This window comes from Phoenix dactylifera, chromosome 12 (assembly GCF_051530095.1).
Source record: "Phoenix dactylifera cultivar Ajwa chromosome 12, Ajwa_hap1_PhDact_Kaust_v1.1, whole genome shotgun sequence".
Classification (NCBI taxonomy): Eukaryota; Viridiplantae; Streptophyta; class Magnoliopsida; order Arecales; family Arecaceae; genus Phoenix; species Phoenix dactylifera.
This window is the reverse complement of record NC_143201.1, coordinates 25,046,779-25,148,094: the sequence shown is the minus strand read 5'-3', so window position 1 is coordinate 25,148,094 and position 101,316 is coordinate 25,046,779. Positions and strand designations below refer to the sequence as shown.

At 37.9% G+C, this 101,316-nt stretch overlaps 9 protein-coding genes and 1 long non-coding RNA gene across 32 annotated transcripts; 4 read left to right on the top strand and 6 right to left on the bottom strand.

The window, feature by feature from the left end:
* Window positions 1-4,658: 4,658 nt before the first annotated feature.
* LOC103715406 (uncharacterized) lies at window positions 4,659-13,122 on the top strand. The gene is given in 7 exon segments (XM_017840315.5): window positions 4,659-4,933; window positions 6,042-6,233; window positions 7,913-8,349; window positions 8,431-9,674; window positions 10,843-12,074; window positions 12,076-12,579; window positions 12,706-13,122. Coding segments are annotated over 5 exon segments (3,489 nt in total). The 5' UTR covers window positions 4,659-4,933; window positions 6,042-6,081; the 3' UTR covers window positions 12,500-12,579; window positions 12,706-13,122.
* A 1,282-nt stretch (window positions 13,123-14,404) lies between these two features.
* LOC103715593 (cyclin-dependent kinase F-1-like) lies at window positions 14,405-18,024 on the bottom strand. The gene is made up of 2 exons (XM_008803306.6): window positions 17,245-18,024; window positions 14,405-15,519 (listed from the first exon to the last, which is right to left on the bottom strand). The coding sequence occupies exons 1-2, from the start codon at window positions 17,728-17,730 to the stop codon at window positions 14,575-14,577; spliced, it is 1,431 nt and encodes a 476-aa protein (XP_008801528.4). The 5' UTR covers window positions 17,731-18,024; the 3' UTR covers window positions 14,405-14,574.
* On the top strand, window positions 18,000-22,663 carry CCMH (cytochrome c biogenesis protein family). Of its 3 annotated transcripts, none has more exons than XM_008803200.6 (4): window positions 18,000-18,109; window positions 18,730-18,894; window positions 21,512-21,643; window positions 22,286-22,663. In XM_008803200.6, the coding sequence occupies exons 1-4, from the start codon at window positions 18,014-18,016 to the stop codon at window positions 22,466-22,468; spliced, it is 576 nt and encodes a 191-aa protein (XP_008801422.5). In that variant the 5' UTR covers window positions 18,000-18,013; the 3' UTR covers window positions 22,469-22,663. The 3 variants fall into 3 exon arrangements, with proteins under 3 accessions (XP_008801422.5, XP_088565434.1, XP_088565435.1); XM_088709308.2 differs by having other exon boundaries at window positions 18,025-18,109; window positions 18,702-18,894; XM_088709309.2 differs by having other exon boundaries at window positions 18,029-18,109; window positions 18,697-18,894.
* A 2,486-nt stretch (window positions 22,664-25,149) lies between these two features.
* On the bottom strand, window positions 25,150-28,352 carry LOC103715673 (rac-like GTP-binding protein 2). Of its 3 annotated transcripts, none has more exons than XM_039130254.3 (9): window positions 28,098-28,352; window positions 27,868-27,994; window positions 27,300-27,387; window positions 27,096-27,205; window positions 26,462-26,525; window positions 26,293-26,357; window positions 26,137-26,202; window positions 25,793-25,922; window positions 25,150-25,367 (listed from the first exon to the last, which is right to left on the bottom strand). In XM_039130254.3, the coding sequence occupies exons 2-8, from the start codon at window positions 27,964-27,966 to the stop codon at window positions 25,830-25,832; spliced, it is 585 nt and encodes a 194-aa protein (XP_038986182.2). In that variant the 5' UTR covers window positions 27,967-27,994; window positions 28,098-28,352; the 3' UTR covers window positions 25,150-25,367; window positions 25,793-25,829. The 3 variants fall into 3 exon arrangements, with proteins under 3 accessions (XP_038986182.2, XP_008801650.2, XP_088565433.2); XM_008803428.6 differs by having other exon boundaries at window positions 25,793-25,899; XM_088709307.2 differs by having other exon boundaries at window positions 25,793-25,899; window positions 27,868-27,990; window positions 28,098-28,258.
* Window positions 28,353-29,832: 1,480 nt separating this feature from the next.
* On the top strand, window positions 29,833-35,798 carry LOC103715755 (uncharacterized). 9 transcript variants are annotated; one of them, XM_089926669.1, is made up of 8 exons: window positions 29,859-30,114; window positions 30,182-30,434; window positions 30,550-30,690; window positions 30,852-30,981; window positions 31,258-31,425; window positions 34,855-35,091; window positions 35,189-35,347; window positions 35,496-35,798. In XM_089926669.1, the coding sequence occupies exons 2-8, from the start codon at window positions 30,237-30,239 to the stop codon at window positions 35,678-35,680; spliced, it is 1,218 nt and encodes a 405-aa protein (XP_089782795.1). In that variant the 5' UTR covers window positions 29,859-30,114; window positions 30,182-30,236; the 3' UTR covers window positions 35,681-35,798. The 9 variants fall into 9 exon arrangements, with proteins under 9 accessions (XP_088565432.2, XP_088565430.2, XP_088565429.2 ...); XM_089926670.1 differs by having other exon boundaries at window positions 29,868-30,015; XM_089926668.1 differs by having other exon boundaries at window positions 29,869-30,015; window positions 30,165-30,434.
* Window positions 35,799-38,952: 3,154 nt separating this feature from the next.
* Window positions 38,953-42,522, bottom strand: LOC103715837 (protein RTF1 homolog). Of its 8 annotated transcripts, none has more exons than XM_088709295.2 (5): window positions 42,003-42,517; window positions 41,854-41,915; window positions 41,556-41,736; window positions 41,246-41,322; window positions 38,953-41,169 (listed from the first exon to the last, which is right to left on the bottom strand). In XM_088709295.2, exon 5 carries the CDS (start codon window positions 41,144-41,146, stop codon window positions 39,167-39,169), a length of 1,980 nt encoding a protein of 659 aa, XP_088565421.2. In that variant the 5' UTR covers window positions 41,147-41,169; window positions 41,246-41,322; window positions 41,556-41,736; window positions 41,854-41,915; window positions 42,003-42,517; the 3' UTR covers window positions 38,953-39,166. The 8 variants fall into 8 exon arrangements, with proteins under 8 accessions (XP_088565421.2, XP_089782792.1, XP_088565423.2 ...); XM_089926666.1 differs by lacking the exon at window positions 41,854-41,915 and adding an exon at window positions 41,830-41,853; XM_088709297.2 differs by lacking the exon at window positions 41,246-41,322 and having other exon boundaries at window positions 42,003-42,522.
* A 7,040-nt stretch (window positions 42,523-49,562) lies between these two features.
* Window positions 49,563-50,912, bottom strand: LOC148700504 (uncharacterized). The gene is made up of 4 exons (XR_015972334.2): window positions 50,773-50,912; window positions 50,446-50,701; window positions 50,077-50,199; window positions 49,563-49,702 (listed from the first exon to the last, which is right to left on the bottom strand). It is a non-coding gene; the product is annotated as an uncharacterized LOC148700504 (long non-coding RNA).
* Window positions 50,913-53,862: 2,950 nt separating this feature from the next.
* Window positions 53,863-58,525, bottom strand: LOC103716292 (transcription factor bHLH68-like). Its single transcript, XM_039130226.3, has 9 exons — window positions 58,044-58,525; window positions 57,292-57,595; window positions 56,851-56,928; window positions 56,562-56,627; window positions 56,293-56,358; window positions 56,047-56,097; window positions 54,788-54,832; window positions 54,554-54,598; window positions 53,863-54,435 (listed from the first exon to the last, which is right to left on the bottom strand). Exons 1-9 carry the CDS (start codon window positions 58,280-58,282, stop codon window positions 54,301-54,303), a joined length of 1,029 nt encoding a protein of 342 aa, XP_038986154.3. The 5' UTR covers window positions 58,283-58,525; the 3' UTR covers window positions 53,863-54,300.
* A 14,420-nt stretch (window positions 58,526-72,945) lies between these two features.
* Window positions 72,946-80,924, bottom strand: TED3 (Pex2/Pex12 N-terminal domain-containing protein / zinc finger (C3HC4-type RING finger) family protein). Of its 4 annotated transcripts, none has more exons than XM_008804343.5 (8): window positions 80,733-80,922; window positions 80,291-80,404; window positions 80,042-80,198; window positions 78,986-79,122; window positions 78,786-78,886; window positions 78,257-78,374; window positions 73,551-73,717; window positions 72,946-73,195 (listed from the first exon to the last, which is right to left on the bottom strand). In XM_008804343.5, the coding sequence occupies exons 1-8, from the start codon at window positions 80,856-80,858 to the stop codon at window positions 73,069-73,071; spliced, it is 1,047 nt and encodes a 348-aa protein (XP_008802565.3). In that variant the 5' UTR covers window positions 80,859-80,922; the 3' UTR covers window positions 72,946-73,068. The 4 variants fall into 4 exon arrangements, with proteins under 4 accessions (XP_008802565.3, XP_026664999.2, XP_088565415.1 ...); XM_026809198.3 differs by having other exon boundaries at window positions 80,291-80,378; window positions 80,733-80,873; XM_088709289.2 differs by lacking the exon at window positions 73,551-73,717 and having other exon boundaries at window positions 80,733-80,924.
* A 2,282-nt stretch (window positions 80,925-83,206) lies between these two features.
* On the top strand, window positions 83,207-97,532 carry LOC103716539 (uncharacterized). The gene is made up of 12 exons (XM_008804604.6): window positions 83,207-83,375; window positions 84,076-84,203; window positions 84,375-84,437; window positions 86,554-86,675; window positions 86,810-86,925; window positions 87,029-87,836; window positions 90,098-90,829; window positions 90,930-91,151; window positions 91,306-91,401; window positions 91,507-91,701; window positions 93,784-93,897; window positions 97,127-97,532. The coding sequence occupies exons 1-12, from the start codon at window positions 83,275-83,277 to the stop codon at window positions 97,385-97,387; spliced, it is 2,958 nt and encodes a 985-aa protein (XP_008802826.4). The 5' UTR covers window positions 83,207-83,274; the 3' UTR covers window positions 97,388-97,532.
* The last annotated feature ends 3,784 nt before the right edge of the window (window positions 97,533-101,316 follow it).

Below are 101,316 nucleotides of genomic sequence, written 5' to 3'. Positions count from 1 at the left end.
TACAACAAAAATTTAATTATTAAAATATTATATTTATTATAATTTATTATATTATTATATTTTATTTCAAAAATAATTGAAAAAGAGAAGGAGAAAAAACATATTAATGATATCCATATGAAAGATAGGATTTTTTACTCCATCATTATTCAAGCTCTTTGCTTAATATTATGACATAAATTTGGTTATTAAATTTTTTTATTTATTGTAATTTGTTATGCCGTTGTTTTGAATTTCAACAATAGTTGGAAAAAAGAGAACAAATACTATATCTTGCACGATAATATATATCCAATGCATCGCGCGGGTTATATGCTAGTATAAAATAACAAGGATAGAGCTCTTGGCTTATGTGACTGCTTGGAACACAGATGCTAGCACCAGCCACTAGTCCCCAGACAGCAGTGATAGCTGATTTTTCTGTTATTTTTTTGAATTTATTGTTATTTTTTGAGGTTTTTGTGGTGGTTTGGACTGATTTATCTGGAAACGATGAGATCTTCGAGAAGATTAGTGGCAGTGGGTCGGGATCAGGTGGAAATTTAATTCAATTCGGTCCACAAATGGGTTTTAATTTGGTGTCAGTTCGATTGCTGAATTCTACTGGGTAAGAGAATGGCAGTCCCTTGAGGAGGCACTCTTTGCCGCATGTGTGTGGCGATCATCTCGTCTTTCCTCGTTTGGAAACCACCTTGGGTAGGTTTAGTCTGCACTCTTCGTTGCAATCTCTTTTTATAATGTTCAAAGTGTCAGTGGAAGAACAAAGTTGTGAACTTTTTGGGTGGAATTCATGGCAGAGTTGTCAATGAATCTCTTGAAAGCATTTCTATGGATCTTGGTTTTGCCGGGAATACATTGGCAGAAGGTAATAATTAACTGTTCCAATGGATCTTTTGATCTTGTTGTTCTTTGATTTGCTCGAAATTTCTGAAATGGGTTGGATGCAAGGCTTGTGGTCAGCATGTGTTTGGGTGGTGCACCAGTTGGGTGTTTATTTAGTGGGTCGATTGCATATGGGATTGGGTGACGCAGGAGATATTACACACACTGTGCACCATATGGTCATGTGAGCTACTAATTAATCACAACCTCTTATTTCTATAGGTTTTATGTAACAACTTAGGACTTCATCCAAAATGGCTAACTGAAATGTATTATTTGAGTTTTTTGATCCTGTATAAATACCTAAGATCTATCCAGCAAATAACCGATGTGGAACTCCATTCATCAAGCGTTCGGTGCACCGCTCTAAAACTGAGTCGCTGTGATTGGTGACATGCACGGCCAGTGGCGCACACCTTTTAAGGTATTATTTTTCATGACTCCAGGCTTGCCAGTTGACTGCTTTGCCCATTGTTTCTAGAGCTTGTTTAAGGGAGCGTATCCACATCATAAACTTTATCAGTTTTTTTCTCTCGTCTTTGTTAAACTCATTTGGTTTTTGCAGCATCTCAAAAGTTAAACTTCTTTATTTCTTAGATTTTTTTTTTTTTTAAATTGTTCCTTTCAGATGCTAAGTTTGTTCTATGATGTTGCATTTACAATGCTTCAATGACCACTCCAGAGGGTGTGCTTCTAATTGGTAGATTCTTGGTTGGAACATGACTTGGCATTGGTCCGGCTGTAGCTTCCCTGTATATAATGGAGGTACATCAAATTTTTTAATTGCTCGGCAGTATCCTTTAGTTCATGTTTTTACGTAGTCCTCACTTTTATTATCTTCTGTATCTGTTATGCTCTTCAGGTTTCTCCTCCTTCTGTGAGGGTACTCATGGTAGTTTCATTCAGATTGCAGCCCTACATGAATGAGTCTGAAAAACGATGGAAATTTGCTGATGCTAGAAAGGACCATCGGTAAAAAATAAAATGCGCGAGAAGCATCGTCTTGTTATTAGTTTCCACTGACGCATCCTAGCGTCGTCAAGTTAAGATTATTTTTCCGACCCTTGGAATTATATCATCACTCTTAATTGGCATCCCAGTGAGAGAAATCATGGGATGGCAAGAAATATAATGAGATTTAAACACTTCTTTTGTGTGTTTCGTCATCAAACTTCGATCTCTGCCTTATGATGAGTCTCCGGTTTCTGCTGTCAGATGGTGAGTGTGCTTTTGGTTATCAGCTGCTCCTGCTGCTTTACTTGCTCTCTGCATGGATCTGTGCTGAAAGTCCTCACTGGCTCTATAAGGTTTTCAATTCTCTTTCACAAATGATGGTTAATTCCATCGCGATTACCATGCAGTTGGCAAATGCATGCATTCACTAGTTATTGTAAGATCTTGTTACAAATATAACTACCAAAAATCTTATCTTAATGCTCCACAACCAAGAATGATGTCTTTTAAAACACAGGAAAGGCTTCAGTACCAAAAAATAGTAAAAAAAAAAAAAGACAGGAAAGGCTTTAGAACCACCTTTGATAATGCCTAATTAAACCCATTAATGATGATGAAGATCTGCTGTTGGCACTTAATTAGAAATTAACAAGGATTCGTTTATGTTTAAATTAATGTTCTTCCAATCGTTCTAAATTTTTTTCGCTCAAACTACATGTTTATTAATGAAATAACAACTAATATATATGTAATAAGATCTCTAGAGTTACTATCACATCCTAATGGTCTCATACATAAAATTGTACAATTTTTTCAAGTCTAATTAACATCATTTAAGCATTTAATTTATGAACTTCATTTGTTTAATTTTATCATTATATGAGTTAGTTAATTAATATTTTAAACATCCTCTTAGTTGTCAATACCAATTTACAAAGGACTATTATGTGAACATTTATTATGTCGCACCACACCATTATGTTGTCTCATATGCTATAGTTTAAACTTGAAAATTGTTTGTTTAATGCATATGCTGATGCATTGATAAATTTGATGGTGTTGTACACCTTAAATCATGGATAAACTTATAAAACTTGAGCGTAATAAAGTTGCAATGTTCATCGCTAAAGGTAGCAATAAAACTAACTAGTATGAGATCTTAGTGGTACCACAGCTGAAAGACATTGCCTTTTCCTATAATTTGAAGGCATATTATACATATATTTCAATTATGATTTTTCATAAGAATAATGGGCTAGCTTTCCATATCCTACAAACATCACCTCTTTTGTACTTTTTGCCATTAAGTTAAATGGAAGCAGCCATTTACCAATCCCTAATGTTGAAAGCAGAAAAAGATGACTTATTAAAGAAAACTATCACCACATATAAGATATATTGCATCTAATAAAAACAGTTTATATAGGTTATATTGCATCTAATAGTCGCTGTTTGTTTAAGAAGGATTTAGTCTATTAAATATGAAAAAGGTATCAATATTCTAAAATGGAAGTTGCTGATCAAAAGGCTATGACACAATGTGATTATCAAGTTGTTAATCTCCCAGTTCTAACCTAGAAGAAGAAGCACCACTTCCATAGTTATGATTAAAATACTCTTAGCACAATATCGAAACTTATCTTGGTTATGTTTTATAGCTACTTTTAAATGTCTTACACATGATGAATGGCATGTTTGAAAGTTAGCTTCACATCTAGCTCTCCGTTTTTTTGCTTTCTTATGCTTGCTATAGATTCAAAACAAAAACTTTATACTGAGTTAGAATATTTACTAATCATATTGTTTTTGAATAGGTAAAGAGGTTGGGAAAAACATATAAACTCCAATATAAAAATAAGCTAACACTAGCTTTCTGAAAATGATCTTATTTTGAATGTCCAAAAGAAAAGCTCATGCACATTGAATGACGCATGGGGTAACAGACTCTTAGACATATCAAGCAGAACATCATCTTAATTAGTTAGTGGTTCAATGATGTATCTTTTTATTGCTTTCTTTTAAATTATAGCTTGCCATAGAATAACAGAAAGCAAAATCGCCTATATGTTATGCAATAGAAAACCAAATTTTTACTAGATGCCAATATATTGTAATTGGAAGTAATTCATGCTATAGTCATGATACAGATTCTACTAATACCACAAATAAGTTTATAAATAAATTTACATCGAAAAACTTTTTTTCCCTCTCATTTTGTGCCTTTTAAGCATATTTAATTACTATGGATCTTTCTCTTTTTTCTCTTGGGACAAGTGAGAAGCCTCATGTCTAGATGGTCTACATTGAAACTCTATCATAGTCCTCGATTTATATCAAATTTGTCTCCTAAACTTATTTCTCTTATTTGCATTGCAGATCAATATTCAGACATACATCACTATATGAATCAATTTGACACATGCTATAGTTTGGAAGCGTTTAACGCAGCTAACTCATCAACTTACACGCCAAAAAAATTTTGTCGGTGCTTCAACAATGAACGATGTTGTAGACTTTAGTCCTTTTTTTAAAAAAATTTACAAATAAATGCCTCCTATAGTGTGTTGGCTTTTGCTATTGTACTAGGGTGGAGACATCTGAACAAACTTGATTATTTATATGTTAATCTTGAGCCAGGGTTAGGGTTAAAGGTTTTTTTTTTTTTTAAGGGCAGTGGGTGAATTGTGTTGAGGGAGTTAGTGGAGGCGGGGACGCATCTGATTCGGCCTACTCTCTCCATACTTTTTAATTTTCTTATACTATGGGAGATGACATGTCATCGGAGGCCCAGGCTTTGCAAAGCGAAGATATCCATGTCCACATATATATACTATAAATGCCATGTCCATTCACCTCCGCACTCTCTATCTTTCCACCTTTTCTAAACCCTAGATTCAAACCCATGCTCTCACTCCCCTTTCGCGCTCCAATTCTCGAAAATCCGTGGCTGGATTCTTCGCGGAACTCGTCTCGCCGGCTCCATCGGTGAGAAATCTCTCTCCCCTCGGTCTCATCTCGTTTCGCCGTGGAGTAGAGGGCGATGAGCTGCCCGAAAGAAAAGTGACTACTTTTTATCCTATATCTCGCTCGATTGGAGGTATTTGTTCTTAGTTTTCTCTATAATCTTTCCTCGGAGCTACTTTGGTACTGTTTGATTCTATTAGGTGTTCTTTCTACCGTTTTTCTTATCAGTTTGAGTTTTGATATGGTTTCCCCCATTTCACCTCGGTTTTCCCATCGGGTTCTCTCTGGAGACGGCCTTTGTAATTGTTGTCGATTGCTTTGAGGTCCGGTTTAGAATCGGAGAGCTGGGTACTCGAAAGAATCTTCTTTCTTCTTTTTTTTTTCTTTGTAGGTGGATCTTTATTTGTTTGTTTAGGGGTTTTGGATGCATGATTTTATGGGGTGAAACTTTATTTTATACATTGAGGTTTTAAGAGCAATTGGGTTTGATCGGTTAAAGTTAGGAGATGATATATCTTCCCCCTCGTTTTCTGGATTTTGTAGAGGAAGAATATTGATATGGATTTTGGGTTTTGGCTTCGCATGCGTGATTTCATGAATTACAAGAGCTTGGAGTGGTGGGTGTTGGTAGGTATGACGAGCAGTTACTCTATGAGGAGCTTCCATAATAGTGTTGTTCTAATACGATGTTAGGATGTGTAGTAATCTCCACATAAGCCCTAGACTGACGTGGGATTTTATGTACTTTGAACACAAAGAGGTGGGTTTAGAACATAACTTATTAAAAGTACCATCTTTCCTTATATTTCATGTTGTAAATGTGATCATTGTCTAGCAAAAGCTTCTACTATTACTTCTTTATTTGTTTTTCATCACTGATTTGTGTGAGTTCATGGCTCGGTGGCAAGTTACAAGTTGAAAGTTCTTCTTGCAGTTTCTTATATTTTTCTATTATTTGACCATGATGTGTGGACTTATCATTTGTTTTATACATATATCTAAAGGTTGTAAGTAGTTAGATCTTTTGTCTTCCATTGCCAATAAACTAAAGAATGGACCTTTATGCGTGTTACATCTTTGGTCTTCCATGAGCAATCACAGAATATCTTTTATTTTCGACCTTAATGGATGCAAATAGAGGTGACCTTGTGCTGTTTTTTCTCGTGGGAATATGATATGATGAGTGACTTGCTGTTCAGCTAGTTATGATATTGATGATAACCTTTTCTTTTCCGTTATAGGGCATGCTTAGTAGTGGTAGTATTATGCTGGTTTTGCCGGATGGAAGTAATTTTTGTAGAGGAGAGCAATTATAGAAGGGAGCACATTCTTATTTCCCAGTCTAGCCCTTCACTAATAGAACCAAGACTCATTGAGCATGCTGAAGCTGATGGTGTTCAAGGGACAGAAACTTGTGACCACTTTTCCATTCGGTAAGTCTGTCAATCACCCATTAGTTAGTGCATTAGCCTGTATCACTTTTCTGAATGTAACAATTTTTATTTCAGCATCCATATAGGATTAATTGAATCTCGGTTGGTGATATATTTCTTCCCATACACGATATGAATTTTTTTGTTATTAGGAGCTGCGGCTGTGATTTGTCTATCCCTGTGTTTATCTATACATATCTTTGCGGGTGTGCATGCATGCCCTCTTGTGCCACATCACATATCTCTATCTATACACAATGTGCATTTTTATATATACATATCTATCCCTATCTTTATTCTATGCACGTTATGTATCTTTATCTGTTCATATCTATTCCCGTCTTTATCTGTACATGTTATATATTTTTATCTATACATATTTTTCCCTATCTTTATCTGTACATATCTATGCGGGTTTGCGTGCATGCACTCGTGTGCTATACATACATACATACATACGCACACACATACATACTATAACTGATCACGAGCCTTCTGGCCCGCCCAGCCCGCCTAGCCTGGTCCGGAATTTTTCGGGCTTGGACATTAAAAAAAAGGCCCATGAGTCGGGCCTGGGCAGGAAAAATGGCCCGACCAAAAAATCAGGCTGGGCCTGAGAACTTTTAAAAATGGCCCGGCCCGACCCCATGTTTTATATATAAAGATAGAAAAATACATCCAGTTTTAAAGAGCCCATTAAGCTGTTGGGCCATTCTGGCCCATTATTAGATTCCAAACAAAGAAAAAATCGGGCCTGACGGGTCGGGCCTGTCGGGTCGAGCCTGTTGGATCGGGCCTGGGACTAGATTTATAAAGTCGGGCACAGGCTTGGATAAAAATTTAAGCCCGATAGTCGGGCCGGGCCTGGGCATAGCCATCAGGCCTAATTTCTGCTGTAGAGCCCGGCCCGAGCCCGGCCAGCCCGGATTTTGATCAGCTCTAATACATACATACATACATACATATATGTATGTTTGTGTATATCCATGCTCGCTTTTTTGTATCTATGCGTTCTTGTGGGTGTCTGTGTGTAATGTTTGCAAGCTATATCACACACACACACATATACATATAGACACACAGACATGCATTCGGGGGGAGGGGGGGAGATGTGTGCGTGTGGGGTGCTTGCCATGCATGAGTGAACAAATCAGCCAAAAAATTTATAGGTGTGTACGTATGAATGCATATTGCAGTGTATTTAGTTACATACATACATAGGCACATATGGCTTTGGTTAAAATATATGTAATACAGATGAAATTTTTTTTGCAAACCACATAATTTGCCTAAATGCCCTTACTTCGACTGCTTTACACCTCACAGAGAAGAGGGCATTTTATTAATTGGTTTATATTTGCAAGGATACATGTTGTGTGTATGCATGTTCACATGTATGAATGGGTCTGTATCTGATTGGTGATCAGTCAGCATTCCGTGTCCTTGTTTCTCTTAAGTCTTTATCTGTTTTTCAAGGAAAATATCTTGAAGTACCTTATCAGAGAATTCCATTGATTGCATGCAACTTTTATGGTTTTCGGAGTACTTCGCTGTTTGAAGAATAGATTGTCAGAGTACTTTGAGAGTCTTTTATCTGTTTAATCATTCAATTTCAAAGTAGCAGCAAAGCAATCAAATATACCTCCTAGTTTTTCTAATATACTCTGTCTTGACTGCAGCGGATACGTTGCTGAGATTCGTAAGACAGATCCAAAGATATGTTGGCCATTCTCTATGTTTCATGACCAAACATCAGATAAACATATCAGCCTCCTTCCTCCTCTACCTGTGACTAAATTTAAATGTTGGGATTGCCAAAACTGTCTGCGTAAAGCTAATAATTCTGCCACAACAAGAGCAACTGAAGCTCCTTCTAATATTCAGAATATTGAAGCAAACAATGGCACTTATATTCTCGGAAACACCTTCATATCCTTTCATGCCAATGATAAAGAGTTGCTTCCTGGCTTTCATCAACTATCTGAAGAGAAAATTGTAGATGATAGACTAATTGAAGCAGGTAGTTCTGTTAATATGACTAATGACGAATGTCGCCCATCAGCAAATTGTGGCAAGAATACAAACAACTATGTAATTACAGGTGCAGACACAGAAGGTTGTTCACTCCCCTTGAATTTACGTTCCCCTATTTAACTTAATGATTTCATTTTCATGACTCATCTATTGGTTTTCACAGGTTTGCAAGCAGCCAAAGCTAGCCACGGTAGCCGTCAAGGGATCCAGAATCTATCAAGCAACAAGCCTACATATATTGTGACAAAAGGTGAAGCATGCCACATGGGAGGAAGAGGAGAACGAAATGTGATATCGACAGAAAATTTTTTTGAGGTTTTGTATTGCAAGGACATGGTAAATGCTAAATCAAAGAAGACTGAAGTAGTCAATGGAAGTACCGATTTCAGGATGGTTGCTGGCCCTTCTTTTATTGATAATATATCATGTGGGGAGAAAGATGAACTGTTGGTTAAGGAAATGGGCAGGACAAAAGAACTATGTAAGAAAGCAGCCAGAGAAACTGAAGTGCCACTGGGAAACAATATTGGTATTTCAGAAGTTGATTCTCAAACTGCTGTTGCAGCTTATGTCTCTGACCTGGACTCCAAGGGGTTAGAGGAAAGTGACAATGAAACATCTGACAATAATGTGGCTTTGCCTCAAGTTACTGTCCAAAGTCAAAATGGTGCCAAGCAAGTGGTCACATCTGATGGAAACCTGCAACCGAAAAAGGCTAGGAAGGTGCGTCTATTAGATGACATCATGAGAAGTGAGGAGTTGCACTCATCTGGTAAGGTTCATATCTCTGATGGTAATGAAGAGGCCAATCAAATTGAGGACAGAATTGATAGAAGGCCACATTTATCGAGAAGGAAAGATCAACATTTTGCTCCTAAAATTCATCATACTTCCCGAGAAACCAAAGTGAAGTCTTTGAAGGGTAAGAGGAGATATATAGATCTTGAAAATGTAGATGATGGATCTTCTCTAATGCATTGGCTAGAGAAAGCACGGGAGAAAGTAAAGACAAACAACAGATATAGAGAAATCAAGCACATTGATGCTGCAACAGATGCATCAGCTGAAAATAATTTAGTGCATAGCCTCGAAGTCTCTGGGGCGAAAGAACATAAGCAAAATGCTATTGCATGTATGACGCTAAATGCAATGCATCAGAGCTACCTCTTGCCCCGACAAGAAATTAAGACTAACAAGGACATTGTTATTGTTGATGGTAAAGCAACCAAACGAATGAATGCCAAAACAATTCACTCCAAATCAACAAGAACAATAAAATCCAGGAGGTGCTTGCTTCATGGTCTAAAAACTCATGGCAGCACTAATGAAAAGGTTACCTTGAGAAAGAAGAAAAAGACGGAACATCAAACTGAAAATGAAGAATCTTCCCAGATGCACTTCCCAAAGGTAAGGACGTTTAGTGTTGCTAATACTCATAGAGTTTAAGTTCCTTTCCTTTATGATGTTTAGTGTTGGACTGATGTTCTTATGCTGTCATCTCTTATTATTTTTCCTTCTTATTGTATTATGGAGTTTGCACAACGAGATGCATTCTAGTTTGATTAGGTTTTAAAATGTACTAGGTCAAAGACTCAGAAGTGTCAACTTTTGGTTAAAAGAGTGAAAAAGGATAGTAACTAGCAACTAACTTCGCACTACTGTGTGTCCGTGCTTATGTGCATGTGTATCTTGTGTCTGTCATGTGGTTCTTCTTGTCTATTCTACTTGTCTTGGTTTAATATCTTCCTAAAACCATGATGGAGAACTTGATTAGGGTTTTAAATTACTAAATGTAATACTAGATCTATTCCTCAAAGAAGATCAATAAGAGAACAATGAGGCACCTTGTCTAAGATGGTGGAAATTTATGGTTAATTAAACTTTAGGTCACAGGTATTAATGAAAAAAAAGATTAACTGGTTGAATAAGGGGCACAAGACACTGTGGCTGAAAGAATAGGTATATTCCTTGGTCAAGGGAAAAGGGATCATATGAAAATACTTTCGGGTGGATCTGTAAAAGGGAAGGATCTTTAGAATGAGCCTTTTGATTAAGGTTCTGAGGAGATGTAAACTAAAAAGCACCAACTAGAGTCATGAAAATTCCTATATTTATTTATCCATATTCACAGCATTAGACATATGTATTTATGTTCTTGTTTAATGATGTAGCATAATGCTACTTCCACGGCTTAAATGAATTAATTTTGTCAGATTAATGATAAGTACTACACCAACTACTATAAAGATATATATATATATATATATATATATATATATATATATATGAATTTTGAGGTATCTTTTTCAGAACTTGGTTTGTTTTTGGCTGATGATTACCATAAATGTCATGAAACTCATAATTGTATATGCTTTACAATTACTAACATACATGCATGATGATGCTCATGTTCTTTATACTTCTCCAATCTATAAAGCATGTTATGTCTTTCCCATGGTTTTACAAAAAATGTATATATCAATGGCCTAGTATATATTCTTGGCAGTAGTTGATGATGCATTGGATCTAGATCCCATCAGACAAAAGAGAGATTGAGAATGTCATTGGATTTCAGGGCCAGAAAAATGTTGCAGATGAGCGGGAAACCACACAGACATGTGAGCTGGGAGCTTTGGATGACATCCCAATGGACATTGTTGAACTCTTGGCCAAAAATCAACATGAAAGACGGCAGATGAATGCTGAGGTTGCTACGGTTAGCGCACATAATCTATTGGAAAGGACTGAAGTCATGGAGGATAATCATGTTTTGAAAGTCACTGAAGGCCATGGAGACAAGGTACTGGATGCAGTGCATAGGAACCTTTGCCAGCAAAAATATCTGTGGAATAAGACAGGAAATAGTGTTTGGACTGCTCTAAGAAGTGACAAGAATGCTGATGAAAGCATGGAAGATGACTATGCTGCCAGCCATGGGAGACAAAACGATCACATAAATCTAAATCAAGAAGAGCTTACCAGTGCCACTACAGGTTCCCTAACACCTTTGAAATGTAGAGGTCATGCTAGTCTTTCTGTGACTGATACAAAGAAAAATTACCATTCACAGGATCACAGCTGGAGCAAAATGGGGTCGCAGACATTAGAATCATGTCATAAAGGTCAGGAAATTTTAGGTCAGAATACATTCAGAAATGCCCAGGGGGAGTCGCCAGTGCTATTAAAAGGAACCACCTTTGGAAGAAATACTCAAAAGGTCAATGCTGGTTTGAATCATATGAAAATGTTCGGCCATGATACCTTACTTCAAAAAAACCCAAAGACAGTTCCACTCAACATTGATTGTTTGAAAAAGGTGGACCAGGCTAAAATTCACCTCCAAAATAGGAAAGAGAGTGATTCAGCAGTGACATCTTTTGCAGAGGCAGGAAATACACATCATTTAGAAATGGTGAGGCCGCACGATCTATATACAGATGAAAACATACCAGCATTGTATTTGCTCAGGCTGATGGATTCAGCGAAATGGTCAAGTGTCTCTCTTCAAGATCTGCCACATGCAAACCATAAAGGATCTCATCGGGAGCCTTATCTTTGTTCCACAGATCAATGTAAATTGATTGACTCACAACCTAGACTTAAAAGTAGTCAGGCCGCAAAGCCTCCATTGTCAGTTCAACACCCTCATCAAGTTCAGCATCAAGAAATTTCTTGCAAACCTTACTGTCCATTTCCAAGAGTTGGTGGTTTTGGGTCTTTGTTGCAGAGGGAAATCACAAGCCCTTCAGACAATTCTGGAACTCAGTCTGGTTTCAGAATTGGATATTCCAGCAAAATGACATCTTTTTGAAGCTAATAGAAAGGATTCTTCTGAACTTTCATACATAGAAAATCAGGCTAGAGTTCCAAATACCCAGAGCCCTGTTTCTAGAGATGAGAATTCTAAACACCCCTTTTCTGCTGTAAACTCTAATGTGCATCCTGGATGTTCTTCTGCAAGGAATGACGTAATTGATGTAGAGATGAGCAGTAAGAGAGCAGCATTTCAGCCCCTGAATAACCATTGTGCAAAGGAAATATGCGCTATTAACAGAAATCCTGCCGACTTCACCATTTTAGATGAGGCCAATGAATATATGATAGAGAGTGATAATATATGTCCTAGACATACAACCCCCACTAAGAAACCACAATGTGCATTTCATCCTGATGGACAGAAAATGCATAAAGTGAGGAGATTTACTGCTTTAAATGGGTTAATGAGAAGCTGATTTTGTTTTCGGGCAGATCTCGATGTCAAGTATTCTTCTATCTACTGGAACCCCTTAAAAGATTTTCTGAAGTACTAGAGGTAAGATTCCTGTTTCTGCAAACTTTCACCCTCAAAGTCATACGGTGGTTTTTGAAATATAGATTGATGCAAATTGCATAATTTGATTGCTAGGACTATTTGCTGATTCTGGTATGCATGTTGCAGGCTTGATGCTGTAAGTGCAGAAACGAACACGGCCAGGAGAGCGATAATTTATCATGTGCTTTGACCTCAAATAAAGTTCTCAGCTATCACTGCTGTGGCTGCCCAATGACCTCTCTCTTGGTTAATGTGCAAAAATAATAAAACTGGGTGCCAATAATCGATCTCAAACAGGAAACAATCAACTCTTGTGATCATAAATTGGCTAAGTAGGGATCATAAACATGGATCCGGCTGTCTGCTGCTGCTGTATGTAATATATTGGCTCAAAGCATTTCAAGTGTGATCATGACTTTTTCATGGCTATATGTATATAAAACAATGCAATGTGATTTAGCCCTGTAAGTTAGACTGTCTGTTCTAAGTGTCGCATCAATGTAGGATAAATTTATCAATCCAAATGCTCTGTTCTTTTTATCAGATATTTCCTCACAAGAAGGAGAGGGAATTTGAGGTGAAACCTAAGCAGCGAGTTGTACTTCAAAGACAAATGGCATCAGCACTATTTGCACTCTCCCCCCCTCTCCCACGCACATGTTGACCTACCTAACATTTTGAGGTCTGTTTACATCTGTAAGTTGGATTTTGATATGTTTTCTACCATGGGTTTTAGCATGCTTCAGTTCACCATTTCAGCCGTCCTATAGTTCATCTTGTAGCTACGCCTCATGTGCAGAGTCACGGAGTTGTCTTCGGTTTGAAAAGCTCATTTCTTGACGTAGTCATAATTCTTACCCAGTTCGTGTCCTGCCTCATGATTAAAACAGCCTTTGCAGCGTGCATATCGTCCTTTTCAATTTGCGCGCAGAGTTGATTTCGAAGCTTGACTTCTGTTTTAGCACGACAGCAGCTTGCTTTTTCCCAGCGGCGAAAGGGACACGGTCAACTTCAGTCAACCATGGTCAGCTGTGGTTCATCGAGTAAGGTCATCTTCAACTCTAAAATGACTCTGGAATTGCTCCGGCGAGAAAAGGGAGCCATGCCATGCAAGGTCCGGAATACTGCTACGGCTATGGAAAAGCACTCCATTGTCTCGAACCCATCAGCCTCTTTCTCCATTCTACCTTAATAGCTTGAAATTTTCCGTCCACAAACGGCTGGTATTTTGGCGGGTTGGTGTCCATCATCGAAGGTGAGAAATCTCAGCCTCTCAAATTCATATAATTAGTATATTCTCCCTCTCTCGCTCTCGATCACATCTAACAAATCTGGTTTTCCATTCTCTCTCTCTCAATTCCATCTACCTGTCACCTCCCTATCTCTCTTAGCTGAGCCCGAGAAGGACCAGCCCCAAACCCTGCACTCACTCGAAACAAGTTTCGACTCCTTGTAGCAAATGGGATGATGCTTACAAACATGTAGGGAATTTGAGGCAAAAGAGGAAGCAGATAAGTGATTATCCATTCAAGCATTATGAATGTATTTGTTTTTTATTCAGATTTCCAATCTACCCGTTATCCAGAATTTAACGCACTAGTCATGGAGGAAAAATAGCTGATCTACGAACTTCCCGATCAAAAGTTGGGTCTCCCGACCAAAACACACTGGTGAATAGCAAAACCTCCTGAAAGCTTGATAACGACTATGATCACCTGAGAATATGCAACTATTTGCAGCATTTTCTTTTCGTCAACTCTGATAAGTCCTTTTCTCTGCAATCCCAAGTTTCTATACAACTTTTCCCATCCGAATGATTCGAACATTACTGGAGAAAATTGCAATTATGTTTTCTCAGCATCATTGATTACTATAAACACAGCTCCTCATCAGCCTTCCCCATGCATATACAGGTTAAGGTTTATGAAATTTTCGCATGCCTATCTGGTCAACACAACGAAAATATACAAAAAATACTAATTGAGGTCGGCTGCATCACGAGAACCTTATAGAGAAACCCTTTTCAGTGGTTGTCGCATCCATGCTGCCGAACTCATCAATATCAGAATCTGAACCCAGATCCCTGGAATCAGCCCATTCTCCCGGAGAGCTCTCGTCGTGCCCATCCTTTATGGAAGGAACTGTCAACTCATTTACAGGAACAGGCAGAGGCTCTTCAGCAAAGTATCTGTCTTGAAGCAGCTCCATTGCTGCAGCTCTACTAGCTGGATTATAGCAAAGAAGCCTCCTTACGAGATTAACTTCAGCAGCTGATCGATTTGGCAGACATGCTTCCAAACCAGTTGGGTTTTCAACTTTACTAAAGAAGATCTTATTGTAATCAGGTAACTTGGAGCAACCTGTCCATGTTTCTTCGGTTAAGTCTCCCAAGACGGTAATAATTTTACCAAGCTGATTGATATCCGATGTCCCTGGGAAGAGAGGTTCAAAACTAAGAAGTTCAGCAAAAATGCAGCCTAGCGACCAGAGGTCAATCTCTATCCCATAATTTGTGGATCCATAGAGAAGCTCCGGAGCTCTGAACCACCGTGTTCCAACACATGAGGTGAGGGCACCGGCTTCATCATCTTCTTTAACCTCTTCTACCTCATAAGTATAGGAGCCTTTGAAGGGATCATCTTCCACATCCCCAGTACTACACGTGGCAAGACAAGATGCATCACAATCTTGCAGACTCATCTCCTTATCAGTGTCTTCCATTGCATATTTTGCCTTGAGGCCATCCAACTCCCGCAGATATTCATCCTCGTTGGTAGGTCTCGGCTCCAGAGAATTCTGGTTTTCAGGTCCATCTAGCCATGGCTGGTTTCCCACCCGCACGTCTGCAGGCTGTTGTGGTATCCATGCCTCAATCTCTGAACCTTGTTGATGTGGACTACCGTTTGTGGAGATAAATCTAGTTTCCTCAAGTATCCTTGACTGACAAACCAAAAATAGACAATTTGTTGAATATGACAAATTACAAATCCAATCAAAAAAACACTTAAAGTAAAATCTACTCATGGTTTAAACTTTAAATGCACCCCCCTGCCCTGTGGCTCACAGATAGAAAAACGAAAAGGAAAAACTAGAAACTATTTAGTGGGATGCTGAAGTACCAATATGTTTGCTCTCTCAAGCAGATATACATAATCACATATAAGTGGATATCTGCACTATGTTGTATGTATCTAGAAATCATTATTATATCTCAAACCAACTTGTCAGTAAATACTGGATGACCAAACAATAAAGCAAAAAAAAGGGGCAACCAAATAAAGTGCATGGTAAGTTGAGGTAAGAGGCTATGTCAAGATTGGTATGAGTGTTGGGATCATCATCTGCAATTCCTACAAGGGCTCAAGAAAAGACAACAATTTTCAAGTTCCATAAGGATCTCGACAGAAAGAAAAAAAAAAGTTTTATCAGCTCTGCTAAATTCAAGTGCTCTAAGTGACATCCAAAGCCGGTTCCATCTATATTCATGCCCAATAAAAAGACAGTACATAAGAAATAGGAAATGCAGAGATTACAATGAGGAGATGAAGTACCAATATCCAACAATATTTCAACTTTTGAGTGTTTGAACACTTTCAGAAGCTTCCCCTTGAACCCTACTTGAGTCCTCGGTCAAACTGTTAATACCCTTATTATATACTCTCCCATAACAAATCCGAATTCTTATATGTGTCATCCATTTGCCTGATACCACATCTTTTTATAACAAGCAAAAATCTACAAAACAGTTCAAAAAATATTTTTTAACTTATAGTATTGACATTTGCTGCATCTTCCACTATCCCTAATAACATGCACAAAGCATAACCTACGTACTCTTCTAATACCCATTCTTAGTATATTTTAAAGGTCATCCTTGAAGAAATTATACAAAAGAGAACCACTTCTTTCAGAGCTCACAATCCCATATCTTCACAACTTTAGCTTCCTTTTACCTATAAAACCTAGACCTTGGAATCACAACACCTTATTGTTTCTCTCTACCTTTCACGTTTATTAATTCAAAAGTCTAGCCAGATAAGCAGCTAATTGAGTCCACCAACAACTTTAAAATTAAAAAAGAAAAAAGATAAATCAAGGATTACATTAGAAAACACTAGATCTCGGCATCAGGAAAATGAGAAGAAAGACATGCCTCCCTGATATATAACTAACATACCTCTAGTTTTTGTCTAATGGTGTTGATTGTTTTGGCCCTGATGTCAGTCATTTGTTGTCATAAAACACCGTATCCATGCATATTACTAAGGTTTAATCCGCCGATGGCTAACATCACTTATTTCTTGAATAATTATGCTGAAATGGAACTGTTATCGAAAAAAAGGTACTAGGAACAAGCTTATAAAGCATTTGCAACTATTGCCTTCTATAGTAACAATTTCTCATCTCCACACTGTTTAAAAGTAATTGTCTGTTTTACTGGCAAAGAAGCATTCTTTCGGCTATAAAATTGCAATGGGAACAAAAATCATAAAAACAAATAAACAGAAAGCTATTCTTCTTTATCCACCAAGACAAGCACAACCCTAGTGCGTGAAATCAGTGATTCTGTGTTCAAACAAAAGGACTCCGGAATTCATAGAAGCAAAATAGAACCTCAAGAAACCAAAAGATAGCAGCAAATTAGGAGAAAATTCCGGCGGATACCTGCCCAAAATCCGCCAGCTTGAGAATCCCCTGGGAGGAGATGAGCAGATTGGACGGCTTGAGATCCCGATGGACCACTGCGTTCCGGTGGCACGCGCCGACCCCCCGCAGAATCTGGAGCATCCACTGCTTGACCTCGCCGACGGCGATGCCGCCGCCCCTCTTGGCGTCGCGGATGACGGAGGCGAGGTCGGAGGGGAGGAACTCCAGGACGAGGACGGCCTCGTCCTCCTGCCAGAAGTACTCGAGGAGGTCGACGACGTTGGGAGAGTCCTGGAGGATCTGGAGGGCCTCGATCTCCCGGAACGAACTCTGGTAGTCGTGGATCTCCTTGAGGGCCACCACGACGCCGTCCGACCGCCGGCGGGCGCGATAGACGTCGGCGTAGGCGCCGTAGCCGATGCGTTCCAGGATCTCGTATCGCTGGGTGATCTCCGACCGGCCGTAGATGCTCCAGCTCCGGGAGGAAGGCGGAGGCGGAACCATGGCGGCGGCGCGTCAGGAGGAAGAAAAGCTAGGATTCCGGCGAGGGTTTCTAGGGTACGGAATGGCCGGGCTTTTCGACGACGACTACGAGCAAGCCCCAAGGGCATAACGGCTCTACGTAAATGCGTTCGCTATGACCTCAAAAATACCACAATACCCCCCAGCATATGGTGCACAGGAAAATGCCGTGCGGAAGGAGAGATGGTATTAATGTAAATAACCTAACGTTTAGGGGCATTAAGAGTGTCGGTGTGTTTTATAATAATATAAATCCTATGACGTTATGGTTGATATCCGGTTGGAAGTTTATACTGGTGTGGGACCTTACAGGCTAGGATTTTCCCCTACCTTGGTTGGACTTGGAATTCTAGAAAAGAAGGTAAACTAGCTTCATGCTCCCGTAATGGGAATTTCTTTGTTAACTGAGTATATTACTTCCTAAGAATTTCTAATTTCCCCGTCATTATATATTGTTTGAATTCCTTTTTCTGTTGTAATTTTTTGTTTGAATTCTTGGAGTAGAATCAAAGAAACATATGCAAAATTCTATTGCCTATTGTTTTAGATATTATGCATGAATTGAGGTGACTGTGAGGGCTATAGTTAAGCAGGAGTAATTTTGCAGGTTACCTGTTTGATAAAATGGTTTAAAGAATAATATATGTTTAAGTCCATGCATGAGTTAACTTTTAAAAGGGAAATAGAAATGTTCAATGAAATGCCTCACTTGAAATATATAATTATATATGAAGAGCTAGTTTAATGGAAAGTGCAGTTGTAGTTTGTGAGCTTCTTTGTGATTCTGGAACTTGCAACCGAACACCTTCTTTGATTGGGGGTTATAGCTTGAAGATTGGTATCTATTAACTCTCGTTATAGCTGCTTTGTTTATGGATAATAGAATAAAGCTAGGAGATAACTGATATTCATTAGCTAAGTTGCTTCACTATATGGTGCCAACAAAAGCTCAGCCTTCGTGGCTTTTGATCTATGACTTAGTTTTGGGAGGAAGCCTCTTTTGCAATGGAAAATGAAGAAGAATTGAAGAAGGCTCAGACCATAGAGGCCCGGGCAAGGAACATTAGTCATAACGTCCGGTGCACTGAATGTGGGAGCCAGTCCATTGAAGACTCACAGGCAGATATTGCCATTCTTCTCAGAAAGGTATTGCATCTCACATTTTTTTTTGCTTTCTCCATTTGTACGTTGTCTTTATTAACGGGCTTCTGTGTTACTGGTGTATCTTAATTATGGGAACATACTTAAAAGGAGTGCAGACCCAACCTTAAGAATCTCAGTTTGTCTATTCTATGATCTAACAAAATAGATTTTGTGGCCGGATGCATAAACTTGTTTATATATATATATATATATATAGATATATATATATATATATATATATATATATATACATACATATATATATATATATAGATATATATACATACATATATGTATGTATGTATAGATATATGTATATGTATGTATGTATAGATATATGTATATGTATGTATGTATAGATATATGTATATGTATGTATGTATAGATATATGTATATGTATGTATGTATAGATATATGTATATGTATGTATGTATAGATATATGTATATGTATGTATGTATAGATATATGTATATGTATGTATGTATAGATATATGTATATGTATGTATGTATATATATATGTATATGTATGTATGTATATATGTATATGTATGTATGTATATATGTATATGTATGTATGTATATATGTATATGTATGTATGTATATATGTATATGTATGTATATATATATATGTATATGTATGTATATATAATGATTCAGCATAGATGCAATGATCGTGCTCTGAAACCCTTAAAATAAAATTAAAGAAAAGGATTTCTGCTCAAATGGCAGATAACTTCTAAAGAGGAGAGGGTTCTCATGGCCCAGGGACAAAATGGCCTTAATCAAGTGTTTTTTTGTAAAAATACTAAATAGATGGAAATGCAGAGCAGGGGCCTTAGGCATGTTTGGTGAGTAGTTTCTCAAGGCAGTGGGATTTGCACTTAAAATGCCTGTTTCTTTTGGTAACACACCCATATGGACTCTCTTATATATAGGGAAAAGGAAAGATACATCGAAGTGGGATTATACTTCTCAACATACATCACTACTGATTGGACTAATTCTATCTAAAATATCAATGCAGCCATTCAATCGAACAGGTTTTCACTTGAAGTCACAGCCTTCCATGGGATACTTCTCCTTTTTGGGAGAGGAAAGTTACTCCTTCCCCTTAAATCAAATTCATTCATCCAATACCCCTTACTCTTGAATCCATCACACGTCCATATGGCAGGGATAATTTCATCATTGGATGCCATCATAGGCATCAATCATATACTTTCTCCTCCTGAATTAGATGGTGTTAGATGTGCCATGCCGAAGTTCCTTATTGATGGGATCACATCTATCCGCTACATATTGTTTTCTCTTCAATCAGTCACATGCATCGCACATGCTGTATAACTTTTTGTGGGTTGTTTGGATTGTTAGTTTCCATCAAAATATCACATACTCCCTCTTGTGCAAGGTTTTAAATACTAGTATCTAATCCCGTACCCTTTTTTTATCAACATGCTACGATATTGATACAGTATCAGTATTAACGATGTACCAAAATTAAGATATTCTGAAAATTGAAAACCATCGGCACCAATCAGTATACATGATACAGTACCGCCAATATGCACTGGTACGGCCAGTATGGTACTGGTATAGTTGTTTCGGCAGCCCAACACCTATATCGGTGCCGGTTTCATACAAAAATGGTATAGTACCAGTGATGCCATCCCATTTCGGTGGTTTTTGAAAACATGCTTTTGTGTCAAACTGTCAGTTAGATGCAAAGGACCTGCCTAGTAACATATCTTATTTTAATGGAATTACAATGTCTATCGAATAAGTTTCCCTAAACCAGTTTCTTGAGTTGCTAACATTTCTTTAAGTTGCTGTTAATATCCGGAAACATCTCATGCTACAGTTGTGACTTGGGACAGTTTCTTTATTATTTTCATAAATTAAGACATAACCCTTTCTGAAGGTAGATCTATTATTTCACCTCTGCACAAAATCTTATGTTTATCGATCTCTTTGATCTAGAGCCTATACTTGCTTCAAAGATTCCCTTAGGTAACTTCTCTCTCTCTCTCTCTCTCTCTCTCTCTCTCTCTCTCTCTCTACCATACTTCATTGCCCCATGACTTTTGAATCTTTCTCCTTTGGTTTTGTGGTTCTTTTTTTTTTTTTTTGAAAAAACCCTTATCAGTCATGTTTACTGTCTCTGACAAATTGAGACATCTCGAGTCATCCTTTAGCCATGAAAGCCCTTTCAAGAGCATCCCCTTTTGCCATGCTACTCTGAATCTGATGCATCCCTCTCAGGGACTAACCTGCATGACCTGAGTGATGGTCCTGCCACTCCTGCACATCCCTTTCTTCATTATTAGCACACATCGAGTCTAAATTTCTGTAACCTGTCCAATAACTCATTTTGCCCTTTAATGTAACTTGGTCTATTAAATTCCACATTGTTGTATTTGTTGCAGCTCCAAGGACAAGTAAATTTTACAGGCTTTTGTGGCTTCTCATCTTATAACTTTTGTGCTTCAACATATTGTAAACCTTATGCTAGAGTATTGCTTGATAGACATTTTGCCATGTTTCTTTGAGATTGTATCACTTGGTAGCTGAAGAGTGTTGCCTTTTATCCTCTAGTAAAATTTTTCTTACATTGTGCAGTTGATTCGAGATGAGGTCCGAGCTGGAAAAACTGATAAGGAGATCTTTAAAAAGCTAGAGGACGACTTTGGGGAGACAGTACTGTATGCCCCAAAATTTGATCTGCAAACTGCTGCTATATGGTTATCACCGGTCAGTCTATTTTGACAACCTACATCCCTAATTACAACTTCCATTACTAGTAGTCATTTCACTTGCAAATATATTAATGCTTCCAGTTTATTAGTGACATATTACTGAAAGATATCAAGTGGTTCTAATAGTTTAGTGATGGCATGTTAACAGCATGGCTATATATTAGCTTGAAGTTATGGATTATCTCCTTCCTTTGCATTAGCATATAATGGAGACTTTGGCTAATGCTTGATGGTCGAGGTTGTGATTTTTGCTGTTTCGCTTCCTGTTTTCACATTTCAGTACAGCAGTATAGTAAGCTAGAGCATCCTATTAACTCATCTATGTTTCACTTCATGAGCTATTAATTAATAATATGCTCCCTTTTTGGCTGGTTAAGGATGGTTGTGTTTACTACCTGCAAAAACTGGGATACTGACTAATTGAGACTCGCGAATAAGAAGATACTATTCTACATACCAACTTGAGAGTTTTGTCTGATGCAACATCGCCGTAGATACATACTTACCGAGTATGCAGATCTCAGTGACATTAATGTCCATGGAAGGCTGTCGATGTTAATTGGTCTCTAGAGTCGCATTATACATTACTTGATCATATTAATACACTGACACCAATTTGTGAATGAATTATGGACAGTTCCTTGTTGCGGGGGCAGCAGCTGGCGTATGGGCTTACCAGAGGCACAGGCGGAAGACTAATGTGCACATCATGGCGCTGAACCTTGTAAGAGGCGTTCCTTTAACCCCCAAGGAGAAGCAGGCGATGCTCGACCTCCTTAAACCACCACCACCTCCAAAGAGAAGGTGGTGGGGCTGGTGAAACACATTGTCGTGTTTGTATAGCCTAGACATTCCTTCAACCAATGTTTTGTATTTGTAACTGAACTAGCTACTAGCTACTGTTTTCTACTGATATATTGTTGGGTAACACCCAGAAACCAGTTGATGCCAGATGGGTTTTAATACCCAGAACAAGGTCATGGGGAATGAATGGAGGAAGTGTTGCATTTTTGAAGTGATCTTTTCCCTATAGGACACTCTTGTCGAGCAGCATCTACAACATTTAAAGCCAGAGAAGCCAACCCACTGCAATGCATTACAACAGGATGCAGCTAGATTGTTCATACTGTAAAGTAAGACCTATAAAATCCATCAAATCTGGCATTCCATCTAGTTCTCATCTCATGTTTTGAGCCCCAACTTGGCAAAATGGTCCCAAGCCTGTGTTTCATGGCGAACCATTTTTGGAGGGAATGGTTTTCTAACTCATATGGATGTAGGTTATTCTGGCATTGCTTGGAAAGCATACAGTGATTGAGATCAGTGAAAGAAACCATCTTGTGAGCTGCAATGGGTGGATCTTCGCCTGGCAATTGACATGAGAAAAAGTGAACACTGGATCACGCCTCCTTGCACGTATTACCATCTGCAAATAGCGTTGTCTTGGCAAATACAAACTTATTGACACTTTGTCTACTGATGTGAAATTTTGAAAAAAAAATACACCAACAGGCTATGAATATGAATACGTATAAATTGCTTAAAGAAAAAAATGATGGCAAAAGATCTAAGCCAAAATATTTCATTGGTTGATGAGATTACAGTCATCCATCATCTCCTCTAGAATCGCATATGCGCCTTCCTTCTCAACCTATCACAAGATTGGGAAATGAAGAGGAAATATTCAACTTCAGAAATTTCATCCTTTGATTGCACCGTCATACCTCCTCTGCTTTCTTCTCATTAAAATATTGATTTAATCCACACATTTTCTTTTCTATTCCTTCCAATCATCCAATGTAAATAACAAGTGCCTAGTTCTAAGAAAACAACATGGCAAACCTTAAACTATGGTTGCAAATTGCATGATGATGCATCGGTGCTTCTGCATACAAACTTCGCAGAGTAGTATCCAAATTGCTTTCTTAGATCAAGACTTACCTAGTGCGAGTAGTATAACATTTTTTAATTAAATTCTCCTGGTATTCTTTGATATCTTATATCCCTGTTCATATCTTTTATCATGGGGATGAAAAATCTTTATACACTAATGCAGGAAAAAAATTTACAGCATATTAAGGAAAAAGAATTGTCTCAACCAAAGCGTGCCCAAAACGTAGAAGATTAACCAACCTACTCCAGTGATGCGAACATGCCCGTGAGAATGAGGAGGTAATATGTAAATACATCGGCACATCACTAAGCCTACTGAATTGTTTATATAGTTATTTGCTCTAAATGAAATCAGCATAAAAAATATTACAAGAAGCTTGCTTCAAAAACTACGACACTACGAAATTTATGTGTCATCATGTGCCAAAACTTAGCAACCACAACTAAAAAGCCTAAATTCGTTATCCTTTTTGCACCATTTATGCATCTTACCTCTCCATTAACTTAAAGTAAACCAGTGTTGCTGGCAAGATTAAGATCTCCTTAACAGGCATTAGATGTTATTGAAACATTCGACAACATGATTAGATCTTCACAGCTACTTATGCTTGCTTTCTTTTTATTTGTTATTGTTCATGACATGTTGAGTGTTTGTAGGTTGCACTCTGGGCAGCTTCATGCATGGTTTGCTGTGGCAAGTTCTCGCCTTCTCTATTTTGGGTACCAGCTACCAGCAAAAGCTGAGACTAAATACAACCTGGTCCAGGCTCCAGCTGAGGATTGGAGTGTCCATCTCTTTTCCCCATGCTGTGCCTTCTCCTCGGAGAATAGAGAGCTCCAAAACAGAGGACTCGACCCGTTGAAAGGTACTCAAATCCTTTTCCTACCATGAACCATGAATTGATGAGTAATGCCCCAGATATCCCAATGATCAGATGATATCCAAAATATCCAAAGGGCATAGTGCTAACTTCCCAAATGCCTAGTTTTTAGATAATCTTCTTCCACGAATACATGTTTCAGTTGCTATTCCATGGAAGAAGGCTCTCTCGATTGTGCTAACGGTGCTCGTTGGCAGGTTGTATGGGTTACCTTGCTCAGCAACAAGAAGCAAGCAATTTCCTTTCAAATTCCGCTATAGAAATGACTTCTGTTGGTTGTTTGTTGTTTAGCATTTTAGCTCTCCATACCTTTCCCTACTGCAAACTCTGAATCTTCTGAGTTGGAGTTTGCCTACATTAATATGGTTTTTTCCCACTTTCCCGCATCTGTGCAAATTGACATCAGAAGTTCAAATACTAGCCATTTTACAACTTTTTTAGGTACTGTAATCCTGCAACACAAATTACAGTTTATTTGTCTCATTAACCGCATGCATCTCATTTAATCTAATCTCCAACATCTCTGCCTTTTCAAGCACGTATCCATAATTTTAACTCTTCCCGTCTTCCACTTGTTTTCTTGAGAAGGTTGTAGTTCTGGTGCATGTCTTGTTATATAGTCTGAGGGCATGCGTGAGTTATTTTAACTAGAACCTTATTAGAAAGTATGAGTAGGCTCTTTTGGTTTGTGCATCCTATGCTCGCTCTTTTTGATCTGAAGTCCAGCTTCACCAACAAAAGTTTCATTACACATTCATATACCACATATACATAGAAAATATCCAGATCGAACGGGACACATACAACATGAAGGTAAAAGATGTTCAGTTCTCACAATAACATATGTTTCAGCTAACATGGACATTAGCACATCTACCTACAGACAGGTCAAAATAAGCTGCTTTCATGTACTACGCAACACACGCACCTCCACATATGAATCTCCTGCAGAAAAAAGTTGCATACATGTCATGATAGATAGGATTGAAACTTTGTCACAAGGTTCCTTTAAATTGATATGGATGCCATCTGGCCGACCATCTTCAGGGTAGCTTTATGTTTTATTGTCTCTTAGAAAATTCCAAATTTAGAAATTATCTGGCCCAGGATGAAAGAGGATGGTGACATATTATTCTGAACATATTGCTTCTATCTAGCAGAAAAATCTATATCCTCCCAACTTCGGGAATCAAGGAGAAGTGAAGAACTGTTTAGTTCAGAGAAAAGAAATGGCATAGCTAGGATGAAATTTATCTATTTTTCAATGAACTCTATCTCAGGATTAAACAGAAAACTGAACATTTGTATTGTTGAATCTAAAGACTGGTCATAAGGAGCTCGAAGACAATCGCAATCAGCTACTTATTTACCTCATCGAGCAACCAGAGTTTCTTCTAGTTTTCTTCTTCACCATGTCCTTCTTTCTTGATGGTTGAAGAACCACCTTGATTGCAGTGTCAAAAACCGCCTTGATGTTCTAATCCAAAACAGAATATTTTTCTGAGAGAAATATCAGCACTGAAATGGACGAGGAAATAACAGAAAAGTAAAACCTCTCAGAAAATGTCATTAGGACACTCAGTTTTGGTAACAAGGTAGTGGGGATGGTTACATATCAAGGCTTGAAAAACTAGAGGAAGGCAACACAAATAAACTAATATAAAAAGCCTAACTTTTATTTTCATTTAAAACACTTATCTCTGGAGGAACATACCTGTTGTGTCTTCGAGCTGCATTCAATATATGCTGCAGCACCTATTTGTTTTCTAAGTTCTCCCCCCTAACACAATGATAATTAGTCGAAATGCTCCCCAAATTTTGGTGATTATATGACTAAAACTCATCCAAGATGACCACAGATGTCACTTACTTGTGCGGACGTAATCACGGATGCGCCTGGATGACCAGCGAGGTATCCTTTATTTTCACGTAGATCTGAGAACATTGCAAAACAAGATAACTAGTGTTGTTTCTTAAAATGCAAGCTCACACTATATCATACAAACCAAGAATTATTCGAATTCAAACTCATTACGAACCTAGCTTGGTTCCAACTAGAACAATTGGGACATTGGGTGCAAAGCGACAAAGTTCTGGCATCCACTGATAGGTGAAAACATTAACAAATAATCATCTATTAAGTCATTGTTTATTTGAAGTCATAAAAAGAAAATAATTGAGAGCTTGATACCCAACCGGTGCTGCATAATTCTGTTAATATAGCATGTCACTTGAGAGGAAACTCAGAAGCATCTTCATAGATAACAAGCACATAGTTGCAACAGATGAAAAGAGTACATTGATCCATATGCTTCTTAGAGACCGAAATGAAGGAAGCATAAACTTCCAACCAACCATGATCGGGCATTAAACTGAAATTAGAACGACGCTCCGCTCGAACGCAATCAGAACACAGCCAAATCAAAAAATACAGGAAAAGTAGGATGGCGGAAAACCGAGTCAAAGAAAGCACTGAATGAGGATACAGTTCATCATTCGACTTCCCGTTTGACCAGGGAAAGCACTAGAGTGTAATGACTGAGTTGGAGATTCGTCGGTTTTGCTTTATTTCAAAATGAGAAGAAGCCCATTTGCCCAAACACCAAGAATCCAATTCCACAGTGGAAAGGTGAAAAAAGAGAAAAGGTACTAAAGTGATACTTTGATTAATACCTTCTTAAGAACATTCTCATAGCTTGCCCTGCAAATTAAAGAGAAGGCCAGAATGAATATGTCTGCTCCTCTATAACTCAGTGGCCTCAATCTGCTATAATCTTCTTGGCCTATTAACCAAGACATACCAATGTAAAGGCATTGCAAACAATAAACTAGAAAACAAGCAGGATAAAGAAACTGAATTGATGATCTTCTAAGTACCTGCAGTGTCCCATAGTCCCAAGTTGACAATGCTCCCATCCACAGAAAGACTAGCACTAAAGTTATCGAAGACGGTGGGAATGTAATCCTGCCCGTGAATTCAACAATATGATGGAAACAAGTGATGGTACAATATTTAGAAAGAAATAGTTCTATAGTGAGAATAATTTATAAGCTGTAGTTTTTATGGTGGTACCTAAGAAAATAAGAACCTTTAAGATACCACAAAATGGTAGAAAAAAGGTAATGAAAAGCCAGCATATTCTGATGAAAAAAAAAAGATAAAAAGAAAAACAGAAAAAGCAACCAAATAATAATTACGGAAATAGATTAAAGCCTCGAATGAACTAAATCAAGAAATACCATACATTACTTGTTCAAGGAACAGGGTGTGAAGACTTAACTTAAAATTTATGACTAATAAAAAGAAGAGAGAAAATATGCGACATAAATCAAGAATACCAAACAAAAAAATGTTAAAAAAACAAAAAAGGTGGGTACCTAACTCATAGCAACACAATGATAAATTAATTACTTGATATGAATGGGATGGAGAAGTTAAACATACAGTTGGAAACTTGTTGCTGGTGTAGCAGATGAGCATGCAGGTCTTCCCAACAGCTCCATCTCCAACAGTCACGCATTTTATGAACTTTGTGGCACTCATTTCTCTCACCAGTCACCACCCACACTACCTAGCAGAGAAAAGAACACAGCACTCTTACAGAAGATGATGAAACAGCTAGAACGGTAAGATAAAAAGAAGGGGAGAGAGAAGCCCTTAGCAAGCAAACTAACCAGAAATTGCCAGAGAGGAAGAAGAGGAAGAAGGCAAGTCTGAAGTTGGGAAAACAAAGAGGAGCTGATATAAATTTTTATTTTGTGGGGTTCAGAATATATATCGAAGGAAGAGGATCGAGAGAGGCGAGGATCTTCTGCACTTGTCTGCCACGCCATAAATGTCGAAATCTAGCAAGAGATTTTCTTCTTTAATTTGAAACAACTGTGGAGAGAGACGTCAGAACGTGACCACTGTGGAAATAAATGTGGCAGTAACTATCGAACTCGGCCGTAGCCGTGGAACGGTATTAGTGCCGGAATCACGTGAGTCGCACGTGTTAAGTTTGGCCTAGAAACCATCGCACCCATAAAAAAACGTGACTCATGGCATGAGGAAGACGACGGACGACGGTTGCCGTCCAATTCACGGGACCCATAAAGGAATTTTTTTTTTTTTTTTTTGGCCACGGTCTCAGATTCCAAGTCCAAGAAAAACTCAACGACTGAGCGGAGGATCGATCCCGATTTTTAGATTTATTTCTTTTTCTTTTTTTTATAGTGGAGGGGATAAAGTTTGGCAATTATTCTTTTTTTATATTAAAAAAAAAAAAAAAAAAAAAGGAAGGGACGAGCTCATCCCGGTATAACAGCCTCCATTGCACCTCCACCCCATCAAAAGAATGTTCAATGTGGGAAGAAATGGCCGTGTGTTAGGCATCTCGATCCGTTTTACTCATATTCTTTCCATTCATAGACCCGACTCAGATATCTTTCCAGATTCTGGTACGAATTTTTCGTATGAGTACGTCATATCTGATACCACCAAAGCTATCAGCAAAGTAGTAGCCGTTTCAAACTTCAAGTCCGAGCATCCTTCGAAAGGATATCTTGAGTGCAGTATTATATAATTCTTCCTATGTTTATACAAGTGTTCATCGTTTTATATTCTGTCGGTCATGTTCAGCATTTAGGATAGGGCCCACGTATACAATTAACATCTCCCTTCAAGTAGAGAAAGCAAAGAAAGAAGCAAAGAAGAGAAGTTGTCCACCCTGAAACGTACCTTTTGTCCTTTCATACAAATAAAAACACTAATCTCTTAGCTCTTACGGGCATTCTTTTAGAAAAATAGAAACATTTTTTAAAAAAAATTCTAGCTCCTTACTTACTTGAGTGACTCAATTTTGGTCTACTTTTAAGTCAAATACAAGCTGGTTACAAAACAACTTGTATCTTTCTGGATAGAAAGATAAAATTTTTATTAATAAGACAACGAAGTTTTAATGAATAGTTGCTCTACAATAGAATTAGGAGTTTTTCTATCCTTGTTTTGTAACTTTCTATAAAATTACTTGCTGACTTAAAGAGAGCGTGCAACTGGATTACGTTTCTCTTTTGTGTGGCTGAAAGAATAAGTAAACAGTTGGAAACATAAATATTCCTATCTTTCAAATTTGCACCCATGTCAGTAAGGTTCTTTAACTAGAACTTCTAAAAAAACTGTGTCAATATTAAGAACTCTTGTAACTAGGGCCAATTATGGGCCAGTCCTCATATCTAAATTATATTTTTTTTACATAAGACTATTTAAAATTTGATATTTTTTATGTCCAAATTCGTCCTTGTTCAGCTCTACCTACAACACCATCCGGCAATCTTACTTCCTTCAAAAATCCCCTTCTATTGGAGAACTCATCAAACTTGCGCTCTCTTCTCTGCTGCTAGATTTGGTGCCCTAATTTCTATTTTTTATATAGTTTTGGGAAGCTTATTTAGTACTCTCTTTCTAGGTAATTTAGCTTTGAAAAAAGATAATTATAATAGTCTGGGAAAAAAAAGGTACCGTAGCGACATCCTAGAGTCCTAGTTGTCGTGTTTGGATTCCCCAGTTCGTATCTTGCGGGCGTTTTCGAAACCAAGCAGTTTATCGCTCATTGTGAGAATTCGTACATATAGATGTTTAATTTTATATCGATTAGATACTGGATTGTTCTTGTACGGGATAAAAAAGGATCCAAACAGGCTAATTTTTTGGGTAAGATCTTGGATTGAAAGTCCGCGTGGATCACGTTCACACCCCGATAGGCGACTTTTGGTTGCAGGAGACAGAGATATAGCGAGCGGGCGACGACGGGAGGAGAGACCGAGAGGACGGGAATGGGGATGGAGGAGCGAGAGAGGGCGGCCAGGGACTGGCTGGAGGGCATCATCGCGAAGGGCCAAAGCCAAGACGCCGGCGGCGAGGCGGTGTGGAAAGGCGGCTTCTTCGACGCCCTCTCCCTCTCCGGCCTCCGGATCTCCCGCGCCCAGGCCGGCCGAGCCCTCTGCTCCTTCCGCGTCCCCGCCCACCTCACCGTTAAGTACCTACCTCTCCTTTCCTCTTCTTATTCATTCCCTTCTCTCCTTCCTAAGAACAAGAATCGCTGAACCTAAACCCTAGCCTGGATTAAATAAATCCATTTCCGCGCAGGACGGGGAGGGCAATTGGCAGGCCGGGGCGATCGGGACGGTGATGGACGACGTGGGGGCGGCGGCCATCATGACCACCGAGGGCCTCATCAAGGTCTCCGTCCAGTTCGACATCTCCTACTTCTCCCCTGTCCGCGCCAACGTACGGACGTCTCTTCCCTTCATTTTATTTTATTTTATCCCCAACAACCAAACCATCCATCCAATTCCAATTCCTTGCAAGTTGCAACCAATTATTATTATTTTTATCATCGTCATTGCTATTCTTGATGATGATGGATAATGGAATGGGATTGGGAGCAGGAAGAGGTGGAGATCGACGCACGGATTGTGGAGCACAAAGGGGCCAGAAGGCTGACGGCGGTGGTGGTGGAGATACGGAAGAAGGGGAACGGACAGATGGTGGCCGTGGGAAGGCAGTGGATGACATCTGGTCGCCCCTTCCACAGCAAACTATAACAATCTTATTATCAAGAACGAAAAACTAGAGCAAGCATAGCAAATATAGTTGTCAAGGCAGGCTTTTGGATGAATTGTCCCCTGTGAAATTGTAATCTGTTCATGTTTTCCTAATTAAAAGGAAAAAATTATCAGTGGAACAAACAAATTTTATCATGACTTCGATCGAGTTTGATAAGAGGGGTGCAAATTCCTGGCTGATAATTTGCAAAAATCCAAGTTAACAAATTTCATAATTCTTTGCATGCAGATGCTACGTGCGTTTCGAGATTCTGCACGATACTTGGAGAACAAATGGACAAGTATTTCAAAAAACTCATTAAAATTCAAGTGCAAGAGCGGAGGAATGAGAGAGAGAACAGAAAACAAAGAAGAAAGGAAGAGAAAAGGAGCAAGAAAACAGAAGGATCAATACAAGGTTAGAAATATATTCATTGCCCCAAACGCTATCAATGCCTTTTTAATTGTCAATAACATAAATCTACAACCCCTGATTATCATGGGGTGGTGATGTTCCAAACTTGCTACCTTGGATGAAATATCAAGGAAATCAAATTTTCCATAATCCTAGCTTCACTCAACTATTAAGTTATGCTTGTTTAGAGAACCATTTTTTTTTATGCACCAAGTTGTTAAATATTGGATTGTGATGAAGGATGTTATGTGTCAAATTGTGATACTTCAAGTTCCAGTTTTCTTCTGTGTGGAAAACCTATAATTGAATCATAGAGGCTGCTTAGTGGACATGAAGCATGGCTTCTTGTGAGTAATTATGCCATAGAAGCTACTTAGTTGACTTCAAAAGTGGCTTTTTGTGAGCAATATCTGAACACCTTCTTTTAATGATACTTTTATTCCATAGAAGCTACTCAATGGATCTATAAAAATTCATCTTGTATTGGGCCATCTTAAACTCGAAATAATGGGTTGATGAATCATTAAGACTGAAAAAATTAAAAGAGAAAACATTTAAAACTCTGAATATCTTAAGATTCAACTTAAATGCCCAGAAGATGTTAAGTAAAAGATTTAGTGGTCTGAAGGGAAAATGAGTGTATTAAGGGGGTTCTTATTATTGAACCCAGTGGACTATGTTGAATGAGCTTGATGTTAGCAAAAGGAATTCCAAAAATCCCTGCACATGACAATGAACATTCAAATGTATGCACATAAGTTTTGCCCCTCTGTTAACACTGGAGGACTACCTTTCATGATCCCCATGCAAAAATTTGAACATTCCAGGCTAAGCATATGGTTAATTGAGATCTATATCTGCTAGAATACCATATCTCTGCGTCTCTGTTTCAGGTCTGAATATTTTGGTTCTTCCATAATACTTCAGAAGTCTGGGATTCATGGAGAACCATATTTTCGATCTAAAAACATAAATATAACGAACCTAGCTAATTATGATGTAAGTGGACTCCGTTCGTCTCTCTAAAAAAAAATTGATGATGATGGATGATAACGACGATGAGGAGGAAAAATTTAAACTTATGTGGGACACATGCATGCATATGCCTCTTTAGAACAATTCACTCTCCCTGCCTTGCTTTAGACTTTAGAGAAGATAAATGTGTCACTGAATCTGTTCCATCTAGCAAAGCAAAATAGATTACAGTCATCTGAAGCATTAGAACCCTTTAATGTGATTTTTGACAGGCAGGACAAAAATTTTCTTTCTCAAGGCCTTTAATGTGATTATCCTTGAGTTCGAAGCATTTTTAAGAAAAATTAAAACTTGTTGGAAGATGTTGGAAAGCTAGAGAGATTTTGACAGCATGCCCTCTAGCGGGTGCAGTAGGCAGGTGAGCTTGCGACTCTCTGTATACAACACGACATTGGGGAAAAAAAAGAGAAAGAAAATAAGAAAAAATACATTAAAAATGACAAAAAATCTCATTTGGAGTTTTTATTGGAAATGGAAAGTCCTGAGCGCACATATATTTTGATCTTATTAGATTTAATAGAGAAATTGTTGAATTAAAATTATATAGAATATCTTCGTCAATGATGTAGCAAGTGATGGATTGTCAAGGGGACAATCTAAAAAAATTTATACTAGCAATATTTCATTGCCATATTATATAATATTTCACTGTCATATTATATATATTTCACATACAAATATATTTTGTAATTATAAAAGGAAAAATCAAGGGACCAAAGGTTTTTTTTTTTTTTTTTCCTCACGGTCACGGATTCGAAGTCCAAGAAAAACTTAACAACTGAGAGAAGGATCGATCCTGATTTTTAGATTTATTTCTTTTTCTTTTTTTTATTTGTGATAATTTAGTGAATGATTTATTTTGAGCTTTTTATTTTTTTTTGGTGGGGTGGGAGGGATGAAGTTTGCCGATTATACTTTGAAAGGATATCTAGAGTGCAATGTTATATAATTCTTCAGATGCTTGTACAAGTTTTCATCCCTTTATATTCTGTCGACCATGTTCAGCATTTGGGGTAGGGCCTACGTATACATTTAACATATCCCTTCAAGTAGAGAGAGTAAAGAAGAAGTTTACAATGAAATCATAAATTTTATATATATATATATATATATATATATATATATATATATATATATATATCTTTTGTTTTTTATACAAATAAAAACAAAAATCATTTAGCTCTTACGGGCATTCTTTTAGTAAAATAGTAATATTTTTTAAAAGAAATTCTAGCTCAGCTTACTTATTTGAGTAAGTCAATTTTGAGCTAAATTTCAAGTTAAATACAAGCTACTCACAAAACAACTTGTATCTTTCTGGATAAAAAGATAAAATTTTTACTAATAAGACTAAAAGAAGTTTTGATGAATAGTTGCTCTACAATAGAATTAGGAGATTTTTCTATCTTTGGTTTGTAATTTTCCACAAAATTGCTTGCTAAGTTAAAAAAAAAAATGTGCAATTGGATTATGTTTCTTTTTTGTACGACTGAAAAGATAAGCAGACAATTGGAAATATAAATGTTCCTAATCTTCCAAATTTGCACCCATGTCCGAGAGGTCCAATAACTATGACTTCTTTAAAAAAACTCTGTCAATACTTAAGAACTCTTGGTTCGTGTCTTGTGGGTGTTTGGGTAAAAAGGTACCGAAGCGACAGCCTAGACTCCTAGGGCTCGTTTGGTTCGCGGAAAAGAAAGGGGAGAAAATGTGGTCAACAAAAAAGTAATGAGATGTCTCTTGTTTGATTGGAGTTTTCAAAGAAAAGAGACGGAAAAGTTGTATTCCCATGGAAATATGATTCCCACATTTTATAGAAAAATTTTTTCCATCAGAAACATAGGGAAGTTACTTTCTCATGAGGCGGAAATCACTTCATTTTTATTTTTTCCTAAAAAGACCCTTCAGCATTAAAGAAGCATTAAAGAGGCATTAAAGATCTAATTTTTATTAAGGGCATAATAGGAATTATACATAACTTTTTCAGAAAAGTATATGGCCAATCAAACATAAATACTTTGTAAATTTGTCACTTTTCCATGGTCAACCAAACATGCCAAAAATATTTTTATAAACATTCTCTTCTTAGAAATTTGTTTTCTATAAATTATATTAAAAAAAAAAAAAAAAAAAAAAACCTTCTCGCGGACCGAACGAGCCGCGAGCGTTTTCGAAACGAAGCAGTCCATCACCACAGCCAGTGCAGCAATAGCAGCAGGGCGGTCACTCCTTGCGAGAATTCGTACGAATATATGTTTAATCTTACATCCATTATATATTGGATAGTTCTTGTACAGGATAAGAAAGAATCCAAATAGGCTATTTTTTCAGATAAGATCTTGGGTTGAGAGTCCGCGTAGATCACATTCACACCCGGTAGGCGACTTTTGGTTGCAGGAGACAGAGAGAGGAGAGACCGAGAGGACGGGGATGGGGATGGGGATGGAGGAGCGAGAGAGGGCGGCCAGGGACTGGCTGGAGGGCATCATCGCCAAGGGCCAAAGCCTAGACGCCGCCGGAGAGGCGGTGTGGAAGGGCGGCTTCTTCAACGCCCTCTCCCTCTCCGGCCTCCGGATCTTCCGCGCCCAGGCCGGCCGAGCCCTTTGCTGCTTCCGCGTCCCCGCCCACCTCACCGTTAAGTACCTACCTTTCCTTTCCCTCTTCTTATTTATGCCCTTCTCTCCTTCCTAAGAACAAGAATCGCTGAACCTAAACCTAGCCTGGATTAAAGAAATCCATTTCCGCGCAGGACGGGGAGGGCAATTGGCAGGCCGGGGCGATCGGGACGATGATGGACGACGTGGGGGCGGCGGCCATTATGACCACCGAGGGCCTCATCAAAGTCTCCGTCCAGTTCGACATCTCCTACTTCTCCCCCGTCCGCGCCAACGTACGGACGTCTCTTCCCTTCATTTTATTTTATCCCCAACAACCAACCATCCATCCAATTCTAATTCCTAGCAACCAATTATTACAATTTTTATCATCGTTATTGCTATTCTTGATGATGATGGATAATGAAATGGGATTGGGAGCAGGAAGAGGTGGAGATCGACGCACGGATAGTGGAGCACAAAGGGGCCAGAAGGCTGACGGCGGTGGTGGTGGAGATACGGAAGAAGGGGAACGGACAGATGGTGGCGGTGGGACGGCAGTGGATGACATCCGGTCGCCCCTTCCGCAGTATACTATAACAATCTTATTATCAGGAACGAAAAACTAGAGCAAGCATGGCAAATATAGTTGTCAACTGTGATCATAGAATCTACTTCTTTTAATGATACTTTTATTCCATAGAAACTACTCAATGGATTTATAAAAATTCATATTGTATTGAGCTATCTTAAACTCGAAATAATGGGTTGATGAATCATTAAAACTGAAAAAAATAAAAGAGAAAAAATTTAAAATTCTGAATGTCTTAGGATTGAACTTAAATGCCCAGAAGATGTTAAAGTAAAAGATTTAGTGGTCTGAAGGGAAAAGGAGTTGAGGTTGATGTTTAGCAAGAAAGGAATTCCAAAAATCTCTGCACATGACAATGAACATTCAAATGTATGCACATAAGTTTTGGCACTCTGTTAACACTGGAGGACTGCCTTTCATGATCCCCATGCAAAAATTTGAACAATCCAGTCTAAGTATAAGGTTAATTGAGATCTATATCTGCTAGATACCATATCTCTGTTTCAGGTCTGAATATATTGGTTCTTCCATAATACTTCAGAAATCTGGGATTCATGGAGAACCAGATTTTCGATCTAAAAACATAAATATAATGAACCTAGCTAATTATGATGTAAGTGGACTCTGTTCGTCTCTCTAAAAAAAATTGATGATGATGGAAGATAACGATGATGAGGAAGAATTTAAACCTATGCGGGACACATGCATGCATAGGCCTCTTTAGAACAATTCACTCTCCCTGCTTTGCTTTACACTTTAGAGAAGATATATGTGTCGCTGAATCTGTTGTTCCATCTAGCAAAGCAAAATAGATTACAGTCATCTGAAGCATTAGCACTGCAGTAGGTTACGCAGAACTCAAGTCTTTAATGTGATTTTTGACAGGCAGGACAAAATTTTTCTTTCTAAAGGCCTTTAATGTGATTATCCTTGAGTTCGAAGCATTTTTAATAAAAATTAAAACTTGTTGGAAGATTTTGTAAAGCTAGAGAGATTTTGCCAGCATGCCCTCTAGCGGGTGCAGCAGGCAGGTGAGCTTCTCACCCTCTATATACAGCATGACATTGCCCAAAAAAAAAAAAAAAAATACATTAAAAATGTCAAAAAAAATCACATTTTGAGTTTTAATTGGAAATGGAAAGTCCTAAGAGCACATACATTTTGATCTTATTAGATTTTATAGAGAAATTGTTGAATTAAAATTACATAGAATATCTTTGTCAATAATGTAGCAAGTGATGGATTGTCAAGGGGGCAATCTAAAAAAAATTATACTAGCAATATTTCATTATCATATTATATAATAGTACACATACAAATATATTTTGTAATCATAAAAGGAAAAGTCAAATGGATAGTATCTTGTTACATCAAATTCATATACGTGTCTCATATAGTTATGGTTAGCGGCTGTTTTTAAAAAAATTAGTTTTGTCATATTATATAATTTGATATTTATATTCAGCTTAATTATATTAGTATTTTTTTTTCTTCATATCTTTGATTTCATGATGCTTGGGTAAGAAAAGTAATTTAGGTGCGCTGTATCATTGTTTTTTTTAATACTTCATCAGACAGTAATTTAGGTGCACTAAATAATTTTGAGAAGTCTAAAAGTGCAGCAAAATAACCTGTTAAGTAGCTAATTTCTACCCCAAAACCTACTAGGTACCCCTTTTCTGGTTATAATATTAGATAGGGACAGGATTTTAGTTGGATCTGGGTTTAGATATGGCCAAACCCGACCTCCAACCTCTTTGACACCCCAGTTGTATACCTAAAAGCTGTTTGTATGTGGCCTCACAAGAATGAAAATGTAGCCATGCAATCTCATTTCGGTCGACTAACCAAGGATATGCCAACTTCATCCAATTACAGTTCATGGTGGCATTCCTCCTGGCCCTAGACATAGAACTCATGACGATCAGAAAACCCATGCTTAGTCTCGTTCAGTGCCCTTCTCCATGCTAGAGAAAGTAGAAGGTTTGTGATGGATGCCGGTACACAGCTCAGAGCATTAGTAGGTTTAACTGAAGATGTTCAACAAGGGGAGTTTTAGAGAGGTGGAATTGCATAAATTTGGTTAAAATCAGACAGCAATTCTAACATATGTCATCAACCGCCCTTCGTCCCTGCGCAGCTCCATCGAAAGTTACTTCGGCCATGGTTCAGCTTGCAGCATTTGGACTGCTTTGTGAAACAAGAGTTGCATTGGAATTTGCATTACAATAAATCAAGCATAGGAAAAGCACCAGCTACAACCAGTGGACTTGAAGGAGGTCAGGTTATATGCAATCAAAGAGACCCTTAACAGCTCTTCAATCATTACAGATAACAATTTTCCTACATCAGAAGGATCACATTGATAATTGAAAGGAATTTTCAGTTCAAGAGAAAAGCATGTTTATATGCAAAAGACCATACAATCAGGGATTCGGTTCCCCAATAATTTGTGACAGAAACAATAAAAGCAGAAAGAAGTACTAAAAAATTCTCATATGATAACATGTAAGGTTCCTTCAATATGGAGTCGGAATTAGCATCTGCTACCATCAGCTGTGATGTTTTGCAAGGATTAACAGTCTATGAGTTTATTGTGCACTGCATCGTGCTCATAAATGAAAATGGACTTGTAACACCCGTGCATCACAAACAAATTAGTAATCCCAGAGACATCTTTCCAAAATTGTGGATTGTGCATAGCTGCACTACAAACAAATAATAATTGGGGCATTTTTTTAAAGAAAGTTAGACTAGCACCGAACTAGCACTACTAAGCCAAGTTATAACTCTGACTTTGTGCATGAAGATCAATGCTGAATGTCTAGCATGATATCAAGTAAAAGTTAACATCTACACCATGAAAAGGTCCGCTTAAAGCTGTTGCTCAGACAACAGCAGATATGCCCGCCAAATTTTATAAATTTGACATGTTTCTTCATTAATGGGTCTGTTGACAGGAAAATCTAGCTGACATGCATGCAAAATTTTTTAAATTTGCCATATTTTTTCATTCATGAGTCTACAAACAGGAAGATCAAAAGCAGCCGGTTGAAAATAAATGTTGATGGATGAAGATCTCAAGCACCAACAATTTATTACCAGCAAACATGACTACCAGTGTAAGACAAAACTGCCCTAAAAACTGAGGACAAGTTCAAGCACAAATTAATTCCTTTGGTCTTTGGATTGAGGTTTCAGTATCTGACAAGGATACTTGCATCTTTAAAGACAGGGATACCACTATGCTGATTAATTAAACAAGAAACACATCCAAGAGGTTTCAGCAAACAAGTTCAAGCATCATCAGAACATAAATCCTAATCACCAGGTTCAAAACTTGTCATTAATAAAGTAACTAATATCTTTTATGAAAACAACATAAACTCCAAACATCAATTTTTAAAAAGTCAATAAAGGGGAAGGCAGATGGGAGCATGATGGAGCAATCCAACACACAAAAATGGAACAAAAGAAGTTCCAACCAGATATTGGTAGACTGAAACCTGTTTGAAGCAGTCATTCAAAGCAGACCCCTCCGTCTCTTGTAGTCACTGACTGTCAAAGTTAAAGCATGTCGCCGCCCATCACTGTCTGGAACTTTGTATCCAGTTGTTGCTTCTATCTTCTGTTTCCTTGACATAAAATTCAAATGAACAGCTTGAGGACCCCCAAACTTCTGCAGGGCAGCCAAAGAGATTGACAACTCAAAATCATGCAGCGTGTTTGATTCTGTACCCTGGTCCACTGGTGCACTCGTATCTACCAACTTCCCTGCACCGGCTGCTGCCTCCAGAGCTGCAGCAGTGGCTGCTACACCAGCCTCAACTCCACTCAGTGGCCCCACAGCACCTGCATCTCCATTACCTGTTGTTGCACTTCCATTATTACCATTTGCAGCGGCTGCATTCCCCTCCCCCCCAGGCTTTGACACATAATAATTCCTGGACCTAGTCCACCTCCTAGAAAAGGGATCATAACCTGCCTCCCCAGCCTTTAAGCTTGTGTTCACTGGCTTCAACTCTGAGGCATTCCTAAAGTTCTCAGCTCGGTTCTTCCTATTCATCTCAGCCAATCTAACAGCTTTTGCATCCTTCTGTTCTGCTTGCCGAGACATGTCCTCTAACTCCTTCAGCCTTGCTCGGATCCTTTCCACTTCTACCTCATCTCGCCGACTCTCCGCCACTTCCATCTCCTTCCTCAACCGATCCTTCTCAGCTGCAACATTGATTGGCCTCCCCGAGGCTGACTTCTTCTCTTGCAGCATCTGTTTCACGGTGGCTGCTGAATAGACAAAGTTGTTGATCTTCTGAATAGCTTCCTTCTTATCCTGCACATCCTGACGGGTTGGCATCCGACCACCACTCTTTTCAACCTCGTGTTGCCATTCCTTAAACTCCTTCTCGAGCACCGGAGAGTCTGAAACGTAAGCCATCTCATACTTCACTGACATATTACCCCATGTCAAGTTCAACAACTTGTAAGTTGTATGATGCTCCAGCTTGTACTGTCTACTAGGGTCAGCTGCTTCCACATTACGAACTAAGAAAAGCTTATATCTGGCACCAGATCGAGACCCAACCTGGACTCTTACAAAGCACCCAAGAATGAGCTCTTCAAAGAAAGGTTCCCTGAACCACTTCACCAGCTTCGACCTCCGAATCGTTATATCTTTGATATCCTCAAACTTCAGTGGATCCAATCTGGATGGGGAATCATCTAATAAATCATCCTCCATTTTGTTGTTCCCTGGGAACCTCTCATCCTCACTATCCATTCTGCCTCCGCTTTCACGGTCATTGCTCAAATCACTAGGAGGACTGGCTGCTGATCTATGTTTGGGAGGAGACATATCCTGATTACCAGCACCACTGCTACCTCCATCTCCAATTGCATCCTTGAATCTACTACGATAACCCTCTGGAGCTTGCTGTCTCATCCTCTTGGCACGCAGCTCATCTAAGGCACTCTTGGCGGCAGTCCTATCTGTGCGGGCTGATGAGCGGCTGCGGTACGGAAGAGGGGGAGGGCTTTCTTTCTGGGACTTCTCCATTTTTGCTGATGATGCTCTTGCCATCTTTTTCAATTTGTAATCATCTATCTTCGTGCTCCGCTCTGCTAGTATCAGCTCCCGGTCCAGCTCAGACATCTTTCCTAGTTCCTCCTTATCCGCTTCATCCCTGTAAAGATCACTTCCAACTGATGGAGCGCTGTCAGATTCATCATCGCTGTGCCTGTCGTCATCGTCGTCGTCGTCATCCGCCCAACCACTCCTCTTGTCTTTCTCAGGCGGGTCGAGCCTCTTCTTAAGAGGGACTTGAGAGCCTGCTGGTTTCCTTTTATTGTACCTAGGGTTATCAGAGTCATCATCCTTGGAATCACTTCCATCAGAGTACGAGCCCTCCCTTCGCCACCTTGACTGAGGGCGAGAGTGGTTGTTCTTCCTCCCAGATGTGCCCGTTCTCCCTGCTGCCTGCAACAGCAGGTTCTCCAAGTCTGCCATGATCAAAGATCCCTCCAAACAATCTACAAGTGTTTATCACAATCAGTTAGATAAGTATGCAAAGCCAATTCTTTTATTAGAAACCCCATCAAAACATACATCAAGAACACGTCAAATAAGTAGGCAATCCCTTTCTTCACCTACAGGAAATCTTCCAAACGAGCTTCACAGAGTACCTGAATGCAAGATTCGGAATTCTTTCAAACAAACTAAAATTTTGACTATAAATACTAATATCGCAAATTATAAGACAGCAAATATATAAAAAAATCTGAGTAATAAAGAAGTATCTGATGCCAAAATTCTGTTATAGAAGATGATTAACTTGAAAGAAAAGAATCCACCGCTTAAAAAAAGAAAGGAGCCCTCATCGGATTCAGCCCTAATAAAGGTAGAATTTTGGACATACCAGCTGACGAGATTTTACAAGTTTTCTTTCTTGAACTGATCTTGCCAACCCTGCTTGATGATTCCCAGCATCTTCAGATCAGAAAGGGGATCTCGTATGGCATGAAACAACGGGCTTTCCCCTAGATTTCCTTCGAGAGGAGCTTGACGCAAAGTGGGGCAACGCTGGGTCTTCTATTTATCTGTAGTAGCTTAGAAAACCATCAACAAAGAAAAAAAACCACAGCAATCCGCGGAACTCAGAAGAAATATCGATCGAGAGAAGCGATTAGTACCAAATAAACCGAGGGATAAGATACCTGCGATCAAAACACCGATAAAAACCGGTTTTTGAGACTAAAAGGATCGAAAAATCGGTGACCTAACAGAAAAAATCAACAGCAAATCGCTTTATAACGGGAAGAAGAGGAAATCGAATCAATCAGGGACCAGAAGACGATCGCCATACCTTGGGCTCCCTCCCGATTCGATCCCCCGATGCCCCTTTCTTCCAATCGCCCAGAGACGAGCAGGAAAAAAGCGAGGTTTCTATCACGGCGGAGAGAAAAGGGAAGGAATTAGGGGGAGAAATAATTCCGTGGAAGGGGCACAGAGGAATTCGAAAGGTCCGTATGTCGGGTACTGCGTTTGGCGACCGATACCGGGTATAAATCGGAATACCGAGTTTTATAGACGAGAAGAAGCTTTTTTTAACCAAAATAAAAATAAAAAAAATAAAAAATGAAAAACAGAAAAACTAAGACTTGAAAATTTTAAATGCACCATACATGCACCCAAATTTCATATAACGGGCTAATATTTCAAAATGTTGGCCAAAAATTTAAACAGAAAGCATTGTTTAACATAAAATTAAATTTTTATTATTATTAGAATAATTATTGTAAAAGTAGAAGAAACCATCCACAGTTGCCAACTCTCGCATTTCGGAAAGAATTTGGCGGTTTAAAGTTCGGAAGAGCAAGTCGTATGGATATATCGTAAAGAAATTAAAAAAAAATTACGATAAGGGTTTAATATGAAACGAAACAAAAGTTATTGACTATCGCACTAACGAGATTTTAAATTTGGCGGTTGGCGCTACTTTTTTTGATATGTCCGTTGCAGAGAGGTTCTAGGTTTAAATTCTCATGAATTAAAATAAATAATTTGAAGTTCGTAAATGAAAACATGTATAGATCTAGTATTAATATATGGGAAAAGTAAAGAAACAGTTTAATGGCACGAAAGATGTCAACATGCTATTCTAATGGGATTTTAAGTTTGACAGATGGCACCGCTATCCTTAGGGCATGCACCGGAAAGAGAGGACTCAAGTTTGACTTCCTATGAATTAGGATAGATGATTCGAAGTTTAAAAATGGAAACATTCATAAACATCACACAAATACATTAAAAAAAGTAGAAGGAAATGTTGATAATTGCATAATATGGTCAATTGTTGCACTAATTAGACTTATATTTGGCAATTGCATCACTCTCCACAACATATGTGACGGGGAGATTTCACGACTGAATCCCCATCTATTCTAATAAATGATTCGAAGAAGGCGTCTTTATATGGCTCAAATATAAGGTACACAAGGAATGTAATCCCAATGCCAACCTTAAAAAGTTGTAAATTGCTACAATCTCCTTATACGAGGTAGCTTGCCGGCTTTATTCACCGGCTAAGTAATGCTCGATAACAACAAAGGAAATTGTCAATTATGATGAGGGAAAGACAAAAAGAATATTGATCAAAGTGAAAAACCAATAGTATTAGGCTTGTTTAAAATAAGTTTAGGTCAAGTATGGATTAAGCTTGAAGTTAATCTACCTAAATGTTGAAAAGGGATTCGTAATGGTACCTAAACTTGATCCAACCAAATCTGAATCTGCTTGAGATTAAGATAATTTTTCAGTGAGTAGAATGTTAATACACAAAAACAACTACGTGGCACATATGGCACGAAAGAAATACAAATATATTCTTATAAAAAAAAAAGGATGATGGTCGCTTCCTCCATTTTCCAATTCAAAGAAGAAATCTTAATTCACCTTGAATGCAATTAATGTTCCCTTCGAGTTTTTAAGTTTTACTTTTTGTCCTTCCTAATGCCAAAAATTAGGTACGACCCCATTTCACCCCTTTCAGGACCCTTGATCATCAAGAACATAACTGGGTATATAATTTATCCTTGTTATTCCAAATATTATTTCAAACTCATCTCCGCCTCCTGAAATATATTATATTCATTCTCTGTGTTTTTTTGAGCAAATATTCGTTCTGAATTTTTTTGCTCATTCTATTCACTGATGCTCTTATCTATATATATTACAATTGGTCTGACCATATAATTTCAACTCTAAAGGTCTCATGCCAAATAACCACGTTACTCGAAGATAGGATCCAAGCAGATGGCCTTTGATAGCTAAGAACATGTAAATTTAATGAGGACTTTGTGCAAATCTCCACGCCCATAATTTTTTTTGATAGTTTGTAAGTTCTAGGAACTGAAATGAATACAGCTATTGCTTTTATAGATCAAAACTTCTCTACGTGCTACCTACACGACAGGATCTGAGATTGTTTCTTTCTTAATATATGCTGCACTTTTTTTTAAAAAAAAGAAAATTATCAATAAGATTAACTACTGTTAATACAACCAGTGAAAATAAATAAGAGTCAAGCCATTCGTCAGGTTATAAGCATATTGTAAAAGTTTTCTAGACTTTACAGTGTCATTTAGAAGTGCAAGAATCACTAGCAGCATTTCGTGCCGCCAAGGAACCCAAAACAGAAGCTTCGTTGGACTCAGAAGAGCTACCACCAGCTAAATCTCAGAGGTTCTAAGAAGCTGTAAAGGGAATTTGTTGTTGGAGGCAAATGAGTGCAACTGCAGCCCTCTCTATGTCAATTGGAGTCGCATTATATTTTGGATCTCAGAAAAATGCCCTATAGGCTGCATTACCAATAAAGCTCTTAGCACTGCAACTCCCTTTCACTGTTATCAATATAGGTTTATCAAAAAGGAAACCAAAATTAGAAATTCTTACTGAGTACCGAACTCAAAATTAAATTTTGCAGGAGCTCATTAGAAATGGTTTTCCCATTTTTTCCATTACAGAAGCCATGCCTAAAGAAATTTTTAATATGGTTAACATGAAGACTGACTTCTCATGGATACATAACTATGTTCATGCACTATTACTAGATCTCAGTATTTCAAGATATAAAAAAAAAAATTGTCATGATCCATTTCTGCCATATATAGTGATGTGGTTTTGTTGGTAATCTACCATGAAGCTGTGCATGACTTGAAACCTTAGGCATTAATCAGAGAAACTTAGATTCTTAGCCAGGAAGAAAACTAAGATTTCTTCAAAAAATTGAAACTTCATTTTGTGCCTCTGTGCTCTTTATGCATCACAAAGCATCAGCATTTCAAAATCAGACAAAAAAAGTGTTCAAGTTCATGTAATATTACTTTAAGATGTCATAATGAAAAAGAAGTCTAATTAATTCATAGATATAGTACTCCATTAACATCTCTCACTATTTGTTTTTCTTTCTAAAATACCAAACTCATTACTTATTTGCATCATAATTAATCATGAAACTTATACAGAGAAGGTGGGGTGATTGTTTTTGAAAGCTTTGTGAATAGAAGAAGACTGAAACGTCGAATCTTTGACAATCGGTGTAAGACCATAAATATTACCTCTATTTCTTAGAGAATGCGAAGTAATGATTGTCAACAGGAATCCAAAAGGCATGCTCTCTAATTTCAGGAAGTTTATTTACTGGAAAGGCCTCCTCTGGCTGGCACAAAACAAGTTCAAAGAATTCCAAAAAATGTTATTATTTTCATTTATATCAAAATCTGAAAAGTTCAGATAGCCAGTTTTCATGTATAATCGGCCTTGGACTCCAAGGATAGCTCATCACTGGGCCCATCTCCATCTTTGATCAAGGACAAGATTAATACAAAAATTAGTATCTTTAAATTTGAAACAGAACATGAGACAATGAACTGAAAGGAAAATCAGCACCTGCTTGTAACTCCTCACCAAATAAAGAGAATATCAATCCTATGAAGTTGAAGGAAAGTTGCAGGAAAAAAATGGTGAACTTCAAATTTTTTTGTCACTAATTAAGCATGCAAATTCGCAGTTTAGCTCCTAAGACAACCAACACTTGGATGCAGGTAGGGATGTTTTAGGAGCATCCCTTGATTATATGTCAGAGTTGATTTCTATCTAGCAACCATATCAGTACCTTCCAAAATAATCTCTTTCGAGTGATTTTGACGTCACACCTAGCTTAGGCAGAGGCCAGACATGAATAAACCTGATTGATATATTGGTTAAGTACAATTTGACATTATGTAGCCTAACTTAATCCTAGTTGAGTTTGTCGAATGATTAAATGCTTGATCATTTTGGAACAGGAAATTGATACTTTACTATGAAAGAACAATACAAAAATAAACTTTTGACAGGCTAACATGACTTGGGTCCATCATTTGGCACCCCTCAGCACATGTGCTGCAAAGAATTTCCTTTGTTCAAGCATGGATGGCGTATGCAATAAATCCTATCCCAAGGGCTCGATTGCATAAAGATATATTGCTGAAGAGTATTTGACATTTTGTTCAAGATATCATGAAGGTGTAGACACAACATTTAACCGATCTCAAAGAATTATGAGATTGTAGAGAATGCAGAACCTTACAAGTTCTTATCTAATGGAAGAGTATTAGGGAAGGTTGAAAGTATTGTTCTTAACTAAAAATCCTTCACATAAGCACATCGTTGTGTTACTTTACAGTGACAGAATAATTGAGTATCATGGGTTAGTATAGTTATAAGATGATTAAATTCAATGCCCTATCACACAATGTTCTTGACCAAAAATTTAATATGTATGCAGAGAATTTTTGGCTACTCAGTGACAAGTCAACCATAACATTCGTCCTAGCCCAAGGATTGAGCAAAGATGGTTAATCGAGTTATTCCCTGATTAAATTTTCAAACATGTTAGATATATAATATATAAAATATGCATTAATTTCAGTAAGGATCAGCAATGATTAAATAATAATTAATTATATCTTATTTTTAGGTATCGATGATGAAGAGCAATTGTTCAGATGAATTAATAGCGCTATTGCTCGAGGTCCTAACGATATTGTCAACAGATATACGGTTTCAACATCAATGGTTTTAGATTTCATACTAAGGAGCGTGAGAAGTTTAGAAAAATCCAGAATAGTGGAGTTATGGCAGAAGCGGATGGAAAAAACTTATTATGATACACTTACAGATATTTATGAATTGGATTATTGTAGAAAGTTTAAGATAATGTTATTCCAATATGATTGGCTGATGTAAACTCATATAGAGGTTTGAAGCAAGACACAAATGGGTACATAACTTATAAATTTCTTAAGGTTGAAACATAGTGGTGTGTTATTGAAGGATAAGTCATTCGTATTTTCATCTTAAGCTCGACAAGTATTTCCTGTGCAAGATCCAAAAGATAAAGCATGGATTGTTGTTTTTAAGACAAAACCTAGGGACTTATATGATATGAGGAAAGGGTTGGAAATAGAGGACGATGACACTTACACTCAATGCATGCCTTACAATATTGTGCTGACTAATAAACTAAATACTTCAACAAGTTGGATTGGGATGGATTTATTAAACAAGTCAACTTGATGTATTGAAGAAAGGTGCTGCAATTATATAAATGAATACCGGGCACATTCGCGCAATTTACCTTTTATGAACAGCTTCTGTGGAAACAATTATGTTGTTATTCTTATTGCCCAGTACTATGAAAATCAATTCACCAAGGAAGTGTGGTAATTATGTGTACTTAAAATTAATTCATTTAAGGGTGTACTAATTTTGTGCATCTATACACAGTCAATCACATTCCTACAGATTATAATTATGACTCAAGATCTTCGTAAATGTTTGGTACACTTTGCACACCATACTTGACACTATTTAAGAAGTTTATTTTAGTATGTATCACAATGCTTGATGCTTTTCATTTTTTTTGTCTAATGTCTTAAATTATGAGCTAAATTTGATATTATTTGCTGGATTGTTTCAAGTTCGGTCATCAAAACCAGCACAAACGTCCTAGATGATACAGGTATTTAAGATTGGTTAGAATATGGTTTACAGAATATCACATCATGTCAATTGCATATTTTGAAGCCATCAAAAGCTGTCTCATTTGGAGATTGATGGGCCAACCAATTGCAAATGTCTTATTGTCTTCTGTAGCAGGTTTGAGCATTTTTCCACAGCAACGTGACACACGGTAAAGTACAGTACAGTACTCTGGGTCTGAATCAATCAATAGTAACACAATTAGCAATACATTCGACCATGGATCTAGATCAGATGGTTAACTTTATAATTAAGATATTGCAAGTGAGCAGGTTGCTACAGCTAAATGGCTAAAATTACTGTCATCAAACATTGTCAATTAACCCTTGGTACAGATATTGATCAGAGCTTTAGCATTTTAAGCATTTCAGCACAGTAAATCCCTCCCTTACCACAGAAGCTTATCAATAAACAGCTTTAGCTTTACAAGAATGTATTAATTAATAGTTTTCCATCTTCTTGTGTTATAATTGCACACTTTTTAGGTGTGCTAATTGCATTAACAAGATTACAAGAACATACCGAATTAATGCTTGAATCCAGCTCATAGAGTAACATATTATATTAATATGCAAGCATGATGAGCCAACTGTAGTGATTATTGCTATATCCAAGTTTAGGGAAATGGATGTTTGTATACATGAGTTAAATCATAAAAAGCATATGAATTGGGAAAGAAAGCAAAAGAGGCATAACCTGAGGAGGAACCTCTAAATCTGGAGGAGCTGGATCTTTCCCAGCTATGAAGGGGTTTCCCAATATTAGCTTATGCTCACCCATGAAGTACCAGATAATTCATTATAGGACTGATAAATATATAAAATTTATATCCATGAGAAATCATTATAAATATGTTGAACATTAAATTATGAATTTCAACTTCAACTGAAAAGTATAATGTCAATTATAAGAATAATTAGCATGATTTTAACACAAAAAAAGAATTATGAAGAGATTATTTTTGGGGTCTCCAACATCATGGTAACACCGGTATTAGACAGCAACAAACCAAACTTAATTTGTTAATTTCTATTCGTCCAATAATACACAAACATGTTGAACTTTTCTCTTCAAAAATTGAAAGATTAGCAAAAGTGGGAAATTTTCTCTCTTTCATATATAAGCAATGTGAGTTTGACTTATGGCTGGAACCAGTTGACAACCTTTTCTTCCCTGCTCATCCAAGAAATCCTAAATCTGTTGGTAATTGATGACATGTGTGGGTCAACTTTAGTGTAAGAGGGGTACGAAGAAGCAGCAAAGCATGAAGGATCAATTGTTATCGTATAAAATATAATCTTTAGTAAAAAGTACTTTATTATATCCATCTAAAGATGTCCTGACATTAACAAAAATTAGAATGCACATTTGGAGTGTTTTTCCCCTGCCTAACTCTATCCTCAGCTTCTGCTAACTTGGGGTGCTTCTATTTGGACAAATTTTTCTATTTATATTTCTTAGGTCCCAAAATGTTCACCGCTATAAATGAAAAATCTTCTAAAAGATTATATATGTGCATATCACTATCAAGATACTTTAAGACTACGTGAGTGAACAATATATTTGTTTACTTGTAAACTACCTATGTGCTATGCAATAGTCAAAATGGATAATTTAAGATTATGTGCACAACAACTAAAAGCTGGCACAACATATAAAATTTAGCTTTAATTCGAGGCCAGGGGTTGCCCTATCCATAAATCATATATGAACAATATATTAGGAAAAGACTATTAGATAAAGCAAGAAAAGACTTATCTCCAAAAGGTTTTTAGAAGATTCTTCCGTGCTATCCACACCAAGAATTTGAGCTCCAAACCTAGTAAACCAAAGCCTGTGCAATGCCGTGTATTCTCATTCCATTAGGAAAGGCAGGATTCTCTACCGACTACATGAAACAGAAGATTTGCTGACACTCAGGGATCGATACCTTGAAGTACCAACTTCAAAAATGCCCGAGCAATCCTGTCAAAGTGGTATCTGTTGGAACCAGATAAGCATATAACTTCAACCATAGTCGGCTAACTAGAAGACTACTCGACAAGCATAATGCACTACTAATTTAACATCAAATTAAATGAATCTTAATTAAATCTTTCATTTTGGCCAAAAGAGCATAATCATGTAGCATCTGTATCAGATGACATAAATCCACTCATATTGTGTTTCTGTAAATGAGATTAGAACGAAAATATGTTGATTTGAAACGTGATGCGAAGAAAAACTCTGCAGGCAAGAAGCAATCATAACACTTGGAAATCATATCACGCAACTTTACATAAAGACCAGTTCTTGGATAAAGACCAGAATGGCCGCCATATAAGAAAGCAAAAATGGAGATTGGAAGCTATTACCATCCAGAGTTCAAGAAAATCTGTGAACGAAGATCGATCCCTTGTAAAAGGGGAGGAAATTCAAGAAACGGAGCAATTCTTCGCTGAAGACCAGAGAGCCATACAGGAGAACAGCATTTGTAACTGGAAGCCATAAACACAAAGATTTTAAGAAAATCCATCAATAAAGATCAATACCTTCTAAAGGGGGGAGGAATGTCACGAAACAGAGGTGTTCTTGGCAAAAGACCAGTCTACTACATAAGAAAGCAACATTATACATACACACACTAAGATATCAAGAGAATCTTAGACAGAGATTCCCAAATTCATCCAAACCGACGTAGACAGAAAGCACTCAGAAGGGGAAAAGGCGAGAAAAAAAACTACCTATTGTGAGAAGTCCGAGACTCTCTGTCCGAAGGAGTGGGCAAGTACATGCGCAACGGAGGCCGCGGTCCGCTCTCCGCCAGACACCGCGACCGCCGCTACAGCTCGAGTTCTTGGCCGAAGCCCCTGTTCCGCTTCGGAGAAGGACCTTCGGAGAGAGAAAGGCGCGGCAAGTTTCCTGCCGGAAGCGGGCGGCGGAGACCGGGCTCCGGCGGTGGCGGCGTCCATGTTAGAAGACTTCTCGGGTTCTTGGCATCTGAAACGGAGAAAGGATCGATAAAAAAAGAAAAGAGGGGGAAAAAATAGAGGAGGGAGATCGGACGGTACTTTACAAGGGAAGGAGTCGAAGGCGACTGCCGTGGGAGCGGAGCTGCGGGCAGTCGGGGAGGATATTTTGTATGTGAGATGAATATTGGGGCCGATTGCCTTTGCCTCGAGGGTGACTCTTCCACGATAATTAATTGGATACGAGGTGTCAATATATAGGGATGGCCATTCTCTGATGTGGAACATGCGTAGACTGGTGCGGGAGCTAACTTTCTATCAGATATCTCATGTATATTAGGAGACGGACAGTGCAGCAGATTGGGTCGCCTCCCATGTTGTCCGGTACTTTGGGAAGATTTTCTGAACTAACTTAGAGTGCATCCCACATTTCTTATTTTGTTTAGTTTTCTTTGATATGTCAGGTTATATTGACGTTAGAGGTATTTGAAATGTAATATCGTTTTGACAACAAAAAAAAAAAAAAAAATCGAGGGCCGAGGGTTTTAGACGGTTCGGATGATTGTTTGCTACTAAAGAATGATCGATCCTCTTTTGCGACGTAAACCGTTTGATGGCGCTTCGTGCAGATCATGAAGTGACCATTGCGCGATCCAACGGTGGATGCGCGAGAACTGCCCTCTTGGCTTTTGGATTTGTGTGTCGTCTGGAGAATAATAAATCTTTGCGTTCCACAGTTGTGGCAAATGATTTTTGTAGCAGTAATAAATATTGACCGTGGGATTAGGGATGGAAAATAGATTCGATGGCCCCTGATGAATGGGACCCGTTCCATTTTTTATGCGTGTCCGCACACAAGTCAGAGCGTAGGAATCTTATCTAGGGTTGGAATAGATGCCTAGCATTATCTGGGGTTGGAATCTTGAATTTGAAGAATCTACACAGGCCATGCACGCGGTACGTTACCTTAGTGTAGCTTTTTCTCCAAAGGTACCAAGTGAATGGGAGATAAATGGGGATGGCAATTTTTTATCCTACCCATTTACTTAACTTGGATTTCGCCCATCTAATCCAATTTTTGCACAGGTTGGGTATAAGTTCCAAGATATATATATATAATATTATTATTTTTGATATATATATATACACACACACTCACACACTTATATTTGTTTAAATAAATTTCTAGAGTGAATTTGAGTCATTGGATCAATTATCTAATAGCTCAAAATCTAACTAGATTAATAAGAAAGGTAGAAGGACTACTAAACCTAAACCACCTTTAATTTCCACTCTCTTCTCCTCATCTCTTCACCCTCTCTACTCTCGGCTCCCCCATAGAACCACTGTGCCTTACTGCCTACTTTCCTCCTCAGTTCACCACCAACTCAGCGTAATCTTATGGATTCATAGACGTTGATTGAGATTGCAATCTATGTGGTTTCGAGAAATTATCAGCACGGCAAGATGAAATTGTGGAGCTGCTCTACGTGGCTGGTAGATTGGTGCCGAATCTGCTCTCCTAGCAATGGAGATAATGATGGCGCAGGAGGCGACAACCAACCAATGAAGAGCAAGAGTGGAAGGTGAGCATTAGCCTTTAGCTCATAAATAGGTGGATATTGCACCGCCTCCATTGATGAATGAAGAGCGGCTAGAGGAAGATGACAGTAGGATGGATGATGGCCATAGAATCGATCAGAAAATTAAAATCTAGATTATTATAAAGTTTTTATAAAAATCTAGTCAGATCCATCTTGTCCTTAAATTCTCTAATTCCATTTTATTTTTCATTTGCTTTAATGGTACAAAAAGGGTCAATTTCATAATGATTTTTTGTGGAACAATTTAAGGGTTTTTGGGTAAACATGCTCCAAATTAAATCTTGGAGACATGGAGATTAAATTCGAGGCTCTCAACATAATGAAGCAAATCTTTTTTTCTAAAAAATTCATGTTCTTGTCTCATAAAATAAAACCCATTATTTGCACCATACCTAGCTAGCTAATCAAATAAGTTGGTGGGTTGGCTACAGGTCGGACATGCTGGCCGGCCAAGTTAGGTTCGGGTCAAGCCCTATGAGCCATGATATATGAGCTCAGCTCGATCCAATCCGACATGAACCCAATGATTGCTATCCCTCGCAATGAAAATAAGCTGAGTCCTACCTGAGATTACTGGTTTTGCCCGAAAAGGTAAAAAGAAAATGATAAAAGATGTTCCAAGTTGAGCAGAAATTTGACGGCGCATATACTGGTATGCGATTTTGGCTAAAAAAATATTTCTTTTATGACTCTTTTTGTAAGACTTCATTTAATAATTGAAGATTTTTTTTTTTTATTTGGAAGTCTGATGACGTTTCAACCATTTGTGATATGCTTCTCCAGTGCCAAAAAAGAAACTAAGAAATCAGTGCATACTTGTTACTTTGAATCAATTAATGTATGATCTGCATTAGCTTTTGCACCATGATGCTTAATTGTTAGAGGGCCTATTGTACATCTAAGTGGCATCTGAAACAACTTGCAGAAGAATGCAGGGCCCCAAGCTTAGATTTAGCCACTTAGCCTATAGTCTTTTGCCCATTAGTAATTTCTTCCTTACACAAGAAATTGAAGCCTGTATGTCTTCTCTCCTCTTTTGATATGGTTGGGTGAATTAGTATAGGCTTGTGATGTCCAATAGCAGCCCGTAATGGGAGGGCTTGTTGGATTAATTATATAAAGACTAGGTCCCTTCTCGGCTCCTGTCCAATTAAGAGCCATCATTTAGTCAGGAGAAGAAGAGGAAGATCTAGCTACAACATTCAAGAAAACACTTACATGAATACCAATTGCTCGTGCGAATTGCATACATGGCTAGGATTAACACAAGTATGATGTAATTTTATTAAATTCATTGTTCTAAATTCATATGTGTGATCTTGGAAATTTTGCAAAAACATCAAAAAAGGCACAGACCCTCTATAAATTATTTTCATATTTTTTTTACTAGTGTAAATACTTGATTGCAGGTATTCTACACGAAAAACCAAGGTCATCTTAGCTCCAAACATCTAAGAAGGCATGGCCCCTCTAGAAAACATTGTCATCATTGTTACTAGTATAAAGTTCTTTATTGCAGCTAGGTACACTCCATGATCATAATTAACCATTCATGAAATTTCAAAAAAGCAAAAGTGAGCTGCATGGATAAACAAAACTAGAATTTACTACCATTGCTATTGATTCTGATTGGGCAAACCATGCTACTGCCTCCTAGAGATATGAGCAGTACTAATCAAAATTAAGTAGGATAACTTCAACTCTTTTCTTGACTGAGAAAAGGACAAAATCTAAGTCCTAATATCTAATTACATGTCGATAGCATTCAAGAGGAGTTGCAACAGAACTGGAATTGAATATACATCATAGTGTTCAAGGTAGAGTTCTAAAGAAGCATGTCTCTTTAAATCATGAGGTATATATATATATATAAAGTCGTCACCATCCTGATTTCTTAGCACAGTTGCTCTCCTAGAATATATAGTGCATAGCATCATGAGCAATCAGCCTTCAGTTTTAGCAGAGTGACTGCTCATGATGTTATGTCCTCGTGGAAAGCCTCAGGCGTGCCGAGATGTTGCTGTACCTATCGAAAACCCCCACCAAGAGATGGAGCCCAGTAATCAGCTCCGTTGTCACTCCCAACATGCAAGGTGCAGGACACTGGAACGAGGCAAAGCCCTCTACTCCTCAAATCCTTCTTTGGCTCATCATTGGCATCCTAGCATTACGAACAATGGAATTTTGAGGTGAATCAATTCAAAACACCACCAGATAGGATTCACATATAATTATGACTGAATCGAATGAATTAGCTGCTTTAAAGTTACGCAAAGTACCTGATCAGGTGGTCCTCTTTTCTTGGTGCAATTGTCATTCAACAGCTGTGGAAGGAATCGCAGTATAAGATATTAGTAATCTCAAATATTTAAGGGAGCCTAAGAGCTGTAAAGTTGAAAACTTTGTTCGTGGACGCCTTTTCGATGTAAAGAGAGAGCGAACTAATGCGCTTCTTTTTAATTACAAGGCTTAGCTTGCTTTTTTGAGGAGGGCATGGATCCAATGAAGTATACCTGACCAGGGTCTTCTGGAAATATACAACTCCTTTCTCCTTGTGCCTAAAAAATAACAATGTACGCTAATCAGTATCAAACTAAGAGATAATTGGAAAAGTTCAGATCTTGCAAAATATGGTGGGTTACATAGACAACTAAAAAAATGTTAATGTTGATTTAAACCTGAGCATGGTAATATTGCACCCTATGTGGCGGTCCAAGTTCAGTGATATACAGTTAGAGAATCATATAAAAATATTCTACATTTTTTGCAGATTTCTATATTAATATGAGCAGATTTATTGCAGTGGTGTACTGAACTTACCAATGCTGCTAAGCTAAAATAAAGTTGCTGTAAGCTATTATAAAGAATATTCTCATAACCTTGCGACCAGGTCATTTCAAGTGGAAAGTTGCAATTTTAAGTTGCTCATTTTCCTACGTCCGAAATTACATTATAGTTTCCTCTTATTATCAAAAAATAAAAAGAAAAAGAAAAAGATTGTTTCCTCAAGCAAAAAATTTGAAGTTCTCCTACACTCAACAAAAATAATCTTATATTTACTAAGTAGTTAATGTGGTAAAGAAAAGATCATCTGCTAAACCTATTACTACAAGCTAGCATATATATATATATATATATATATATATATATATATATATATATATATATATATATAAATGAAGAAAATATCTCATAAATGCCAATTTTTCTGATATATTAATGTGACTTTATACTCAATGATCTCATGGTGGAATATGCAAATGAGTGTGATTATGGAAGTAGTCAATACCAAAGATCCAACAATGTCAAGAGCTACACATATGTGAGCTCACATTCATCCATGAATTTACCAAGACTTCTAAATGAATTACCGTGACCATATTTTTCTAAAAAGAAAAGGTTCTTGATTCTCTTAGTCATCTAAGTAAAAAAAACAGCGTTTGTGTTCCTAGCCATGCAAATAAATTTGGGATTTTAAGTAGCTAGTGAAGCTTCTTTAAATCATAAATCAAGTCAAAATGTTAAAATTTTTCACTTCCACCGATCTCTGATATGTGGGACCTTGAGAAAACATTCGCGTGCAAAAATGTTTGACGCACGGGTGCACCTTGTGTACTGATGCACGTGTGACTGTGTGCGCGTGTGTGTGTGTGCGCGTGTGCGTGAGAGAGAGAGAGAGAGAGAGAAGGGGAGAAGGGGAGCGGGGGGAGGTGTTATAGTACTAGCAGCCTTGGGAGGGGGGGAGGGGAGTGGTGATGTTTTAGTTACTTACAGGCTGCCTCACGTTCCCTGATCGACTGCCGAAGTACGGGGAGCTCAGAGCCTACATGAAAGAATGGGATGGGTGAGTGCCTCTGAGACAGCATTAATCTCCCAAAGCACATGACAATACTAGACACCAATAACTAAAAGATGCTACATAAAACAACACTGTTGGTCTGCACCACAGAGAGAGAGAGAGAGAGAGAGAGAGAGAGAGAGAGAGAGAGAGAGCGGGGGGGTGAAGGAGGGGTTAGACCTCGATTTGACTCTGGAGGAATCTGATGTAGCCAATGGCTTCTAGCAGTACAGACGCAGTGTCAGTCTGCAAAAGGAGCCCCATGTCAGATCTTTATTTGAATACCAAAGCAAAAGAGATGGGGAAAACTATAGATTTATAGTTTTATATGTCAAAAGAACTGGAAGAGCTTGTATCAGTAAAGGGAACTGGGACTGTAGAAAATACTGCTGAACTGTGTCTACCTCGATCTATAAATCTGAAAAAGGCTGTATTGGTAGTGGTAATACCTTTCCAAATGGGGAGACTAGCTGGTGAAGGGCTGTTATTCTATCCCCTAGCTTCTCCTTCCTCACCTGAAAGTATGCAAGAGAAGACAATATCTCTAAATTGTCATCAGCTGAATTGCCAAACTTTTGATCTTTATTCTGATGGAAAAACAGTGCTTTCTATGCCATATATAACCATGTTTGCATGTTCTTCAAAAAACAAAAGAGATGAGCCGCATCTCACATTGAAGAGAGAGAAGGGAAGAGAGAGAGAGTACACTAAATTTAATATCAATAAGAGGATATAAACCTTGAAAGTAGAGTGTGCTGAGGAGGGGCCTTGAACCCTAGCCTTCTTGAAAGCTGCACCAGTTGCTGTGCTGTTGCACTTGAGAAAGGAAAAGGCAAAAAAAATCAATGAGGGCCCATATCTAGGTCTCCCTGAAATCAAACTTAAGAAACCATGGCAGGAGAATGATTCTACTGCACCCTTAGCAAGAGAACATATTGTTAACAATTTCGATGAAAAGTTTTAAAACCTTTAGAAAAAAGATTCCAACCTAAGATAGCATGATTTTTTTTTCTGTTTTTGAGAGAGAGAGAGAGAAAGAGATCGTGAAAATTTACCAATATCAGAAGCACGTTACAATTATGAAGCCAACCTTTGATAGTCCCTAACAGAACTCTCAAGAAAAAGAAAAAAGAGTTCTTATTTTACAACAAACAAAAATCGCAGATATATTTATCCAACCTCAGATGACTGATCTGATGGGGGATGCCTCCTCTCTCCCTTGCTGTTTGAGAAGTCCAACATGTTGCTGCTGAAACTAGTCGTAACACAAGATCTAGGAGAGGAAACTGGTAGAAGAGACTTAGAAGCATGGATGTCTCCATTTCCATGGCTATAAGCGTATCCACCTTCAGAACTCTCCTGCTTTACATCAATCATGTATGCACATGTTGATGGGTATACCATCTGATCATCCCAATTCTCTATCTTTTTAGCTTGGAAAGTAGTGAAGCTACATCTCTCCTCTTCCCCCACAGGTCCTCCCCTGGAATCAAATCCACCAAAAAAAGGAAAAAAAAATCCAAAACAAAAATTATTCCTATATCAGTAGACAGTGTGAGGAAATGGCCAGAATTTCGCAAGAATTGATCAGAGATAAAGAAAAGCTAGATAAAGAAGAATATCTAAAGAGGATAAGATTTGAGGTAAGTAAACATACACAAACCACTCATTATATATTTCAGAAACGTTCATCAAGAAGAAACTGAGAGAATAAGTTATTGCTTTCTTTTTAATTTTTCTTCCAGTTTCCACAATAAAAGAAAAGGATTTGAAGGACTTGGGCGAGCGTGATGCATCCATGTACGGGTTCATCTTTAAACATGAACATGAAAACCATTGGAAATTAAGGAAAGAGATACAACAACAGACACCATGCACATAGATAGGGAGGGAGGGGGTGGGGGAGAGAGAGAGAGAGAGAGGATCGTTACGGTAACAGCTGGCTCCATGACTCTGGTAGATCTTGGTTGTCATGCCAGGAGGTCATGGGAAGGAAATTTGAAGGCTGGTGGTACTGAGGGAAGACTGAAGAAGAAGAGGATGAGGAAGAAGAGGGTAGGAGAGGAGAAGTCTGTTCCGGGGGTGGCCTCATATTACTCATGCCCCTCCAGCTAGGGTTCCCCCCCATGATCTGCTGCACCAGAGAGCTCTGAAACACCCCTCTATTCATTCCTCAAACTCAACCCTTTGGCCTCTCTTGCTCTCTCAACCCTTCTTCTTTTGATCCCACCCTTTTCAGCCACCTTCAGGTCAATCTTTAGAAGCTTTGCTTCTTTTCCTTCTTTGGATGAGGCTTGGGAGAAAAAAGCACAGGCCCTGTTAAAAGCAATGGTTACATGGGTTGGGGAGTCTTTTGTTATGTTTTCCTTCCTTCCTCTCCTCCTTTCTTTATTTTCTTTTTCCTCACTTTCATATTTTTTCCTTGCTTTTTCCTGCTTTTGCTTTATCATAAAGTGGGGCACAAAAGGTGGTGGCAGTGCATTCAGAACAAAAGGAGTGGATTAAGAAGAGACTAATTTCTTAATTTGAGTTGAAGGAAGGGCTAGGGTTAGGGTTATAGGTGGCATTTTTATCTTTTATTACTCCACCGGTACATGGGATTGAGATGTGACGAGGAATGAGTCGGCCACAACAACAACAACAAAAGCTATAATAATGTTTGATAGGTAAGAGAAGGGGGCCAACCAATGGGTCAATACCACCAAGTGCTTGTACGTGTTTCACTCCATAATAAGGCCAAATATGATTAGTAAGATCATATTTTCATGGACAGTTAGTAACACCGTTAAAGCTACAGAGCATCCATGATTGAAAAAAAAGAACGACAAAATCAATTGCCCGAAGAAAATTAAACACATTTTTAGTGCCACAGTGTAATGGCCTCAAATATTTGAAAGTGCAGATATAATTTTGTGCTCGAGTATTAGTACACTAGAGATATTCAAGAATGTAAATATTAAATATAATATTATATGTATTTATTATAGCAACCAAAAATGCTAGTCAAAAAGATGTTATTTAGATTTTGTGGCCTTATATAGTCAGTACCGTGATAAAGCAGATGTTGCTTACCAAACATGTTTGGATAAAGCCAAATCTAAGATCTCTCAAATACATAATCGATGTAGAACTAAGTATACACTTATACGGGCTCTCACATACTTCTTTTGTTTAATCCTTTGCATCCTTGCTAGGCTAGAATTCTAAATTCTAAATTCAATCAAAGCTAATTATAAATATTATAATCGATCCATGGTCAGTTCAAAAGATCCCATGTTGCAATGTTCCCAGGTCTACGTGGACCATGGATCGGATTCTCTCCAATACTAGTTGTAACAATCCAAACGCTCATCTAAAATGACTAGTCAAAAAATCTTATTTGGATTTCTTGGTCTTGTATAAGTATCCAAATTTTCTTCGTTATACAACTGATATAAGATTAAAAACACACCCAACTAGTCTCTCACATCCATGATGACTATTGTGCTTATTGTCTGTCGGAAATATACATTCACAACATAGCAGGGGTGATATAAACTATCATAACCACTATTTTTAACATTAGAATGACTGTCTATTTTTTTAAATCATGGCCTCTCCCATACTAGAATAAGATGATTTCAAAAGAAGAAGGGCCAAGGCATCTTTCACTTAAAGTAACATGTCGCAATATGATGAATTGCTACATAGGACTGAATATTAGTCTCCTTCATTTCACCTCCATTATGCTCTGACTTATAGAAATGAAAATCTACTGCTCACCAAGCATGAATTGCATTTAACCATCAATGAAAGAAGGGAACTAAAACATAATTCTCTTTCCAGAATTAAGCTTGGAAAAACACATACGTATGAGATGTTAGGAGGCCCTATCTTAAGCTTTAGCTCCATATTGGCAGGTACAATTGCAAAGGCCAAAATGTAGCATCTATGCAAAAAAAGCTAGTAGTTTAAACATACTTAGTTTCTTCTTTGTATTATCAGATTGGCAATTGTATCTAATAGCTAGTTTTAAACTCAAAATAGCAAACCAATAAATATATGGTACTTCATGAGGCAACATTTACGGGGAAAATACTAACATGACATTATCACTACGATCATGTGACATGAGCTGTTGTAAAATCTACGCACTAGTGCTTCTTTTATTTGCCAGAGGAATTATAGGAGCATGGTTGCAAATGGGTTTGATCTGCATCATATTCAACCAAGACCATTATCAAATTAATTTGGCATAACCTAACTTCTAAGTGTGGCTCAAATCACAGATTTGGATTAGAGCCTAATATGTACGGTCCTACGTACTGGGACCATGAAAGATTGACCAAACCTTCACAAAATCCAACCTTATATTGAGAAAAGAGGACCTTTGCCGATTAGACATGGACCCAACTCATCTAAATGCCAATCTAATTGTTGTGTAGGTTAGGTGGATCCAGATTTAACGTACATGCATCCAAATTTGCATGCGTCTGAAACCAGAGGTCATACTTAGAGGTCGATCAGGCGAGGTTCTCATCGATAAACTTAAATATACTAAATAATACCCAGCTTGACCTATCATGACCTAACAAAATTATTCTCAAAGATTGGACTCCAATATATCGAACTTTTACCTAACTTCGCCATAAGCTCATATAACTATAGCCTATTAACACCCCTCAAGTGAATATATCACCTTGGAATAAATGTTGGACATACAACTGATCCAAGCTCAATCCAAGTTAGCCAAAAATAGACCTCATCGATGGAATAAGCAACTTGTAAAGCAATTATTTAGTTCATAATATAGGCAACAAGCAACTTGTAAAGATTAATAATATAAAGCACTTTGAGCAAATATGGTATGTAGCTAGAACAATGATGCCTCTATCATTAGTGTCATCAGAATAAATAATTTCGGGGGGGAACTGTAGGACATGAGTGTATCAGTATTCTGAGAACGATGTAGGTAAAGCTTTACCCGTTATTGCTTGCAAAATCAATAAATTTTATGGGAGCTGAATTTAGATGTAAACCTTGCATTATTACCACCCAAAGGTTTCAAGATAAACCTTGGCATTTGTACTCTTAACTATCTACTCGACAAGCAGCCAAGACCTAGGTCATAGACCTGTTATTTGTTAATGATTGATTAGTAGAAGGATACGGCAAACAGAAGTTGCTGTTCCTACGTTTCTCCAACAATGAGGAGCCCACACTGCATTACGATAACGCACAAAAAGTAGAGCTCATTCTCTCCAGTTGTTTTTGCCTCCTAACCTTTGCCTTGGGCGCATAAACAAAGCCCTCCATTGGCAGGCCTAAAACGCCGAGCCGGGGCGGGTTTCAGGGGGCTTAAAATACGGTGAGGTTTGTGGTGTCTCCGGAGTCGTACCCTGCTTACAATCCTTGTCTCAGGCGCCGTGTCCTTTCTGAGAACCTCCTTTTCCTTTTTATACTCTTTTCTTCTTAACTCCTTCCTCGGAGACGCATCCCTCCCTCTTGTCTTCTTCTGGCCGCGCTCATATTCCTTTCCGAGCGGTGGCACCGTCTCTTTTCATCCTTTTGGTGAGGTGTCCGGGTTAGATCACGAGGCCAAAGTTACAAACTCCACTGTGCGCCGGCCCTAAAAGCCCGGAAGTCACCCCACTTGCCACCTCAAAGAGCTTGATGCCATGACTGGAGTTAGAGGACAAAAACTTTATTTTGAAAACAGGCACAGTGATATGATACTTGCCTGCATCTCTTCTTGTCTCCTTTCTTAATAGTATCTCTGGCTTGTCATTGGAAGTAATTCTACCAAGTGCCGCTATTTTACCCTCTCAGTTGTCCGCTTGACATGGCAAAGAGAAGAGAAATAAGTGGATAAATGTATAAGGGAGCAGTAGTGCTTCATGATATTTCTCTCTCTCTTTTTTTTCCAAAACATCATCAATGGCTCCGGACCCTCTCCAAATACTCCATGAAACAGCTCATCTTATCGATGAAAATTTTGTCCTTAATTGGCTACCCTCCTTTGTGACATTATTATATACCATAAGTCTCATATATTAGCTAATGCTCATTATTGAGATGAGTATCCCGATATCATTGTACTAGATGCGAAACCTAACACTAGGCATTTTCTCTTATTAATAAGAGAAAGTTACATTGCCTTCACTAGATCTAGAGGGAATCTATTGCCTATTGTGCCTGAGGGGGAAACCAATGCACAAACATAGAAGTTCCATGCACGTTTTTTTACCCTAAGAAAGCACATGAAGAAGATACCTGGAAATTCTTTATCATATATGTGGTCTACCATATTTATATATTAAGTAAACTTGTTACATAAACTTTAACTGAGATTGTTATGGGAAACCCTTGTTTCAAGCTTCATAAAATACTGAGAAGCAGAAACCACGGCAGGTTATGATGATAGGAGTCTTGGGTCCTATGTTAATTATTAAGCTGTATGGGCCCAACTGGTGCATAGCTCTACAAGTAGTGGACTATTGTTGCTGGAACCGAATATTATACCTGATTCCTATTAGTGTGGCCCCTAAATCCAATTTGATTTGTATGTTTCTATTGCTTGAGCTGTAACCGAGCGGCAAGCAAAATTTATCCTGCAACAGCGTATTTTACGGGCCAAAGCAGTCCTTCTTGCGGGCGACTTGGCCACAATGATTGGCTGGTCTACAGAGCACTGGTAGCACGGGGAGAGAGGGATGTCACCCCCTTCCCCAGGACATTCAAGCTATGGTGAGTAATGATGTTGCTTTCCCGGCCAAGCATGTCTACAGGAGACTAACGAAGCCGTGGATTAGGTAGTTTCGTAAGTGGCTAACTATAGTGGGGAGGGAGGGTTGTGGGTTGAAAAAAAGGAGCTATTTTGAGCACTCTGAGATTTGTTATTTTTTGACCTTTTAGGTGCATCCATACTAGATGTATACGAGCCATCCGCTCTAGCAAAAATAAAAAAAAAAAAAAGTCCTGCAACGATTTGGCTTCAGATTATTCGGTTGTCTTAGAACTTGCCATCTCTACCTAACTAATTAATCTTATCAACTTTGGCTGTTTAAAGTATGATAAATGGACATAATACAAGTTGAAGGACAGCTGCATGCATCTGGTAGCCTTTTTTTTTTTCGAGAACTAAATAGCCTAATATTTTGTGACAGGAGATATAACTTCCAATCGAGACAGATTTCTTCCTCTAATTATTGGTTCTAATTCACATCGTCGTTTGTTTTGTTTTCTGTGTCATGGTGGTGCTGCCCGGAAAAAATTACAGAATAATGCTTCTCTCTGCAGAGATGCATTACACTGTGTATTCTCAACCTATATCTTTCACATTTCGAGGTGGCATGTACGGCGCCAGATCCTGCACCAGACAATCAGATAGTCCAACATGATTTGCCATCTTCATCCACTTCACGCATTGCCTCTGGTTCGGGTTGTATCTTTCTCACAAAAAGATGGCCGGTCTTCTTCGCCTATAAATTTTAAAGCGCTTCAAAGCTTTCCATTCATATGTATGTATGGATCTTGAAGCAATCATTGTGCAATCTAATGGTGGATTCGCATAAGAAAAGCAGATCTTTCTTTGGCTGTCCGTTGCCACTGTATCCACTGAAGTAACACAGCCTCTCATCTTTATTTTTCCTTGTTCTTTTATTTCAAACCTTTCGTTTTGCTTTGCCTGTTTTCAACCTTAATGCTTTTAGACTATTGCAAGGCATCTCTTGGCCACCGCCTTTCCAGAGGGCGTCTCCTTTTCTTTGTACTTAAGGCTAGAGACGTGGCATGCAAAGGAGAATATCAAATAGTTAAAGCTTGGTGCAACAGTACGTCAGTACGTACGTACATGGCTTTAGAATCTCTGGCAAAACCACCACCACCCTCCAAGTAATAAAACTTTCTGGGGAATGTTGACCATGAATATTGACGAGAGGCCAATAGAGTTCTCTTCCTTCTTGGAACTCGAAAGAGAGAGTAGAGCGTACAGTTCAGAAATATTTCCAAGCATGTCTTTAAAAAATAAAAATGTCATATTTTTGTCAAGGAAACAAAGCATATCATTTGTGAAATGTTTGTGACTTAGGGCTGTATTACTAGAAGTTATAGTAAGTACAGCATCACACCAACTCTAAGCAATTCCCAAGCTGACCCAGTAGTAAAGGATACTATCGTCTAAAATGAGCGCGAAAGTAGGCGACCATAGAAGGACTAAAATGGATACAAAGATACTAGCAAAATTTTCAACCATTATTTACAAGCTTTCAGGAACTTTTGAGATAATTATTGTGAGGATCTGTACGGACGTGTGTTTAGTCCCACATCGGTATGACGCTGAATAGATCTTGGATACTTATATCTTCCGGTTAGTTATTTTGGGTGAGGTCCTGATTTGTTACAAATGTATCAGAGCGGACCCGGCCCATAACCTATGTGGACTAGGGTACACTGCAGCACGGATTCATTAAGAGCTGACCACGGGCCGATCGTGATGTTTGTGATTGGATTTGAATGAATTTGAACCCTTAGCCTCACGAAGACGTCATGATTTAAACGGAGGGAGTATGTGACGACCCGTGTGGACGTGTGTTTAGTCCCACATCGGTTATTTGCTGGATAGATCTTGAGTACTTATACAGGATAAAGGAACCCAAATAATACCTTTTGGCTAGCCATTTTAGGTGAGGTCCTGGTTGTTATAATTATGAGTATAAAAGGTAGTACATCTATACTGGATTTTGCACCAATAATAATCTTGGACTTGTTCGAATAGTTATTTTCCTTTGCTCAGTTATCAGAGATTCTGAATTCAAATCTTGGACGGTGCATCTCCAAATATTGAGACCTAGGTAATTATAATGTGTGTGGGTCTTCCTTAATGTACGAATTATATTTTTCTTGATGTCTGGATGGTGTGGTTCATATAACATGTAGTCATCTTCCATGTATATAAACATGAACTAGAAGATAGTCCCAAAAAAATAAAGAGACACCAAATTTTTTTCTCAAACGGAAAACATACATTGAAAAATTCATGATAGTTTTATGGCGTATGAAGTTAGATAACTTTGTTGTGCGAAGTGAATGATTAATAATTATTCATCTATAGATCAGACGCTGGTGGCCCGTAAGCTTTGCGTGCATGCTTTTCCAATATGTTTACCTTGTGATCTCTCTCATGTTCGCTTTATGTGTTCTAAAATACCCAATTCCCCATCTATTTGATAATTGATGAACCTTTCTCCAACCTTATCCTCTCATGACACCGGAAAAAACAAGAAGGAATGTCGTCATTTCCAATATTCTTCCAAGCTAAGGTTAGGGTATATATGTTTCTATATATATATGTCCAAGAAACCCTTTGTTCTTTCGTTGCCTAAATATAGAAAAAGTACCTCTCTTGTAATCTTATTAAACAGAGAAGCGACCAACGTAGGAAAGCAGCGGACGTGCGAGCATGTGGACCGATCATTAAAGATTTTATGCAATAAGAAATTAGTAATATTCTTTTCAATCGTTTTCACTTTAGGGCATTTGGACTAAGTACTAACCCTCTTTCAGAGCCAACAAAATAACTCATCTTCCTTCTCTATTTTAGCTCATTTATTTATGTCTCTTTAACATATGATCACATAAAAGGAACCACATTAGACTGAGCTCGATATAACAAAAATTATAAATCATATATACGCACACACCATATACTACACATTTCCAGCATCTAATATTTAAGAAACCGCCTCTTTAATTTGACTACAAATAGAAAATCTCATGCGTGGGGCAAAGCTTAATATATATAGAAAGAGAGATGGACTTGGCTATACTTGAGTGGATCTCTATTAGATTTAGATTTGATGATAAAAATTTTGTATCCATGATGTGAGCTATTAAATATGATCCACTATCTCTAAACTATTTACACACCAAAAATCATATAATTTGAATATCCCCATCTTATGCATCAGGTGATCCAAACATTGCACAATCTAAATAACATAAAACTATATATATGTTTTTTTTTTTGATTACTTGATGCATAAGATGAAGCTTTCAACTCTCATAATTTTTTATGTATAAATAGTTTAAAAATAGTAGATCATATTCAACGGCTTGGATCATTAATGTGAAAATCTTTATTAGCCAATATAGGTCAACCGGATCTGAGTGAAGATCAAGTTGAGTATAACCAAATCTAGCTTAAAAGTGGGGTTTGCTCATTAGTAAGCATCATCAAATCATGCGCTGTGGTGAGCGACAGCACACCATACATGATTTAGATGAAATGGGTTCTAACCCAACGTGGCAAATTGGATACTTCTAAACCCAAACGGCGCCTCTCCCCTTAATTGTTCAAAGATTCAAAGATAGTTTCTGGCTATCTCTCTTCTGAATGTTGATAAGATTCAAAGATGAATACTTCATCATTGTTCTCTAAAAGGCCCTTAATTGCGATTTACTTCTGTTAAAAATCTTCTCCACCTTTCCTTCTGAGCATCTCAAGATTCCTTCTCTTGTGTTTCACGTCAGGCGTGGTGTTTTTTTTTTTTTTTTAGCAAGTTCTAGTGGTATTTTTGATAGTGTTATTGTGCCAAAGATGATTACCCACTAGAAAGTAAGGACAAGGACCCATAGCAATAATTCTAGTGAAATTCCAAGATGGTAGAGTGTAACATTCTAGGACCTTACCCAAAAAGGTCACCGATATGGGACTAAATACATGCATGTACGAATCTTCATATACTCTTCTCGTTTAAGCCATGATACCTTAGTCGGGCTAAAGATTCAAATCCATTCAAATCTAATCACAAGCTCCAGTGGATTCATGTTGCAGTATCCTCTAGTCTATATAGGTTATAGGCCAGGTCCGGTTTGATATTATTTTGGCTCCTTAATTTTGTATAAGTATTCAAGATCTATCTAGTAAATAACTGATATAGAACTAAACACACGCTCACACAAGTCCTCGTATAGAATAAATGAGGAAAACATGATCTCCAAAAAAATAATGTACAACGTACATCCACTCTTTTTCTTTTCAAAAAAAATAAAAAAAAAATCAGACGTTCTACTTACCCATGCTTTGTTAGCCCATAGATTGTTGCTTGGATTCTTCTATTTATTGATAGACATCTTAATTAATTACTTGTTGTGATCACGCACATGTTAAGAGCCTATTTGGACGTTAGAACGTATTGTCCCTTGGACAATGCATGCTCGGGTGCAATTAATTTTAATGGTGTCATTAATTGGATCAATGAAAGCCTTATTCTTTTAACATACTTCATCTCTCCAAGATTTTGAACTTCTTTGATGCCAAGTATATTTTCAAAGAAGCTAATTTTCCATCCAAGGCTGGCTTCCCTATTACAAACTAATTGTATGAGATTTTGTTATTGGAGATCCTGCTGAAATTGTTTTATTGATGGTTTTTTTCCTTCTTGCCAAAAAAAAAAAACAACAGTAAAGTGCCAAAACATTCGTTCCACCACTCGCCGGCTTCTAAGCGGCTCTCAAGTCTTCATAAACAGCCCGACTCACAAGCGGGAGCAACGACCCCAGAAGAAAGGGAGAGAGAAGATTGCGCGACAACTCTCAGAAGAGGGAGGGAGAAAAAATTGACCTCGGTGTTCAAATATTTGAAAAAAAATAAAAAAAGAAAAAATAATTGTATTTCTATCTCTCTTTTTCAATGTATAAGAACAGTCTTTATATAAACTATGAGGTTGATGAGATTTGGTAAGGTCAATTAAGTTTGGCATAATCAATCATAAATTAATCAAAATAAATTTTGGTAAGAACAATTAAATTTGGCAAAATGTCCTGTACTAATTTTAACACCCAGGCAGAAAGGACAAGAAAGGGCGCGTGGCTAGCCGTCCCTTCTTTTTTTTTTTTTTTTTTGGTCAAAACGGCAAATTATATAGCTCTAAAGTGAGTACATCCTGCCAGATCACAATAAAGTAAGGAGTACAGATCAGAAGAAATATCTCCTATAGATGTCCAAAGGAACTCCCCAGAATGCCGTGCGACGAAAGAGGCAACCCAGTCTGCTGCCCTGTTCGCCTCCCGAAACACGTGGGCTACCTGGAAGCCACCAAACTCCTGAGCCAGTCTCCGAATCTCTCTAATAAGGGGATGACCATCCCCATATCTATCCACACCTCGGATCCAATCAACCACCACAGAGGAATCCCCCTCAAGAAGCACCCACTCGGCACCGAGGACTCTCTTCGCAAAAGACAATCCCTCCCATGCAGCTCGAAGCTCAGCCCCAACAACTAAAAGGCCCGTCGTGCGCTGACCCCCTGCTGCCACCATCCTACCCCAGGAGTCCCTGATCACAAATCCAACCCCTCCAGATCCACCATCCACCAACATACTCCCGTCGAAATTCACTTTGAGATGACCAAGGGGTGGGGGCACCCAAGAGACGAGGGCGAACCTGGGCGCTGTGAAAACGGGTAAAGTGCCCCAGATGTCCCTAGCCATCTCACTAGTGAATACCGCAGAGGCTGCAATAACCTCCCCATACTGTAATAAAGCTCTGTCAACCACCATCCTCGATGACATCCTCCGACCCTCAAAAATGCCAGCATTCCCGTCCCTTTGAAGAGGGAAACACGATGGAGTGGGGGGGCCACCGTGGTAGGACCAGCAGTACCTCTCGTCATTGATCTCGGCGTTTGACGCCTGACGAGCTTTCTCCTCTTGCCAAAAATTAACTGCGTGTCCTTCAATTATTGTGGGTATTTTTAAAAAAAAAATATTTCCCCTCACGTCATGCATGCATCATGTATGAGTCATCAGCTCTTGTTGATAACACTCGGCATGTTTCAAAGAATGATATATTGTTAGAGCATCTAAACATAGCTTTAGTTTATTCTTTCCCCCTGCATAATTGTTTTACTGATCATGATGATGTGCCTTCGACACCGTAAACGTACCTAGTTTAACCTACTGATTATCCCAAAAAATTAGCATTGGTTGGTTATCGCATATTGACTGATAAAAAAAGTGCTAAATGAGCTTATTGGCCTGGGCTCATGAGAGATAGTATCAGAGCTAAGACCATTGTGCATCACAATCATCATCAGACATATAGACCCCTCATTTGGAGATACTAGGGTGGTTAAGTTTTTCTTTTTTTGGACTGTGAGCCTATAATATTGGGCACCTACTATGCATGCATGTGAGATAAAGTATAGATAGGATATAATAAAGATAAACGGTTCATGGTGGTAATTTTTTGGCCCAACTAATGATTTCTAATTTAGGGACCTCATATCCACTGCTCTTCTAACAAATTGTAAAAGTTTATCTTGGGAAGAAAAATAGACTTTTAAATAGGAGTATTTTGGTCAAAAAAATAGCTTTCCGATAAAGCTGAAAACAGCATTTTCGGAAAGCTCCAAAATGGAGCTTCTTCCAGAAAGCTGTTTTCAGCTTTGTCGGGAAGCTGTAACAACTTTTCGAAATTTTTATCAAACATTCTTTTTCATCCAAAAGTACTTTTGGAAGGTCAAAAAGTGCTTTTTGGCCCTCTAAAAGCTCCCCCAAACAGGACCTAAGTCTTCTATAGAGCTTACAGCGTTGCGGTAAATATTTAGATTCTTGATATTTATGCAGAGCAAATAATTAAGCACAAAGCTTGTTAGCAACTGCAACAATTCAAAGTGAATCGAGGTTGTCCACCAACCAAAAGTGAAGATTAATAGAAGTATGAGATGCAGGATTATAACCATCCACACCTCCTCTACTTACTCTGTGCTTACCTACACCTTGAGCCTAGCAAGAGCCAAATTATTCAATTATCTCCTAAAATCACTTTCTTTTTCTCAATTTATGTTTCCAATTAGAAAGATCGAACTCTTTAAAGTTATTTTGGCTAGCTTGTAACGTGGCTATGTCGGATTTAGGAGGTAAGCACGATGTGCCTTTCTCTTAGGTGATACCTTGTTCTCATGGCAATGAAAAGCTCATCATGCTTCCCAATTTCCCTAACTCGAATAGAAGACAAACAAATGAAAAGAGTTTTACAAGAAAATAACCACATGATTTCTCTTGTATTGTCCACAATTCAAGTCGAGACCATTTACCGGATCATATGCTTTTGGAAGTCGATAGATTGATTTTCATTGCATGCTTTGGGAGGGCAATGCCTCTTCCTCACGCTATAAGCTTATCCTCATATTACGTGGTCAGCATCTCTTCCGACATAAAGCACCATTACCATGGAATTCTAGAAAGTTTATTGGTAAAGATAACTCACCCTAGATGCGAATAAATAACGAAGAGTTTGAAAGTACATGCTCAATTATAACCATACAAGATGTTACTATTCTTGTTGATTGCTGTTCTTCAAAATAATAATCACTCCCATGAATCTTCTATTTCTATTTATATCCATTTAATGCAAGTAACTATTAGAGTTAACAACTTTGAATTTTTTTAAAGCACACAATATGATGATTTTAAGGAAGGCACAACCTCTCATGGTTTTGCTTCTCATTTGATGAAGCAAAAGTAGATTTTAAATGGTCTTTTTTAAGGAAAAAAAAAAAGAGAAAAAAACTGCCATACATTTTGTGCATTTGAACCTTTATGTGCGTGTGTGTGTGTGTGTGTGTGTGATGTTTGGTCTACCTACCCATGAAAGCAAGATGTAGAATATCCAATGAAAAGCAATTTCCACTGAACCAGAAAGAACCTTCTCAGCTTCATGCCAAGTTGGGCAGTAATTCCTAGTAGAAGGACCACAAAGGGCAAAGGGACCACCAGAGTGCACTTGACCACCAATTCAAGACCACATCTGTGTAGGTATCAGATTCAAGTCAAAAGTGTCAAACTCAGCAAGCATCAAATTCCACCACTTCTAATCTTGATGAAAGAGCACTGCTAAACCTGCACAAAATGCCGACCACCCATTTATAAAGAAGAAGAAGAAAGAAAAAAACTTGCTCGAAGACTTTGCCATCCACGCCATTTGTAGTCAATTTTTCACCAACATGCTTGTATTAAAAAAATATATCTCTGTAATACTCCCAAGTACACGCAGCTCTGGTGCTTATTCCTTCTTCTATTTGAAAAAAAACAAGCGCACGCTCATCATTATTGCATTGCTCAGACTTTGGCTGAGGACGATGCAGGACTGACTCTTGCACCAGTTCAGAAGCAATTTGTTCTCCAGCAATTGAGAACTTTCTTGACCATCTTGCATCTCATCCAATTTAAAATATCCCACCTCCCTCTCTTTCCACAGAATTACTTTCACTTTTCCTGCAATTGAGCTTTCTTTCTTCCATGGCCATAGGCTTGTGTATATATATATATATATATATCTCCATCCATTTGGACGTCGTACTGGTCCCCTAAACTCAGCAGAAGGCATTAGATCATGAGTTGACTTCCTTGAACCTTGCTTAGAATCGACGGAGAAATGATTACTAAGGCGTGCTAATCACTTGGCCTCGGACTTTTTTGCTTTCCCCTTTCCTGGGGAAACGGTCGTGATTTGATCAGTGTGCAGTTTTGTACTTGAAAAAAAAAAAAAGTGTACAAACACATGAGAAATTTTTGAGAAAGCATATCGAGATAGCAACTTATTACTATTTAAAAACTAGGAAGTTGAGGGAAGATATAAATCTAGAGGGAAGATATGAATCTAAGTCTTTGATATCAACATCTAATAACTTTATCAAGCGATCCAATTGGAAATCTCTTTTATGCAACTTGGTAACATCGACTCGAATTGCATTCATTTTCTAAATGAGTTTCTTATAAAACATTTGTTTAAGAATTTTCAGGAACTTACAAATGTTTGTGGGCAGACCAGCTTATGTAGCCAAAAGAAAAATTAACTAACAAACAGCTGTTGTATAGCTGAATTTATTATGGTAGCCTATATTCATATCCATGAAACTATGACACATACATGCGATAAAGGCAGTACATGCATAATAGACACTCTTGTCAGATGAAAGCTCAGACTATGAGTCTAGGATGTAGCTTTTGTTAAATCATGCCCGGGACAAAGGAGGAGAGTTGGTGGCCAGTTTGTATCAAGAACAAGAATGCATTCCGGCATGGTGGCTCCACCCACTGGCATGCAATCTGCCGTGTTCTCTGAAAGACATGCATGATAGGGACTATGGATTGGTAGCGGTTCGTAGCTACTGCATTCTTATACTTAATCATTGTTTATGAGCATTGATAGTGTTAAAAAAGACTAGCTTAAATTTGTCGAAGTAAGTTTAATAGTCAATCGCATTTCATTGGTTTATATGCAACTCCTTGTTATCTCGTGAATTTTTTTCATAATCTACAAGTGCAATCAGACCTCTTTTAGGTTCATGGTAAAGAAGAACCTGCAACTCATTCCATGGAGCAAAAATTTACACTATATATTACGGTAAATGTTGATCATCTGATTTTTAGCCCCCCATTTAGTATAATCTTAATTTAATCTTAAATTCCCAAGATTACATTAAGGGCTTCTTCTCATTAAATGTTAATAACGAGAAGTTTCGATGTGAAAATTATTAGTGAATGGTCCGAAGGAAAGACAGATGAAATGGTATGACATGGGTCATGGGTGCTTGCAAGCATATAAGCTCCATGAAAATTTTGAGGCATTTCACAATGAGCTATCACAATTGTCCTTTATTTTTTCTTTTGCTTTTCTTGAATACTGTCAGCTGCGAACGTTGCCAGCACAATTAAATCGCAGCAACCAACACAAATCAACAAGCAAAACTCCAAGCCCTGGACCTGTAAAGCATCCGCTTCAACATTTCAGTGGTGAGAACCACCCAGGGAGATAAACAGCCTAAGAAGAGCTCTGCTGCCAATGGAGAAAACAAAAACGGAATGCTGCAATTCTATTTCTAACTAGATTCCTGTGAGGTTCTTTAAATCAATGAATGTATGCCGCTTCAGGCATATTATACAGTGCTTTTACAATACCAAACTGGGAACTCAATTCTTAGATGTTCTACTTTCTCCTAATCCATGTCGTTGAATGGCCACAACAGCCTCATTGCAACGTGCGCAGCGATATGAGCTGACTGCTGCACAGCGAGTGCGAAGGCAATAGTAACAATACCTGCGATAAACGAAATCAAATCAGCTCATCAAGTTTAATGGGACACATATGGAATGTCACTAGCATGTATGTGAGCTTTCCAAGCAAACCTATATACAGGCCTCTAGATTTACAAATTATTCATTTGTATTATTATTATTAGGCCTGACCACAATATGTTTACGATATTAATTCTCATAAAATCTGAAAACAACAGAGTTCTGCCTTGCGACATCCAACCGAGGTAACCTGTGTTTTACCTCAGTGAATGGTCATAGGTCTCAAACCTTATAACAAAATCACCCGTAAATAATTCAATGTCGAAACTGATTATCACTGTGGAAATAAATAAAACTATAATGGAGGAAGTATATACCTATGCTGACAAGGAAGAGCGACAAACGGAATAGTTGGATTGGCATAGCATATGGGGCACTCTGATTCATTGCTGGAGGAACCAGATGAGTTATCTTTGGAGAATGGGAGAAGGAATTTCTTGATTGATGATGAATTTAAAAGAGGAAGAAGCAAAAGCAACATTTCCTGCATATTCATGCAAAAAAACAATTGAGTTCCGAAATCCATAGATGTCACAAAGCACATATACATATCTTATCTAAAATACTGCAATGAAGAACATCTCAAATCATGTAAGGAAGGGGGGGAAGGGGGGGGGGAGTGGGTGTGGTGGGGTGTAAGGACTGGAAATTGACAGGTATTCATGTAGCCAGCTATGGCTAAACCTTTTATGTTATATGTTAATTATGTAAGGATATAACTCCTATACTGGCAGTCAAAAAACACCTTAGGACATAGCCATTAGTGTGATGCAATAACTTTAGGTCTTGAAGTCACTAATGAGTTCAATTCGAAAGCTGCTCCCACAAGTAGATCACTAACCCAATGTATCAATGTCATTCAAACAAAACAACTCACACACTTCCTCTCCACCAGCTTAATGTCAAGTTTGGTACTCAACAAGGTGTCCTCTGCTCCTTGTGATTTTATTTTGTCTATTTGGTGTCATCTACTTACTATGGCATATTTTCGATAAAATGATGAAGTAGCTCCTCAAATAGATGGACTCAAAGCATGGCAGAGCTCGAGGTTTTAGTGTCAGGGATGATGGAACTGACATACCTGGTTATGTCCTGTAAGCTGTACAGAAGAAAAACAATCATAGGGCAGGGCTAAATAAAGAAAAACAAAGGACTCCCGAAAATTTTTGATCCAGCAAGACAAACTTCTCATTCAGCTCCAAACTTCTCATTCAGCTCTAGACCATAAGATTGTTAATTTCATAATTCTCATCCATAATCATCAATCCTACTTTGATGATATTAAACTTTAAATCATATCCAGCAGATAGAAGGATGGGTGTGTAAGTGTTCTAGAAGGGAGTTAAGAAGATGATTCAAGAATCTGCTATAGGAGGGTAGTAGGTGCAACAGTGATTCTTTTCAAACTTGAACCCTTGGTGGTGTTGGAAAAATGTACTCAATGCCTACAACCCGGGGCTGAAGCTTTGGTACTGTGGTTGCTTCTACTGGCTTCATAGAACCTGTTGGATGTGGAGTTGGGATTGGGAAAGTTAAAGAGCTTATTTGAGAACTAGATCATGTAGTTGTCTGTAGTAGGTTATTGGATTGGGTATCTAGAAGTGAAAGATGAGTTTGAAGTGTCTCTATAAGTAATCTCCTTTTCTCTCCTTTTGTATCGTGCCATCTTATGGCCAGTTTGGCATGGACATGGATGCAACAGTCGGGCCCTAGAATGTCAGAGAAATTAAATCCTCGAGAACAAGAAATCTGGATAAGAAAAATGATCTGTACAAGATATATTACCAACAAAATCTTCAAATAAGTATTTATCAGAAAGTTGAGTTCCTAAATCAAAAAAGATATTATTTCCTTCTCTTTCTTCTTCATGTCTATTGTCTTTATGTTTTCTTAGAATTCTTCAGAACTTCAAATCTTCTTTTGTTCCTCCCGCCAATTAAAAGGAAAAAAAATATTTGCTTTGATATTTAACAAATATGACAAACCAACTTGTCTGACACAAGGGAAATATGATGGCCCTTCTTTTTTTCCCCTCTTTTAATGGAATATGGATGGAAATGAGTCTAGCGAACACAGCTTACAGCTTGTGAATAGGGGTTCCTCCTACTCCATGTCCCAATTTTATATAACGAAGCTGTGGCCTTGTGGGCCTACTTTATCCATCTGAGAACCTTTGAAACTATTTTGTTGGTAATGCAAAAAAAACAAAAGATGTTCATAAATGTGATCTTAGGTCACAAAATACATCTCGCTAGTGATTTTCCCTTCCTCTTTCAATTCTTAAAAACAGTAAAAAAAAATGGCAGCCTAGTGCACGAGGCTCGCCATTGCAAGGTCTGAAGAGGGTCAAATATACACAGCCTTACCCCATAAGTGCATAGGCCGTTTAAAGTTACAAACCAATGACCTCCATTTAACAATGGAGCAACCATGCCATTGCACCAAGGTTCACCCTCTACCGGGCTCACAACTAGCACAAATCTTATCCGATTTTAAACTTGTTCATTGGAAGATAGGCAGGTCTATGTTCTTGGATCAAGATAAATTTATGGCCGTATGGACCTCCTTGAATTACTTTAATTATTTGAAAGAAAAAAAAAATCAAGCAGATCTCTGCAGATAAACTATATGTAAAGATTAGGGATGATGATATTAGCAAAATACCTATCCTGGCAGAAGACTTGGATACTAACACACTGACTTTAGGCATGAGTGGAAATATGCAAATGTAAAAGTTAGGATGGGGACAGTTTGATTGTTTATATCAGCTGCCTTTTAGCATCGGATTGGTCTTTAAAGCGAGGGGATGATCCTTGAGTGGTTTCAAAGAATTTCAGTAGATTGTCCAGCAACTACACAGTCATCTGTATGCTCCAGCAAATTTGCTTGGATTTATTCTATAAACATATATAATATATCTCATAAATGACCCATTGATGGCGATTCTTGATGGACAATGTTTCATGTTTGATATTATTACCTCTTATTAATGGTGTGTGGGTCCCTATAAGGTTTAGTTGGCTTCTTTTCCCATTTCACAATACCTTGTTTGTTTCTTTGCTTGTTATTTTCTTGATAATCAGGTCAAGCTTTTCCTTTTCTGCTGTACTTTTTCACCATCTTTGACACATCTATTCATTATTCTGAAAAAAGTAGGCAGAACCTTGGACAACATGAAGTTTTTGAAGAAGAATTATACAGCAAGCAAACAATTAAGGTAGGAAAACAATATGGGTTATGGAACTGAGACTTACCCATCAATCAAAGTATTTGTGAAAATGTAAAATGCCACCAAAGCACAAAAATAAATGGGATGCACCAAAAACAAACATGTTTTGTATACATGACTCAGTCACTAAATTGAGGGAAGCCACGAAATAGTAATAAATTATGAAGGATAAGATTAATCTATTTAACATTATTTTCTTGAATCTTCTCGATATAGTTCTCTCTTTAGGAAGCAAAAGTATAGGTCAAATGGATCTTTAGAGTTAAAACACCCTGCACATGTGGTGAAATTAAAAAAAGCTAGAATGGGCATTTAAACCAAATAATTAAATAACTAAAAAATGTCTCCATAAAATAACCAGAACAATATGACAAAACATGGCATAAGCAACAAAAGAAACATCTGGTCAAATTGACCCAAGCAATACCATAATACAAACAAAAACAATTAAAAAAATAGATTTATTGGTGACAAAGCAAGAGCCGAAGGCAGTCCACATTGAATTCACAATCTATTTTATCAAGTTCAAATGGAAACTTCAAAGATAAGTAGTTCAGCATATAATGCCATGTAAAGGAGAAAATAAGGGATGCTTAAGATTTAAAAATGCAACTGCTGGATTTACAACTCTTATGGGTCCAGCTCTCAAAGTTATGGTGTAATACAATGAAATTGCGACTCCCCTGAGTGGATCTGGCAATCCTACCTGACTCCTAAAGAATTTTGACATGTTTTATTTGCCTAAAGGCAGATCTAAGGGATGCAAAATGCCAAAGCATTATTACAATCTATCCAACAAGGAATTTTGTAGGATTTTATAGTGAAGGGCAAATTTAGGCATGACACTAGGGTGCCAAATAAAGATTTGGATAACTTCAATACTAATGTATGCATATGGGGGAGGGAATGTTAGAGAAAGCAAAATATAGTTCAAGTGTGTTTAATATTGTTCTATGTTGCTGCACACTGCCAATTAGCTTCATCCATGTTAATTATTGTAGTGAGAAGGTATGTGCCAACGGGTATGACAATAGGATTGAACAATGTTCTTTGGTCAGAAGGTCATTTAATAGGTTATAAATGCCTAGTGCCTAGTGCATGTGTCAAACAAACAATAGTGGCATAATTGAGCACATAAAAGCATGAATTTAGGTCCCTAAAGGATAAAAGGTAATAACTGCCAAAATAACATGCTGAATTAATTTAGGTAGCATTTTTCATCCCTTCCTGTTTTCAATTTCTCAAAAACTAAAGCCAGTTTCTTTGTTCCCTCTGAAAACTAGAAAACCAAAACTTGTTTGGTAGTCATTCGGGTTGCATTTGATGTCGGTGGCAGTGGTGGTGGAGATCGTTGGCAGCAGTTGCGCGGCGATGTGGCAGGTGGCAGCAGAGGTGGTGATAGCAGCTATGGCCATGGGCGGTCCTAGTTTGCAAAAACTTTGAAACCAGATCTTTTAATTTCCATTATTTCTAGAAACTCAGAAAAAGTTTTGGGAAAACTAAAAGTAGGATGTGGGTTACCAAACACCATTTCTGCCACAATTCTGTACTTTGAAAGAAATAAAAACTGGAATTTGGAAGTGTTACCAAAATGGGCCTTAGTTTCAACTTCGTTTTCAAATATCTACAAGACTAGTAAAATAAAGGAATGTAGTGAATGCAAAAGCAATGTCAGAAAGAAAGAATATATACAGAACATGTCTGTAGAATCAGTTAAAGTTATGAGACCGCAGTTCTAGAGATAAATTATTGTTCACCAAACAAACCAAACTAGCTACAAGGGAGAACATTTACCGAAAATTCATTCCACACCAACTGCCGATTCATGTACTCAAAACTAACAGCTCGATTCATGTTGGGGCTTCCATAAACAAGCCTTGCTTTAAGTGCCCTTTCAATAATACTCCTATACCTGAGTTAATAAAACATTTTAAAAAATTAAAAAAGAGAAAGAAAGAAACTTGAACCAGAAACGAATATTACAAGGTTGCATACAAAGATTGCATCCCAAGCCACTAAAAAGTTTACTAAACAAGTTGGATATGAAGTTATGCAGAATTTAAAATCATAAATTCATAGCGTCAGATATTTGCAATCTTATGGACTTGTTTTCAAGTCCATCACTGCAATAATGTCAGATAAAATTGCTTGGCCCTCATTTTTTAAGATGTGCAAGACTGCAAGCAAATAACGATTTTATGATGAAATTTTCCCTTTTAGAGTCAGGGCCCCTTGCTTGAGTAGGCCCTTTCTGCTATTTAATCACAAATATTTATAGAAAAATAATACTGAAAAGGGTAACATTGTTGGGAGAAAAAGGTACCTTCCAGTATACAGGAATATCAACAGATTACTGAAAGATGCAGCTTTGTATAAGCCCTCGACACGTTGTATTAGGAGCCAAAGCCTGCGTCCTAATGGTCTCTGAAGCATCAGCGAAGACAAATCAGACCAAACTTCTGGAGACACTGATGCCCATAACAAGTTTGAGAATATGGATCAATTTTGTCTAGACATAATTACCTGTTCAAAATCACCCCATCTGCGGAAAGCAGAGAATGATTGCAAGCGGGACCATACATACCGGCCACCCACAATTGTTAGGCAATACCATATCTTCTGCGAGACAGAGAGCCCAGGGCCTTCCAGTCCTGTTCTAACTGAAGCAGAGGTGAAATAGTTACAAAATATTAGTTGGGCTCGTACAAAATGAAAATGCATGAAATTCAATTACAGTACTAATGTTCTAGACTAAACAAAACAAAGTTACACAAAACAGCACCCCCCCCCCCCCCAACTCCCTCTCCTCCAACCTGCCCCCAATCCTAAAGAAAGGGGAGAGGGTGGAAGAAGAGGGGGAATCAACATGGTTCTCTTTTCCTAGCTGAAACTAAAACATATGCATGCAAAGCCACGTAAACATGTTCCCAGTCTCATATTACAACTTATAATGTTCTGAAATCACAGATCCATATCCCTCACAAAATATTGACTTTTTTACAAGAAGTTCATCGAGAAACATGCCATCAGGACAGTAACACACTCCCATATCCAGCAAAACAGGTTGATACTTGTGTGCACTATAATGCAACCCTCCTAACAAGAAGGAAAAAAATATAATGTTGTCATTCACTTGTGCCTTACCAAAACTCAGATTAACATAAGGTATATTCCCAAGCATATATCTCTCTAAAGTATATTAAGGACAACTCAAGGATGGCACTGCTAGCTCAGAAAGGAATATATCTTTGTGAAAAGAATTGCCCCATATACTCAGATCCCTTTAATAAAAAACTTTGAACCATTTCAAAGTATGTGCCTCAGCCCAAGTTCATATTTTTAACGATTCATAAGAATCCAAGAACACTTTTTTTTTTTTGCTAGACATGAACAATTCATTGGCAGTTAACTTCAGATATGCATTTCTTCTGAAAGAAGTGTTTCTTCTTTCAGAATGAATGCATCTCTAAAGAGAATTGCCAACCAATTTTCTTGATGTAGGCATAATCATAGTATTATGTGCAAAAAAATGTGGCATCGGACAGTATCTAGCGAGCTATGTAAGTAGAAACTTCATACCGTCTTTTCCTCTGGTAGGCACTGCACGCTCATCTCTATATCTCAGATTCATAAGAGCATTCCCTGGTGTTGGTTTATCTACCCAAATAGAAAACCTCCAAATGAGGAACTCTAGAAAAGCATCAAGTTCTGGCTCGTATTGAAATAGGAACCCTGGCTAATTCCAAAGCAAAAGAATGAAACGAGAATAATTACTGATCCAAAATCCAGCATCACCTTATCCAAGACTTGCATAATAAACTAAAATACCTTCATCAAAGAGAAGACTTTAACTAACTGCTCCTTCAACATAGCAGTCATTTCCACATCCAACCTCGCAGCATCAAACTGGTTGACTCTGGATATCGAAATCGGAATCGGCGTCTGCTGAGTAATAAATAAGCATAAAGATGGAATTTGTAACTTGGCAAAGAAAAGTGGCACTAAATCTAACGCATATTCCCACATAAGTCTAAAGCAAACTGAAATTTTGAATTTTGTTTCGAAAACAATACATTCCCATAACATCAAAAGATAAGGGCAAATCAACTAGGATGAAGAGCCTGACCTATCGAACAACAAAAAATTGCCTGCCCTAAACTTCCAATATTAAATAGAAACGCGGAGAAAGAGAGAAAGAAGCCCTTACGCTCAGTTCACTCACCAAAAAAAACCCTAAAAAAAGAGGATTTTGGCGGAGAGATGAAACAACCTGAGAAGATTCGCGCAAGGACCTCCATCGAGGAAGTAACCCGCGATGCGCGTCGATCCAAGAATCCTCTGGTGGCGGATCCGCGCCCCAAGAAGAGGAGGAGGACGCTAGGGTTTCCTTGCCCATGGACGTGGGCTCTCGCTCCCTCGCCTCGAAAGAAAGAAAGAAAGAAAGGGAGAAAGAGACGAGGGCACTCGGAAAGAGGAAGTTTAAAGGAGCAGGTAAAAAAACGGGCGGTTATTTGGATCGGTTGGGAAGGATATTTTGGTCATGATGGTGAAGATAAAGCTGGAGTAGGTTAAAAAAAAAAAAATCTCGAGGGAAATGACTCGGGAAGTTGAGTGCAATTCTTAATATTAAGGTGAACCAAAGTTTTGAGTTTGCCTACCACTCCGAGGTGACCCGGCCTGTTGGCGGCACCAGCTATGAGTAATTATGATCTAATCCGATTTCTTATTCAAAATTTAATATTGAATTCTGACCTAATTCAATAAAAAATTGGATTGGATCAAATCGAATTCCTGGCCAAAAATTTTTGACCCGAAAGATCATTAGAATTGGATCGGATCGGTTCCATATATAACTGACTCCTAACTTAAAAAAGTCGGATCTGGATTAGGTTCCAGTCGAATCTAGATTATGTATAATATTAAAAGATGGATGACAAAACATGAAACTAATACTAATAAGATTTTTTTTTTTTTTTTGAGTAACAAGTATACTCCTCATTCTTGCCGCTTACTTTAATACATGAAAGCCACTTATTTTGATAAAAGCCGAAACATATGGACAACTTGGATAGTTTCTCTAATGATTCGATTAATACAACCCCATTTTTTTTTCTACTTCCTAATTATTGGTAACCATAACCTTATGCATTTTTATCCAACATTTACTTCGACATAATATTTTCATTAAGGCCAATGTTCTAATCCATATGGTACTGCACTCCTTAGTATGATCCTATTTTTAAGATGGAGGAAATACTAAAAACAAACTATACATGAAATAGTTAGATGCTACAAATGGCTGGCAAAACTATTGAAAGAAAATAAAAGAAAATCTTTGAAAAAAAGGTCCAATTTTCAACCTCAAAGAGCTTAAACCAAGCGCATTTGGCTGTTATGGGATCAAAGCCCACATCGGTGCAACAGAAGATCCGGCAAATTTAGAAAACATGCTAGGCTGAGAAACTTGACAGAATAACATAACTCATCTTAATTACTTTCATATAGGCTTGATGCTTTCTTACTCTCTTCATCGACTTTTTTTTTTCTATTGATTGTACTTACGTGCGTGTTGTATGAGGTGCTGGTGTACCAAAAAAAAAAATATAGGCTTGATGCGAACTGAGTGATTATCGTCGATTTTACCATTCTTTACTTGGAGATTCTAGATTCAAATCCTGGATGGTGCATTTCCAAATACACAGATTTGGATAACTTTTCCCTTTCTTGCTCTCAAACACAATTATTGGGTCAGCATGATTGTTGCAACTAGCAGGAAGAATAGTGAACAATATTTATGTAGTTCGGTCTATTGACCTATGTCTACAGGCAGAGACAATGCAAAGCTTCACTATAGAAAAAAAAATAGAGATTACATAGTACAAAATTACCTCACAAACTCTAGCCTTCAATACACTCGATCTCTAAAATACTCAATTGATCATTTTAGGTTACAAAAAATTATATATATAATAGAGTAAATCGATTTGGACTTGAACTGGTATTCCTATAATAATCAAAATAGGTCAATATATAACCGGTGTTCTAAGTTGATGTGAATTTGAACTAGTATGCTAAGTCAACCTTCTATAACTGATGTGGATTCAATCTTTTAGAACTTGTAAACTTAAGTCATACTCAACAATGATAATAATAGCCATACCTTAGACACTAATTAGTGATAGTTTATGGGAAAAAAAGAGAGGAAGTTGCTACTTAATATTTCAGCCAAGATATTTGCTGTAATACACTGCAAGTTGATCAAATGAATGGTAGCAGAAGCAGTCAATCCCCATCTTGCTAGCCTTATCAATAATCATTTGCCATCCGTCACTGCGGCAAATAGCTTATCATCTCGTTCGCTCGCCTGCAGGAACACCGATCCAATTTATATCAGCCAGAAAGGAAACAAATCTATCAGCCCCCAGCTACACAGCCCGCAGAGTTCAACCAATTCCTTTAGATCTTCTCTCTCTAGATAAGGCTATAGAGAGAAGCGAATTAGCAGCCCGAGGATTAAGTTTGGAACCTATGTTTGTTATTCTTTGGGCTAAGCGACTAGGCCTCGCCAGTCCAATCTCGTAGTATCCCGGGCCGGGCTTCACCGAGTATATTAATCGACCCCCGGTTCCAACTCCGGCCCAGCCCAGATAAAGCTTGGTTCGTGGGTCGGGTTAAGCCCGTGTTTTGTTTCGGAGCATCGATCGAAGCCGGCGGTCAGGATGTAATAGGGCTCATCAGCTCCGCCGCAGGGTTGGAAGAGCTCCGGACTTTTTAATTTTGGTAGATACTCTGGTCTCCGAGCCCGAACTGCCATGGCGATGGCGGTTAGGGTTTGTCTAGGGTTTCTGATCGTCCTCCTCTACTCGAATTTCTCCACCGCGCTGTACGAGGATCAAGTAGGACTCGCAGATTGGTAAGTTGATACGCCCCCTATCCGTCCTTCTTCTCGGATCGGCTTTTCTTTTCTTTCTCACAGATTTCCGGTTGTTCTTCTGGATCTGTCTACTTTTATGAACTTCGAATTTCTTTGAAACTTGGAGCATGGATTCATCTGGGTTCTTGTCAAGTTTCCCTTTTTTTTTCTGTGGTTCTCAGAGGTTTTCTTTTTATCCGACCTAATGGATCACCGGAAGCAAACTCCTGCTTAGAAATTTTATTTGTTTATGGTTCATTAACTTCTTGGGGGTGTATTTGTTCCTGGCTTGGGTTCTTGTATTCTGGATCAGTAATTATAGTAAAATTTTAGTCTTTACATGTATTGACTTATAGTAAACTTTTTTAACCTTTCTTTGTCAAAATTGGTTGGCTTCTTGATGAGAACGCATGCATCTGATTATGGGGTATCTGGTAAGTACACGTCGATACATAACTTCAAGATGAAGGGTGCATGATTTTATTCTAAAAAGAGGGTTATGGTTGATTTCACCCTTCGGTTGTTCACCTTCTCGTATGCTGTTTCTGCAATTATCACAAAAAAAAACCACATGTAATATGGGATGATATTGTTTTATGTTCTCCTATTTTCTTACTGTTAAAATTTTGCCGCATGAATGACTTGGTTTGATCTGTTACCACTTTTGGAATGCACTGAGCTCTTCAATCTTCTTCTACAGGCATCAGAAGTACATTGGAAAAGTGAAGCAGGCTGTATTTCCGACTCAAAAGTCAGGAAGAAGGCGTGTAGTAGTCTCTACCGAAGAAAATGTCATTGCCTCTCTTGATCTTCGTAGGGGGGATATATGTAAGTTAAACTCTTAATATTATTGTTTGCTTAGGGTTTTCAAGCAACTGAGAACTGACAACTTTTTAGAGTGACGTGATCAATGTTTTTTAATGCTTTATGCAGTTGGGTTTCTTTTATTCTTTCTTCTTTAGGTTTCTTTTAAATGTTACTTTGTTTGCCTTAATGCAGTTTGGCGACATGTGCTTGGAAAAGATGACCATGTGGATCAAATTGATATTGCTCTTGGAAAATGTAATTCTCTTATTGCTTTCCTAGTATTATATTTTTTCTTATGTTATCACTTATTTAATGCTTTGAAAGATGCTTATTCTGCTTTTTTAACAACATATCATTTTTCATCTCACGTTGGCTGATTTATATGTCTCTATGTGTGTATGTATATATGCTGCATAGAAATCAAAAAGGTCTCTATCTGTTTGATGGAATTGCCTTCTTAATCAAGAGGTGTCCTGCAGTTACTTCTATATATATGTCACTGTTATGCATGCTAGATTCTACGGAGGGTGTTATCCTCATGGTTTTTCGCTCATAGAAGCTTTAATCAAGAAGTGTCCTACGGTAACTTCTATATATGCTGCTCTAAATTGTTATTATTTACTGTTGCTTTCAAAATCAATTGAAAGCATTCTGATGCCAAACTTTGGAAATTATTTTCAGCAAAATAGTTAGAATGCAATGCCTTTAATCTGATGCTAATGAGGTGACAGTTATAGTGCATTTCTTATCTTCAACTTTGAAATGTCCCACTTTTTGATTTCCTTTATCTGCAAGGTGAAATTGTGTTTTGAGTTTATGTCTGAATTTGATTTTATTCTTATTTAATGAAATTTTTATTTCGGATCTAAAACCAATATTCAAATACTTTAACCTTAAATTTCTATGCAGCTGTCTCTTAAAGGATATAGTTAAATGTAAGCAAGTGCTAGAATATGGAGAGTCAGCAGCTGCATCACCTGGAAACTCTCTCTCTCTCTTTTATCCTTGGGTACAACATGATGTAAAACTCCTTTTTACTTTAAAAATTGGAGTTTTTCTTAATCTAGCGCACAGATACTTCAATGAAGCCACTATTTATTAATTTTTTATACAATATGTAAACAAGTTTTTTAAGAGAACATGCCGTGGATAGTTCATATGCAATCTTATTCCATTGTTGGAAGTTCTGCAGCATTGGATATTTTTTGGAGGATGGGTTGTTGGACACTAGGGACACCTTGATATGGAACCTTGGGCTTTTTTTTTTAATGTCTAATATGTATATATGTGTTTATATTTTAATATTTCAACTATATGACAACACCATGCTTACCTTATTTAAATCATGAAAGCTGCTACTCTGATTTAGTCTATCAAGGTTATATAATTTAAAAAGATCAAAAATAAAAGGGCCCTTGATGGAATGTTCTGTGTATAACACACCGAGGTAAAAAGTTGGTGCAAACATGTGGATTAGTGTTTTGTTTCCTCTCCAGCAAACTCAGGGCATATTTGGCATCGAGTTTTCCTATTTTCCATTTTTAATAACAAAATGTGGACACTGAGACAAAAGATCTGTTTGGTACTATGACTTATGTTTTCTATTTTTAAAATCAGTTCTCCTACTTTCTAGAAAAACTAAAAGCAAGAAAATAATGCTTTCATTTTTTTAAATGTGGAAAACCTCCCGCCTCCTTGACTCCTCAATTCATGTTCTCCCTTAATCCTCCTCTTTGTTACTGCCGCTGCAGTGGGACTGCCACCATCATCACCACCCACCCCAAATCTTCAATCACTTTCTCCACATAATTTGGGTCCACACCACCAGCACTTCCAATCTCTGCTATCTCCCCTCTTCCTCTCCTCATCCTTCTCCTCCTCCTCCTCCTCCTCCTCTTCGGTGTCAGTTTAGTTCTAGTGGAGGAGAGGATCGATAGATTTCTTTTGATATTTTGAAAATTGTTGATCACAGCACAACATGTTTATGTTTTTTAAAAAATAGAAAGAAATAGAAACAACGTTTCTATTTTTGTTTTTAAAATAAATAGGAAAAATGAAAGTGATGGAAAATAAAATATTAATTTGTGGAAAATATGACATTTTTTATTTTTGTTGTATGGAACTTAGTCATTAGCTTGCTGTTCCATTCCAAGTTCCAACCTCTGATATCCTCTATTTATTCTGTTCAACACGACCTCACTTTAAATTAGTAGAAATTACACTACAAGTGCAATGGTGTATTTTGATGAGTGCAGTCTTGTCTTTATACTTGGACATTTTTTTTTTCTTTAGTTTCATCTTTCCACAATTAACCCACAGATAAATATGTACATGAGCTGTTAAGTGAGTCCTTAATAAATATCTTTTTCAGATTTTATAACACTCTCTTCGGAAGGTAGTATATTAAGGGCATGGAATCTTCCTGACGGGCAGATGATGTGGGAGTCTGCTTTTTATGCTTCAACACCCTCAAAGTCGTTGTTATATGTTCCGGTAAGAACTAAAGATTTTTTTATCCAATTATTATCTGTCATTCTCTATTTATATAAACCTTTTTTTATGTTCACCTAAAGTAATATAGATAGTTTCATTTTTTAAGAATTTGATATACCTAGATAAACTTGCAGGCAAACATTAATTTGGGAAAAGAAAACCGGATTCTTGTTTTTAGTGGAGGGTGGCTTCATGCAGTATCAAGCATAGATGGTGAAATTGTTTGGAAAAAAGAATTTGCCATTGATAGGTATTTGCAAACTTGCTGCAAGTCTTGCTTTTCTGAGTTTTTTCAGGGCTTCTTTTGATATATCATATTTACAATGTACACTTCTTTTGTACTATAATTGCAGCTTAGAGATAAAGCAGGTTTTTCAGCCTCCGGAGAGTGATATCATATATGCTGTGGGATTTGTTGGTTCCTCACAGTTTTCTGTATACGAGTTTAGTTCTAAAAGTGGGGAGGTGCTAAAGCACAACACAGCATCTTTTCCCGGTGGTTTCTGTGGTGAAGCATCACTTGTTTCCAGTGACATGCTAGTGGCATTAGATGCCACCAGGTCGGCTTTAATTGCAATAAGCTTCCAAAGTGGAATTATAAATTTCCATCAGACATATATTTCAGATCTTGTTCAAGATTTTTCTGGGATGGCTGCATTATTACCTGTAAAATTTACTGGTATCTTTGCCATGAAAACTGTCTCAAGTATATATTTAGTAAGAGTTAAGGGTGTGAGTGAGCTGGAGGTCCTTGAGAAATTTAACCATCCAGCTTCTGTTAGTGATGCTCTCACTCTCTCCGAAGAACAACAAGCTTTTGGAATTGTGCAGCATGCAGAAACAAAAATTGATTTCAGGGTGAAGCTGGACAAAGACTTAAGAAATGGTGTTCTTAAAGAAACTATAGAGATGGATCCCCAAAGAGGACATGTTCAGAAGGTTTTCATAAGTAATTATGTTCGCACAGACAAATCTCATGGGTTTCGGGCCTTAATTGTAATGGAAGATCACTCACTATCATTGGTACAACAAGGTGTGGTTGTTTGGAGTAGAGAGGATGGGCTAGCTTCGATTATTGATTCAACAACATCTGAACTACCTGTTGAGAAGGAAGGTGTTTCAGTTGCAGAGGTGGAACACAACCTCTTTGAATGGCTCAAGGTCCTCTTCCTCTTCTTCTATACTTCTTCTGCAAGTTAAAAAACTCTTGACGTTCTTCTTTAAAAGGGAAAAATGTTCCCAAGAGTTTTGTCATCTTAAAATACAGGCTTTCTGGGGAATGCTGGATCATTCACTTTTTTGTAACTGATGTCCTTAATAAGATCTAGTTCATGATCTTCTGAACTGCTAATTCAAACTAAATAAAAGTCTTCATCAAAAGTGCTTTGTGCAACATTCTTTCCTAGCTTTTGGGAGACTTTTGTCCACATTTACTTTTATACTACTCTATTAAAATGATATATGAAGTCTAAGTCCAACTATTATTTTGGCATTCCTGCAATCTCATGAAAGTCCTTACCCATACCGCATTGTAGCATGTCTATGGTATGTGTCCATGGCATGAGTTTTGCCTATAGATTATTTGCACATTACATCTGTATGTGCCTTTTTTAATGATTTTGTACCATTGTGTTTCAGCATATGCATCAATGCATGTTGAAACAATAGACACTGATAGAGACAGATGCATAGTGGTACGAACTCATACTTTCCCACTTAAAATTTGTGTCCAACCATCTTAAAGAGCCCTGCTCTATTCAAGATTAACATTAATGTTGTTGTTGTTCTTGTTGTTATTTGAAAATGATTTGAGAGCTTAATCTACAAGCTGTATATTGTAAATAAAGAAAATATGGTTATTATTGAAAGTGGAGGCTAAAAATCAAGATAGCATGTATAAGAGCTTCATATAGAACTGGCAATTTGTGTTCAAAACCTACAAAGTGTTAAAAATGTGAATGTAGTACATGCCTCCTATAGATTTTATTATGAATTTTAAGCTTATTTGTATGGTTATTTTGTAAGCATAATCATGTTCCTTCTTTACATTTATTGCGATTCTTTCTTCGCAAATATTATAATTGGAATAGTCTTATTACTCCGAATAATTCTATTTTTCTTTCTTTGTAGTTAGCATAACAAAATATGTCAACCATGCAATGCTCACATATAATAATGATCAATGTAAATATTTAAGATGATTGGTGATAGTAAATCTCTAAATAAATACTAATTTTCTTTTAATGTGCCTGTACAATAATGTGAAGTGGTTAAAATTGATCTATATATTAAAAAATGAATAGATTCCCATATCATGATGTACTGATTGTGACTATTTTTGAAACCTATGTATCTTTCTCTTCCAGTGGGTGCCAAGTGTTGGTATGTTATGGCAGCCAGCCCCTCAGTATCACAAGCATGATATATGATAGTTGGTATGTTATGGCAGCCAGCCCCTCAGTATCACAAACATGATATGTGATAGTTTAATCCTTGCTCCGCCATGTCCCTCTTGTAATTAATCAGCTCAAAACTTGGTTTAATTAGAGCAATGCATGTATGGTAAACTAACTTGAAGCTTCAAAAGCATTTTTTTGTTTGGATATTTTATTGTGCCTAGTATTGAACTTCATCTCACATATGCTTGCCTATTAGCTTGTTGATTAGTGATACTCATTGCCAACAAGACAGACTATGCATGTTTTGCCAAAGCATGCTTTACCAAGCAAAATTGATATTGGTGACTAAATGTAAGAAGTCATCATGAGAATTAGACACTTTTTTGCAAGGTTTCATTTGAATATGGCCAAATAGTTTTTACCTCTAATTTTAGTGAAAGCGATACTATGAAGATAATAACTTTTGTGTGCATGCTTTATCTGCATACATAGATATACATACTTACAGACACACACAGATGGATATGTACATAAATACAGACACATATAGATATATAAATATATAGGCCTCGAAAGTTGGGTTAATTTCCAATTAACCATATACCATGTATTATTGAAAGGTTCAGAACGTAATTTGCTTCATATTGTTTTAGAAAGAGATGATCTAATTATCTTCTTTTTTATTTCATTGCAATAAACCAGTACTTTTTTAAACACTTAACTTTACAATTCTGGCCCTGTTTTGCAAATTTATCTATATATATTTATGATTGGATGCTTGTCCTTGAGGAAATATGGTCTTCATTCCGTGTTATAAAGAATCTTTCATTCTCTATGTTTTTTTAAATTATGCAACACAGTTGAAATTTGGGAACATACCAATTGTAGGCATATAAGAAAGGGGAAAAAGCTTTGATCATCATCAACATTGTTAAAAATTACTAATGCAGTTTGCATCATTACTTCCACCCTGCTTGTTTGATTTGCTAACTATGAGTCACTATTTTGTTTACTTGTGAATAGGGGCATGCGCTGAAACTTAAAGGGACTCTCTTGCTTGCAAGCCCTGATGAAATAGCTGCCATTCAAGCAATGAGACTAAAAAATTCTGAGAGAAATAAGATGACTCGAGATCACAATGGATTTAGAAAATTAATTATAGTTCTAACTAGAGCTGGAAAGCTTTTGGCACTACATACTGGAGATGGGCGCATTATCTGGTCTCTCTTTTTCCCTTCCCTTCATAGATCAGAAGCCTGTGAACACCCTTCTGCCTTAAATATTTATCAGTGGCAGGTTCCTCATCATCATGCAATGCATGAGAACCCATCTGTTCTTGTAGTTGGCAGATGCGGACCTAGTCATGATGCACTGGGTTTTTTCTCTGTTGTTGATTCTTACACTGGGAAGGAGCGGAACTCTCTAAAGCTTGCTCATTCTATAATTCAAGTCATTCCATTGCCCTTGACAGATTCAACCGAGCAGCGACTTCATCTTATCATAGATGCAAATCTCCAAGCTCATTTATACCCAAGAACTCGTGATTCTGTTAACATTTTTCTTCGTGAAATGTCAAATATATACCGGCATTCAATTGAAGTAGGAAAAGACATGATTAGAGGATATTCATTACAAAGCGGATGCAACCTCGATGTAGCTGATGAGTACTGCTTTAACACTAAAGAGTTGTGGTCTATTGTTTTCCCTTCTGAGTCTGAGAAAATTGCCACAACAGCAACAAGAAAGATAAATGAGGTATGTCTTCCTTGCTACATTCTCCTGCTTTTGTTAATCAGTAGCAAGTAAACAATATGCTAGGTCGTGGGATTAAAAGTTAAGCTATAATGTTTTCTAGGTAGTTCATACCCAAGCGAAAGTTATTGCAGATCAAGACGTAATGTATAAGTATGTATCAAGAAATATACTTTTTGTTGCCACTGTTGCTCCTAAAGCTGCTGGAGAGATTGGATCTGTGACACCAGAAGAAGCTTGGTTAGTTGCATATCTCATTGATGCCGTCACTGGCCGCATACTACATCGAGTGACTCACCATGGTGCACAGGGTCCTATCCATGCTGTAAGTGGTGCCAGTTGTCATAAATATTTCAGCTATCTTTAACTTTAGCACAACTGCTGATGTAAAGAAACTTCTAAACAAATACATCATAACAATTTCATTTAAAAAAGGAGCATGAAGACTGATCTATTCTTTTGTTTCATTCTTTCTGAAGGTTGTGAGTGAGAACTGGGTTGTCTATCACTACTTCAATCTCAGGGCACACAGATACGAGATGTCTGTCATTGAGATTTATGATCGATCTCGAGCAGTAAATTTTTCTTCATATGCATTTCTATTCTCTTTATTTGTCAGAACTTGACATTTATACATCCTTGTGTCTGAGATTAAGTCTGATGGAAATGAAATCTCACAGGATAACAAAGATGTTTGGAAGCTTGTATTGGGCAAACATAACTTGACATCGCCCGTTTCTTCATATTCTCGGCCAGATGTGATGGTAAAATCCCAGTCATACTTTTTTACCCATTCTGTGAAGGCTATGGCAGTTACAGCAACAGCCAAGGGCATAACATCCAAGCAGCTTCTCATTGGTACTATAGGCGATCAGGTTAGTTAGGAAGTATATAACCATGACTGCAGTGTTCTTCACTTGTTTTAAGAATAATCCGAATGATAAAAATTGGTCCAAAACTCAAATTTAGCTTGTGCCTTAAATTACCTACGTCTGACAATATTTCTGTGCTTTTGTTGTCTCCTGAAGCCTGTTTTTTTCATTTACCAATGCTTAACTTGTGGCATGCACGAAAATTCATACTTTATATCAGTTTCGGGCTTTTAATGCAATCGTGATGTCTCAACTAAGTAATACATGCATCAGTACTATGTCTGTGAACAAGCAAGTTCACAAGATTTGCTCCTAACTTTGAAGTTTACATATATGTGAATGGTTAAAATTTTTGAAGTGTGCTTATGCATTCAAACCGGTATTTTTGAAACTGGTCAATCACTCAAACTGGGATAACATTGTAGCATTTGCTAGTTGAAACTATCCAAGCAATTATAAAGAAAAAAATTTAGTAACACATTTTCTCTTTTATAAAAAACATGTACATGACAAATAAAAGGGGCTTGAATTCTTGATTCAACTTGGTTAGTGTCATATGATATTCTATGTTGTCATCGGAATTTGCCGATTTTATTGGGTTACATGTCTTATTTAAGTATAAAGTGTCTAAAGGAGTCTTAATTTGTAACATATAATACTGAGAATGATTTAATTGGGGCTTCAAGCCTTCAACTCTTTATCTAGTTTGGTAAATTTGTCATATGATGTTGTCATCCAAGTCCACCAATTGGATTAGGTTACATATCCAGTTTGAGTAGAAAATAGGAAGCTTCTAAAGCGAGTCTGGTAAGATAAGATTATGAATAGTTTGATTCCACAAATGTTGATCTTAGGGTGCATATTGAAGCCTACCAAACTTGAAATGAAATATTGGAATTTTCCCCCTATAGTGCCACAGGTGTTGATTCCTAATCCTTTTTGGCGGACTTCAACATAACTATCCCTTTTCACACAATTTATAAGTATCACTTATCATCATTTTCAAGAGAGCCACTATGCCTATCTACTCTACACTTGACCTAATCTACGAGTTGCATAGCTATTCCTATCATTGATACAGAATTTCATACTCTTAGACTTCTTTGAATGCTTGATCACCTTATCCATTAGATATCCCATGGTGTAGGTGGGAATTGCTAAGAAGAGAAGGTCTGGGAGAGGTGAGGGAAGAATTGGTGAAGGTCATTGATCCCTTCATCTGAAGTTCTCTAGACATTAGAATCCACCTAAAAAAGTGATTTATAGTACCCAAAATCTTGGAATTGCAAGATCAGTGAGTTCTTAAAAACCCTTCAACTTCCTTATCCTTGACCTTGTCTCTGCACACCAACAACTTGCATAGAGGATATCAAGTAAGTTAGTCGGCCATAGAAACAAGCCCTTGACCTACTCTTGTAAGACTTAACTGAAAATTTCATCTCAGCCTATAAATTCTACACCTTATGATTTTATCCCTTGCCTTACAAATCTACTAGAGACCCTATGTCAAATGCATTCCATCTAGACCTTGGACCTAGGTTTTCATAGGGCCATGCTGGGTTTAGATTGGGCCTAAGCTCAGAGTATGGGGCCAACTAGCTGGCCTGAGCCTGGTCAGGTTGGACATGATGTTGGGCCAATATCTTTTAACATGAACTCAACCCAACCATCACTCCCCAGGTTTGAGACTAGCCCAGGCCCGCCTAGTGGACCTAGGGCTAGGCTGTAATCCTCCTTAGGCATCCAATTCTTAGTGCCGTGCCTATAAGGGGGGAGGAAGGGGAGGGGTTTCGAGATAAGAAAGAGGGGACATAGGGGAGGTAGAGGTGCTGAATGTGGTAATGAGGTTTTATAAATTCTTTCTACTGCTATTTACATCTGCATTTAGTAAAAATTTGTGAAGCCTTTTCATAAATGCACAATTTTGTAGCTTGATATATATGAAGCTTTTATTCATCAAAATCTTTGGTTCTGCTACAGTTTTTTTTAATAAAGATTCCTTTATTACAACATTGATAGATTTTTTAACATTATATTCAAATGCTACTTGATATTTTACATTCAGTTAAACATTTCTTAATTCAGGTCTTGGCACTGGATAAGCGTTTTCTTGATCCTCGTCGAAATGTCACTCTCACACAATCAGAAAAGGAAGAGGGAATTATACCACTGACAGATTCTTTGCCAATCATCCCTCAGGTCATTTCTTACATTTTTTCTTGCTATATACATTCTGGTTCATATTGATTATCATGATTGGTTTGGTTAGTATAATAAGAATTGCATTCTCATTTGTTATAAACATCTTATATGGTAAATTTACCTGTAGTTTAGCATGGAAAATATATTTTTATCAACTATTTCTATCAATTTTGATATCAAAACATGGAAAAACATAACTTTTAAATTTATATTCAAGAAAAGTTTGAATTGTTTTATGAATTTCAACGTCTTGTTTCTACTGAAGGAAGTTGTGTTCGCCTTTATTTAACACAATAAATTTGTACTTCAAGTTGCGTGGTTAGTGGTCTTTTAGAACTTTAGTGATGGATTTTGCGAAGTCATTCGCTCACAAATTTAACTGCAAAACTTAGGTGATCTCTCTGCTGAGCTGGCATTTTATGTCAAGTCATCCTTTAGCGCAACATATGGCCAACAATTTCCTGAGAGATGATGTCTTTTTTAAGAATTCATTGAAGTGGCTATTTCATTTTATTTCGGGGGTCCTTGGATGTCGGAAGATCTTCCGGCGATGGTTCATACTTCTAAAATTACATAGCAAGTGTGCCATTTCAAAGAGATGGGGCGGCCACAAATACAGCTAATCTCGGTATTTTGGTGATGATTAATCATTTCTCCATGGTGTTTTATCTCATCCCTAAAAAACAGGGATAAGCTGTGCTCACTGGCTGCTCAATCTTCTCAAGTTAGTTCAAGTTTCCACATAAGAGTTAAAGGAAATGCAGCTGGAAAGATCTTATGAGGCTGATAAGATCTTCCAGCATCCGAACACCCCCCCTTCTTGTTTAATGAATGATGGATTATTGTGGGAGAGCAAAGACGTGATTAACAATTTTCCATTTTAGTTACCCATGAAAAGGATTACTGGATTACTGGAGAAACGACATATGAGGGGTACATAATGAGTGAGGATATAACCATATTGGTGACAAATTTTACGAGCATCATGGTTCCTGAAGTTGATGAATGAAGTCTATGGATAGTTATAGAGGGAAAATGCCAATCAATCGGAACTATGATAGCTAAAATTGATACATCTTTGAGGGGAAATATATGCAAACACTAATGTGTTTGGACTGTGTTGTATAACGGAACTTCAGAAAATCATGGCAGAAACAGGTTGCTTTTCTTAAACAGCTAGTGAGAATTAGATAATGAGGAAAGTGCCTTTGTTTTTCTTTTTCTTTTTTTCAGGTGTATAATCACTCAAATTTCTAAGAAGAAAGGTGTGGACAAGACTGCACCAACTTTAGGATTTTATGCATGAGTTGCTCGATGAAGTTATTGGAGAGGGGATCAGACGAACTTTATTCAAAATTCGACCAACCATTTCAGATTTATGATGTAAACTTCAATCATTAAGGTGATTTTCGTTTTTAGCCAGTTGATGGAACTTTTTCACAAGGTTCGAACTGGCACAAATTTGTTAACTTTTGTGATAATGAAAGAATTATCCACCATTGGTGCAGTAAAGATGTTGTCTGATAAAGAAAGAATTATCCACAAAAGGAACTTTATAGACATGAGAACAGTTCGGTACAATGGTACTAAGAAAAGATAAAATTATAGGAAACCAGGGGTGAAACAAATAGAAAGTGAAGTGTTAAGAGTTAAATTATCGAGTAGCAGTCAGTGATTTACAAATTGCAATCAAGATCAAAGGAGGCAGCTGTAGGAAGACAGTCTAAATTCCTAAGGTAGTACCATGGAAAATTTGGATGGAGGTGGTTAGAGAGGATAATTCTACATAAAGAAGACTCGGAAGTTGGCCTGAAGTAGACTGGATAATGTATGAGAACATTGTTTGCGGGTGTTCATAAGCTGAAAGGTGGGGAATAGGCATTTTCACTTGTTTGCAGTTACTAAGATCTTTCTTGGCATGTTAGTGATGACTAATTCAATATTCATCTGTTTTCTCATAAGAAACAGGAAAGATGTGCGAGGAGAAAGACTTTGATAGGTTTAAATGGTTTTGTTCAAGATTCAAGCAAATTGAATCTACAGCATTACGTGCAAAACATGTATTTGGTCTTTTAGGTATCATCACAAACCCCTCTTTCCCATAGCTATATCCGCCAAAAATAAGACACCAATAGTAGTGTTCATGTTAGGTTTAAAGCTGGTCACTCACAAGCCACCTAAACAAGCTCTCTTTTGAGCCGAGCCTAAGCCTAAATTTTACAAGCCAACTACTGCTCAAGCCTGACTCTTTAGTAAGCCAAGCATTGAAGTTTGGACTATATCTGGCTTGTTTTCTGAGTAGACAAACTTGAACAGAACACTTAATGAGCCGAGCCTGAGCTCTTTATATATAGCTCAGTTCTTCTGCAGTCCTACTTCTGGATGGGATTTGCCATCAGTCCGTCACTAACACAATTTGAAGCATGAGAATGACACATCTCCAGGATATGCATTGGCTACCCAGATTCATTGGTTTGATGAGGAATGACTTGTCAAGCAGGAAATGTGAGTGCTCTTTTCTAGGGATCTTGTGTGTCTTGTAGGGATTCTAGAACCTAATTTCTCTCTGTAGTACACAGCCTTCGGGCTCTTTTTCAGGAAAAGGGAAGATGGAACCTACTTGAACAAAAAAATACATTTCAGAGAGCTTTGGTTGAATAGAAGTTTGTTCCCTACTAGGATATCACTGTGCGTACTTTGTATTGAAGAATATGCTCCTTACAGATCATGGTAACACAGGAAGCAAGCTTTGACATAGTATTGTATGGTACATTATGGGACATTGGGTCACAGGAGCAAGTTGTTGAGTCCACTGATAGATTCACTTTTAGGGATCATTCATCACCATCACCTGGACATTGGGCACAATTGAAATTATAGTTGAAAATAAAAATTAAGCAATCATTAGCATGCCCCGGATTGGAGGGCCAGAGTAAAAAAGCTATATTGATAACGCAAACAGCCTTGTTCTTTGACATCAAGGGAAAGCAGGGTAGGAAGAAAATTAGCATATTTTAGGTCTTTCCTAATATACTTCATCATTAGATGATTTCCTTTTAGTCCTTTTTCTGCTTGGTGATCTGTTGAATATTTTAGGCCTATCCTTTTAGTCCTTGTTCGTTTTGTTCTTGGAGTGGTATGTTACTGGTGATGCTGTAGTATTGTGTATTTACGAGCTGTAGGTTTAACAGAAGTTTAATGCTGATGAAACAATTGTTATTTACAGGCCTACGTGACACACGCTCTTCAAGTGGAAGGTCTGCGAGGCATAGTGACAATCCCCGCCCGATTGGAATCCACCACACTTGTTTTCTCGTATGGAGTTGATATCTTTTTCACCAGGATTGCCCCATCAAGAACCTATGATTCGCTTACAGAAGATTTTAGCTACGCACTTCTTCTCATCACGATTGTCGCGCTAGTTGCTGCTATTTTCGCAACATGGATCTTATCTGAGAAAAAGGAGCTGAGAGAGAAATGGAGGTGAAAGCATCCTCCTATTTGCATTGTAGTATTTGTGTACGTTTGGTCATCATAGGCCCTGTTTTTGGTTAATTTTGTTATACTTCCTCAACACAATTGTATTACCGACGACATTCGTACGTAGTATTTGGCAACAGGCGCTTTTTACATTTCTGTGCGAGTCTCGGTATGGATTTGTTTCTATTTTTTAGATGGCAGGGTCACCAAAAACCCACAGAAGCCTCAGATTTTGCTGACAGCAACTTCTTTGTACCCTGGTAAAACAATGCTCGACAGGCCCTCTGCAACCCAGTATCTGTATTGTGACGTTAAATCTGGAACTTGGCTTGCAAGTGACTCTAGACTTAAGGTGAAGCTCAAGCCTCTCTGGTGACGACATTTATGATGATCCCCTTTCTCACCCCACAATCTCCTTTCAAAACCGAAGGGATTCCGGCCATGACCGCCAGCTACGACTCACGGGCGAGGGGGGTGCTCTTTCAATCCGTGTTTCCCCAGAGCTGCCCTCGGAAGCCTTTTCAGAGTCAGGCGGGAGGCTTCCACCGGATGCTGCCATCAAATTTTTAAAGCTCTGGGTTCTCTATGGATGTTACCTGTTGGAAGTTGGCATCTTTTCCTCATCTGGTGGCGGGCCTACATGCCCCACCACCTCAAATCAAAGCACGCGGCATTGGAAGTGATTGGCTCTTCTTATGACCAAGGTGCCATGGATGGGGTGGGGGGCACCTCATTTGCCATTATGTTTTTTTTTTTTTTTTGGTATAACGGTTGTTCACACTACTTTAGAATCAAGAAACATAGAAGCATATGAACCAGCTGAAGTAGAGGGGGGAATTCATGGTGGTGGGATTCTGAACGCGGTGCGACATGCTCTGCAGACGATCGGGCAGCCACGCCGATTATAGCAGCAGATGTGAGACGTCGTCGGCCACAACTAAAAGAAAAAGCACTTCAAACTGAGCTGCATGTCGAAAATTATGGACTGGGGGTCGAGTCTCTTGGTGCTTTGCTGCTTTTGGGTGTCAGATTCTTTTGGACTTCTGGGTTCCAAATTCTAATCAGTGCTTCTGGTGTCTAAATTCTAATCAATGCATGCCATTTATAGGAACACCATGGAGGCCTACCACTACCTCCCTCACCTTTGAATTCCCTCGCAAGCCATGTGGTGTGATGCTGCCTCCACCTCCATGGAGGTATGTGCCCTGTTCAAGTCCATGTGCGGTCCTACCTCGAGCCCACCCAACTAACATGGATCGAGCACCATTAAAGCTTTCGCTAACCCGGATATCCCCAAATAGCATCATTGTTATGCTGCGGTGCAGACATTTTTAGGATTTATTCAGGAATAAAATAATGGATGATAGCGGTGGAATAACACTGTTTTTTCTGCTGTAATCACCTTCGGTGAGTAAAAGAATTCTTTTCCAACTGGCATCCCGATGTTCTGATCTTGATATATAATGCATGATAAGTCGATAACTGCAGTTATTTCCGTTTTATAAGGATCATTAATCATTATAATGTGATGGCTGTCATTTAAATTTTCATTGTTAATATATGTGACATGACTACTATATCGTTATGATGGCCACCTCGAAGTAGGCACAAGAAAAAGACCTAGTCATCTTAGGACTCATTTGGTTCACGAAAAGAAGAAAAATATATGATCAACAAAAAAATGAAAAAAAAAAATCTATGATTGGAGTTTTCAAATAAAAGAGATATAAAAATATTTTTTCTATAAAAATAAAATTTTTATATTTTATGAGATAATGAGAAAAATTAGTTTTGATCGGCCAAGAATTAGTTTTTTTTAATTATTATTGTGCTAAAACTGTTCTTAAGCTTTTAGATGGAATTGGGTGAGATATTTTTCTTTACTAACACAAATTTTCAAAAAAATCTCATGATTAATCAAGCATCCAAAAATAATTTTGTCAAAAATCATGTACTCAAGCATCAGTTTTCTAAAAAAAATATTTTAGTAAAAAACAAAAATTCCACAAATTAAACGAATTCTTAGTTGGGTTGGGGGCGTGGCATGCAACCAGGCCCTAGAGAATGGGAGGAGTGTGAATGGTGGCCCCTCCCCAACTACAGACAGGGCTGTATGCTGCCTCTGGCCAGACTGCAGAGGCTGGCCCATGAGGGTGAAGGGATGCTTGCTGCCGCTGCCGCTGTGCCCCTAAATTCCCGCCGGTAGCTGCGTCCATGTCCATAGGTCCTGCAAGAAGCCAAGGTATTTCGACTTCGAGCGTGGTGTCAGAAATATGATAACCTTCTCTATTTTTCTCAAGAAATAGGCAGATGGCTACTGTATTTCTAACGTTAGCATACAGTATATATGATGATACTTTAGGAGGTGAGTGGTGACAAATCGAGTCCGTTTTGTATCATTCAGCCTTGCAGAGTTTATCAACAAGAACCATAGATAACCGGGAAAAAAAAAACACCATTTAAACCATTATATATGCAGCTTTCCGTAAGCAAATGATTGTTTGTAATGCCATCCAAAACTACAAAATTTGACCCTATGATAATAAGATAAGGTTGAGTCTCATCCCCTTTGTCATAGTGCAGCTATCCAATAAACTAGGGCTAAACATGCATGCATGCTTGCATGCTATATAAAATCACATAATGTCAATTACAAAGTTTACATATCTGTCTTTTCCTTCTTATTTCTCTGAGCAAATTCTTACAAAATTCTTTTCATCTACTTCTCTATCATGTCTAAATTTATCTTGTGCTAATCACCTGAATTCATGTGAATTGTGATTGAGACGAAGCTAACAAGAGAAGATGGATGGCTCTGCCTCTATATGAGGAGTTTTGCGAACAATGATAACTTCCTTCTCTACCGTGGCTGGACTGGAGAAGGTGCAACTGAATGCCCAAGACTGTAACATTGACTGTTGAAAACCGAAGGAGACACAACGGCAGAGCCCTGCCCCTTTGGTTCAACGCATATATGGGATACATCAAGATGGTATTCATTACCCGTGTCGTGAGAACTGTTAATAAACACTGCAAAAAAAAAAATCTTTGCCCCACCCTATCGCATCAGCCACAGGGAAGAAAGAAAAACCCATCTCAGTCGGTCCCAAAAGCAAGCCCACTGCTACCATGGTATGGGCTCCAATTTGACTCCAACGCAAACCAAAGGGGCGAGTTGAGGTGGACTTGTAATCACTTTGTTCTACAAACTACCTACAAGGCGGCCCCCTTCCACCTAAGATTCACTACCCAAACTATTCCACTTTGGGGATCACCAATAGCCCTAATCTTCTCATGGTTGCCATTTCTTCGGATCGAAATGATCATATTCAACCTCAATTATATGCTACATGTCAGTCCTTCCTATCGTGACCGTTCCTCCAATAGATCATCCGAGACCTTGGAGTTCCGTTATGCCATTTTCTTTTCAGCATATCTCCAAATCAATAATTACTTGCTTGATTCGCACCAATGTTATCATGCGTATGCTCTCCTTTTCTTTTTTTCTTTTTTTTTTGTTGGTACAAACGACTGCTCATACTACTGTAAGTGTAGCCAGTAAAATTAAGCGTAAAAAAAATGACGGAAGCAATGGAGGAGCAGCCTCTCGTCCTTTTGGTTTGAAGTCCAACCAAATAAACGTGAAACAAACTAAAACAATGCCGCATGTTCATTTAAGTGCAGCCAGCCGAATTAAGAAGAAAAAAGAAAGGAAAAAAAGGAAAAAAAAAAAAAAAAAGCCTCCCGTCCCTTTAGTTCGAAGTCCATTTAAATAAACTTGAAACAAACTAAAACGATGCCGCATATCCACACACACCGACCGAACGGTGACGGGATCTCGCCTCACGTGGAAGTCCTGCTAACTTAGAAAATGACGAAAATACCCTCCCGGCAACCGAATCCGTTTTCTAGCATCCGGGTTAAGATCCGCCGGCT

What these genes read in the sequence shown, in the direction of transcription:
- LOC103715593 (XM_008803306.6), bottom strand. Translation starts at nt 17,730, where the DNA reads ATGGTTCCGCCTCCGCCTTCCTCCCGGAGCTGGAGCATCTACGGCCGG. An exon ending in AGCTGGCGGATTTTGGGCAG is followed by an intron (nt 15,520 to 17,244) that starts GTATCCGCCGGA and finishes TTGGTTTGTCAG; the next exon opens with TCAAGGATACTTGAGGAAAC.
- LOC103716292 (XM_039130226.3), bottom strand. Translation starts at nt 58,282, where the DNA reads ATGAATAGAGGGGTGTTTCAGAGCTCTCTGGTGCAGCAGATCATGGGG. An exon ending in TCCTCCAGAGTCAAATCGAG is followed by an intron (nt 56,098 to 56,292) that starts GTCTAACCCCTC and finishes TCTTTCATGTAG; the next exon opens with GCTCTGAGCTCCCCGTACTT. An exon ending in CAGGGAACGTGAGGCAGCCT is followed by an intron (nt 54,833 to 56,046) that starts GTAAGTAACTAA and finishes GTTATTTTTTAG; the next exon opens with GCACAAGGAGAAAGGAGTTG.
- LOC103716539 (XM_008804604.6), top strand. Translation starts at nt 83,275, where the DNA reads ATGGCGATGGCGGTTAGGGTTTGTCTAGGGTTTCTGATCGTCCTCCTC. An exon ending in CAACAAGAAAGATAAATGAG is followed by an intron (nt 90,830 to 90,929) that starts GTATGTCTTCCT and finishes AATGTTTTCTAG; the next exon opens with GTAGTTCATACCCAAGCGAA. An exon ending in TTTATGATCGATCTCGAGCA is followed by an intron (nt 91,402 to 91,506) that starts GTAAATTTTTCT and finishes GAAATCTCACAG; the next exon opens with GATAACAAAGATGTTTGGAA.
- LOC103715755 (XM_089926669.1), top strand. Translation starts at nt 30,237, where the DNA reads ATGGGGATGGAGGAGCGAGAGAGGGCGGCCAGGGACTGGCTGGAGGGC. An exon ending in AAGGCAGTGGATGACATCTG is followed by an intron (nt 30,982 to 31,257) that starts GTCGCCCCTTCC and finishes CTTTGCATGCAG; the next exon opens with ATGCTACGTGCGTTTCGAGA. An exon ending in TCTCCCCCGTCCGCGCCAAC is followed by an intron (nt 35,348 to 35,495) that starts GTACGGACGTCT and finishes GATTGGGAGCAG; the next exon opens with GAAGAGGTGGAGATCGACGC.
- TED3 (XM_008804343.5), bottom strand. Translation starts at nt 80,858, where the DNA reads ATGGGCAAGGAAACCCTAGCGTCCTCCTCCTCTTCTTGGGGCGCGGAT. An exon ending in GATGGGGTGATTTTGAACAG is followed by an intron (nt 78,887 to 78,985) that starts GTAATTATGTCT and finishes CTGATGCTTCAG; the next exon opens with AGACCATTAGGACGCAGGCT. An exon ending in GCTCTTCCTTGTCAGCATAG is followed by an intron (nt 73,196 to 73,550) that starts GTATATACTTCC and finishes CGTTTATCGCAG; the next exon opens with GTATTGTTACTATTGCCTTC.
- LOC103715837 (XM_088709297.2), bottom strand. Translation starts at nt 41,146, where the DNA reads ATGGCAGACTTGGAGAACCTGCTGTTGCAGGCAGCAGGGAGAACGGGC.
- CCMH (XM_008803200.6), top strand. Translation starts at nt 18,014, where the DNA reads ATGGTTGATATCCGGTTGGAAGTTTATACTGGTGTGGGACCTTACAGG. An exon ending in TTGGAATTCTAGAAAAGAAG is followed by an intron (nt 18,110 to 18,729) that starts GTAAACTAGCTT and finishes TCTATGACTTAG; the next exon opens with TTTTGGGAGGAAGCCTCTTT. An exon ending in CTGCTATATGGTTATCACCG is followed by an intron (nt 21,644 to 22,285) that starts GTCAGTCTATTT and finishes AATTATGGACAG; the next exon opens with TTCCTTGTTGCGGGGGCAGC.
- LOC103715673 (XM_008803428.6), bottom strand. Translation starts at nt 27,966, where the DNA reads ATGAGTGCCACAAAGTTCATAAAATGCGTGACTGTTGGAGATGGAGCT. An exon ending in CCAGCAACAAGTTTCCAACT is followed by an intron (nt 27,388 to 27,867) that starts GTATGTTTAACT and finishes ATTCACGGGCAG; the next exon opens with GATTACATTCCCACCGTCTT. An exon ending in GGGACTATGGGACACTGCAG is followed by an intron (nt 27,206 to 27,299) that starts GTACTTAGAAGA and finishes CTTGGTTAATAG; the next exon opens with GCCAAGAAGATTATAGCAGA.